General features: G+C 41.0%; 3 protein-coding genes across 4 annotated transcripts; 2 read left to right on the top strand and 1 right to left on the bottom strand.

Annotated features, from left to right (window-relative positions):
- Window positions 1-33,376: 33,376 nt before the first annotated feature.
- On the top strand, window positions 33,377-79,154 carry nkain4 (sodium/potassium transporting ATPase interacting 4). 2 transcript variants are annotated; one of them, XM_054609779.1, is made up of 7 exons: window positions 33,377-33,581; window positions 50,607-50,744; window positions 51,772-51,852; window positions 58,571-58,771; window positions 69,532-69,592; window positions 77,458-77,542; window positions 78,968-79,154. In XM_054609779.1, exons 1-7 carry the CDS (start codon window positions 33,528-33,530, stop codon window positions 78,975-78,977), a joined length of 630 nt encoding a protein of 209 aa, XP_054465754.1. In that variant the 5' UTR covers window positions 33,377-33,527; the 3' UTR covers window positions 78,978-79,154. The 2 variants fall into 2 exon arrangements, with proteins under 2 accessions (XP_054465754.1, XP_054465755.1); XM_054609780.1 differs by lacking the exon at window positions 78,968-79,154 and having other exon boundaries at window positions 77,458-77,546.
- A 3,484-nt stretch (window positions 79,155-82,638) lies between these two features.
- birc7 (baculoviral IAP repeat containing 7) lies at window positions 82,639-86,891 on the bottom strand. Its single transcript, XM_054608777.1, has 7 exons — window positions 86,411-86,891; window positions 85,465-85,564; window positions 85,291-85,372; window positions 85,124-85,157; window positions 84,288-84,503; window positions 82,975-83,040; window positions 82,639-82,885 (listed from the first exon to the last, which is right to left on the bottom strand). Exons 1-7 carry the CDS (start codon window positions 86,889-86,891, stop codon window positions 82,686-82,688), a joined length of 1,179 nt encoding a protein of 392 aa, XP_054464752.1. The 3' UTR covers window positions 82,639-82,685.
- Window positions 86,892-93,093: 6,202 nt separating this feature from the next.
- On the top strand, window positions 93,094-102,088 carry LOC129100189 (YTH domain-containing family protein 1-like). The gene is given in 7 exon segments (XM_054609757.1): window positions 93,094-93,388; window positions 93,819-93,843; window positions 97,047-97,126; window positions 97,805-98,446; window positions 98,449-99,486; window positions 99,687-99,731; window positions 100,722-102,088. Coding segments are annotated over 7 exon segments (1,884 nt in total). The 5' UTR covers window positions 93,094-93,361; the 3' UTR covers window positions 100,749-102,088.
- The last annotated feature ends 10,412 nt before the right edge of the window (window positions 102,089-112,500 follow it).

The raw sequence follows: 112,500 nt of genomic DNA, 5'->3' as shown, positions 1-112,500 counted from the left end.
TGATTGGTATGAAAACTAATTAGGCTGAAAATTAGGCAAACTGCTGTCATTCAAATCAAATAATGTACAACACTAGTATAATTCACAATGACATAGTTTGCTTTAAAAGTGGAAAGGCTAACATCCACACAAATGCAAAAGCAAATATAATGAGCATACTGAGCCAATTTTCATACGGTTAAATCAATTAAAATTAGATGATATCTACATAATACAGTGCCTGAAATTCTACCACAAGTTCTTAAACAAAAACCTCCCTGCTTATTTCCTGAACATGTTCACTCAAAATGCATCCCGTCATGACTATAACACAAGGCACCATCTTAGACTTAACACCCCTACTTACAGGACTGCTGCCTACAAACATTGTATTAGACATCATATTCCTTATTTACTGACACACTTAGACACATGCATGACAGACAAACTCACTCCACATAGCCTGGAAGGATTAACCCGGTATAAAAAAAAAAAAATGCTAACGCGGTTTGGACCACGTCTGTTTCGTGTGCGCGGTCTTGCTAGCTCGCTGTAGATTCCGGTAGAGCAAAGTATTTAGGTGCTTCTGTCTTTCTAACAAGTCCTGCAATATTAGGTCAGGCAAATACAAGACTTTGGGTAGCATATCTCTCATGTATTCAAACACTTTTGTAATCCTGTCTAGGGCAGCTGAACTGCTACTTTTTAAAAAGCCAAATAGCCCCTTAGACTAAACTGTAGGGCTAATAGTTATTCACTCCGGTGAAACAAGAGCGCTGAAATGCCCTGCTTGCAACTAGCATAGTCTACAACTGAACTAATTCGGCTTTTACTTTTGTATGGTAAAAAAAACGTATCATACTCGATCTTAGACTAGAAAAGATACACTGTATGTTCTTTCTATTTGTCAGGGGCATGTCAAAACATAAAGCTGAAAGGACTTCAGTTGATTATCTGTGTTACACGAGCTTGCCTCGGCTTGTGCTAAATATTGTCAGGCTAAAGTTAGCTATCTGAATGGCTAGCTACAGGTAGCAAATTGGCGGGTGCATGTGGCTTCGACTACTCAAACGTAACCGAGAATGTAAAAAGCTGCATTATCGCATCTAGCCAATCATTTAGAGCACTTTCCTGGAGCTAGAATCTAGCTTAGAAATGTAAGGAAGTTGAATGTACGTACCTTGACATGCTTCCGCAAATGTGGAATTTTTGTAGGCAGTGATGAAATTCTGCTTCGGTAAACATAGCAAACACTTAAAACGAAAACTATCACCGACTTGTTCGGAAAATGTGAATAGGCTGGCGATGGGGCCACGGGTTTACAAATTCCTGGGACGGACCTGCTCCGGCTTCTTCCATTGTTTCGTCCATGGTTATAACGTCTCTCATCTAATCTGACAGTTGACTTTGGCAGAAAACTGAAGGTGATTGCTGATTGGCTGTCCCAATCAGTGGTGCCTGCACAATCCAATCACGTTTGAGAGGGAAACGACAAATTGAGGATTTAAATTTTTATTTTTTTATTTGAAGTAACGGCTACTCACGGTTATGGATAGAAATGTAGCGGAGTAAAGAGTACAATATTTGCAAATGTACTTGAGTAAAGTCAAGTACTCCCCAAGAATGATACTCGAGTAAAGTACAGATCCCTCAAAATTGTACTTAAGTACTGTACTCAAGTAAATGTACTCCGTTACTGTCCGGCTATGGTATTGATCGATGCCCTCGTCTTTATTGACTGAAAGAGGGAAACATTTTAATAAGCTGAAACTCTCCAGTGTAAAGGTGAGTGCTTACACGGCGTTATGAGATTCCCTTAAAATGAGATGTAACGGCGGAGTTGTTTGAGCCGACCATAGACTGTCTCTAAGAAGTGGACGTAGTCATCGTGACATCACCCATTGGTTTGTGGACTGATGTTATGAAGCTTCGAGGTTTTTTTGCAGCAAATGTACGGAAGTGACCATATTTGGTCTGCAAAGGAGTGACATAGAGACTCCTATATGGCTTCGGTAGCGACCTGTCAATCACAGTAGCCCCGCCCTAAAGCATACCCTGCTTTATGGTCTGTTTGACTCTAAATGGAGCATCATTTACTAAATGAACATCATGCTGTATTGAAGAAGACTTGAAACTAGAGATTGAGACCATAAACTCATGTTTACAGTGTTTACTGAGGGAATAAATCAAGAGAGAAGTAGAGTCATTTTCTCATAGACTTCTATACAACCAGAGGAGTCGCCCCCTGATGGACAGTAGAGAGAATGCAGCTTTAAAGCTCTTCAGCATTATCAGAACCAAAAGGTTGCTGCTTGGTTGAATGCAGGTAAATAATCTGTGTGGAGAGCAAAAGAGGTGGAACGCATTGGCCAAAAAAAAACCCAGTCGTACACATAGACTCTAATATCCAACCAAAGTATTGCATCTGAAGTTGCTAGATAAGATAAGATAAAATAAGATAATCCTTTATTAGTCCCGCAGCGGGGAAATTTGCAATCAATCTAATCGAACTGTAAACAACAAGCAGTGCACAAAAAAGATTGAATTTTGCATACACATACTTAGACATTTTACCTAGAACATATGCATGATACAAAACCAGTTATATGACCCTGATGACTTTGTGCTTATGGAACCTGTGCTCATCACCTGAAGACAGCAAACTTTCCAGTTCAGCTTTCACACTCAGCTGGTCACTCTCGCTTGTATCTCTCCCCAACCAAACTTGCCTGCACTTACAACATAAACACTCCCCAAAAGAAAGTCACTTTCTCCTCTCCACACTGGATTAACAAATCCAACGTTCATGCAATTTTCCTAATTGTAGCTGGAGATTCACAAGGCCGATATGTTCCCGTCATCTTCCGGAGCGCAGCTTTCAGTCTCTGTCATCACATTAGGACAAATCCAACTAAGTGATTATTATCAAGGGCAACAATGGAGTAAAACCCCCTCGAGATATGAAGATCTGTGTGTGTGTGTGTGTGTGTGTGTGTGTGTGTGTGTGTGTGTGTGTGTGTGTGTGTGTGTGTGTGTGAGAGTGGAAGGGGAAAGCACTACTCAATAAAATAATTCAATTAAATAAGCACATGCCACTTTGTTGGCTTGAAAAAAGACATTTTTAAATGTCACTTCTTCAGCACCAACTTGCAGCTGGACATAAACCCCAAATCAATCTGTCCCATATCTGAAGATCAGGTGTACATGCCACAAATAATCAGTGATGGATAGAAATAAATGGCGACGACAGAAAGAAATAAGGGGGAGTGTAGAGGACGGCGTGTCTTCTGAACATTGTCGGGAGGCAAGTTCATCAGAGGCCCGGACTACGACAGAACATTACATCTGAGAGGGGAGGAGGAATCACATCATGTCTAAGGCAATCTGCAGCCCCGCGGGACACCACTGCAGCGTGCATAACAACATGGAGTGATGGGGAGACATAGAGAGAAAGAGACAGAGAGAGAGAGAGAGAGAGAGAAAGAAGGGAGGGGGAGAGAGAGAGAGACAGAGACAGAGAGAGAGAGAGAGAGAGGGGAGGGGGGGTTACAGCTTAAACCTCTGACATTTTTGCCATCAGCTGCAATGCCTATCTCTAAGCCTCACACACACACACACACACACACACACACACACACACACACACACACACACACACACACACACACACACACACACACACACACACACACACACGCTGAGGACTTAGACCTTGTACCGACACTTGGAAATTCAGTTTGCAGTTTTTTATCCCAAAGTGACCTGTTACAAAGCGGACACATAACAGATCCAGTCAACGTAACCTGCTGAGCCATTCGTCCCGGACCAACGTTATAATCTCACAAGCAAGAAAAAAATATATTTTTGAGTCGAGTATTAAGTGACAAGTGTAGGGTAATCTCTTATTAAACAAGTACATTAGCTAAGTTACATAACAGGGTGTCTCTAGTTGTGGAATAAGGGCGTTGCAAAGCCAAATGCAGCACTCGTCCATTTATGCAACACAAGAAAAACATGATTTTAAATTTAAAATTTGCATCAGGATGAATGCAAACAGCAGCAATATAAACACTGATGGATAACATGGCCTGACATTAAAATAAAAAATTTGATATCAGAGAAAAATTGTCCATCAACTTTGACTATGTTTAAGCACCAAACATCCCTGATGTAAACAGAGTCCGCCACCTCTTGTTCAACCAGAGTCCTGCAGCTTGCTCCTGGACGCCATGATGGAGCCAGTTGTCTGTAACAATGTGTGCATAACAGTCAGTAACCTCTCGTTTAAAGGTTAGCCTGAATCTTTCCATCACCAGCACGTTAGCCGGGATCAAACTGGGTATTGGAGTGTGTATAAGATGTCGCGGGCAGTGATCGTCTCAAGGTTTGCTCCCTATTTGAAGCATATCTATTGCCTCTCAACGGCTCTAACCATAGCGATGGCGGCTCGCAGCTAACAGTGCTAACAGCGCTAACAACAGCAGAAGTACTGCAAGAGCTAACAGTGTTTTTCAAGGATAAGGTTGGTGATATCAATCCCATCAAAAGACCAAAGTCTGATGTAGCATGTTCCTTTTTGCCATAGACCTCTATTGCCTCTATAAATTGACCTCACGGTTGCCCTGGGTGACGAGTTTCTTCATCACCATGAGGGATGACTGGGGTTTATTTTGAGTCCACCTCTCACTCACAGTCCTGCTGCTGTAAATACTCACTAGAGCATCAAATGTGTATTAATCCTCAGTTGGAAATAGTCCACAACAAATGTGCTATTTACTCCGTTTGAGTAACATTTGCTCAAAACTGCAGCGCCCATCTGTTTAAGGAAATAACTTCAAAAGCTTTAAAAAAAGAAACTATATATTTCTGACCCTTCTTTTTAAAAAAGTACAACCATATGTTCTTATCAAAACGTATAACAGAAGCAAATTTCAAGCATCATACTGTTTTGTTTTTTTACAGTAACATTTGGTCAACTTTCATCCGCTCTACATCCTGAAAACCTATTATGTAATTTGTACATGAATAAATTATAGCCTGTATATTATATATGACTGCACTTGGACCTGCTACGTGATTGTGATGCTATTTTCTGCTCATGCAAAGACTCCCGTCCGTCTGCCACATTTATCTATTTCATGACGATGCGGAGAGGACGGGGGAAAAAAATAAAAAACATATTCATAATCTTAAAATGTTAAACACACAAACATTTGTAAAAACCCACTGCCTTCTATTCTCAACAGAGGACAGTTGGCAGCTCCGCTCCGGTTGCTGTTGGGTATGAAGAAGTGTTTGTTTTTATCCGTTCCACACCCGATCCATTGCGTTGTTATATTTTTAGACTTACACAAGGATTTTGACATTTCACTGGTTTGCCTCATCCTGTGTCACAACGGCGAAATCTTTCCGCCATAAGACAACAAAGAAAAATCCCAAAGGTTGCTCGACGGATTTCTTTTGTTTCGGGGTCGGATCTGTGTGTGTGTGTGTGTGTGTGTGTGTGTGTGTGTGTGTGTGTGTGTGCGTGTGTGTTTTAACTGCTGAGTGCAGGATGTGCAAAGCAAATAACATCTACCATAAACGGGGCGCTAAATGATAAAGTGAAACTAAAAACTCTGTTAGCACACATGCCCTGAAACCCAACGCTGAATGGGAGCATTTACTCTTTAGTGTGTATGTAAATTTTAAAACCTAAGGGAAGTGTGTGTGTGTGTGTGTGGTTTGTGTGTGTATGTGTGGGAGTTTCCACGTGTAAAGAGGATGAGCAGGTCAAGCTAATAAAAAAAAAACATAGGAGGAAAAGACCGGGTACAGTTTGTTCTATCTGAGCGCTCTGAGTGCTCAGAGGACAGTTCCAGTGAGAGACTCCATAAGCCGCAAAGACAGTAGAGTGCTGATCCAACAGACTCCAGCAAGGCCAGACCCCATTTTCCTCTCACTTGACTCGACTTAATTAACCAGAATGAGTCAGAAGCAACGTTCAGGATTTAAGATTTATCCTTATGGGATTGGGGATCTCTCTCTCTCTCTCTCTCTCTCTCTCTCTGTTTATAGTTGACTTCAGTGCTAACTTCCTGCTCATTACTTTAATGATGGTGCTACTGTGAGCTCAAAGCTCGCGAGTGCAGTTTGCTTCTTCTTTTCTTTTTTTTATCACACTGCAGTCTGGGAATAGCGAGAAACACACACACACACAAACACACACACACACACACAACACAACACGAACTCAGCAACAGAATCAAATCACATCAAAATCCTACACATGCATAATGTATGTGTGTCGTAGCAAGAAAAAAACAAAACAGCTAGCAGCTTGTCAAAAAAAACTTTTCACAGCATGCATCTGTGTGCAAGTTGCATGATGTGCACGGTGCTCCGTGGGCCATGCACATCACACATTTACAATAGAAGAGTTAATGACAGGAGGAAAAAGTAAATGGGAAGCTGGGTAAAGAGCGGCGAACATTTTTTTTTGTCTCCTCTGAAGAATCAGCCTAACTCCCTACATAACTGTAATACAGAGAAAGAGTCTGACAGACAGACACATCCAACCCCAGCTCTCTGCGTCTTCTGTTTTTTTTTTGCTTTAGATGCATTATTCATCTGTGTGCCAATTTGGAGGAACCCTCCCAAATCCCCCAGCTAGCACCAAAAAGGGGAGAAGCAACGAAAGTGAGAGAAAGAAGTCACAGCGAGAATGTCAGAAAAAAAGGAGAGAGGAGAGGAAAACACCAGAACAAAAGAAAGAGTGAGACAGACGCAGAGAAAGCTGGAGCAGGGACGGCTCAATCTCTTACAGCTGCAATGTAGTGAAACATCCAAACAGGATTCTTCAAGTGATCCTCGGAGACCCCCCCCTATATGTTTTTGATATTCTCGGCTCTTGCCCGACTCGTCTGCACAGAGCAGATTAATGATTTCGTCGCAAAAGACTCTTAACCCCTGCAGTAAAACTGTAAACATAAATAATAAATAGAATAAAATATAAATACAAAATAAAAAAAGAATATAGTTAAATTATTTTATTATTATTATATTTATATATATATATTATACATGAAAATAATAATAAGAAAAATAATACAAATCATTTATATATATATATATATATATAAAAATATTTGTATTATATGTATATATATATATATATATATATATATTTTGTATATATAGCACCAATAACCAACAATAAAATAAGAAATAAAAAGTCTACATACAACTGAGAAATGCAAAAGAAATAAATGTGAATGGTATACAAGGACTGGATGATTATGTTTACATGTGAACAGGAATTACATTGACAGTGACAGATTATATTAAAAAAACGAATTGTTTATTAGAAAAAACTGTAAAAATCTAATCTATACCAACAGTAGTTTTGGTGTTGAAGTGTTATAGTCACACATTGCAATGCCGTTCGGGAACTTCCACTTTTAGTGTGAAGTTCCACTTTTAGTGTGAAGTTCCCCTCTGACATCATCGTTTTACGACCTCATCGTGTCCTGATAAGGTCAAGGATCAAACCAGCAGCCCACCCAGTGAACCACAGCCCCGCTGACAGATGTTGTAGCCGTCCAGCTCCGCATTTATCCCCACCCATCCAGCCTCCGTCTCATCCTCACCCTCGCTCCAGGTTTTGTTACCTGTCATGGCAGCCGGCTGTCACACCTACAGAGCACATCTCTCTCACATCGCTGCCTCGCTGAGGATAATGCGGTCACAGCGCCTCGTCACCGTGATGGATGTGTGTGTGTGTGTAAGTGTGTGTGTAAGTGTGTGGGCTGGATCAGTAGGATTGATGTTTAATCTGCCGCCGTCTCCCCATGTGGAGCTCTGAGCTTTTAGACCTAACAGCTGGTTGTGTCTCCCCCCCTCAAAGCCCACGTTACTACACCACATGGAGAACTAACCATAGACATTAAAGTTACTCCTCATTTGTTGTGCATTTTACTATTTTACTACAAAAGTCCAGCAACACGTGTCGATTTCTGTTTCTTACATGCATAACGTCTTTTCAAAATGAACTGTATGCAACTTAGTTAGGTCTCTGCAACAAAACTACTAAGTGAGATTTAGAAAAAGATCGTTGTTTGGGTTACAAAACCACGGAAGTGACGTGACAAATAAATCAACATTGACTTCTTGTTTCACACGGGGGATTGAACAGCGGCCTCTTAGCTGACGGATCGGAGTTTGTTGGACCTGCCTGCCATGTGTGGCCTTTTACTGTCTTTATACTTCCTCATTCAGGATGACGTGGATAATTTGACGTGATTTTCCTACAAATTACGGCGCATCATTTTCATAGGTATAGCTACAAAAGCTGGATGAGAGCAGCCTGATGTTCTGTTTTTTGTTTGTAGTCCTAATAGTATCGACCAATCAACGTTGGAGCAGGCTTCGGTTGAATGCATAGGCTGTATATAAGTAGTGGACATAGTCACCAATTGGTTTGTGGACTGCTTGTTTTGAAGTCTTGATTTTGGTCGTCGCCATCTTGGTTCTTGCAACCAGTAGTGACGCAAGAGGGCGGAGCTAAGTACAACTGAACGCTGAATAGGACATTTTTTAGGCAACCCAAAAAAAATGTTACAATTAACTGTCATGAAGTGAAAAAACACTGTGAAAGAGTTAAAGTTGTAAAACAAAGACTGGACAACGCCGTGGTAACGACCTGTCAATCACTGTGTAGCCCCGCCCTAAAGCATACCCTGCTTTATGGTCTGTTTGACTCTAAATGGAGCATCATTTACTAAATGAACATCATGCTGTATTGAAGAAGACTTGAAACTAGAGATTGAGACCATAAACTCATGTTTACAATGTTTACTGAGGGAATAAATCAAGAGAGAAGTAGAGTCATTTTCTCATAGACTTCTATACAACCAGAGGAGTCGCCCCCTGATGGACAGTAGAGAGAATGCAGGTTTAAGACACTTCAGCATTGGCTTCACTTTTCACAGTCTCCCTTTGACCTGACTATATAACCTTTAGACTAATACTGTTCAATAATATATATCTGTGTCATATCCGACATGAGGCCTCTATAAATGAACGCATCCTTTGCCACTGTGTGATCATCTCTACTGTAGTGTTATGAAATAGCACCAGTGCTGCTGTGAAGGGCGTTGGCTCCTCCGCTGAAGGATCTGTCAACCCGCGGAGCCGCTCTGAGGATTCTCCTGTCAGACTTGGCCTTATTTGTCAGTTCGCTGTGATTCTGCTCCCTCAGCTTTGTCGTGCCACCGTACGGGATTGGGCTCCAGAGGACTCCTGGGAGTCGCTCACATGGAGAGCGAGCACCAGGACCTCGTTGCTGATTTACATCGGGTCGGTCTTTTTACCGAGACAGAACAGAACGCTAAAGCTCCACCAATAACGCCAGTTATGAGGATATTAAGCGGCTTTGATAATCTCCAGAGGTGCCGTCATCGCAAATCAAATGAGGCTGTAAAAATAGGTCTCACAACTCATATGGTGTCGACAATCTACCTCAAACTATGTAATATGGAGGATGAGCTTCATATCTGCAGAAAAATAAAGAACTATACTTACTATGGCCAGAAAATGATTAGTGCATCGTCAAAACACTGTCAGAAAGTACATAATAAGCTCCACAAAGGTAGGACTATTTTGTTTAATTGCATGAGATCGTACAGCTGTACCTCATAAACTAACTCAATAGATATAACATTTCATCTGCAGTTTTTTTTGTGATCAAAAAACCATAAATTTCTCTCGCTTCGAGATGGACTCAATCCCAGAGTCACATGCTCCAACAAATCATTTATGTCAGCTCACAGAGATCACAATCACAACTCGACTCAATAAAAAAAAGGTGTGTGTGTGTGGGGGGGGGGGGGATTCAGCGTTTTAATGCACAAATATTTAGGATCTTTAAGTTTCCCAGGGATGTTTTTTGCATCTTGTCTTTGTTAAGTTTTCTGTTTTGTCATCTGATAATTACAGAATTACACCCTCAAAAACAGACAAGAGTCAGACAAGCATGAGTGCAAACAGAAACACACGCACACACACATGCACACGCACACATGTGCACGTGGAGACCCACATGGCAGCGCCAGTTCCCAGGTCTCCGGTGGCAAGTGATGTTTTCACACTTGTGTGGAGGAGATTGCTATTTCTGCGCGGAGCCAGATAACTCAATTATTCATCGCGGATGCTGGTGCACTCACTTTACCTCCATAAGGAAGGGAGGCGGGTGTGCCTGTCTGTGTGTGTTTGTGTGTGTGTGTGTGTGTGTGTGTGTGTGTGTGTGTGTGTGTGTGTGTGTGTGTGTGTGTGTGTGTGTGTGGGTGTGTGTGAGAGAGGACCTCCAACAGAAGATGAACTGCTGACACGTCACACCACACAGTTAGAGAGAAGAGAGGAGAAAAGGAGCCGTCATAAACATGGCAATCAAAGCGATATGAAGCGGGAGGTGAGGATCAAAGAGCAGAAGGAGACGAAGGAAGGAATTAGTTCCCTTATCTTCTCCCTAAGCCAACTGTGCAATCCTCTCGAGCTCAATAAACGGTCACAAAGAAAGGAAGACTTTTTGAATTACCAGCAAAACTGAAACTCAGCCACCCTTCTGCACTGGTGGAGGTTTTTAAGAAGCACCTTGTGTGGTCTGAAGCTAAAACGAAATACTTTGAGGCTGTTGTTGATGTTCTCACACATTTGAACAATAAGTACAGAAAGACTGCAGAGAAAAAGGGCGTGACGTGTGAACGAGGTGGCGACCTGGGTGGATTCATACCCACGAGTCAATGGGTGCATTGAACGGTACATGTTGGGTTTGTGGTAAAGCCACAGACCTACACACAGTGGAGTGTAAAGGCTGCCGCTCACTGGTCGTGTTCCTGTTCAATAATCAAGACAATTTTAGGCAACTTTTTTTTTTAAATATCCTAAAAGAAGAAATACAAATTAGTTGTGTTTCCATCAACTGCTTTGATGCGAATGAACTGGGCTAAGCTACGCAAGGCCATAATCTGCCAATAAAAACAGTAGAAGAAGAAGTCAGGCTGTTCTCATACAGCATTGGTAGCTATATACCTACAATAATAAATGTGCTGTAATTGGAAGATATATTCCACAATCATGCAAATGTAATCCACGTTATCATGAACCAGGAAGTTTAACAACCTCAACTTTTAAGCAACCTCAGATTCTGCCGAGTGAAACCGATGTTCAAGTGTCTTAAAGCTGCATTCTCTCTACTGTCCATCAGGGGGCGACTCCTCTGGTTGTATAGAAGTCTATGAGAAAATGACTCTACTTCTCTCTTGATTTATTCCCTCAGTAAACATTGTAAACATGAGTTTATGGTCTCAATCTCTAGTTTCAAGTCTTCTTCAATACAGCATGATGTTCATTTAGTAAATGATGCTCCATTTAGAGTCAAACAGACCATAAAGCAGGGTATGCTTTAGGGCGGGGCTACACAGTGACTGACAGGTCTCTGCTACTACCAGAGCCATATACTGCATCTCTACATCACTCCTCCGCATTCCAAATATGATAACCTCTGTTCATTGGTTGCAAAGAAAACATGGCGACCGCCGTATTCCAAGATGGCGACGGCGAAATCTCTAAACACAAGGCTTTAAAACGGCAGTACACAAACCAATGGGTTTATATTTGCATATAAACATGTGAATGGAAACAGTGTGTGTGCTGACCCTGGAGCACATGTATCACCCCTGACACCATATGGATTCCTGAACCAACACACGACTCACACACGTGTACACGCCTATAGACATGTCCACATATGTGCACACTCTGCATGTAAACACAAATAATTACACACACGCAAACACAAATCCTCACGAAGAAAAAATTAGCCAGGAGAAATGTAATCCTCGTTGCAGACACATGCACACAAACCCAAAAAATCTATATGAATACATTTTTGCACGTGTTGCATCAATCACCGACTCTGAACAAGTGAAAAAGGTGCACATGTAGGGCAGACTCATAACTCTCTGCCTGTGCCGCTGCCCTTATTTCCCCCGAGGACGACTCCGGAGAGCCAATTGGAGCAGTTACACATGTCGACACTTTCATGCAACCATTTACCACAGCGCGCCCGCCCAGTGGCTCTTTCCATCAGCTTTACGGTCCGTAACGCTCACACGTAGGCACACACTGGGGCTGGGCTGTATGTGCATGCTGTATATTCACCGTCAAACTGTGTTCTCGTTTTGACAGATCACTCACACACACATGCATTCACACGCACTTTAATCTTTAGGGTAGGCAGAATCTATGAGGGATTTATTTTAAATCCATTCCCCAGAGGGGGGTTGGTTTTTATGGGGACCGAGCCAGTCCTCAATCTGATCACAGCGCTCGCTTTCTATGTCAGCAATTCATGAATCCTCCACCCCTTCAGCCGGAGTTTGTCTGGTGTGTGCATGTTTGTGTTTGCAAGCAAGCTAATGAGGGAGGAAGGGAGGGAGGTGGGAAGAGGAGATGTGGAGGAGACACAGGAAGAACGAGCTGCCACTGTGATGAGTGCATACTGTAAGTTAGCATACTGTCAGTAGCAGACGCCCCCGTGGTTTTCGGGTGAGTCATTCTCTGCACTTGCAAGCTTGCATCCAATCTTACATGCCTCGCTGTGCGGCGGGGTTCCTGTTCGTTTTGGGTGTGTGTTAAAATTCGAGGGGCAAAAAAACCAGCACAACATAAACTCTGGGTTTGCTCTGTATAAAAAAAAAAGCTTTAGCTTTTGTGCAACAAAAGGCCAAATCGCGGCACACGCCCCTAAAGCGTCACGCTGCCGGTCTCCCCATTCACCGCCCCGGTGCTAAGTACCAATCCGGACGACTGTGTCCAATCTTTCTCTGGATATTCCATTTCCATTTGAAAGGTGGTTAGCGCCCATTGAGCAGCGTTATCGTGGCCGTGCAGACAGAGAGAAGCCGACCCGCGCCTCCCAACCCCGCGGACGGAGAAGCCATCGATTTGATTCAGTCTTAAAAGCTGGCTCGGGCTCGACAATGGCGGCTTATGGAAAAACCATTAACCCAGGTGTGTTTGCTGAAACGTTAACCCACATGCATGTTTGCCATCGCCTCTCCCCTCCCTCCCTCTCCCAGTATCCGATGCAGCACCACAGATGGAGAGGAGAGAGAGGGAGAGAGAGCTCTGTGGGTTTGCTTCTCAATGGAGAATGGAGGATCCTCTCTGAGTGACTCATGCTGCCTTTTCTTTACACTTCTTGCACAAGGCCACCTACCTTACACCTCCACTCTAGCACAGATACTGCCGAGTAGCTACGCCTGCTCATCTATTACACTTCTCACAGCCTCTGACACCGTTAGAAATGTCACAGATGACTCATGTGGCTGAAAGTCCGGAACCCAAAGACATTCTGTTAATTATCGTGTATAAAGTAAGTCCTCACATTTGAGGAGCTTGAACCTTGAAAAATTACCAAAAAATATTATTTGGTTGGCTAAATAGTTGCTGATTAATTTCAAGTTGATTGGCTAAAAGTTACAGCTCTACTTTATATGTATTGCTATTAGCTAATAGGCCTTATCACCAGGCGGCAACCTGCTGTTCTGAAAAGATAAACCAATGCTGAAGTGTCTTAAAGCTGCATTCTCTCTACTGTCCATCAGGGGGCGACTCCTCTGGTTGTATAGAAGTCTATGAGAAAATGACTCTACTTCTCTCTTGATTTATTCCCTCAGTAAACATTGTAAACATGAGTTTATGGTCTCAATCTCTAGTTTCAAGTCTTCTTCAATACAGCATGATGTTCATTTAGTAAATGATGCTCCATTTAGAGTCAAACAGACCATAAAGCAAAAATAAAAAACAAGATGGCAATGGCGAAAAAAAGGCCAAACTCAAGGCTTACAAAACAGAGGTCCACAAACCAATGGGTGAAGTCACATTGATTACGACCACTTCTTATATACAGTTAATGGTTAGCTTGCTATGTAGTGCAATAACGTGGGCTTGGGGGTAGACACAACCAGCTGCTGGACTAAAAGCTCAGAGCTCCATCATGGGTCTGTCGGTTGCAAAAAAAACAAGATGGCGACGGCCAAAATGCCGAACTCAAAGCTTCAGAACTGTAGTCAACAAACCAATGGGTGACGTCACGGTGACTAAATCCTCTTCTGATATACAGTTTATGATTATGAAACATAAAGTTGCATGAGATCACTTAATAGAGTCCGCCAAAGTCAAAGCCATAATCATCATGTATTGCTTGTGTAAAGTAAGTTGTGTTCACTAAATGGTAATATTATTAACGTGAGTTTTCTCAACAGTGTTTTCATTTCAATGAAGGAAAAAACGTAAAAGCCACACAAATCACATTACATTAATATTTCACAGGCGTTGCTGTTCAGTATGGGAGAAGAAAATCACATCAGTCGTGATTCCACTCTGCGTCTGACCTGCTGGCCTTGCATGTTTGATGCCAGTTGGATGTGTGTGTGTGTGGCAGTGTGAACGGGGTTAATATAGTGCAGAGCTCCAGCTAATTGGGTTAGTGCACAGTTTGGTTAATTGGGTTAGCAGAGATTCCATGACAGCATCCACGCTGACAGACCCAGCTTGCTATCGATCCGATGGGTGAATGAAGGGGACAAACACAGCAGGTGCTTTCATTAAACAAGCGTGAGCACATGCAAACACGATGAGCTGCACACACACACACACACACACACACACACACACACACACACACACACACACACACACACACACACACACACACACAGAAACATGTCAGATTACATTGTGTAAAACACCAAAAAGTGCTGAGAACGATGACTATATTTACAAAGATTGGTAACAAATGGCTAAATAAATATGGATTTGTGTGTGTTTGCATGAAAGAGAAGGGAAGTGTGTGTGAGAGAGAAAAAGAAAGAGACCACTTGGGACCTCAGCTCTCTTTCATGTGGAGGTGAATACATAAATAATAAAATTAAATCATCAAAAAACAGCCCAAAAATAGTCCCAGCTCTTCTCACACAGAGTATCACACGTCCCACATTCTTCAAAGGTATTTTAGTTGGTAACACTCTTCAAATTTAATAATCTATGTTTGTCAAAATGGTGATAAAAATATATATTTTGGTGCCACTTACACAAGAAGTAAAAATGACCTACGTGTAGAGAAAGCAGTCCTCCTGAATTAAAAAGTCATTTTGCAATAATGCGGTTTTGTATCTTGAGGCTTTGATGTGCCGCTTGTTTCCGTAGCGACCCGTTATCTGATGGTACCTAGGTGCAATGTGCAAAAAGGCGTCAGGGGAGCGGAGGACTAAATAAAGATATTTTCAAGGTTTTCAGGCTCCGAGAAATCTCAACCCCAGTTGTGTCACTTCACTTCCTTCGCTTAACACAAACGGCTGCCTCCTAAAATAGCTCAGTGTTCCTCTGAAGCCAGACTCTTGACTTTACACCGAGATAGACAGATAGGAGTACGTTGCTGCATGAAAAAAAAAAAGTCAATGCAAAAAAAAAAGCCACAACATCCACGCTGCGACAAGAACACACACAAAAAAACAACAACTGCAAGATCTGGATGGTGTGATCCCGCTGTGTGATACGTGAATGCAGAGTTTTGGCTGCAGAACAACTTTTGGGCCCTGCGACAAAAGTTCACGACCTTTATGGCGCTTACGAAGACCTGAACGGTTTAACAGACCTGACGGAGGAAATGTCAAGCCAACGAGTCCTCGTGTAAAGAGATGTTTCCTAATCTTGAAACGAGCCAAAGATCACAATCTAAACCTACTAGCCACCTCCTGTTTATGTCTTTATTTTTAATGTGAACTACTTCTTAAAGCTTGTCAAATACGCTCCAAACTATGACACTCTTCGTACCCCCATAGCATCAGTTTGGGACGTGGCAGTTTCCACTTGTTACACACATCATTTCTTTCACAGGAAGTTCAAGTTAAGGCAACAAAGCAACTCGGCTGACATCACCATGACTAATCATGACTGATCAAATGCCCTGTAAAAAAAATCTGTGTACAAACCCGTCAAATCAATTTATTCAGCAGGAATGTAGTGATTGGACGATCTACCTGCTTGCCTGCACATATTCTTCCCATTCAGTCTTCCACAAGCTGCTAACTTAACAGCTATGATTTCTAACAATAGCTATGTTTGTTGTTTATGTTCATAATGCTAACTTTGGCTGATTGGCTTGAATGGACTGGCTGTCAGTGTTGAGACTTGGAGACTCTCTCGCTAGATTAAGCCACTTTTGGAGCTGGTGGCTATTTCCATTGGAGAAAAGTTGGCAACACTGGGCTGGGTTTTTTCATTTGAATATTTTATTTAATTATTCAAAAGCGAGTTTTTCATGATTAACAACCCTGTCTTTTTACAACAAATGTGCCAAAATGTCGGGGCTGTCCTAGACCAAAGACAGTCTTAGTCGTCTAACACTCATTGGATCACAGACAGATCTGTAAAACTGAGTGTCCACACAAAGAATAACACAAAAAACACCACTTTAAATTTGTTTATCAGCAATGTGCTCATAAGTTTCTTGGAGATAAGCATGAAAAAACACTAATCAATGAAAGAAATCTAAGACGACTGAGACCAAAAAGACCTATTAGTCAACTAAAAAGGACTACGGGTCTGTTTATACTACGTCAGTTATTCTGAGCGTCTAATAGTGACACACACGAGGGTTTAGATTGGTGTTAGTTGAAAGCACGGTGTTTCCGTATCAGACGCCGAGCGGCACTGACCAAGCGTCGGTGTTTGTGGAGTTGTGAACAGGACCGGGTTTCGGAGGCAGCCTCTGGAGTGGAGTTCAGCTTGACGTGATCTCTCTTTCCACAAGCCACTCTTATTAAGCAGCAGCACTAAAAGCCCGAGGATTCTCTTACTAAACCAATCAATAGAGGATCTGCCTCGCCACAGTCCCCGGGGCCCTGGGCTCCACCCTTCCTCCAGCTTCTCTCTGTCCCTACAGTCTCACTCGTTCAACAGTCGGCATGGCGGGTCTGCAGGTGGATGCTGCTGTGTGTGATTTATGTGATCCTGCACAGCCGAGACAGATCTGACACCAAACGTTGTTGCTATATCTCAAACCCTGGAGGAGGAGAAACAGGTGAAAACGGTCCTCCGAGGTCGAGCTAGGGAGCACGCCGCCTGTTAATGAATAAATAACCAGTCAGCATCGAACGCCCCGCTGTCCTCGCGCTCTCTGAGTGCAGAGGCTGATCGTCCGTCGCTAACACCTGTGCGACTGTCAGAGGAATCAATAAACAGCCACTTTTGCAAAAGTGAACTCGCCCACCAGCGAGTCTCAAACAGGGAGAGACGTCCATGGCAGAGTGTCACACCTCATTATCATGTTCACAATGTATATGTGTCGCCAATTACAGCAAGAACGTACAAATATATGCATACTGTAACATGCAAATTCAGACAGATGGATTAGGAAGGTGAAACACACACATTCACAAACATTTACTAGAGAATAAATTAGTTTATGGTCTCAATCTCTAGTTTCAAGTCTTCTTCAATACAGCATGATGTTCATTTAGTAAATGATGCTCCATTTAGAGTCAAATAGACCATAAAGCAGGGTATGCTTTAGGGCGGGACTACTGTGATTGACAGCGTCTCTACATCACTCCTCCTCAGTCCTCAATATGGTAACTTCCATTCATCGGTTGCAAAAAAGCCAAGATGGCGATGGCAAAATTGTTGAACTCGAAGCTTTAAAACGTCAATCCACTAACCAATGGGTGACGTCCCAATTACTACGTCCACTACTTAAATACAGTCTTTGCTTGCAAAGTATCCTCATACAACAGTTCGTATTATATCTTACGGAACGTTACTCCTAAGTTACTTTAAGTTAAGTTTAGGCAACAAATCGACTTATTTAGGTTTGGGAAAAGACCGTGGTTTGGGTTAAAATAGCTCATTATTTGCTGTTACTAAAGTACGCAAGTTATGTGATGAATTAATCAACGTTGACTTCTCGTTTCACATGGGAAACAAGCAGTGGTCTCATGCTTGAAAGAATCCTTGTTTGTTGGACCCATCCACCTCCACCTGCCCTGTTGTGTCTTAATCCTTCCTCCTTCATGATTCCGTGGATAACATACAAATTTATTTTGTGGGATGAATACGAGTCACGGCCTATTATTCTTCGCAGGTACAGCTTAGAATGCTGGAGGAGAACAGCTTATCACAGTTATGTGTCTGTGAGTAGAAAGTTACTGTTTGTATTATTTCCTTGCAGAGAGATTCACCCACAAGAGGGGTTTTTCATTCTGCAATCTAGCTGCTGCACATGATGGCATCATTCAATTATCTCCATGTGCTGATGCAACGGGCCCATTACTAACTGCAGTAGTGTTTGCTAGTTGATGACTGGAGTTTTAGTTGCATTATGAGCACCACAGACTGACACTCCTGAGTGTTTGAGACAGAATCGGATATTTAAATTAGCTCGGTAGACGTGTGAAGAGAAGTCTGATGAAACACACCTGCAGCCAGCAGAGTCTGTGGCTTTGACACCCAAAATCACAGCATGAGAAACGGTTATGTAACGTTCTCCTCTTCCTTAGAGCAGGAACTATTTTCATTATAAAGTGTGCCGATGTAACGGCTTAAAACACAAAGCAGAAGAGCATCCCGTCCCCGCTAATGAGACCCAGATGATTCGCTGTGTTTGTGCAGATTAAAGTGGTGTGAACACTTCTCCACCCACAAAATGACAAACTTAAAGAATGAAAAACAAAACAATCTCCTGTTTCTTCTTTTTTTTTTAAAGCAGAGACACAGAGCGCCCTGCTGTACTGTGAGGCTTCTTTCACCGAGGCTCTGAGTGGAAGAGTCCAACCGCATGAAAACTGAGGTCATACTGTTGTGTATTCTCAGGATTAGAAAAGGTCAATAAAAATATTGATTTGACATTATTTTAAAATTGTGTGTGGCAGAGTTTTGCCGGTCATGTTTTAAAAAACGTGATAAGGTACCCTCGAGGGTGCCGATCCACTGGAGACAGATAAAGTGTCATTGTTTTATCTGTTGTCCCCATTGACTCTCTGAGTTTTTGGCAAATGGATAATATAATAATTACAGTCAGGCACCTGCAGGCTGAATCATAGCTTTCAATGCACTTTTTTCTGTCAGAGTAGTGGGAAGAAAACATCCAAAATACACATTCAGTTGTTTATTTTACTATTTTGTCTGTTTGTGTCTGTGGATTTCTCTTAAATTCACAGAAATGTACCATTAGATAATGCCTCATTTGTATATTTGAACATAACAACTTGGCTTTATCCAATGTTTAAAACTTTTAACAAAGAAAATAGTAGTCTTAATGTAAGTTATCAACTGAGGAAGTTTCATGTTGATATCTAGCATTTAGAAATTGTAATGTTACTACATTAGAGGCACAAACTGGGGCTAAGGTGGCTCATACACCGGCTTGGAAGTCCAAAGAGAAGAGCAAAGGTGACCATGATGAATGAAAAGCCTCAAATACATAATCATATATTCAGGAGTATTTTATAAACCTTCAGCAGAAGGTTAATAAATCAAAGAGGACTGGTGAGACTGAACATGAGTGGCAGGTTGAGGGAACATTTCCTCAATGGAGACTTTAATTTGAAGCTCAGAAACGCACCTGATGCTGAAACCTTGAAAAGGTTTTTCTAAACTTTCATAAACCAGGTGACAGGAAGTTAACAGTGACTGCTAAGAAGAATGGTTTTAAGTGTTAAAACAAGCAAATACAAACTGTAGCCATGACTACGTTTACATGCACAATCGTATTCCACTATTATGCCGAATATGACAATATTCTGACTTTATTATAGTTCATGTAAACATCATATTCTGTTTGGATATTCTGAATTAGGACTGACAGAATCAGGGGGGTTTTGACTGCACTTTGCGACACACAACCTCTTTCCTGTTCATGACCAGCTCTGTGCGTTGAACGCGAACCAACTAGCCAATAAATTGCAAAGCTGAAAAAGAGATGCATGCACAAAAGAAAAGCCCATATTTCTTGTCGGAAAGAGAAACACAAGTCTTGAATATCAACAGTTTATCATAATATGTGCAAATATTGCAATATGTGAAATCTTTGCAAAAAGGCACAATCACATCCTGCTTTTCCACTTTCTCCATATTTTGACATGATAAACGACATGCTAGGGCATCGACCCGTAAAAAACAGCCGACGTGGGATTCACAGGCCACCGCTGACGAGGATGAAGCATGAGGTCAATTTACTTTAATTGGAATATGCACGGCTGCATTTAAATGGGAATATAATTGTAATATTAATTTTCATTAGCCATGTAAACAGCTTATTAGGAATCATTTTTCTTTGTATTAAGGGCCAAAAGCTGAATATTTTGTGCATGTAGTCATTGTTACAAATTCGAAGTTTATGAAGCACCCAAAGCCGACACAACATCGTCAGCACAGGAGCATGTCGGCTGCTAAACAGGAAACAATCAATATCTACATGCAATAATGGAGCTGCAATGTTCAAAACAAGAATATTACGTCTTGAATTATGATTGTATCGCATCTGACATAATGGGGGAGTTAACTGAATATCTATGTAAAACACAGCTTTTCCTCTGCTGCCTTTGTTTATCGTGTTGTACATAGTCATGTTCAGGGACATTATGGCCGTAATGCTGCTGAGGCGTGAATCAATACTTATGAATTACAGAGCTCCTTCTCTAATGGCAAAGCTGCTGTAATGCCCGACCCAGCCTGAAATGTTCTTTAGTGCACGCTGAGATGACGGATACTAAATGCATTCATTAAAAAAAAATCATGTGACACCATAACTTGTGTGAAAAGTTGAGATACAATGTGTTCAAGTCTATAACTGGTCAATGTATTTTTCTTTCTCTTCATGTCTCTAAGAGGAGATAAATTGAGAGTATCAATAATGCACCGTGCTGTCACTTTTGATCTCTTGTTGCTATGGTGATCTAATTTTTTGTTTAAATGGACCGCGTGTGCTAGATGTCAATATTGAGTTCATCGTGGGACGAGGACGTGAAAAAATAAAACTATTCAAAAACAATCATTTTTCCGTTCATTCATTCCACTTTTTTTTCCTGCTTGTCATCCCTCTTGGTTCCTCCCCTTCACCGCTTTGTTTCCTTGTTTCCTCCCTTTGCCTCTTATTGCCCTGTGAGCAGCATTAATAATGGAGGGCGTGTGATGCAGACAGTGGGTTCTGGTGCCCTGAGCCCTTTGGTCACGGATCCGTGGCACTAATGCTGGGTGGCAGGCCGGTTCCAGGGCCTGAGCAGCTCAGAGACCAGGCCATAGGGCACATCTGTGTGGCTGACTGGCCAATCTACGGCCCCCCCGATCCCTCAGCTATTATGCACACAGCTGACATGCACACACACACACACATACACACACATGTGAGCGTACACACTTGGAGGATTCACGCACCATTTACTTGGTGATCTGTGGAGCTCACATCACACTTTTGCACCTTTCATAAACAACCGAAGGCCTCGGACGATGACGGAAAACCCTGAGTAACTGCTCGGTCACTGTTCTCTCGGTTCTCTCTTATTAACACTGATGTTCTCACTAACAGGCACGCTGTCATACACTCTAGTGTCTATATCATGTGTGTATACTGTGTGTGTATGTGTGTGCGATACCCTAATATATCAGAAAGAGGAAATTACTGTGTATGTGGTGGGAAATGTTGGTGTTTTTCTGAAAAGGAAGGCAATTTAAAACTCGGTTTCTGATTGGCTTACAGCCTTCTTGAAAAAGCCTGTACTTACACCCTTACAAATCAAGTTGCTAAGTAGAACCTTTTCTAAAGAAACCCTTTCGGGGGGTTCTACCTAAAGCCCAACATAAAGGGTTACACATAGTTACATCTGTGAAAGGTTCCACCCAGAAGCCTCTCTGGAGAATCTATCAGGAAACGTTCTATCTTCTAAAGGTGTTAATCAGGACCCACCATTTTATTTTTGAAAGGTTTTGTGTTCTAACGAGCACTTATTTATATTTCAGGGGTTTTGTCTAGAACCCACTCGGGAGGTTCTACCGAGAACTCTTTTATAGTTTTAGGGTTTTATCTAAAACCTACGCAGAGTTTTACCAAGAATTCTTTCATATTCCTTTTATATCCTTCATCATTTTCTCCAATCTAACCATATTTTAGTTAAACAGCCAGGACCAGGGGGAACCAGGTCCAGCATCATTCGGCCTCATGAGGTTCCTAAAGGGTCGGGGGGGGAGGATCTTTCATCATCCATGCTTTAAACAATCCATAAAAAACTATTTCTTCTTAAATGTGTCTATGGATGAAAAGGGTTCTTAATGGAACCTTTAGTCTCACAAGGAACCATTGAAATACCCTTTCTATAAAAAAGGGTTCCTTGGATGCAAATGGTTCAGATAGAACCTTTTTGTAAAACTTGTTTTTCAAACTATTGTACAAACTGGCATTTCTGACTCTGTTCGGGCTTCAAGGAGAATTTAAATCAAGCCACAGAGCATTTAAGGACAACTTTAAATTCACAAAGTTCTGCTTCAACAATAGGAAGGTCATCTGCTCCGTGATTTGTCTGTTTGTTTGCTTTCTGCACTTCATGGTCTTAAGAGCTGCAAGGTCAAAGGCAGCTGGAGGTGGTTCCCTCGACACCAGGGCTAGACTGTGAAACTAAAGCCATGGTTAGAGCGGAGAGAGGTCCACAGGATATAAAAGGGATTATTGAAGGGGTTCTCGGAAAAACCCACTGATTGGGTTCTGGTTAGCACCTTTAGAAGGTGTAAAGGTTTCAGTTCTAAAGATGGACCCAAATGCAAGACACCAGGCCAGCAGGTAAAATGGACAAGTGATGAGCTTTAATCCTGTCAGTTGAAAAATCAACTGACAGGAAACAAACCCTGACTGCGGTAAAGTACAAAGACACCGACTAAATACACAACAAGACCAGACACAAGAGGAGAGGACTTTCAAACTAAAAAAAAATAAGACCATGACAAAGGCCTCTGGATAGAACCTCCAATGAGGGTTCTCGGTGGAACCATAACACCATCAAAAATGATGTTTATAGAACCTCTCTTTGGGGTTCTGGGTAGAATCTTTACACCATCAGAATTTGGTCTGTAGAATCTCTCATTAAGAGTAGAACCTTTCACAGATTGTTCTAGGTATAACTCTTTATGTTGTATTCTAGGTGGAACCCTCTGACAGGGTTCCAGATAAAACCTTTATAAAGTGTTCTAATATGGGGATAAGCTGAAGAACCCTATATGGTTCTAGTTAGCACCTCTACTTCTAAGAGTGTACAGCAGCTCTGCAATAAATTCTACCTTTCCAAATGTTCAGTTTTGGTTGACATTTTTGGAAATGATTGAATTAAATAATATCTTTATTACTGAGGTCATCGGTATTTAGTAAAAATATGCAATCTCAATAGTAAAACATATATTTAATCAACACCTCTCTGACACTTTAAAAAAACATAATAGGTATCATAAAAGTAGACAGGTGCCTTAAAGGTGTAGCTTATAAAGTGACCAGAGTGTTTGCATGATTGTGGATGTAAGATCGTACGCTATGTTTGATAGAAAGTGTGTGAGAGCAGGATGATTAATGACCAAAACATAAAATATGCAAGCGTGTTTAAAGAAGAGACTTGTTTCATGTGTGTATGCATGTAGGAGTAGAGGAGGGTAGACGGAGCACAGCAGCATAGACGGTGTATAAGAAGTGGACGTAGTCATCGTGACGTCACCCATTAGCTTGTGGACGGATGTTTTGAAGCCTCGAGTTTGGCGATGAATAACCGCCATCGCCATGTTGTTCTTTTTGCAAAAATGAACTGAGGTAACCATATTTGGAATGAGGAGGAGTGACGTAGAGATGCTGTATACGGCTCTGGTAGCCACCTGTCAATCACAAGGTAGCCCCGCCCTAAAGCATACCCTGCTTTATGGTCTGTTTGACTCTAAATGGAGCATCATTTACTAAATGAACATCATGCTGTATTGAAGAAGACTTGAAACTAGAGATTGAGACCATAAACTCATGTTTACAATGTTTACTGAGGGAATAAATCAAGAGAGAAGTAGAGTCATTTTCTCATAGACTTCTATACAACCAGAGGAGTCGCCCCCTGATGGACAGGAGAGAGAATGCAGGTTTCAGACACTTCTGAATTAGCTTCATGTTGCCGCCTGCACAGAAGCTCCGGTGCAGAACCCAAGAGAGAAAGAGTGTGTTTATTTCTACGTCATGAAGGTGGGAAGCGATGACGGGATGGAAGGTGGATGACGGGCGGATGGAGGAGCGGGGGGTGATTAGGAGGAAGTAGCGCTCCGGTCCTGTCGCCTTGGGTGCATCAGCAGCAGGAATTGTTCTGTGCCCTGTGGGGGCCGTCTGACTGTTCTGTCACCCTCAACAGAAGGCTGACTCTGCCTTAAAGTGCTCGGCCCTGCCGTTCCACACGCTTGATGTTTAATACATACTCGGGGAGAATATTGAGAACGCATCGGGGGGGGGGGGGATGCAGCACACAGGCCCTAAGTAGGGGAGTTTCTTTGTCAGCTTGTAGAACAACCAAGAATAGAGGAGCACCCTACACACAGAGTGTGTGCGTGGGCAGGCTGCGAAACACAATTTTTTTCGAACCAAAGCTGGAGCTCAAATCGCAAAATTTGAAAACACACGAGATCCAAAGAGTTGAGCACCTCTCTGCAAAAAAAACGGCAGCTTTCACGTTGTGCTTATTGTGTAACGCACCGACTTAAATGTGTGCCAGGAAACAGAACTGCACGTCACATTCATGCGTGATGTTTCTCAGTCGTAAATAGGAGCTTCTCTCCCAGCATGCTCATGGGGTTCTTCTGCAGTCGGACGCGAAGGAGGTGTAAATTCAGGGCATCACTCCTCAATACGGGAGGAGAACGGGGCCTCAGGGGTGACCCTCCTGCTTAAGTCAACACAATGAGTGCAATGAGGTGAAATACACACACACACACACACACACACACACACACACACACACACACACACACACACACACACACAGGATATGGGAAGCCTTGCTGCATAGTAAGTGGATTTCATTCATCTACATGCACTGAGAAGTTCTACTCACACCCACACACTCCACAGCCAGAGAAGCTTATTACAGGTGAGAAAAATCACGGCAGACTGATACAGATGTATAGTCGAGGCAATTTAAAGCAATTATTTCAAGCAAGACATCCTTAATTCAAAACTTGTGCATGCAGACAAAAACTACTTGAATTTTGCTTCAAAAATACACATTTTACTGATAAAAATGAGACATTAAATTGATATAAAAAGCCTTTCTGTTTGACATGTCTCCTCTTGTGCACCTCGCAGTCTCTGAGTTCATCAGCTCTGAGTCCATAATTAACCAGCCCTGCTGTGTAAGTAGGACTGGTGGCCCTTTTTTCTCCTCTCTTATCATCACATAGAGAAAACCCACGCCCTCCAGGCCATCAGCGGATTAATGATGAGCGCCTGTGATAGGAGAGCCCCCTCACAAAAGGCTTTTTTAATTATTATTATTATTATTATTATTAATTAAAGCTCTGTGCAACACATGTTCACTCTAATCACAACTTTAAAAAAAAAAAAAGAGAGAGAACATGATGGACCTCCCATAAGATCCCCTACTGTACTGCACTGCATGATGTTACACCTGTACTGCCTGCATGCATTAAGTTATTATGAAATAATAATGAAATAATAAAGTGCATCATTTGTCTAATTACCTTTCCAACTTTCGATATGAATGATTGATCAGACAGGTGGGAGACATGCAGAGGAGATGAATAAAAGAGAAACAGGTTGGGGGTTTTTTTGGTTTCTTTAAACTGCCCAGATGTTTCCAAAAAAAGTGTCACCGAGATGAGAGAGGTGGAGGTCGGACTGTGTGGTACTCACTCGACCCCCCCACCCTCCAGCTCCCCGGGTGGTGTTAGAGGAGCATCCCGGTCTCCAGATGACTTCTCCCGGGACAGCACGCCTTGATCCTCGCTTTCATTCTTTGCAAAGCTCCACACACAGCATCCTCCAGCTACTCTTCTTCTTTGGCATCACATGCATGTAAAAACATCTGCATTTAGGGTGTTTGTTTCGGGGTTGGGGTCGTCCGTCTCTCGGTATGTGGAGCTCAAGTGACAGCAGTGGATGCCTGTTTGAGAGGATGCTGCCTTCCTCATCTGTGGCTCCATCAGCTCTCGGTGAGGCGGCACCATGTGACTGATACATGCAGACACGGTTGTTTCCTGCAAAAGCTTTCAAAATAACACATGCATCAGAGGAAGAAATGAAAGACAAGGTGATTCATGTTTGGTAAGGAACAGTTGTTGCCAAACATGAGTTTAACTACAAAATTAGGAAGTTAAAATGTATATTTTTATGTTTATTATATACATGAGTTTAACCATAAAAATAGGAAGCTAAAATGTATATGTATATTATATACAGGAGTTTAACCATAAAAATAGGAAGCTAAAATTTTTATGGTTAAACTCATGTATATAATAAACATAAAAATATAATTTTAGCTTCCTATTTTTATAAACTCCTGTATATAATATATATATTATATACAGGAGTTTATCTACAAAAATAGGAAGTTAATAGGAAGTTAAAATTAAAAAAAATAATAATATTTTTATGTATATTATATACATGAGTTTAACCATAAAAATAGGAAGCTAAAATGTATATGTATATTATATAATAGGAATAGGAAGTTACAATTTATATTTTTTATGAATATTATATACAGGAGTTTAACTACAAAAATAGGAAGTTAAAATTTATATTTTTATGTATATTATATACAGGAGTTTAACTACAAAAATAGGAAGTTAAAATTTATATTTTTATGTTTATTATATACATGAGTTTAACTAAAAATAGGAAGTTAAAATTATATTTTTATGTATATTATATACAGGAGTTTAACTATAAAAATAGGAAGTTAAAATGTATATTTTTATGTATATTATATACAGGAGTTTAACTACAAAATAGGAAGTTAAAATTTATATTTTTATGTATATTATATACAGGAGTTTAACTATAAAAATAGGAAGAAAATGTTAAATGTTTATTTATATTTTTATGTATATTATATACAGGAGTTTAACTACAAAAATAGGAAGTTAAAATTTATATTTTTATGTATATTATATACAGGAGTTTATCTACAAATATAGGAAGTTAAAATTTATATTTTTATGTATATTATATACAGGAGTTTAACTACAAAAATAGGAAGTTAAAATTAATATTTTTATGTATATTATATACAGGAGTTTAACGACAAAAAATATAGGAAGTTAAAATTTATATTTTTATGTATATTATATACAGGAGTTTAACTACAAAAATAGGAAGTTAAAATACAAACTCGCAAATAGCAAATGAGGAAATACAGTAAAATAAACAACACATTGCTGTTCTTTGGAAACATAATGACCGAAAGCAATTAAAAACATGTGCAACTGAAAAAAACAAAATTTAACTTAAATAATATTTTAAATACAGTATTGTTCATTGATTTAAGGTTTCCTACTGTAACCCAATGACATTGAACACCTCTTTTTCAGCTTCAAGTCATTTTGAGTGATATACATAGTATTAAATACTTTAAGGGAATATATACAATATACAATACCAAACAAGCATGACTATATCTTGTCAAATGATTTATTTTATTTTATGTAATTATTCCAGCTATAAAATGCAGCTTTTGTTAATATTATTTTGCAAATTAAGACGACTTTCTCCGGTGTGAGGGAGCTACTTAACATCTGGTTGTAAATTCTGGCAAAAAAAAAGTTAAAATATTTTAGACGACATTAACGTCAAAAGTTAAAATATTTTAGACGAACGTCAAAAGTTAAAATATTTTAGACGACATTAACGTCAAAAGTTAAAATATTTTAACTTCTGTCCACAAACAAGACTTCCAGTATGACATCTATCATTTTCCTGACTACATACTGATATTGATAAAATCAATATTACAAAATGAATACCCACTTATGTTAAGCGGGTTCAAGTTAGCGTTAGCAAATGTTAGTTGTTTTAGCCGGTTTGCCCTCCACTTTGAACAATTGTTCAAAGTTTTTTTGCCCCATTTTTTTAACAATCTATCTCACATATTGTGCTAAAGAGATGTGCTAATATATTTTATATTTTATGGCTCATTTTAAATAGCACACAACAGAGCAGTGCAGCCATGCTAAAACTGAGAAATAGCATTAATATACAGGTACAATGTCATAAAAAGAACCAGTATTAATTAACACATTGTTCGGAGAAATCTTTTTTACATAGTTTAGATGAGGTCTGTGAGAGCTATTTAACTATTAACTAAATTAGCTACATATATTTGGTAAAATGTTGTCTTGTCATCGTAACATATTATCTTCTCTGGTTCAGGAAATGTATGGCTCTAAACTCACTATAACTTACATTATTAATACACTACTATATACTATACATAATTTGGATAATATCTACAGTATCGCTAGTAGATAGTGTTTAGGTAAATATGTTGTACGATTATTCTTTTTTATTATACAAAACATAATCTAGAAGAAACCGTAAAACTAAACTAAACTATTCTATACAATTAAAACAGAAGAAGAAATGCATTTTTTTACATTAGTAAAACAGGCTATACTTATTGTAAAGAAGCTTCAAATTTATGGCGTGCTTTTATTTTGAAGGAACCCCACCTAATATCCTGTAATTTCCCAGCTTGTGTCTGGCTTGACGCACCTGTGAAGGCACCCATTCACTTTAAGCCGACCTCACAGGCCAGCGCCCCCAAGCGGCCATCTGCTAGAATAGCACCAGCTGTTCAAAAGGGATTCTGGGGGACCAAATTTTCTTCACCAAAGCATAATCCCATTATGAATTATTGACATGCTCCTCATAATAGCCTCTGTATTTGTTCTTCATCGAGTCTGGAGCTCCCTTTATGGCAAAATAGTGAAGAAAAAAAATCAGAGGAGACTTTGCCTCCAAGGGCACATGCATAATGTTAAACTTTTATGAGCACGGGCCTAAATAAAGAAAGCATTCGTATGCTGGTGGGACAGCAAGAGGTGGCTGTCATTTGCAGCTGTGCAGGGTGGTTGGAGTTGATGAATGTCCCGTAGAGCTGAAGGGGGCGGCTCATTTGGCTGATTTAAGGTGAGGTGATGATGGATTGTTGGCCACAGTAGGTGTTAGGTGCACCAATGCAAAAATATGGCGCTTAGTCTCCGTTGCACAGCAGCTCCTGCAGGTGACATACAGTATTTCAGCCTGAATAATGGCATCTTTTTTTGCAAGCCTGTGGTGAAAGCAAACGACTGTTTTACCACAATTATTTTGGGGGTCAGGGGGGGGGGGGGAGCCATTCAATCTGCTGTGAGCGAAGAAAGGTTATACGCTGTTTTGCTCTCAAATGAGGGATTGTTAGATAACAGTGAAAACACATCTTCACCGGGGTTGTTTGAGCGCCAAAATGTGTGGAAGGAGAGAGAAAGAGTGGGAACTAGAAGCGACAGCCTTTCAAAGAGAGAGAGAGAGAGAGAGAGAGAGAGAGAGAGAAGCCTTGTCCTTTAGAGGTCTTTTCTCTATTGTTGTCCGCCCACTAGCCAGACTCCTGGGTCTCCTCCACAATGCAGGTCCCCTCAGAGTAGCTCACCACTGGCTGCCATGTCACTTCACATTAGTGTCTTTGAGGGGAACAGCAGCCCCCGAGGGCCTGGACACTCTGTCATGAAAGAAGTGCTCTGGACACACACACACAAAGAAGTGCACACACACACACACACACACACACACACACACACACACACACACACACACACACACACACACGCAGAGTGAGTCGATAAGGAGGTGTTGGGCAAAATGGGAACACAAGGAGAACTTCCATCAAGGCCTCTAATAGAACTATAACAGTGACCTTATTCCAGCCTCACTCTCTCTCTCTCTCGCTCACCCACTCACCAGCCCCACATACACAGACTTTTTTTTTTTGACACACATTCAGAAAACATGTGCTCATAAGAAATGCAGTTGTGAATGAGTCGAGCTTCATGCGTGCAAGACGTGCAGGACGGTCACTAATGTATTCCTCTAGCAGCTCTTGCACTTTACTGGAAACATGACAGCCGCTTTGAAACAGAAATGGTTAATGCCACGGACTACACACAAAAAAAAATTGCCCCGACATTTAATAACATCTGTGCAAACTTGTGTTATTCGACCGAGCTTTGTTTAAACCCACGGCAGTTGTAGCTATTCTAACGTTTCCAAAGATAGCAACGTTTGTCATAGACAGTCAAGATGTTTGACAGAAAGATAGACTGGATTTGAATATTTCACACATTATTGTTGGAAAAAGCCAGAATGAAAGGCAAAGCAAATGTTTTTTTCTTGACCTTGTATAGCACAATGATGAAATAACACCAACTGAAGGTCCACGGGACATTCTTTCCAAATCTTTATAACTGTGTGTCTGTATTGAATTCTCTCTGTTTGTACAGGTAGCAGGTTGACCTTGAGCACACACCTGCTACTGAATAAAGTACAGTTATAAAAGCTCCAGGAAAAAGCAAGTAAGTGGACACAGAGTAGTGATTTTTTTGGTCAAGAAGAAGTCAACCAATAGAATACATGATGTCAGATACTGCTCAAATAGCTAGATTGGGTATATGTGACAATAGGCTCATCTTGTATCGGGTATCATTATATTAATAAATAAAAATCAGTACATTTATATATTTATGCATTTGTAACATTTTGTCTTACAAAGTTAAGAAAACATTGTTAAAGTCAGGCTGGTCTCATCCAGCATTTGTAACTATATTTACGAAGAAATAATGCTAATTTCTCTTTTTCAATTTCAGCATTCATTTAAGCATTTATTTATTCTCTATTTATTTCAGCATTTAATTATATATATTCTTTTATTTATTTATTTCTGAATCAAAACATTCACTTTCGCATTTATTTATTCCTGTATTTATTACGTTATTAACATTAAATGTTTTGCGGGCAGCCTGTTTCTATCACGGCCTAAGGAATTTGGAAAGTATGTCTGAGGCTTTACACCTAAACTAATGATCCCAGTTAGTCCTGCACAGTGAGGCCAACTGCCTATTACTGAAACACTGGTATCCAATCAGTACTTAGTATCAGGCGACACCAAAAGCCCAGGTATCGCTATCGGTAGAGGGACTGAAAAAGTCAGCTAGATGCATCCTTAATAAGAATTGCCTACATTTTCCCATGAGCAAAACACACCTGTCTCCTCAAGGTGTAAGTTAAAGTCCTGCACAGCCAGAGACAAACCATGAAACCCTGGTTAGATACTTTGTCGGCTGCTTCACTTGATTGTGCTCCGATTACATAAAACAATAACGTGCCTAAGAATGCATGTCTGAGACAAGAAAATATGACTAGAATATAAAAGCAGGCCCACTGCAGCACAGACACGTCAGCCATCAGAGGACGCAGATGCAGGTGTGTGTGTGTGTGTGTGTTGGGGGGGCTGCTTCAAATTGATCACGATGCTTTCTCAGGTTGTTCGCTCTCACGATGAAAGAAGTGTGTTTTTGTTTTTTCTAAAATGGTCCAATTCGTGCTTTCTCGCCCAGCTTCCATAAATACCCTGAGGTTATTTTTGGCGATGAAAGGGGGGGAGGGAGGAGCTCCTTCTGGGCCTCGGCTGGACGCAGGTGGGCAGGGCGGCGTAGGAGAGGAGAGGATAGGAGGAGAGGAGGAGAGGAGGAGAGGAGGAGAGGAGTGAATGTGTGATGAAATGAGATGTGAAGTGTTCCCTCACTCAGCCCGCAGACCCGTAAAAGATTTATCAAGCTGGTGGTGGGAGAGAGAAAGAAAAAGAGAGAGAGAGAGAGAGAGGTTGGACTTGCCTTTATACACTAAGAGAGAGGAGGAAGAGGAGGAAGAGGAGGACTGAGAGAGTTGCTTTTAACATCTTTGACTCTTTTCTTTTATAAGACGTCACACTGAGCAGTGGCTTCACAGGAGGTCAAACAAAAGATGATTATAGAAAGTTTTATGTGAAAAAACTATAATAAAATTGATAATTTAACAAGTAAATTGAGAGTAAAAGTGTCTTTTACAGGAGTTCACAAGATAATGGGAGAATATTTGATGATAGGCTCTGTAAAAGCCCTCAAATTGAGTCTAAATAAAGATATGTTTGTTATAAAACAATCACATAACTGAGCAAAATGTCTTCCATTTTGAATAATGATGCTGTGGCCTACTGTGCTCTGCAGTGGTTTATTATTTATTTTTGTTGTCCCTCTAAGGACTGCGTCTCATCATTTAGCCACAAGATGGCGCCTGTCCTCCACCAGCAGCAGCAGTTGCGCCTCCTTTAACCCCCCATGTGCCTCACACACACACACACACACACACACACACACACACACACACACACACACACACACACACACACACACACACACACACACACACACTCCAAAGTCATTACATCTTAAAAATGAGACTCTAACATTATCTTTAACATCTTCTTCCCCTCCTCTAATAAATGCCTTAAACCAGCATCGCCTTGTTTTGTGACTCTAATTGCTGTTAAATTGGCTTTAATAGAAATGTATTCGGTCACCATGACAACTAATTGATCTCCTCTATTAAAACATTTTTTTTTTTCAATTAACACAGGCGCTCTTTCTCTCTCTCCTCTCTCTCTCTCTGCACAGACAGCCTCAAGAGTTGACGCCCTCAATCCCAACACCTCCTCCTCCTCCTCCTCCTCCTTCCTCCTCCTCCTCCTCCTCCCTCCTCCTCCTCCTCTTCCATCCCCTCCTCTTCCATCTTCCTCCTCCTCCTCCATCATCCTCCTCCTCCTCCTCCCTCCTCCTCCATCATCCTCCTCCTCCTCCCTCCTCCCTCCCTCTCCTCCCTCCTCCTCCTCCTCTTCCATCCTCCTCTTCCATCTTCCTCCTCCTCCTCCATCATCCTCCTCCTCCTCCTCCTCCCTCCTCCTCCATCATCCTCCTCCTCCTCCCTCCTCCTCCTCCTCCTCCTCCCTCCTCCTCCTCCTCTTCCATCCTCCTCCTCCATCCCTCCTCCTCCTCCTCCATCCTCCTCCCTCCTCCTCCTCCTCCTCCTCCTCCTCCATCCTCCTCCTCCTCGCAGCCACCCACCCAGCACAGTCACCTCAAGTGCGACCGGCCGAAAGAGGCAAACAAGCAGATCCCGGAGCAGTGGAGTGTGTGTGTGTGTGTGTGTGTTTGTATATGTGTGTGTGTGTGTTTCATTTCTACATTGTGTTGGGTGGAGGGGGGGATCAGAGAGACGCCGGAGCAGAAGAGGGAGGATGGGACCCCGGTGCTCGTATCAGGACTGATTCTGGTCCGTGTGGCACGTTGAGAGCTCCTTTTCGACCCGTTTTCCAAGTCCTTTCTCCCGGATCAGAGTCACGTTGTTCCTCCGTGGAAACACAATGGGCTGCTGCAGCGGACGATGCACTCTCATCTTTATCTGCACTTTACAGCTGGTGAGTTGACCCATCATTCTCTGATTGTCCTTTCACAAGTTTCTCATTAAGTGTTTCCTTAATATTTGTTTAATTATCTATGAAATCCATCTCTTTAAACCGATAAGGAACCCCATGTTCTAGTTATAAAGCTGAGAATCACATGTTGAAAACTGACATTACATTACTTTACATTTACATTACAGTCATTTAGCAGAAGCTTTTATCCAAAGTGACTTACAATAAGTGTATTCAACATTCAAGAGAACTACTAGTCACCAGAAGTCATAAGTGCATCTCCTTTCTTAAACAAGCATCTAAAACCAGAGCAAAAGTACAGAAACAAACTAATATGAATACAATAAGTGCAACAAACTAATACGAATACAATAAGTGCAACAAACTAATACGAATACAATAAGTGCAACAAACTAATATGAATACAATAAGTGCAACAAACTAATATGAATACAATAAGTGCTAAGTGGAAGGCTCAGGGACAACAAGACATGTTTAAGATATATATATATATCATCTTTAAAAAGTTCTGTAACTCACTTTGAGTGTCCACTTTTCATATTTTTTTGCTGAAATCACGTTTGAATAGAAATCACGACCCCTGATGGATATGGTGTTGTGTGCTCGGTTTAAGTCAGTAGCATTGTTGTTTATTTATTTTTGTTGATCCGTGAGAATATTCATAGTTATGACAGAAAACATGTGGTGCTGTTGGGTGTTATGGAGCTCCTCTGACAGCCTCAAGTGGTGGCAGAGTGATGCTCGCTTGAAAGTGCATCAATAAATGTATGGATTAGCTGTAACAGTGATCTAATATATACTGTATTATCATTTAGTTCTTATTTGATGTCCAGAGCTGCTTCCGTTTTGAGATGTGAAACATTTAAGTCGTCTGCTTCTACATAAGTCTCTGCTCTGATCAGAGGAGTTTGTTCATCTACAACTCAAACCAGCTGTATTTTTTGGGTGAATATTGATCCATAATGCATTTCACTTTCTGATCAGTGAAGTAGCGTGGGGCTGTGTCATTTTACTGACTGTAGTCTCTGGGACGACACAGGCCCAGCTTGCCTTTTTGCCACCTTTCCCTGAGTGGAGTTTACTTGACAGGGTGTGACAATGTTATTTATGGCGCTATTAAAAAACGGAGCTCACTCACACCATATGCCCCCCCCCCTAGAGTAAATGTCGCTTTTAACAGCTAAGGGAGCAATAAAATCCTCTCCAGAAAAAAAAAGGAGTCAGATGGGGAAAGTCCTGATATATTGTGTCTTGCATGATTGAATCTGAAAATAAAGAAAAACAGGACAGCATTTAAAGGGAAGTGACAGTTGATATCAGTCATAACTGTGTTAAACAGACCCTCCCATTTAATAATGTTTTATTTCCCATAAGATAACATCTCCAGACCCCCTCAGAGTTCTCCTCTGAGAGTTACAGGTTTCTGGCGACACATTGAGGCTGTTCTTTCAAAATAAAGCTCTGCCTTTATTTTAAATGCTTTTTAAGAGGGAAAAAGATTATGTCACGTGTTTATTTTGCAGTTCTGTTTTCCTGCCATTGGAATTACTTCCTGTCCTAACGCATTCGGCCCTAGCATCCTACTGCACGTTACCTATTTAATGTTTAAAATCGATAAGGTGCTGGTTTGCATTTGTCAGATTTCACTAAATAGTGAGGTAAACAACTTGGACCCTTGTAACTTGTGTCTATAGGTCTTTAATTCCTAATGGCCTCAGTGCTGCTCCCTCTCTGATGACACACACACACAAACACAGGGGGCCATGAACCCACCTTGAGGGACACACCTGTTTTCCCTTCCCAGACTTTCAGACCTCTTGGCCTCATTAGAGAGAAGGAGGGTCGCCCATTCGTTAAGAGGTTTATTAAGCTGTCAGCGGGCTGCCTAAAAAGTCCCCGAAGACTCCTGGTAACAGCCTTTTTATTTTCCCCTGGCACTGTTCTCTGGATGACCTGACACTTCCTGTCTGCAGAAACACACACACATTTACACACACCTGCACACTTCTGACAAGTTTAACCCCGCAAAGAGGGGTTATGTTAAACCCTGTGTGACCTTTTGGAAAAGGTGCATGCACATACATGTGTGTGTGTGTGTGTGTGTGTGTGTGAGCAGCACAAGCCCCTCGCCTCCCCCTCCTCCCTCCCTCCTCCCTCCTCCACTCTCCCCTGGCTGAAACCTATGCATTGGAAATGAGCCAGGTTATTCCCAGTCCATTACAGGGTAAAAACTACCATTAACACAACAACATACTCTGCTCCTGAGATGTAAAAATAGCCCCTGTGAACCGCCGTGTGCGCTAATTAGCCGGGCAGAGTGCTTTGATCAAAACCTCTCTTGGCATCTCGGCCCCCCCTTAATTGAATTATGGTGCGCTCTCCTCATCAGCGGGGCCGGGGCGGTGGGACTCGTCTCTCCGGGACAGAAGGCAACTGATAATGAGCCTGTATTGATCGAAACGCCTCAATTCCCCTCTCCCCCTTCTGCAGCCTAACTGGTCCAGACAGTGCAGGCTGGGTTGTTGGCCCCAGAGAACGGCGAGCGTTGGCAGGAAGCCCTGTCTGTCTAATGATTTGTTTGTACACCGAGACACAAGCAAGCTCGTTTTTTGGGGGTTTTTTTGGCCTCAACGGGTCGCTTGTTTTGAAGCGCTGACCTAAAGCTGAACCTGCCGTGGTCAGAGTTTCGATTGGTCAGATACCGGGATGCGGTCCAGACTTATTGTTGAGCGTCAGTGAACCGGCCCACAGGAGTGGAACGCTGCTCGCTCTGAGCTGATGGTTAATGCGGGACACCGTGGCGAGGGAAGCGGGTGATTGATGATGAAGAGGGCCTCTCCGTTGGTCATGGTGGGTTGTTGTTTTGGTTTTTTTTTGCAGGGAAAGGGCAGGCGGGGACACATAATCACACTGGACGACGGTGATGAGCAAAGAACTGAACGTTGACCCTGAAAAAGCGCCATCGGCATCGACAGAGACACTATTTCACGCACACGCCTCCTCGCACGCCACACACAGCTGCACATTGTGACCTGTGAGCTGGAGGTGAGCAGGTCCAGTGTTGGGTAACGGTTTGAGGCCTTTGCGTGAGGGGAGGAATCGCAGCTGAATCATCTTTGTCCAGAGGAGAGAAATGAATGTAGAAAGAGTCTGGAAGGGTTTTTATTTAGTCATAAGCATCGAGAAAAGAAATGGCGTCCGCGTTGTCCTGGTGATTGTCTTCGTTTGTGCTTTCAGTGAAGCGATCCAAAGCTCAGAAGCAGCAGCATGTTTTATCATCATCCTCACCCCTTAAAAAACTAACAGCCAGACTACCCACAAGCTCTCTGCGATGTGTGTGTGCTCGTATGTGTGTAAGGTCTTGCATCACGCTGCACACTTTTTCTCCCTCCACCCTTTTGATGACATAGCTAGAGAATATACAATCTTTGTAGCGAAGGATTCAGAGGAGGAGACCGAGTTCAACCAAAGTACTTCCAAGAAAAGTTTTTCTAGCGGATAAGAAGAGCGCCTCCTCCTGAAGAGGACCGTCTCTAAAAGGCGGGACATCATCCCTTGGCAGGCGTCACGTCATCTCCCACACATTACAAAGAATTTAGACTATTTATTTTCACCGCTAACTCATTTTGCTTTATGGAAGCACTAAAATTCAAATTTCCTGTTGAATATTCATGAGCTTAGAGAGGCTGGATGTCTATCTAACTGCTTGTGTGTGTGTGTGCAGACACACATGCAGAGGGTCTCAACCCCATAGCTTTGGTATCAACGCATCACACAGCTGTAATTAAGAATAATTACAGCAGCTGGGGCAAATTGCACAGCAATAAAACATTGTATTCTATCAGGCCAGCAGCAGACTGGGAGTTGCTGCTACTGGGTGTAATCCAGTTCTGTCTTGCCAGTTCCCAGGAGAGGTGACGCATCAAAACCTGGTTACATGTGAAATATGGAAGCTGTTCTTGGCAAGAGCGAGAAGATTTCAATTGTATATCCGCAGTGTGTTTTTTGTCTCAGCGGCTTGCAGTGTAACTTCTTTAGCGCGTCCGTGTGAGCGCGGCGTCCGGTGTGATCAATGATAATGAACTGTATTTCCGTGGCGATGCCAGGTTGATGGAGGAGATAGGCCAGCGGGAACAGAGTGGACGGTCACAGCTCTTTTATCTCTCCGTTTCTCTAACCCTCGCCTTCGCCTCTCTGGGCCTGTAGCTTCTCATTCAACCGCTCTACACCGGGATTCACAGCATTGTGAGCAGAAAATATATATTTTTCTTTTAGCTTTTTCTTTGGCTTGAACAGATGGTGGCAGAATAAGAGAGCATCCTTGTATAAATTATCCATGCAGATACAGAATGTGGTGTGTGTGTAAACGAAGGTGTATTCACAGATGCCAGCCGCAATTTATTTGTTGGCTTCTTAGTTCATTTCTTATTTTTGGACAGTATATTTTAATGGAGCAGTAGCGGGTTGTGTTTAGTGTTTTAAAGACAACATATGGGTTATATTTACATACACAGTGAGGTCTGTGTTCATCAGATGTAGACTGGGGTTGGGGTTTGTAATCCACACCGTGAAGCCTGAGGCGATGCATAGTCTATTATCTGGAACCCAGAGAGCACTGATCACTATGAAGCAAAGTTTTAGCCGTAGACTGTATATGAGAAGTGGACTTCCATTATTGTTTTGAAGATTTGAATTTGGCATTTTTGGCCGACGGCATCTTGACAATTTGAAAGACAATTTTGCACGTCAAAAAAATCCCAGTTGGCCATAGATTTGTCGTATCAATTTTTTTATTTTTTGTGGAACCGTTCAGAACAACTTCGATCCTCTCGCACAATGCACGTCACTGACACCAACATGGCCGTTAGCTTGGCTTACTAGCTAGCGAGCTAACTAAGCTATGTTCCACGCAAAAGTGTGGAACATAGCTAAAAGTGTAATCTTACCCGATGTGTTTTTATCCAGCGAACCGTGCAATTTCAGTGGGCTCAAATTTATTATTTGTCTCTCGTCATATTATTTTCTTAAAAATTGTCATATGGTGGTCAACCGGAAGGGGCGGGGCTTCGCCTCTCTATTAGGACCTACTTAGATTAATTAATTATAAGTTACTGTTCACACCATTAAAAAAACATGACCATTGATTCAAAGCTCCTGCTCAGACGATGGAGAAATCCAGCCTCACATTGTGAAAAAGGACTCTGCTTTGTAAGACTCAGAGCTGTAGGTCAATGAACAACATCCACTAATCTTAAAAAGACAGTGCATGATCGTTGTTTGTTTTCTTTCCAGCGTGAGAGATGGAGGTCACAGTATATGACCGCGGGCCTCAGGAGCTCCAGCAGTTTGTGTGATTTCATAAATGAAGGTCTTAACCCCGTCTCCCATTGTCTCTGGGCTCTTATTCTTTTCTTTTTGAAGGTCACGCAGGTCGACATAATTAAGTACAGTATGTGTGTGTGTGTGTGTGTGTGTGTGTTAGTGGTGTGCTGTCAGTTGAACCCCTGGTGTTTCAGCGCTGATTGTGGTCTTGACCTGAACTGTGTTGATTGCAGAGCAGAGCCGATCCCGTCTGAGCCACAAGTAGCAGCCCCATCAAAGTTGATTTAACAAGAGAGTGTGTACCGGAGGTCAGGAAGGCAAGGTGACTGAGTAATAAATGCAAACGCACAGACTGCTGGAGCTCCCTCCAGTGTGCCGTCTCCTCACCTGAGAGGCCCTAATGCATCCTGGGTACTCGGGGATTTGAGGCACCGCTTGAATGTGTGATGACTGTTCATGCTCCGCCCCCCCTTAACGCGTAGCCTTTGTTAAAACACAACAAGGCTTTGTTTTATCTCCCTTTCTCTTTCTCTTTTACTCCCGCCCATCCTCCCCCCATTTTCTCCCCCTACTGGGAGTATGTTTGAATTATTGATCACCAGCTGATTTATCATCTGGGCCAGAGCCACTGGAGATTTAGGGGGAAATGCAGATCGAAAGGTGGAGGGAAATAAAGAGAGAGTAAATGCTGGGGGTGTGTGGGGGGTGTTGGAGGGGGATGGGTGGTGGCTCGACCTCTCACTCTTGGCCAATTATGAGCGTGACCCAAGAGACCCCCGAGATCTCCATGTTTAGCTTCTCTTTCATTTTCTTTCCGTCACCCCCTCCCTTCCTCTTATGTGCCCTGTTACCACGGAGACCTTTATAAGATGCTGAAGAGCCGGCAGGAGATTAAAAAAACAACAACCTGTCAAACGGAGACATGGGAGTGTATGATGCAAATCTCAGATAGCGTGGAGGACCTGGTGGTGGAGGAGGGAGTCGGGTACACATCATACCATAAAGATAGATCCACTTACACACATAGCCTTTAACCTCACCACAAGAAAAAAACACCCAAAATGCAACATAGCAACCCGTGGGATACAAATGAGTGGTTTACTGGTGACTAACTTTATATGAAATGTGCCTACTTTATACTTTTTGCATGACTTTGCTTGTTCAACACAGATTAAAGCAGCCAGATTTTATGCTAATTGAGAAGAAGTGACGACTCTCTCATGTTGGGTTTTTTTCCAACCTTCCCCGGAGTCGGGAGTCACTGCCCTTGCTGCTGGTTTATAATAATATGTGTGTTCTTGGAAAACCCATCTCCTCTTTGTCCCTGGTGGCCCTTTTCTTTTTTTTTTTTTTTATTCTTTTTTTTTTTTTACTACTGCTGGCCATTTTTAATGTCTTCAATTTAACAGACCATTAATTATGTGGTTATAGTGAAAACCTTGGGCTGGCAAACCCGTGTGTGTGTGTGTTTGTGTGTGTGTGTGTGTGTAGACGTCTGTGTGTGTTCCACATCAGTGACACTGCAATATTAAGCTATAATGGAGATAAAACTAGAACTATTTGCAAGCCCATTTCTCTCTTTCCATTCCAGTGGTTCCAGAGGCGTCATTTGTTATAGCGCGGCATCGAAATAAATTGCTTTGGGAGCGCCACAGCTGGGACGACTATCTTGACAGATTCGAACGGCTGCAAAGCGTATTCATCTCACTGAAAATCCCTCCACTGTTTTTCTATTTTTTCTCGGTTTTGGCATTCAGGCCTTGTTTTACAAGCGGCTGATGACTTCACGGATGTTTTTGCTCTAATTGTGCTTGTGTGATCAGACGGTTGGACAGCAGGGGATGCACGCCGCGTTACTTCCTCTGTGATAGATTAGGAGTGATGGTATTATGATGAAAAGAGCAACATTACTGACTCAATTATGGAAAAGCAGAGCCGGAGGGTGCAGACTGCTGACAGCTGTTTGCCGTTCTTCACTGCGTATTTCGTGATGAGAATTTTTTCTTTTCTGTCGCGGTTAAATTCCCCACTTGTTAATTGGGGAGAAACATGAACAGTTTTTGTTAGATCTGGGACATGGGGGGGGGAGGCAGACGGGAGGCAGACGGGATTGGCTCGTTTAAGCTGCTCTGGTTTTTCGTCACTTTTCCCTCGACCTTATCAATTGTTAGCGTGTTTGGGTTTTATCCATGGTGGTATTCTTGTCTAGTTTCTTTTTTTTCCCCGTCATCCCCTCCGAGAAATCAAAGTATCTGTTTGTGTGTGTCAGTGTGTGTGTGTGTGTGTGTGTGTGTGTGTGTGTGTGTGTGTGTGTGTGTGTGGCGGTCTGCTGTCTCATCCCTCATTTTCCAAATGACGCCCACACAACAAAAAAGGAAATTTTGGAGCCACAAGAAAAGAAACCTTCACAAGTGACATTAATCCCTTGGGAGCGCTGCCGCATTCTTCCTCCGAGTTGATGCGGCAAAATCTAAATTAGCCTTCCGATAATCCCAACATTGCCACCACCTTTTCAGATAAACTTAAAAGTGATGCTTGCTGGCGGCAGGGTGGAGAGTGAGCGAGATGATAAGCGTTTTTACAAGAGATACCAGCCACGTGAGGAAAGGGATGTTTGCTGTCACTGGGTGTGAATTTGGGTCATATCTCGGTGAACTCTGCTTCATCATCGAGTCAAAATGACATCTCGTCGGTTCTTGTTCGGGCTGAGAAACTGGGCGTGAAAGCAGTTTAGACTCAAGGATTAACTGTTAAGAACGGTTTGTTTCTTCTAACAAAAGATTAGATATGAACAACATGACGAGACAACAAGACTTTAACGTTCCCGTAACGTTGGAATTCATTGAATGCCCTTTTACACATGCGGTCATTATCCTCTCTGATCTGTTAATAAGCAGTGGCCACATTTACATCATATACTGACACATGTAAATACAGAATAATATCAAGGGAATTATTTAAATTCATGAAAATATGGTGTGCGATTAGATGCCTTAAAGTACTGACTAAAAATATAAAGCTGCTTTCTGCGCAGCTGTCTCGATCCCTTATACTGTTTTTTTTTTTTATTTGCCTCTCATCAAGTATTTTGAGTCTTTTTCACATCATGATATTTTGGACTGTCGCAGTAGAAAAACCACAGGTGTAACTAAGGACATTAACGATGGCTCAGCTCTATAACTGTCCTGTAAGCTGTGACAGTGAACCCACATGCACCTTCACAAGGACCCTGAAACCGAAGCAGCTGAACAGAAATCAACCGGCGTTAATGTTATTATTTACATCTGTGACTTTATATCGGTGTCATGTCAAAATGTCAACTTTGAAAAAGGCCCATGGCTTTATTTTAGCAATATGATTAAAGTTAAATCTTTTCGCAGATTATAAATATGTCACCTTTACACGTCTCAGTATAGAACTGTAATGCAGAAAGACGCATGTGCATCATCATAACTTAAAAACTGATTTGTATTGTAGCAAGTGTGTGAAATACCCGGTGGCAATCTGGCAGGCTGTGACATTATGAATCGTCTCTCGCATTCAATATTCATATTTGTGAATACATTTGATGCAGTTTGAATCATTTTAAAAGACATTTTAGCTGCATTTGCAAGTGACAAATAAATGAAACCCCCTGGAAATGTCAGTCACGGGGTCTCGGATCACCCGAGTCACCGCGTATTTTGCACACTGGTTGTAGATTTACTCTTATCTGTCATCATGTAATGCACCGCCTGAAAGGCTAAGGTTAACCACTAAAAGGCAAAGTTCAGGGCTGACCAGACAGGGAAACGACTCTCAATCGGTCTGATCATGGACTTCATCAGCTTCACTCAGCTGAACTTGCAAACTCAAATGAACTACTGTATTGAATTGAACAGAAAACGATTGTACACTCCACAGTCCAGTCCATTAGACGCTTATAGCTCTTATGATCTTAAAGAGAACAACACTAACGGACAGAACACTACAACACCAAACAAAACCGAGAACTTTTAAAGTAGTTCTCCAGAGTCCAGAGGGAGTCTCAGTTCAAAGCAGCGGCTTTCATCGGGTTTCTTTCAGTGGCGAAGGATTTGTGCGTCGTGTGTTCCCAATGGCACTGAGAGATTAGCGTGTTATTAGCACTAAGAGCTCCAGAAGTTTAACATATCTCGTGTTAAATAAAGAGCCCTTTTGATTCACTGGCTCTCAATAGCCACTTTGGAAGAAAACACTTTGGTTGCAATGAGCGCTTCACTCAGTGTCTGTTTAGCAGCACTACCTAAAACAAGCGGTACTTAGTGAAGTACAAAGGGGACGAGCTAGCTGCGTGTTTCTCTGCGTGTTTCTCTGCGTGTTTCTCTGCGTGTTTCTCTGTGCAGACCATATTTCAAACAGTGAAGAGGAAAGTGGCTTATGAAGGCACCCTGCCTCTTAATCCCTGTCTCAGCTCTGCTCGACCAGGCACCACCAAGGGCTATCTATCTATCCAAACCGCCACGTACTCCAATGAAAGCCACACACACACACACACACACACACACACACACACACACACACACACACACACACACACACACACAAACACATGCTGAGATGGGCACCATTAGTTACACAAGGACCAGGCAGGCACTAGCGCATAATGACTTTACCCAAGCGAGAGGTGAAAAATTGGATTGGGGAAAGTTTTTGAGAAGTACTTTACTGCCTGCTGGGAGTCACAGAGTAAAGACAAGTCAGGGCAGAGCATGGCATATATATATATATATATATATATATATATATATATAAAACCTGCCAGCCTTTGATTCATGGTGTATCTGTGACTGTCTTTCTCCTAATTTAGATTTAGAACAGTTGTTTTTATGTCTAAGTCTAATCCAAAAGCAAAATGCACTCCCTACTCGTAGTGGTGGTAGCATGCTGTGTTGATTGGGCCAGCTGGGTACCATAGTGAAAAAGATGGTTCAGTCTTTCTGGTCTTGTGGCCCCTGGTAATGAAGTCATATGTACTTGCAACTCCTCAAAGTATTCTCTTATATTGGTTCGTATTATATCCTACGAAAAGTTAGTTATTTTTTGTGTGTTTTCCTACGAAGGCCTGTCAATTTCTGCTCGTTTCATGCAGATAAACTTCCATCTTCACAGGAAACATCTCAAGATTAGGTTTTTAGGGCAACAAAACTACTACTAGCTTTCCACCTCCCCTCTGTCTTCATGGCCAAAGTGTCGCCAAACCATCAGACACCACACCTTGTCGAGGGTTTCTGCCTCTCCGTGTACATCTGCCATTTTCTAACTACGTGGACTGGCGTAAACCTTACTGAAACCATGCTACGGACGAGAGTTTCTGATACACTGCCCCCTGCCGTTCGGGAGAATATCGGTTTTGCTTAGCGGAGAAACCTGTATGGAGTTCTTCATCACGATTTGATTTTAGCTCATGTCCGTGACTGGGGATTTAAAGTTCTTCACAGGTTCAAACAGTTGGACCCAATATGAAAATAATTACTTTAGATTCTTCATAGACTAAGTTCTAAAAATATTGGAAAGTGTTTTTACCTCCTTTACAAAAATATAATGTTCTGTAGCCAGCTAGTAGATGGATATTTTGATAATAACTGTCTTACCACTTTAATATCAAATAAAAAATATAATTGTCATTTAAAGCTTGAGTAGGCTAGACTAAAAAAACAAACTCTTTCACAATGAAAGTAGTTAGCAGCGCTTGCTCGTGACGTGTGATCAGACCTGATACTGACTACGCTCTGACTCATTCAGGTCCACTTGCGTATAAGACCCGAGATACAGGGCAGTAAAACGAGACCTTATGTGACCTGTTTAGAGTATAATTGAGTTATAAAAGTAGATCCTCCTCTCTTTACCGAGGACCTTTTTTTTTAGAACCATGGAAATGTATATTCATCAAGAAAAATGCAAAGAAGAAAATCTGAAAAATGAACCAGGTTTTGTGCTACAAAGATATTCTTTTCTGATTTTCTATCTTGTTAACCATCTGCCAACTCCGTCAGACTTGTTCTGCGGTTCCCCGTGGGGATCTCAGAAGCCAAATTTGGAACTGCTGATTTTGAGGGCTACACAAGAAGTGGAGTCACTGCTTAGTAATTTCCATATCCTTGAGGGAACTCAAAGCAACAGCTCTATGTGAAAACTATGTGAAGAGAAAGACAGTAAAATGGCTGGCTGGCTTTTTATAACGTGCCATGTTTTGCCCTTGGCCTCATTGGTTAATGCGTACTTGCATTTCTTAGAAAAAATTACACATTAATGAGTCTATAAAGATAAAAAACGGGAGATAATCTGGTATTTCTCTGTTATTCACCCCTCACATATTCTCCTCAATGTCGTTCTTCTGTCTGACGATGTGAGTCACAGTTATATGTTTGAACATAGAGGAGGCTGAATCATGCAGCCTAAAGTCATACCGACACACACACACACACACACACACACACACACACACACACACACACACACACACACACACACACACACACACACACACACACACAGACCTCCTTCAAAGCCACAGATCCTGATGACATATTGAGCAACATGTTATCAGAGGACATTTCACTCAGAAAATACTGATGTGATTTAAGGTATCTGGAGGCTACGGTGGAGAGCTGTGAACATGAGAGGGTCACCAGTCACCTCCATCTTCTTGCTCTGGGCGGGGTGGAGGTGTTGTCATCAGCACCTTAAGGCTGGATTTACAACAAGTCCTCCCATTCAGTTCAATGTGGAGTTGTGTGTTTCGGCTGCAGCAGTGGGGACCAAAGGGGAATACGAAAACGCAGCTACTCTGCAGCGAAAAAGCTGAGACAGAATAAACCAGACCTCAGTGCCACGGAGCAGACCAGACGACGCCTACGGGAAGAAAGTAGAGCCATGTAGCGTCGTTGAATAGGTGGGGTGGGAAAGATCGCAATATGACGTCACACAAATTGGGCAATTTAAGTGACACTCCCACACGCCGCTCCACCCTGATGCCAGATTTGGTGTGGTTTCATCAATTGTCATACAGAGCAAGAATGTTATGCAGCTAAAAAGAGACGGGGGCATTTTTAGGGGCATGAACGACATTTCTGAGTTTTTCTGGGTTATCTATCAATGACATTTGAGCGGAACGTAAATATTCAAAACCAGCACTATAGACTCACAACAACACAGAGACTCTGTAGTCCGAACCAAGACAGCAAACTTTATTACTCCTTTCAACCTTGACAAAGGAAGCCCAGAGCAGATCCACTCCTTCTGCTCTTACCTTTCACAATAAAAGACCTGGACATATACAATGCAGAACTATTCTCGAAAGGAAAATTCACTCGGAGCATTTCGCTAAAAGAAAACTCCATAAAATATCTTACAGTTGTTTAGTCTATACAACAGTTTACCTCAGACAGACTTCCAGACTCTGCTCTGGGTCAACAAGATCCTGGTAGTTGGTTTTCTATCTGTGTGAATCTATTAAAATTGTTTAGTAAAAAAGTGTGGCATCTGTCACAAATTTGTATGAATAGTTTTGAAATATTCGCATGCAAGTATTTTACATTTAAGCGTTGTTTATTTGTCACGCCTCCAATGTGTAACACCTCATCAGAAGTGTGTCTAACTACTGCACATCACTAACCTGTGACAACACAGTTTAGTTATTAATCATAAACAACTGTCAAACCCACATGTTTTCGCTCTCTGGTTGAAATCCCAGTTGGATGCTTCGGCAAAGCAAAACAGTTTTTTCATCCACTTATCTTGAGCGCACATGCACATCGTAATTAGCCACAATATAATGAGGATCAAATGTGTTTTTCCCTCTCAGACATGTTCACTCTGATCCTCTTATCACTCCTCTATGTGTGGCTCACTTCCCTCTCCTTCTCCTTCTCTGTCTCCTTCACGGCATGTTAAAGAAGGTGGCGATGATTGAAATGTTTTTGGGCACTTTGATGTTCTCAGTTTTGGGCGTTTTAGGAAAAGGAGGGATTAGAGTGTAAAGCTGTGTCCACTAGAAAACTGAGAGGATGTACGCAAGCTGACATGGTGTAACAGAAGCAGCGTGATTGATGTCTATGAACGTTGTTGGTAATCTGGTGTCACGTGGCCGAAAGTGGGAATAATTTATGGTTTTTCAGGAGCTAGAAACGGAGAGATAAATGGTGAAAAGAGAGGGGGAAGAGGATGGAGCTAACAAAGGAGGGGCAGTAGCGGAGGTGAAAGAGGTGCTTGTTGCATCCTGCTGTCGTATCTACTCCCTTAATTGCTCAGTATTTATGGCGGGAGGAGTGGTATGTGTGGGCAACACGCTTCTCCACATGAACACACCCGAAACCGAAATACACACTAAGAGATTCGCTCGCCCTGGAGGGAGTCATTTGCGATCGCGAGAGGCTTTTACGGGCCGGCTCTCTATTCCTGGAAGAGCGTCGCTATCTGTTGATCAAATTGGACCCCCACTCTCCAGTAACCGGCTTCCTATGAATTGTGGGCTAATTGTGCCGTATGGGTTTTATGTGATTGTGTGTGTGTGTGTGTGTGTGTGTGTGTGTGTGTGTGTGTGTGTGTGTGTGTGTATATCTGGGTAGGCAGAGGCCTTTCTATTCCTGATTGATTGTTGTCATCTGTCATTATTGAGTTAGCAGTGAACGTGATAGGCTTACTACAGCACGTCAGAAGAGCAGGCACACACACACACACACACACACACACACACACACACACACACTAGGCCCTCATGCCTGTACACTTTGTTAATTCAATGACTGGTGGAAATATTTCAGGGGAAGGATCTGTGTGTTACGCTCATTAGAACGACTGTTGCCTTGCTCAGGGGCAGCAGGCCGAGTAGGAACATGTGTGTTCAGAGGGCAAAATGTGTGTGTGTGTGTTTGAATAGGGAGTGTAAGACAAAAAGAGGGAAGGAGACAGATATTTTACTTCAAATGTACTTTTTCTGATCAGGTGAAGAAAAGGGTCTCCTGTTGTCACTGACATCCTGAAGTTGTTGAATTGGAAATGGAATATTGTCTGAAAACTGTCTGTGGTCAGTACGTCATATTTGTACAGAAACCACACAAAACCTTGGTGTATAAATGTAGGTGTATAAACCATAGATTGTCTATAGTAGAAATAGTCATTTTGCTGCCATATTTATGCATGCATTACGTCATTTTGAGTGTTGATGGAGCAGCTTAAATGTTAGCATAGCCTAGCACCGACTGATCCAAACTCCATTGAGAAAACAAGGATTTTAAAAGTAGTTTGCTTGTTGTCTTGTGGACAGACCTGACAAAGCATGAATTCAGACTTTTTACAAATCAGCATCATCATGTAGTTATTTCGGCATCTTTTTTCAGCAGTTTTTCGCAAAATAAATCACAGCAAAATCTGATTATTTGTGGTTTTCACCGCTGGACTGCAGCGAACACAGCGCGATTTTCCAACTTATCTGTGACTTCCACAACCCGTGCAAAGCAGCGCATTAGAGCTTTCATTATTACAATGAAAAAAAAAAGAGAATGATAACCAATTACGACCTAAAGGCTTATTGCATTCATCCGGCCAAATAGAATAAAAGTTGTTTAACAGATTTTTCAGAGCCTTTGGACATCTCCTTTCCCCCCCCACCAGGATTACCAGAGGACATCCTGAGAGCTCAAGATGAGAAGATAAACTACACACTATCTTATTTCTGATTTCCTGTGCTGGGAGGCACAATTTAGAAAAACTTGACTTGACAAATAGGAGGCTATCAGCTTCGTGCTCATCTTTTTCTTTGCTCGGATGAACATGAATAAAAAATAATGTATTGAACTGTTGCAGCTATAAGTCTTTATGTGGTCTATGTCCACCTCTAAGCAGCTGAAGATTTACTCATTAATATATTTGATCAAGTGTAAAATTATCTCACACTGCTTCTTTTTTGGATCAAGACACGTGATTCTTGGAAACATTACGCCTTATGTTCTCCATAAAATGCTGTTGAATTATCTCTGATGTTTAAAAAACCAAGCTGATTAATAACTGCAGGATTGTCGTCAATTAAAAAAGGGGTCAGTCCTGTAAACTCCCCAACCATTCTATCTGCACCTCATCGTCACTGATGTCCTCCACCTCCTCCTCCTGCACGGGTTTGATTGAGCTCTCCATTTCTGACCATGACCCAGAGCTGACCAGAAGACATACGACTCTTTTGACTTCTATTCATTCATCCAGGGGATAGACGGAGGTTATTAAGATGGAGGGAGCTCAGTCGTGCTACGTTAGCATGTCAGTTCCTCTGCATTTTCTCTCATCTCGCCCATTTATCTGTTTTTTCCGTGCCATTTTTTCTTTCTCAGAATATTCTCCTCATCCATCTCAATTTTTCATCTCCTTTTTTCCTCCCCTCCTCCTTCTATTATATAGAAGGCTTTATCCCCCCCCCCCCCCCCCCCCCCGTCTGCGGCGTTATTGCCCTCGCCCTCTGTGCGAAGGAGTGTTCATTTTTAATTATCACTCAGCATTTGATCATCTCTCCCCCCTCCCTCCCCTCCCCTGCCTGTCACAATGTCTCATCGGGTTGCTGGTAACATTTCCATTACATTAGGAAGACCAGCCACTGTGTGTGTGTGTGTGTGTGTGTGTGTGTGTGTGTGTGTGTGTGTGTGTGGTGTGTGTGTTTGCGTGAATGTGCTCGATGGTGCGTTCTTATCACTGCTGCAGAGACGAGATCCCTCCCTCATCCATCTTCAAGCGCTTGGCTGGAAATGACATGTCGACACACCACGAAACACAACGTCGCTTGAGACACACAAACACACACACACACACACACACACACACACACACACACACACACTAGGAATGGAATGGAATTGGATCGGCGATGGAATTCAAATTAAATGGTGCCCCCCTGTACTTTCCCCCCCAAAAATGGCATGCTAATTGAGTTGATGCAAATTGGGACTCACAGTCTTAAAGCTTCTAAATTCTTTGTTGTTGCTCAGAATGTTGCACACAAAGAGCTCAGGTAGAGGAGAGGGATCAGGGATGAATCCGTGTCAAAAGAAATGGAAACCGCAGTAAGGTGAAGCCTGTATATGGAAAACTGTGGACTTTGTGTTTTTTTTTCATTGTAGGGGGCTTAACTCTGCCTTTGCATGTACACACGTTGTTTACCGGCCACATATTTCAATAAGCACCTAAGCTCGCTGCAGTGGTCTTATTAAGCCTCCCATAAAGTTCCTCGTTCCTGGAGGCCGTTTTGGCAGGAAGGTCGGAAATAGTGAGCGCCCTCTTTAGCTCAGCAGGGGTTGAATCGATAAATCTGTCACTGTGTGAATTTTCTTTTTTTTTTTTTTTTTTTTTTTTACAAAAACTTCACCTCTGGCGCTCTCACAGTCGGAGGCCGAAACACTCAAGCTGTTCTCGCTCAATACAGGATTGTTGTTAAATTGCCGTGAGGTAAATAGTTTATTGTCCAATAAACTTTGAGCGGTACATGAACAATTTGCCCCTGTGTGTGTGTGTGTGTGTGTGTGTGTGTGTGTGTGTGTGTGTGTGTGTGTGTGTGTGTATGTAGGCTGCCATTTTTTATTTCTAGGGCTGTACTGTGTAGCTTTGACAACCCCAGGCTACCTTCGACGCTGTTTTCTCAGCCCTGTAACGTTTGTCTTGTTCTGTTTTCTCTCTCCCTTCTAGGTGTTGGCTTTAGAGAGACAGGTCTTTGACTTCCTGGGTTACCAATGGGCCCCGATCCTCGCCAACTTCTTCCACATCATCATGGTCATCCTCGGCCTCTTTGGCACCATCCAGTACCGGCCGCGCTACATCGTGGCGGTGAGTTCAGGCGTAGCTCCCACGCATTCTGTCACATAATCCTTCTTCTTAAAGTTTTTCTTGAGCAGTGTCACTTCTCTTTGCATCACTTTTAATTTGATTGGACGACTCGCCTTTCCTCTTTAATTGCTAAAGTGTGCTGCGCTCTCTTGTGCATTTTGCGACACCCTTAAATCACTCTAATCCTGTGGTAATTAGGGCTAATTAAAGGGGGTGGGTCTGTTGGTGGGGGTGGGGGTGGGGGGGTGCTAAGAAGCTCACCAGATTTATACTCCGCGTCTAGTTTCCGGACAGAGAAGGTCATTCTTTGAAACACGGTGCAAAACATGTGCTTGCCTGTTGTTTCACCCGTTTTGTTAGAGCCGCTATGAAGCTTCGTAGATTTGCTTTGGTGTTTATTTTTAAACCATCATTTTCAGCATTAAAAGCCTATTTTCAGCAGCGTTAGTTGAAGCACAGATGGTGATGTTTATGACAGAAAAAAGAGAGCAGAGAAAGAGATACCGGGGAAAAGAGGGTGAATAAAGAGACAGAGGGGAGATGTAGAAGAACAAAAGAGGTAGAGATGACTAAATCTAGCGAGCTAAGGGGTTTCATGATCCAACATGTATGTTTTTTACGAAGGCGCTCCGCTCCCTCTTGACGCCCCTGACGGTTTAAATACACTATTCATCTTGAGTCAGAGGATTTCACAACCTTTAACAATGATGTGTCTCGCTGTGTCTGTCAACAGGCGGCTGTCTGACTGCAATTTTATAAAAAAGTTGCGAACTCCATTTAGCTGGAGCAGTTAAAAGATTTGATGCTCCCTCGGGGCTCAAATAAACCTGATGAACTTACTGGCACCTTTTAAAAAAACAAATGCATGTCTGTGTGGGTGTGTAGTAAAGCATGTGTATGTGGGAATATATATGTGTGAGAGGTCACTTTGTCTAGGAGGTCATTCATTCATCCTGCTGTAGCTTCCTGTTCTGGTCAGTTCATCTTGTTTCCATGGAGCTCACCTGCCTTTGTCTTTGTCCTCCAGTATACAGTATGGGCCGCTCTGTGGGTGGCCTGGAACGTCTTCATCATCTGCTTCTACCTGGACGTAGGAGGACTGTCCAAGGTGAGAATTTCTGGATTTCAGCCTGCTGTCGTCAGCGCAAGGGGGTGGCTTCACTGTGATGAATGTTCTTTTCTTTCTGAGATCACGGTTGCAGGCTGGTGGTGGGGCGGTTGATTCATATCCCATGTGTTCAAGAATTGGGCCACCGACACCGCGAGTGTCCTTTTTAGAAATGTCGAGGACTTCGACGTAGCTGACGCACATGTTGACTGATCTTGATGAATCAGAAGTGAAGGAAAAAATGAATGTATCTATAAATGAATGTATATAAACTATAGACTGTCTGTCGTATGAACAGTAACATCGCTGCCATATTTATGCCTGGTTAATGTTATTTTAATGTTATTTTGAGTGTTGATGGAGCAGCTACGATGTTAACATAGCTTAGCACCGATCGATCCAAACTCCATTGGAAAAAACAAGTATTTTAAAACTTGTTTGCTTGTCGTTTCGCCGACAGACCTGAAAAAGCATGAATTCAGACTTTTTACAAATCGGCATCATAAAAATGTTATTTCGTCATCCTTTCTTTTTGTTTATCTTAATTAAATCACAACAAAATTGGTTTATTTTGGCTTTAACGTAAAAAAATTGCTTTGTGTTTGGTGGCTAAAATGGCAATAGGTGGGTTAAACTGACGAGAAGTAAAGGAGCAGTGACGGTTCTGTTGGAAACAAAAACACTCTTCATCGTCAAGTTTGAGTTTTTTCCCTAAAATTATTCTGTTTGAATTCTGACCTTGTGCCAATTATTTATTTTTTATTACACAAGGCATAACTGCTCCAATAAGCTTTCATACATGCTTTAGCTTTAACTGTACTTACTATATCTAAATATATGCATATTTGAGCTATAATTAGATGTGATGCAGTGCCACCAGGTGCTTTCTGTCAAGCCTGAACGCCTCGGTGTGAAAAAACAAATGCAGCCCAAATACACACGATTACTATGTAATGAATGCATGACACGGCCATCTAGAATGAATCCAACACCAAACTATAAATCACGCCCTAACCTTTTAGGAATCTGCCACACACACACACACACACACACACACACACACACACACACACACACACACACACACACACACACACACACACACACACACACACACACACACACACACACACAGCTGCTCAACAGAGATGTATAATTTGGTCTTTTTTAAAATAGTTTTTCGTGGTTCCTCTCTGCTGACGGTCGCCTCCCCGTTGAGTTTCAAGTGGAAGCTCACGGCTTAATAGGTAAATAATGTGAAGAAAAAAAATCCTCCCTCCCAGGCCACACACACACACACACACACACACACACACACACACACACACACACACACACACACACACAAACACACACACACACGCACACACACACACTCTTAAACCTTTGTGGGCTCCCCGTGGTTCCTGAGTTCAGCTCAGATGTGTATTTATCCAGACAAAGAGAAGTGTTTGGGTGGTCACCTCTCAACCTGTGAACGTTTCAGCCCTCCCTCTTCCTGACATCTTGTCTTGTTTTTCCCCACGCTGCTCCTTTTTCCTTTGATCTTTTAATTTTTTTTATTTATTCTGCATATTTTGCAAGTTTCATATCCTGTCTTTTTCATTTCAGTGTACTCCTCTCTCTCTCTCTCCTCCTCTCCTCCTCCCCTCCTCTATCGATGGGTATCTTGCCAAATAGCCCAGCTGACCATTGAGAATAATGAATTAATGTAGCCAACGCTCATCTCACACCAGTTCACACAGCCAAAATGAATTTCAGAAACACCTTCCCCTGAGCTCCGGAGACTCTGTCATTGTGTGACAGACCATGTCTCGGTCAAGTGTGTCCGTCTCTCACTGCGTATGTCCGTGTGTGTGTGTGTGTGTGTGTGTTGTTGCGTGTTGAATAATGAGGCTTGTAGGGGCCAGCTGCTTGGGGCCGAGGCTGGGCATTAACCCGACAGATGGAGCCAGCCTGGGCTCCCAGCTCTGCATATGGTGGCCAGGAGGAGAGCCGGGCTAATGGAGCGCACGCACACACCCACCCACACCGACACACCCACACACACCCCATTCACGCATGCACGACCGAACTTGGCACGCAGCTTCCTGAGAGGTCCCCCACATATTTTATCATAAAGGCGAGTCAGCTAATTCTGTTCGGCAAGCCTTGACCGATGTTGACGGGGCTGTTCTGGAGGGTGTGCTTGTATATGTGTGTGTGTGTGTGTGTGTGTGTGTGTGTGTGTGTGTGTGTGTGTGTGTGTGTGTGTGTGTGTGTGTGTGTGTGTGTGTGTGACCATGCCGAAATGAGGGGGGGCAGGTTGTCAGACTCGTATGCCACATGCTCTGTCACCTCCTATTGATCCCTTATCCCCTCCCCCACGGTGCACCACAGACTGACAGACAGACCTTCTGCTGCTCTACACGCACCTCTGATTTAAAGACGCTACAGGTGAATAGAGTAAAAAAATTAAACTAATTCATGTCACCATGAAACTTCCCCAGTTGATTACATACAGTAGGACAATAATATTTTGTATTACAAGTTTTCTGAAATTGTATGTTTAGATATGCAAATGAGGTATTATGTTATCAAAAAAATGTGCTGATTTGCATACGTGTCCAAAACAGATATGTGAAACACTGGATAAATGGGAATTTGTATATCTCTTTTTAACACTCCAGAAATCAGAAAATACTGTCAACTGCCATAAATGAATGATATCTGCCAGGTTCAAAATTCTTGTTTTATTTCGTCGACATATTAGAGTCAAAAGTTTTATTTGCATGGGAATTTGTATATCTCTTTTTAACACTCCAGAAATCAGAAAATACTGTCAACTGCCATAAATGAATGATATCTGAACAAACCCCTCTGTAGAAACCTTCAGAATATAGAGAGGAATGAAGCTGTAAAGTTTGGTGTATGTAAGAGCTACTGAAGTGGAGATTTCTGGATCAGAGTCTGAGAAAAAACTCATTTAGAGAAAACGGCCTTTAAAGATATGTTTTGTTAAATGACATACATGTTGAAGACACTACAGGTGAATAGGGTAAACAATTCAAATATTAAATATTACCATGAAACTTCCCCAGTTGGTTTCTGACATGGTGGTGATTTTGCATGATTCTCTGTGGTGAAATTCCGTTTTACAGATCTGTCGATTAAATCAACTAATCAATTAGTCGACTAAGGATTTTTTTAGCGGAGGACAGAAAAAACATACAAATGGTGATAAGACAAATGTTATTTTCACATATAAATTACGTTTTTGGATTCATCTGCCTACAAGTGTTGATTCAGTCGTGTTTCCTGTCTCCCTTTCACCAGCCACACACAGTGACTGCAGACTTTATTTTAGATATGCAGACCACCGTCATCACAGACTCCACTGTGCAAGCAAACATTTATGAAATCTAAGTCAATATGATATTCTTATCCGAGCCAGAAGAGTCTACAACACCCAGTCAGCCACTCAGGTTTGGTCACACAAACATAAAGTCCCTCCTATGTATTTCAGAAATAATGAATCAGGAGAAATAAGATTCTTATCCTTTGATGTTGAGCTTTATAGAAAGCCCCATGTCTTTTTAGTGATTCCAGTAATAACATTGACTTTTGTTAAAGAAAATACTTTGAGCAGTATCAGTGGACTAACCTTGAATCTATGATATGGAGGGATTGATTTGTGCTTTTGGGTACGAGGGAGCATAACAATAACACTCTAGACAATAAGTTGCCAAAAGCCTCAATATCGACTCCTGACGTACTGCAGCCCGTGAGAGCGGAACCAGCTTGGATAGAGATGGTTTCCCTAGCTCGCAGGCTCAATCAATGGCACATGTCAAGTCATTAGTCTTCACAATCCTACCTATTGACCTTCAGCCGCCCTTGTTTTTGTGGCTGTGTGAGAGAAACGGTCCGAATGACGGAGGAGGAAAAATAGAGACGGAGGGGGCGATGATGAGTAATCAACATGAAGCAAAGACGGGGATGATTTACCTCTTGTTGCAGTTGTTTCCACTGACTGCACGGATCAGTCGTTGATGGCAGCGATACGAATGTGTTGTCGATTGTGTTCACGTAAGTGTGAGTGGGGGGCTGATAGGAATCAGAGATGTTTCCTGACAGCGCTCGGCCCTGTTAATAATGCATGTCTTGTCGCCGAGGGGCAGATGCGGGGTTAGATTGCTGTATTGGGGTATTGATTGGTGCGAGCGTCTGCATGCGTGGGCTCATGTGGCTGTGGGCAAATTGAACATCGGCATGGTGCACAAGAGCTTACATGTATTAAAATAGTTTTCATATCTGATAGTTGTGGCGCTGATGTGGTGGAGCTAAAGAAGCTAACTTTATCCTGAAAAGTCTGTTGTAGATCGGGTTCACATACTCCTAAAATGTCTAATGGGCTTTAGGCATGTCATGTTTTGTCAATCTTCAGGTAAAACCAGGCGGCAACCTACAGGTCTGAAAAGTGAAGCCAATGCGGAAGTGTCTTAAACCTGCATTCTCTCTAATGTCCATCAGGGGGCGACTCCTCTGGTTGTATAGAAGTCTATGAGAAAATGACTCTACTTCTCTCTTGATTTATTCCCTCAGTAAACATTGTAAACATGAGTTTATGGTCTCAATCTCTAGTTTCAAGTCTTCTTCAATACAGCATGATGTTCATTTAGTAAATGATGCTCCATTTAGAGTCAAACAGACCATAAAGTAGGATATGCTTTAGGGCAGAGCCGTCTCTATATCACTTCTCTGCGATCTAATCCAAATATTGTCACTCCCATTGCCAAACTCCAGGCTCTTATGTACAGACTATGGGTAGAACTATTAAAATGTTGGTTTACCCCAATTATGAAAATTAAAATCTATTATATACCTCTACTGGTGTCTCGCCATGCAGATATTTTTAGTTTTATTTGCCCTGGTTCACAGTCTCTGAGGGTTCTGCCTCCACCACAATACAGTGAGGGGGATAGGCAACTCTGGATGAACCACAAAACACACTGTCAACAGTTTTCACAGGGCTTATTTATTCACTAGGAAAACTGTTGACTGTGACGTCTGGGGATTATCCCGATGAACTGACACATTGTCTCTGGAAAGAAATGTGATGTGAAAAATGTAATTTATCAAAGCTTTAAGCACAACCAATGCAGTTCCTTTCAGCTCAATTGTATGGGGCGACCACAGGAATCTTAAAGAGACTGGGCAAATAAAACCGAGACTATCTACATGTCTAGACACAACTCAGGGTAAGTAAGAGAAGTTTTTAGTCAGGCAAGCAATAACGTCATCTAGGGATGGTCCATCACTTTTATCCAGACTGAAAATATCTCTACAGCTGTTGGATGGATTGCCATGCAATTGTATACAGTCATGGCCCCAAAAGGATGAATCCTAATGACTTGGTTCTCCTGACTTTTACCTCTGGTTTGTCGTTTATTGGTTGGATTTTGAGCATGTTAGCATGCTGACATTAGCATTTAGCTCAAAACACTGCTGTTCCTATGAGTGCAGTCTTGTGGAGCTGCTAGCGTTGCTGTAGACTCTTAGTCTTGTTTTATGATGGGATGAACCAACCCTTTGAGCAAAAGAGAAGAGCCATAAAAACATCATCCACCTACAGCAAGTTGGAGATGAACTGATCCGACTTTTTCAGTCCCGGTACCGATATGGGTTTTGGGTATTTGCCAATACAGAGTACAACCCATATTAGTGTTTAGTTAAAAGGTGGATGCATCACTGTGTGGAAGACTGGGATCTCTCTTTTGTGTGAAAGACAACATCAGGCATGACTTAAACATTACTTTTCTAACTATGTAAAACAAAATAAAACAAATAAAAACATAAATATACATTTACCGAATTGTTAGTTATAAAAATAATGGTATCTGATACCATATACGACTATTTGAGTTGGAATCGAACCAATCTTTGAACCCATCATCTATCAAGCCGACGGCGGATAAGCCTCGAGAAGCGAGGGTCTATATTTCTGTGGTTCTGGTGTAGCCAGCGGATATCAGGGCCAAGACTTCTTTTTCCATGCGCTGCTCGTTGTTTGAAGTCCAACTAGCAAATTCAGATGCAAGACTGGAGTTGGAGTCAAGAGACAACTTGTACGACTTGATTGTTTCAAAAGTAGCCAATTATAAACCGATGAAAAGCTACACCACCTTCAGACGATAGCCAATGGGTTCCCAGATTACTTCTCAGCCAATGCGTTTCTCCTTATTTGACTGTTTACCTGCATTCAACCAAAGCCTGCTCCAACGTGATTGGTCAATTCTACTCGGACTATAGACAGAAACCAGAACGCCTCCAATATCTAAATCTTGTCTTTTTGCCGAAAAATACTGCAGAATCTAAATGCAGAATGTGTTTGTAGAATATCTTATTTAAGGACAGGGACAGCGCACATGAATAAATATTTCTGTAAATGTGCCACTTGAGCCATTTTGTTTTTTAACTGTAGTCCCCGTGCAGCTCCAGAAGACACACGAATTGCATTAAAACAGCAATACCGACACAAAAACACATTTCACAAAAACAACAATACGTGTTTAAAAACACATTGTTTTTATATATAGTGTTGTTTATCGGAGCGATCCCTAATTGTATCCAAAGATAAGCCCTCTGCCTCTTCTACAACATCTTTTTCTCATAAAGAATACATGGATGTACATCATAAGTAAGTAAAGCATTTTTTTGTTTGTTGTTCTCCTTTCAGGACAGTGACCTGCTGACGTTCAACATCTCCGCCCATCACTCCTGGTGGAGCGAGCACGGGCCGGGCTGCGTGAGGAGAGAGATGCCCGAGGCCCCGGGGGTCCGCCCCACGGAGAGCCACTCCTACATCACGGTGATGGGCTGCCTCATGGACTACCAGTACATCGAGGTCGTGCACAGCGGCACGCAGATCCTCGTCGCTGTGAGTACAAGCTTCTTACTGACACTGTTCACATGCAGGAGCTCATCATGTCACACACTTCAGATACGACCGTGGGATTCAGGGTGATGGAAAGGAAGGCGATGTTTTTTGTTTTCCCTTTTCAAGCCCTTTTTCCTCAATAAACTTCCACGGCTGCCTGTTATTTTGTCCGTCAGCAGCCTCCCCTTCCTCTGCTCCGGTCACTAAATGAAACATTGATCTGTTGTTTTGTCTGGCTGAGGCTCAGACCTGCCAGCTGCTAGCAGGTTACTCAAACACTGGAAGGACTGTTATTGTCCTCTTTACACAGCGCTGTGTTCGCACATCCTGCCAGCGTGCACATTTGCACACACACCCATGTTTGACGGACTAAAACCTCGTATTGGACGGAGGCCAGGGCGTTTTTTTGTTGCCAGCACAGCAGGTACTTGGGTTCAATAGGCACATTACACACATTTACTCACATTCACTCACGTAGCATTGACTTAAACGCACTTTGACTCCATTGCAATGAACATAAACACCTCCACAGCTGTTTTTCTCATTTTCGCTTTAATACATGGGGAGGCCGACAGAAATAGAGATTCTAATACACAGCAGCTTCACTATCCTTCAGTGGGTTTCAGGCTACATCCACTCTGCTACGTTTTTCTGTCTTAAAGCAGCACTTTTAAATAAAAAACGATCCCCGTAAATGCAACCACCCCGAAAATGTATATGACATGACCGTTCATGCTCACTGGGCATGCACGTACCGGTCTCAAAGCACTCAAATAATAGCTCGTCTCATGCGCATGTTGGCGTAATAAAATGCAGAAATGAACCGCACAACAGCTGGTAGCATAGACGACAAGGTCAGCAACACTTTAACAGCTGGTAGTCGAGGCTGATGTCATTGCTTTTCTCCTGGAAAATGATCAGGTGTGAAGGTATCAGGGAAGGACACGTCACGACTGATGAAGCGTAGTTTAGCTGGCCCGAGGTGAGCGTTAAGGGAAGAGCCTTTTTTTTTAGCCTGATATCGCCAGAATTTTGGGAACTTTTCGAGCTTTTCAGACTGTCCCAAATAGTTCACTGTTAAAAGCACTATTTGGATGGCTGAGGATTTCACAAAAAAGCCAATCCTTTTTAAAAGGCTTTATAAACATCTGCATTTGAGTAAATATTTTGCAGCCAAATCAAATTAACAGGATTTTCAACCTTTTGTTTCTTTATAATGCATTAAATACTTGTTTAAAGGGGATTTAGTAGTCCATGCATATGAGATATGAGTTGACAGTGGATTACAATCCCTTCTCGGCATGATGGAGTTTGTTTATGAAGTTGTGTCGTTGTTTCCCTGCTACTTCACGGTACATTTTTGTTTGTACCCCCTCTGGTATTTCAAAGAATAATGCAACACACAGCAGGTTAAGCATTAACGCCTCAGATTAGCACCCGTGCCATCTGCGCAGGCTCGAGCTACGGTGCCACGTGGGAGAATAAACTAAGGTACAGACAATCAAGAGGCGAACATGGCAGTCTGTGTCATCGTTCACAAAGGCCGGTTTCTGCCTGTTTTCAAACTCAACAACCTCATCAGCTGTTTCAAACGTCTCTTTCAAACGGGAGGTTCAGAGTCCTGTTGGTTTTCATGCTTACCGTCTAATAAATAAAGAATTTTAAATCACACCTTGGAGAGCAAAGTGAATGCAGTTAACGACATGGTACATTAGGAAACCATCAGAGGGACCCAGTGTTGCGAAGCACTGGATTGTACCACTCATCCCATCACCCCCGTGGAGAAAAGATAATAAAACGTCTGACCTCACATTACAGCCCTCAGCTCTCTCTCTCTCTCTGAACCTCATTAGCCCCCCCGCCCGACAGCCAGTGAATTACTTTATTCCTCGCCTCAGATGGACTTTTAACTCCTCCACAGGAGATTTGCAACACGTTTTTTTTTTTTTTTTTTTTTTTGCCTGCATTTTCACATGGTATTGTCCAACCAAGCGTGCGACAGCCTCTCCGAGGGAACGGCTCCCGAGAGGAGAGAGGGGAAATTGGTGCTGAAATCCCAGTGTCACAAATGGCATCATTTTCCCTTGCACCTTCACTTCCTCTCAGGCTAAAAGCGGCACGCTGCTTAGGAAAATAAAGTCCTTTGAGATGTCCACTCCTGTTTCCGTTTGTCCTTTCTCCTTCTCTGGCGAGGGATAGACACAAAGACAAAGTTGAAGGAATGAAAGAAGAGAATAGAGAGAAAGCGAGGTGTTCCTTTGTCTTTGTTCGAGTGGTTTTTCAAGGTCGCGACGAGAGGCCATTAAATATTTAGTTTGGACTCCAGAGAGCGTGTTTCATTAGGGTGAAAAATGTGGATCCATTGGCCAGTAATGGAGGCGTCACTATCCGTCATCCATCTGCCCAGATTCATCACGAGCCAGAAGGAAGATGTTCAAAAAGGGAAGTCGGCCGTGTGTTGTTGGCTTTCCACCGCTACATGCTGCATCCAGTCAGAGAGTAACTTAGAGGTTTAAAGGATGAGCTTGAAGTGGCGACAACCTCTTCAAGCTGGGACGATGTATTATTCATTGAATCAGGAACATTTTGCTTTGTCTATGCCTTTTTAGATTATTTTTGTTGCCTTCAACTCATCCATCCATCCTACAGCACATATTGTTATTCAATGGCTTCTTTTTTTTTTTTTTTTACGGCTTCTGGCAACAGACGTTTCTAAAGGCATTATGTTTTTCAGGTCGTCCGTCCGTCTATTCGTTCGTTCATCCGGACCATTTCTTGTGAGCGCGATTTCTAAAGGAACGCCTGTAGGGAATTTCTTTAAATGTGGCACAAACCTCCTCTTGGACTTGCATTTGAACTGAGAATTTAATTGTCAAAAGGTCACTTTGTCTTCACAACAAAACATTTCGGCCATAACTCAAGAGATCATATGCTAATTATTACAATTTCACATAATCGTCTAATAGAATAAAGGGATGAAGTGGTGACATTTTGGACAGATATGGATGTAAACTGTAACTTGACTGGTTGACAGAGCCATAAAACCGCAAAGTGATAATTCTATATATTAATATTCATAATAATTAATTATTTCCCTTTCAGTGTAGTCAGCAGATAATCCACACACACACACACACACACACACACACACACAGACCTCTCTTTGTCCTCCCATGATCCTCTCTTCTTTCTGCTCCTTTGTGACGCCTTCACTGTTAAATAAAACAGTGGAATGAGAGGAAACTTCTCCGGTGAGACGGAAAGGAGGTAGGGAAGAAATGTATGAGAGAGGAAGAAGATTCAGTTTACATCTGTGTCGACATAACTCTCACACACTAAAGGGAGCAGTGAGAGATGTCGAGAGGTTGTCAGAGTTGCTGAGCTTCTCATAAAATGCACACACACACACACACACACACACACACACACACATAGATATCATATCATTTAGCGTAGGTTATTGCTGCCACAGGCAATGCTTTCTACCGTTGCCTCTCTACTCCCTGGGAACCAGCATTGGGAGGATGGTGAGGTAGCTGATAATAGGAGGAACGGCAGCCTGCGTCATTCTCTCGCTCCAGTACTCGTTTCCTTTTCATCCATTTCCTCTTCTCGTCTCCTTTTCCTGCTCAGATCTCACACCGTTTGACCTTCATGTCAATCAAACTCCCAACAACTCTTTTCCTACATTTCTCTCTCGATGTCACTTTTTTCCTCTGGAGCTTAGACGTCTCTCTCATGTCGATCTACCGTCTGTGTTGAAGTGCAGCTTGTTTAACACCAGGGGAGAGTTGGGGGGGGGATGAATATCGGGCGGGGGGGGGGTCCATTCAGCACTTCTCACTTGCGGCTCGGCTTCCTTTAGGTGTTGGTGTTTGTTCTGTCTTCGTTCAGGTTCACTCAGTTCAGCGGGATGAAAAACAGCATGGCCTCCTCCTCACTCATCCTAAAGGTCAGGGTGCTCGCTTTGATAAGTCCATTAGTCCAACTCTCAAGCTGAACAACCATCAACACTGTTTCTTTGTGTGTGCTGCATGGGGATCTTTGAAGTGATTCCTATTTGAAGTGCAGTCATATGTCCGGTATCAGTTTTTTTTAAAATGGCTGCTCATTTTCTAGTGTAATAATAGCATTAAGCACCTCTCCAATATGTCAGCGCTGACTTTGCATTGTGACTGCTCCCTGAGTTTCACAGCATCTGCTTCAAAAGGATTATAAAGAGCCCAGGATTAAAAAGACTTGATGATGCAGTAGTCAGCGGTTATTACGGCTGTTGGCTGCTGCCTAAAACAAAAACAGGGAGGAGAAGAGACACACACCCAAAGACCAGAGGAGAGGATCGGACTCCAGCGGGCAACTGAATATATATATATATCAGGCTACTCGTTGTTCATCAAAACCTGTGTGCACACCATTGTACTTCAGAAAGGCCGTCTCCACCAAGAGCTTTAGTTGTTAATGTGTTTTTCTCGGATTCATTTTACTCTAATATTTGTTCTTTTTAAACTTCTAAAAGTACGCAAGAAGGAAGAAATAGGAACATAAGAGATCTTAAAAGTGAAAAACAAGCAACATTAAAGCACTTAAACTTCCTTTTTGCTTTTTTGATCCTTTAACTCCTGTCCAATTTCCAATGCCGCATTTCCAAAGCATTGTACATTACGGCTCTACTCAACTCAACTCACTCTCCTTTTGGTTTTCAATAAGCAAAAGTTGTCCCGTGTCCCATTTTTTGGTACCACCTGGGGAGTTAAAACACCTCAGACAACTGATTGGTCAGTGAGAATCATTACTAGCGCGACACCAGACATCCTGCACCAATCCACCATTTAGTCAAGCTATTTACCGTTCGTTATTTGTTTGTTCACTCGACCCAGATTTTTAAAAACATCAATCTGCAAAACTACATCATACAATTGACGAAATCCAGACGTTCCTCTGTTTGGTTGGAGATGAAAGAATCCAGCGAGTGTCTCTACGGCGATCATCTGATAATCCTGCCTACACTGAGTTGGTATTATCTTCTATCTGGGGGAAAAAGAAATAGAGAAAATGGCCGAAAGTGAGACGAGTCGAGCCGAAACCGTGCGGAGGAAGTCAGACCTCCCTCGTCTGAAATCCTCTGTATGGGGCTACACGTGATGAACAAGCTGTGTTTTCTTTCTCTGCATGTGAAGCCTCTTGCGTCTTGTTTTTTTTCCTACATCAGCATGCTGTTATTTGATGTGGAAGATGCAAATCAGCACCACAGAGACGCTGATCAGCCCCATGTGGCCCTGTAAGCTGTATAGATCTGTGTGTGTTTGTTGGAGGGGGGCTGGTGGAGGAGAACAGGTGGATGTGGTCCCGGCAGTCCCTATCTCATCATGTTTTGTGTCATTAAACATGCAGCTGCTCACACACACAAACACACACAAACACACACACACACACGTCTAATTTTCTGCCGAGAAGCCTGCGAACAGAAAGTCCTGTGTAATTAACCCACCAGACATCTGCACCAGCCCTCTCCTCACCTTCCTCTCTCTGGTCCTGCTCCTCCTCCTCCTCTCCAGTGTGAAATATTTTTCCTACAAATTCCTTTCATCATGGTGAACCCGGTGAATTCTCTCCTGACGTTGAGCCACAATCAATAGTCTGTTAATTAGCTTGTAGATCGACTCCGATATCCGTCGCTGCACACACACGTGCACACACATGTGCACAGGCCTGTCGGCTGTTGAGAGGAGGCGTCTCCAAATTCATATGGACAGACAGATATAGTGCTGCAACCAACAATTATCATTATTGATTCATCTTGATTATTTTTTCAACTCGTAGATTAGTAGCCTTGAAACATTCTGATTTAGAATATTTATTGACTACCCTATTGTTCTTAAAATAGACAGACAATAGAAACACAATTATTTTGTGTGGAATTCTTTACGTAAATATTTTAGAATGCATCTAGCTATAAAATGCAGCTTTCGTTTCATATTCTAATGCAAATTTAAACAACTTTCTCCGGAGTGAGGGAGCTACGTAACATCCGGTTAGAGATTCCGTCAAGTACTTTTAATGGAAATGCCGTTAACGTTTTTATTGCAGGTACTTTAACATTTTCTGCCCTTCTTGCATCCACTTACATAATATCCAGTTTGCCATTTCCTGTCCTGCCTGATTTCATGTGAAGGCAGCATGAGTCTTGTTGCTCAATAAATGACTCAGACAATCAATCCATGATCAAAGTTGTTGATTTTCTGACAATTAACTAATCAATTATTTGACTTATTGTTCAGGACTACACGCTTACAAATTAGAGTGCAGAGACTGAAAAGGATGTCGTTGTTTAGACCTGTGCAGTGAACAAGACTCACTCAGAAATGGCTCGACAGACCAATCCTTTATCCAAACTGAAAACCTGATTTTAAACTAGTTGAAACAGAGAATAGTTCAACAGATTCACGTCTAGCAGATTGATGTTTATGAATGTGCATTGATGAAGGTAATCACGTGTCTTTCTGGGCCCGCACATTCAGTATACACCTGACCTTCATTAGCCTATGCAAATACAAATAACCTTCCTTTTTAGCTCGGCAGCTGGCATTCTTCTCACGCACACACACACAAATGTTTGGGCCTTGAACTTCTCTTGGCCCTCATTACTGGAGAAAAGAAACAAAGATAGTGCTGAACTATCACAAATACCTCCTTTATCCTCCCCTGCCACTTCGTAAATATTAAATGAAGGCCCAGTGGAGGACGACTTTGCTTTTGATGTTTTCTCAGATCTAGCGCTGAACTTTTCGTGCTCCTTTTTTTCGCCACCTCGCTTCCTCCCTCGGATGCAGCTTACTGTTAGACCAAACAAACAGAAATGTCAAACAGATAAAGAGGTAGAGATTGTGGAGTGACAGTGATGTGGAGACCTGTGTTTTAAAGAGTGACTTATTTAAAGGAAAAAGTGCAGATTGCAAGGGGATAAAAGAAAAACCCAAATGATTGGCAGCTAAATGAGTTGGCTTTAGTTCGGCACGTCCTCACAGGCAGACTGACATCAGGCCTCGGAGGACGTGCGGGGGCTTTATGAGCTTAATTAATATGACATCAATCTCTGAAATGATCCCTGAACTCCAGAAGTGACAGTGGGAAGTCAAAGGACTGTGTGTGTGAGAGGATTTATGAGCGTGATTATTTAATATGCAGGGATATTTAAGTGGAATTGTCACTTGTTATTGAGGACACTGACCTATATTGGCTGAGGACAGCAGCGCCTCCAGCAAAAAAGGGCCACCAAGTGTTCACTTCTGATCTTATTAGCTTCCTGTACATCACACTAAATGTACCGTAGCCATAGGAAAGAGAGCCAGAAGACGCGGACATGGGTAGATATATTAAAGTCCATCTCCATGCAGCGTCCAGACTCTCTTGCTGTCAGCGGTTATCAGTCGAGGCGTGAGAAATGAGTGGTGAATTCTCATTACTAGCACCCAGGGTTTGGCATTTACTGATTAAAGGTATGAAATTTCTGGTCACAACTGCTGTTTATGAGTTTGCAGTGAGGCTAAAAGTAACTGCAGTATGTCCATCGTATTATGTGTGTTTCTATCCTCAGGGCATTAGCTTGTCTTTAGATAGAAAATTGCCTTTATGTTGTTTCTTTCATCCTCGCCTCAACATTTTTGTGGTTTCCCCGAATACATTTCTTGGATAAAAACATTGGTAGGAAGTGAGAGCTTAGTTCTTTCTTCCCCTCCTTTTTCCTCTTTCATTCATAGATACAGACAGCTTACAAATTCACTGAATGGTTTGATGAATAGGGGAATTATATGAGTCATATTCTGTCACTTTTAGGAGATTTTGAACTTTTTTTGAACTTTTACTGGGTGTTTAGACCATAAACAGCACCAACTAGAAATGTGCAGATCACCGCATGCTATAGTGTGATTTAATAAATACAACGCCCCGTCTAGACACTAATGGGCTGTAAGGCGTCGTAAAAACACCATTCAAACTCAAAAACAAGCAGCGATGTATGCAGGCAATCTGCTCAAAGTCATCGTGTAAGACAACAATCTTGCCAAAAACAAAACAAGCAGCAGCTAAATTGCGGCGACGTACTCAGCAGTGTATGTGCTGGTAGTTCGGTTAGCTGTTAGCAGTTAGCCTAGTTAGCCAAACACATTGTCCATTCCGTTAGCTGTAAGTCAAACACAATGCTAACTGTTAGCCCCCCCGACCTGTTTTGCAAAATTTGTAATTTGCAAGCTGGGAATTTTGCAACATTGGACAAATCCAATGCAATTCCCTTCAAAATAAATAATTAGCATGCAACTCATACACATAGTGTGTTGCCATATGATAGCATATTTGTGTCGCTGCAAAAGTTTAGATAGGTTCATCTTTTTTTGGGCACAAAAAGGGTTAATTGCATGGAGAAGTTTTAATAATACTTGGTACTGGGTTATTTCGGGTCGATATCCTAAAGGTATCATGTACTGATAGCCGGCACTAATTATATTGAAGCTGTTCTGGCAGCTTGTGGAGGCCAAACACCTTATTAATACGCTTAATGTTGTGCTTTCCCTTAATCTGTCACCCATCTGTATGTTTGCTACACAAACACTCTGCACAGCCTCCTCTGCTGTGACAGATCGGCTTTACTATGTTTGACTCCATCCCCGTCGACAACAGTGATCACAGCCCCTTATGAAAATTAAACAAACGCTCACTCATGCATTGATATTAACTCATACGAGCACACGGTTGCCGCACACAATGTGGTTGAAAACAGGGTGTGCCCCCCCTGCTGTTAACACCATCTTGTGTTTGACACTGCCTTTATACATATGCTAATTCACCTCCATTTCCCTGCCACGTTAATGGACGGGGTGAGACCAGCAATTAGATACAAGAGAGAGGAAACGGAGCGAGAGGGAAGAGTTATGTGTGTTTTATCAAACCAACACAGACAGAACCCATTCCCATCTCCTCTAGACAACCACACCTGCGTTTCATTCATAAATAAAACATTTAATCTACATCTGGATGAACTTCAATAATGGTTGAATATCTTATTTGCATGAAAAAACGGGAATGAAGCCCTATTGGTGGAGATGAAAGACCCGCAGGCTGCACGCCATCTTTGTTCCTCTTCTAATTACACGGGCCAAGTTAAGTTATAGGTTGAATGAATGTTATATAAATAACCGCCGTCGCAGACAGTCAGTCCGTCCCCTTTGGGTTTTGTGTTTGTGTACCCAGTGCGCGAGGTGGGCAGCGTGCCCGTCTCTGTTTTAATTGGCATGGCAGAGTGCCAAATGATGGCTGGCTGGCTGGGTGGCTGGGTGGGTGGAGAGAGACGGTCTCTCACGGTGTCTGTCTCTCACGGTGTCTGTCTCTCGCGGTGTCTGTCTCTCACGGTGTCTGTCTCTCACTGTGTCTGTTTCCGAGTCGCTGACAGCCATCTGCCAGTCCCACAGGCTATTCCCAGCGCTGTTTGCCAGCACGTGTGTCAGCGTACAGTGACTCTGAGCTCTTGTTCTGTTGCTTTTGTGGTGTGTTTGTGCACTGAATGTACTCTCTAAGAGCCAACTGTTTGAACTTTTTGGAAAATAGTCCTTTGTTCCTGGACATCTGAGGTGTGCAAATTCAATACTCGCTCTCCGTTCACCTCTGTCTGTACATGGCTCTTTAGCAGCTAGATGCTCCACTTTGTTCACCACCTAGTCTCCAACTTGTGCAGGTAGCATAGAGCAGGTTTTCAAAGTTTTGTTTTTTATGCTCAAAACTGGTGCTTGCTTTTGAAGAAAATAGGCTGAAGTGAGACAATAAATTTGCAGATGGTACGCTAGATTTAAAAATAAAAAGCTAAAAGTTGCCAACTCCTTTCCAATAAAAGTAGCTAGCAGCACAAGCTCCAAAAGGGGCTAAATTTAGCGAGGGAGTCGCCAAGTCAGCATCACTGACAAGCCCGTCCCTTTACGCCTCTATCTAAAAACACTAAAAACCTCAACAACAAACATGGCTGTTGTTTGTACTCAAAGCTGTTAAGATAGAAGCTTGTGGAAGACTTTGGTGAAGAGCAGTGATTGAGCAGGCGGGCAGGCAGCTCTTCCAATCCTTTAATTCATGCGGAATTAAATGATTTGACAGGCTTATTTTAAAAAATATCACAAAAAATGTTTTTGAGGAAGATTACCAACCTGACCTTTTAACAGTTAATTCAGTTCTCTGTGGTTTTGTCACTTTAACCATAGTTATTTGATCCATTGTAGTTATAAAAAATATAGATTAAGGCTGCAACTAATAATTATTTTAATTTTAATTAATCCGTTGGTTATTTATCTTATAATTTAAATAAGTCTTCATCTTGCCTGCTTAGTAAAACGTAATAATATTCACTTCATGTTGTTATATAACAGAAAAAGCTGTACATTTCAGAAGCTCGAACCTGTTAAGTGCTTAACAGGTTCGAGTTACCCTCGATAAACAGCTGGAACAATTACTTGATCATTAAAAAGAATCTCAGTGAAATTTCTGTCAAGTAATCATGGATTCGTTTCAGCTCAGGTGTTGCACAGCGTTGCATCACCTGCCCCTAGAACACACCGCCACCTCCTTCTCTCTAAATCGAGGCTACATCCCTACAAAACTCCCTCCTTTTCCAGATGTTCTGTGTAATCTTCCTTTTTTTTTTTTGGCCCCCTCAAAGCAGCTGTTTATCAGCTTCCGGGCTCGGTGAAGTCTAACCTCTCTCCTGTTTGCTTTTGTGTTCACAGCTCCTGGGCTTCGTGTACGCCTGTTATGTCGTCAGCGCCATCACGGAGGAGGAGGACAGCTGTGAGTCGCTTAACCTCACCCTTTCTCACCCTCTCACACACACACACATGCACACAAATCACTGCAACAAGATGTGATGGAAAACTCCGGCATTGAGGAGAACAGGGCTACATCTTTCTATTCTTTTTCTATCCCACCTCTCACTATCACCTCTAAAGCTCTCCCTTGTCTCTCTCCTCCCCCACACCAGCTGGGCCCTCTCTCCCTCCAGAACCAAAGGAACCATGTGTTCCCTCTCCACACCTCCTTCAGCCCATTCTCTCCCCTCTCTCTTCCACGTATCGTCTCTCCTCCTCGTCGGTCTGTGTGGTCCTCCGCCATTGTCTCATGCCTCCGTTAATGTACTCGAGGCTTTCACTTATCTCACTTTCTTCTCTCCACGTGCCTCCTTGTTCGTTGCTCCAGCTGTCTGTTGCCTCGCTCGGGCGGGTGTTTTTTTTTTACACCGCAGGAGTGCACCTCCCCCACTCCACACACACCTTCCCTCCTCATGTTCTTGCAGCTTGTCAAACATGCACATGCTTCCTTTTGAAGTGGCTCAGTATATCTCAGTTATGTCTGTGCAGTTGAGTCATTCATTTCCTGTCCTGCATAAAGCATGCAGAGAGTGAGAGGACACGAGTCATAAGAGAAGAAGGAGAAACCAGAGATGGACACTTGTGATAAATGACCCAGCTGCTGTGACCTCATAGGATGCAAGGTCAGGGGTTCTCGCCGGAGGTCGGCCAATCAGAGGGCAGGAAACATTTGATCTGAGGGTTAGTGGCGGTCGTAAATATCTGATTAGCACCGCAGTAACTCTCCGGGTCGCATAGCGATGTCCACATGCATTGGAATCTGTCTTTATGTATTTTCACTTCTAAATATTAGCCCTGAATGCATAAAGCTCTCTGTGAGGATTAGCTGGGATTAAATTGGGTTTCTCAGGGACACATTCATACAGACTTGGGGCCCTGTGAAATCCGTTTTATTTTGTTCCAGACTCAGTTTAACTTTTTCCTATTTTCCATCTTTTCCAATTACATTTTTCTGAATTCTGTGTTTTTTCAATTGAGGCACATTTCATCATCAGAAAAAAACATGTCAAATCTTGGGGTAGATGAATAAAATCTCAACATCTATTAAGAAAAATAATCATTATTCAATGAATACACACATTTTTTATCATAGAAAGTTATGCATTACTGCTATAAAACTAAGCGTTCCTTCCTTTTGTAAAATAAACTCCTGTAAATGAGCCGTAATTGTCGAATGACATCGTTTTATTTGACCCCTAAACAGCAGCTCCACTTCATGTCACATATTTAGCCTGCTAGCTGACACATCGGCTAGTTTCTCAGCTCACGTCTTTCAACTGCAAGCTCGGAGCCAACGGCAAATTTGCCTTTTGATGGGAAGCTTCCAAACCTATCGCCTAGTGAAAAATCAGGGCTAAAGATGAGTTGTTTGAAAGACGCTAGCCGTCTCAGAGGTCCTCTTTAACGTTACTGTGTTTGTGTCTGGAGGAGCTGAGGCTCGCCATAATTGAAACACTGACGCAGAAGAGAGGAGGAGTGTGCTCGTAAATACAACCAACATAGTGGCATAATCTTTTTACTGTTCTTAGATGCCAGGAGAAAACTCTTATGATAGCAGGGAAATCCCTGATTTTCATAAATTGCTCATTGTTTTACCGCTGATTCCATTTTCATCATCAAATACCGTGAAGCTCTCCGTGTAATTCCACATCGGGGAAATCACAGGCCCCTACATACTGTAAACGCTTGTCAGAGTACTAATTCTGAAATATCTGGAGCCTGGCTGTAATCACGTCGATCCGAGACACTCAAACTCTCATTCTGATTTGAACACGGCGCAACGCACAAAACCCTACATGCACTCATTTCATCTTAAACCTGCAGACTCTTTTAATTTGGGTGAAACTTGTGATGTGGCGTCCGTTTGTAGACGAGCGGTGCAGAAGTCCAGGCAGTGCTTGGTGGTCACATACCAGAGATTCACTGGCTGTGAGCGGTTAGCATCACCAACCCCCCCGGCTCTGGGCAGTACCACTAAATCACCAGTCGGGCCTGTGTAATCCCTGGAGGGCAATACCACCTCAGCACGAGTCGAGTCAACAAAACTATAAAAAAAAGACTTTTCCTTTTCTTCCTTTGTGACATTTGAGCTTTGTTTATTCCCCCGTGTCTTTGTTAAAATAGCAGATAGTCATTCACACACAAAAACAGAGGTAAAAATATCAAAAAAAGCAATAAGGAAAAGGTTGGTTCACAAAAAAGGGTGAGGGTGAAAACAAAACATGGTGGTTCTTTTTATTGGTTTTAATTATCTGGCGGTTCTTCTCTGATCCAGGAGTGAAACGCTGCTACAAAAGCTCCCAACAGCTCGTTCTTTGTTATTGTAATCAGCCCTTTTGCCTGCACACACACACACACACACACACACACACACACACACACACACACACACACACATACAAACTTGTTCATGCAGACACAGGTGCGCACACACAGAAACCAGCTCTCATTTGATGTGCAGATTAAAGCTTGTTTCTGCTCCTCAGAACTTTCTCCTCTCTGTACTCTCTTTATTCCCGTTCCTCTCTTTCTCCTCAGTAAGATGGAATAATCACGTACGAGAGTCCAATTGTTTAAAAAATCTCCGCTCCTCTCCGTCTCGTTTCCCCGTCTCTGTCTTCTCGAAGCTTTAATGAGGTGTGCTTGTAAAAAAAAAAAAAAAAAGTTAGAGGTCCCTGGTCCCTCGTTTTATCGGCCTCATTAAGCGCCTCGCCGGTCAATAACTTCCACAGTTGATTGCGCCTCGGCAAGAGAAGAAAGGTAGGGAGGAATCCTCAGGAGGGACAGAAAGAGAGAGGGGTGAGACAGGAAGAGGAGTATGGAAGGGAGGGAGAAAGGGGAGGTGATCGTCAGGAGAGAGGTTTGGAGAAGGAGACGAGGCATTATGCAGAAACAAACAGCACCAGACACAAGATGAGCTTCTCGCGAATGAGGAGATAAGACAGGAATTCCTCTCACGCCGAGCACTCTCTCACTCTCGGGGGAGACGGGTGAGTTACAGCCGAGTGCTCAGGCTTGCGTAAAGAATAGACGGGGTGAAACACACACCCGTGCACGCACACAAACACACACACACTCTCCCAAGAATACACAATGGGCAGAATAGCAAGCATCATATACCATCAGCTCCAGGTTTGACATGGCTTTCAGGCTTTATTACTCATAATGTGTGTGTAAGTGTGTGTGTGTGTGTGTGTGTGTGTGTGTGTGTGTGTGTGTGTGTGTGTGTGTGTGTGTGTGTGTGTGTAAGTGTGTTTGTGTGTAAGTGTGTTTGTGTGTGATCTCCCATTTGATGTGACTCCCTCTCACTTTAAAAAGAGCAAATGTATATTCACACTCATGCATACCTTTATACTTTGTGTATTTGTGTGTTCAGCTGATTGTGCGTGACTGACTGAATGAGTGTAGATATTTGTGTGTGTGTGTGCGTTTGTGTGGATTTGTTCCACAGAGTTATCGGTATTGAGCAGGCACACCGAGCGAGCGAGCGAGCGGTGGGGAAAATCCTCTTTGTAAAGTAGGTCATGGAGTTAGAAGCCCAGCGCCGGGATAAGCTCGCTTTAGCATGTCTGCTAATTATGCTGCCGCCCTCTGTGCTGAGTCACATCCCCAGAAAATCCTCCACAGCAGACGGAGACGGCGGAGGGATGAGAGGGTGTGTAGGTGGCAGCGAATCCTCTGGTTGTAAGAAGGTGAAAAGGTCAAAGCATTAACAAAAAGGACGTTTAAATGTTATCACCCCAAAATTGTATTTTTAAGTAGAACATTCAGAGATTGTGAAATCCATTTTGACACAGTCACAGTCATTTTTTAGAGTCCTAGTCAGGCAGCAACCTCCGGGTCTGAAAAGTGAAGCCAATGCTTCATGTCTCTACTGTCCATCAGGGGGCGACTCCTCTGGTTGTATAGAAGTCTATGAGAAAATGACTCTACTTCTCTCTTGATTTATTCCCTCAGTAAACATTGTGAACATGAGTTTATGGTCTCAATCTCTAGTTTCAAGTCTTCTTCAATACAGCATGATGTTCATTTAGTAAATTATGGTCCATAATTGAAAAATGTCAATAAGTGTTTGCCAAAGCCCACGATGACGTCGCCTAAAGTCTTGTTTTGTCCACATCTAAAAAGATATTCCGTTCAACGTCTCAGGAGTAAAGAAACCAGAAAATACTCACTGCTGGAATCAGAGAATTTTCTTAAAAAATGACTCAAACCAAATAATCGATCATCAAATATTTGCAGATGAATTTAATAGTTGACTATGACTGGATTAATTGTTTCAGCTTTCATGAAAAAAAAGTTTTTTGACTACCAATAATAAGTGAAGTGGCAGATGTTTCTGTGTTTGTCACATTGGATTTAATCCAGAGGTTCTACTGGTCCATGTTTTCATGGAGCCTTTCTCCTCTTTGCATGGATGATTAACTTTAAATACACTCTCAGTCAGACATACCTGAAGTTTTCATATGCAGAATAACAAAGCGTAAAACGGTCTTTAAAGTAAATGAGTACTTTGGATAGCAGAGATGGCTGTGTAATGATGTGTGAGGACAGAGACGTAGTGCTGCAGAGTGAAATATAGTGTGTGTGTGTGTGTGGGGGGGGGGGGGGTGAGAGAGAGACCAACCACAACTGTTTCTGTTCTTGGCCTTTGTCTTTGTCTTTGGCCCCTTCAAGCACTGTAACCCTGAGTTTATAAGAGGTGGACGTAGTCACCATGACGACAACCATTGGTTTGTAGACAACAGTTTTGAAGCTTCAAGTTCGTAGTTTTGGCCGTCGCCATTTTGTTTTTATGCTAAAAACCCTGCGTAAAGGATAGGATTGTGTTAGCCTTCATCCCTACCTGTCTGTTAAACAGGTCAGATAGCAGACTGAGATCTTGCTTCTAACTTTCACTATCCTGGATGGTTAGTTAGACACCATTTTTGGACCTTGATGCTGCGGTTCTAGAAAACCAAAAGATTTGTAAAATTCTTATTATTATCATTATTATATATTCTATTGAAATATTGCAATAATATCATTATCATGAAATCTTTAGGCCATGACAATCTGCAGGTCATTGTCCGGAGAATTCCCAGCTAGATAGTGGGCGCGTTGATGACGTTTCTATCATGATACGAGTCCCAAAACAGGAACAAAAAAAACATCTGAGACTGAAGAAGACGGGACATTTGCACGAAGATCCAAACAAAAATGTCTAACGTTAGAGAACGACGAGATTTGTTAACTTCTGTCGTTAACAGCCGACGCCAAAATGTCAGACAAATTCAAGTCAAGGCTGTTTTCTTAAGAACAAATTACGAAGCGGCTACTTGCTCACGCTGTCATCAGCATCATATTCTGCCTCCTGCATGCTCTACTCAGACTCAGACCCTCATCTAAACCAAACAAAAAGTATTTTTCCAGTAGGAGAAATCATTGTCCAGGGTTCATGTGAGAAAAACAGCCTTTGTCTCTCCTTGATCTTTCACACACTCTGCTCTTTTATTCTCACAAAAACCCTGTTTTTCCTCTTCTGGTCTTTTTACCCTTTATCTCTGTGCCTGTGCTTCATTTCACTGTCAGCTCGCCAGCCCTTCACACACACACACACACACACACACACACACACACACACACACACACACACACACACACACACACACACACACAGATGCAGTTGACTGTGAATTGATTGGCAGCTTCTCTCCTGGTTGGGCTCCGTTCCTCTCTGATTTCAAACCACTTGAATTTAAGCGTCTTACATTTCTTCCTGCTTGTTTAAGGGGCTCCACATAGAGGCCTTCACCGTTGACCTACATACCATTCATTTCTCCAGTTCGTCTACACATGTGAGAATCAGCTCGCTCTCCATTCTGCTTTGAAGAAAACGAGCTCAGTATAACAGGATCACATGCTGCGATCAGGTGCCAATACTTGTTTCCAAGGCCTCTATCTCCACTACAGAGGACACATTTCATACACCGCTTCATGTTGAATGGTTTCCAGCTCCACTGGTGTTTTCTGATCAGTTTTTCTTTTTTAAAGCGTGCCATCCACATAGAAATGCCAAAACATTAGAAAAGGGCTTGAATCACCTGTTGAGAATGAAGAGCCTGTTTGAGCTTTCAGCGTTCCAAAAATTCATCAAAGCAGGTTTTTACATTTATTTTTAAAGTGTTATTTGCTGTTTACTATGAGGGCGTATTAGGGCCATTGTAGGTTTAAAAGAAAAAAAATATGGAGCGAGGGAGGGTAATGTTGTGAGAAAAAACGTTGATATTCTCTGAAGAAAAAAATCAAATTTGCGAGATCAAAAAATCATAAATTTAAGGGAAAAAAAACCTATGAATAATAGTGATGTGCAATAATAGATTTTAAAGGTCAAAGGTCACAGTGACCTCCCAAAACACGAATTTTTGCCATAACTCAAGATTTCAAATGCTAATTATGACAATTTCACACAAATCCCCAATAGGATTAAATGAAGAAGTGATGACATTTTGTTCAGACATCAATGCAACTTTATTGGTTGTCAAAGGGTCACAACCAGGAGGCGGTAATTCTATTTTTTAAGTCTGTTACCTGTGTTTTTATGGACGCTGACATCTTGACCAAAACTCCCTAAAGTATGTATTCAAATCTTTTGGATAGGAAAATGTTAAATAAATACATTAAATAAAGACCATTAAAACCAGAGTGTTGCACCGGCGTCCCCTTGAGCTGCCATTGTGTCTAAAAATAGCACCCGTCATTATCGTCCAACCGTGTTCCTCAGCACAGTTTGTTGTGGCAGAGAGTCCCTGGTGGACGAATGAAACGGACACTCCCATGAAACCAGGGCAGGGTCACAGGAAAGGGACATCCCCTAACCACCACCACTAACACCACCACCACCACTACCACCACCACCCCTAACCCTCTACACTTATCCTACATATCAGCATCCAGCAGACCACCTCTGCCTCCTCTTATCAGGAGGCAGCTGATTCTGGCCTTGCAGTGGTTTCCATGCCGCTCCCATGATTGTAGTAACAGATCTGCCCAGTTTTTTGTTTTTTTTCTCTTGAACTAGCATCCGCTGTTTGTTTGGTGACTTTTTTTTTTTCCACTGAGTCAGGTCCTACTTTCTCCTTTTCCTCCCCGTCACGATGTTCCCAGCTCCTGGACATGTTGGCCTCCTTCTCTAATCTCTTTGGCCCTCTGTCCGTCAGACCCAGAAGCATGACGCACCCCCTCTCTCTCCCTCTCTCTCCCCCCCTCTCTCTCAGCCTTTGTGTCCCCTCTCTACAGCCGCAAGCCTTTTCCCTTCATCTCACAAATATCTCTCTCTTTGCATCCGCACAAAAAAACACAGCAGCACTCTTTTCCAGCGTGTCCTTCTGGACATAACGCTGGTTTGCTCATCTGCACAACCGTCTGCATCTCTTAGGTGATTGAATAAACAGAGAGGGTCGAGCATCTGAAGGTCACCTCTGTTTCCGAGCGATAAAAAAATAAATAAAATAAAAAGGCTTTGGCTATTTTGACAGGTGGCCGGCTTCCACCTGTTCCCGAGCTTTGCCTTTAGCCTCAGGCAGACACACAGATTTAAAAGAAAGTTGTTTTTTGTGGACTTTTATTCGTTGAAAGTTAAAAATAAACTTTTCAACATCCCTGTCACATCTGTTCCTACTGTGTCTTTAGTTTCCATTTTGTTCCTCATTATCATGCATGTGTTTTTATTTAAGCATCTTGTTCTGTTATTGTCCGTCTTTTTGATTTTCTCCATAATTTATGTGTTTGACCCTTTTTTGTTTTCAGTTGATTTTATTGGTGGATTTGACCCATTCCCTCTCTACCATGTCAATGAGAAACCATCTCATCTCCTCTTAAAGCCCATGTACCTGTAAGTATGTGTGTGTCACGCCAACATTACGTCTTCATGTTCGTTATGACTGTAAGAGCATCTGCACGTGACTGTTCACATTATCCATTTGTGGTCATGAACAATCTGGGTCGTACCTATTTGTTGCCTACATGTAATTCGGGCTGGGTGATAATTCAATATGACAATTTATTCATGGCATCATATCATGATGAAAACATATATTGAGATATCGTGAGACAGAATTATGCTTATTTGATAATAACAAGCACAAAATATTTCAGATTTTTTCAGAAAATCTGTTCATTTTGCACTAAAGTTACTATTTAATATATAATTAATATTATTAGTCACATTTCTATTACTATTACTGCTACTTTTACTGCTTTTGTTATCAAAATTATTTTATTATTTCTACTGCTGCTGTTATATTAGTAGTCATCATTTTTCCAATACTGCAATTATCACTCTGATACGTATTATTTATTGATTCCTTTGTCATTTTTTGTTCATTCTGTAAACATTTATTGCACGATCGGTCCATCCTGGGAGAGGAATCATTGTTTTGTTGTTTTTCGGGAGTTTTCACTTTTCTGATTAGAGAGAGTCCAAGGACAGAAGAGGTGGCATCTTGTACAGAATGTAAAGCCTTTCTGAGGCAAATTTGATATGAATTATATATGGGAAATTTAATTAAATTTAATTAAATGTGTTAATATTTTTAATTTGTCCAGTATTTCATTCACACAGAGGTTAACTAACATAGGCTTTATTAAATAAAGATTATTTATTTATTGAATTCAACAGAAATCTTGCTATATCATGATATATATAGCGTTATATCGATATGAAATTACCTTTGATGGAATATGAGATTTTGGCCATATCACCCAGCTTTAACATGTGATTGTTTCAATGGTCCATTAACTCGCTTCTTTTAGTATTTGATCAGGATGCAGGTGATTACAAAAGAAACACTGACCAGCAGCAAGACCTTTTCTAGCTCAGTATCTGGAGCCAGGAGTCACGTCTGGGGAGGGAACGTCTTTATGGAACATGCTCCATCCTGTCGGAGGGCTGTAGGGAATATGGAGGCCTCTCATGACACAGTTGTGTGTGTGTGTGTTTGTACATGTGTGTGTCCCTCGCCGCAGGCAGTAACTGATAGAAGCACATGGTGCAAAACACACAGAAAAACGTTCTAAAATTGGATGAATCAATTAAGTTGTGCAGAGAAGTTAATAACAATAAGTCTGGGAAGTCGTGTCGTAATTCTCTGCCAACGAGAGATGAATATTTTATCAGCTCCTTGACAGTTTAATCAGCTCCGTCTCTAATGGGAGGGAGGACGTTTCTGTCTGGACCCCCCTGAACCTACAGGGAGAAATTCATCCAGAGCGAGTTGCCCAACAACCTCTTGACTCTCTTCTCCTTGTTTCTCTGCAGGTCTCCGTAAATGAGAGAGAGGGCGTCCGGCAGCGAGGTGACACGGCAAAATTTCCCACGGAGAAAATAAAAAAATGGCTGTTTTGACACAAACATCCACCCTCTGTTCACTGGGGTGGTGGGGTGGGGGGGGGACGGCAGACATTCCTCCCCTTCTTGATTTCAGAACACCGTTTACTGGTGTGCTGCCCAGAAAAAAAAAAAGCCAACACTTCTCAGTGTAGGGTCCATTGTTTTCCAGGGAGTGATGACGGGGTTCCTGGAAAAAGGGGGTGGGGGGTGGGGAGGGGGATTACAGTGCAACAAAGCCTCATATTGTGTCTTTTTCTTTGAGTCCCACTGCTGTGACCTGCCCATAACAGTCTCATACTCCCCAGGACTGTACAGAACATGTGCAGCGTTTATAAAACATGTGTGTGTGTGTGTGTGTGTGTGTGTGTGTGTGTGTGTGTGTGTGTGTGTGTGTGTGTGTGTGTGTGTGTGTGTGTGTGTAACCAGGGACTGCCCCAGCATTCCCACTCTTGTGGTGCCGATGTCTTAGAGGGACTCGGTGATTTAGCGTGTTATTGCTGGTTTTGGCTCAGATCTGGGCCGGAGGGCTGAATTACAGCGGAGCCTGTGGAATGAGCTATTGTGCACCGCCTGTTTACTTTAGGACCAGGATCCATGTGTGCATAAATACAGGAGCGAAGCAGGAAGAGGGGAGTGGGGGGGGACAAAAAGCACCAAACCTACAGGGGCAACCGTCAAGAATAGAACATGTAAATAATGAAACAGGAGGAGGATTTGGGGGATTTAGAGAGTGAAATGTTGGCGAGTAAGAGGTGTTAAAATGGCATGAGTCTTAGTTTTTTTTTTTTTTTTTGGAGTCTTATTGTTGTGAATTTGTTCACCAAGTTCTGAAGTGTCAGGTGTTTTATTTTTCACCTCTCCTCCTCTAACTCCTCACACATCGGGCTGCAGACGAGACGGATCATTACACGCTAGAGCAAAGGTTACGCAGCGTATTTTTAACTCCAAGTAAAAGAACAATAGCGATTGTTTTCCCGTTGGAGTTGCATAACAAAGACGTTGAGCTGAGTCTCCTGTCAGTTCAGCAGTGGTGATGGTCTCGGTTGTGATTGTTTTATAGCATGTTCTTTTTTCTTTTTTTTTTACAGGGTTTGTATTGTAACTGTATGTATAACATGTTAAGGAAAGAAAAAACTTCCAACTGGCTGGTTGAACAGTAACTGAAAAGCTTCTACTGTGTAGTTTCTTACTCATAATTATTGTATTCTGACACATTCTTTATTTAGGTAAGCACACGTGGGTCATATCTCCTTTATATATGATGAGTAGCACTTTTTAAAAAATCTTTTGTTGATGTCGGATCTCTCAGAGCTGAAGTCGGATCGTCGTGTGAACCACTACTGCTCTCTGCTGTTCAAAGTGTTCATGTGCTAGATGCAGGGCTACTGAGTTTCTGCTTCAGGGTCCAAGAAAAAATCCACAATTTGTCTTAAAACTACATTTTTGTCTGCTATGTATGTTTGTTATAACACTTCTTCTGTTGGAGATGTCTATAATACATTATAAACATACTTATAATGCGTTATAATCTGGTTATAAGCACTCATAATATTCATAATGCTTTAGTTAATAAGTATAACACATTTTAAAGCATTTATAATTACTCCTAATGTCAAATATCATAATACTTCATAATTACCAGTCACTTACTGACATTTTCTTTATAATTTCTTATAATTCCCATATTTGTAATGCATTATAATTGTTTTAAATACATTATAATCACTGTTAAAATGCATTATAATGTGTTTATAATAACTTTGCTGTAAGTGGTCATTGTTTGCTTTAAGTAATCTGAAAAGATATTATTAAATTTGCAATAAAATGTATTTCCCTTTACTTAAAGCAAACAATGACCTCTTAGAGTAACTTATTCCAATCGCATTTTAATGCATTATGAAAGTATTTATAATGCATTTTTAAAAGAATATAATAAATTACAATTATTGGATTTAAAATACACTATGATCTTTAAAAAAAGTGAGTTATGTGCAATTATGAAGTATTATGACACATGACATCAAAAGTCATAAAATGGTTTAAAATGTGTTATTTTATTTTGATTATTGTTATAAAGCATGATGAATATTTGTTATGAGTGTTTATAGCTATAAATATACAGTGTGATAAGTTCATTATAATGCATTTATAAGTATGTTTATAATTCATCATAGACATGAGCTTCACAGAAGGATGAATCTGTGCTTTGCTGTTATTGTTTCAGTTCTTTTCTATATTATTTAGGTCAACTTCATTTTTAGCCCTTTAACATTTAAATCTAAAATATATTCAGTATTATATTTGTCTGATTACAAGCTGAGTTTGAAACTGTCTGCCGAGCTATATTTTTTGGAATCAAAAGAGTTGTGAACAAAGAAGTTATTTCTGTTCTCAGTCCTCTTTATTGTCACAAGCTAAAAATATCCTGCTGTGTGTCAGTTTCCTCTGTGATATCAGATGTTCTTCACTGCCAGATAGAACCTCAAAGAACCGTTATGATTCTAAAGAACATCAGACTATTTCTGTTGGCTGATTTTAGAACGATGATAAAGAGCCGTTTTATTTGATTGGTCACCTCTCTGTTGGCAAGATGCAATAATTTAATGTCTTATATATGTTTTATGATTTAAAGTTTACACACACCCCTGGTACACTCTTAGAAATAAATTAGTTCTTCTTAATGGGCTGAGGTTCTACCCAGAACCATTTGCTTTAAAAGAACGGATTTGTCAAGGCCTATTTTTTAGACTAAGGGTTCTCATTAGAACCCTTTATGGGAGGAAGAGTTCTTCAAGGATTGTTGAAAGCATGGCTGTTAAAAGAGAATGCCCACAATCAGGAACCCCGACCCTTCAGGGTTCTAGAAGAAACCCTTGGAAAAGAATAGGGTTCTTGGTAGAACCCACTGGTTGGATTTTGATGAAAGCCTTGAAATATTAAAAGAAACCGGTTGGGTTCTAGATGAAACCCTTGGAATAGAAAAGGATTCTTGGAAGAACCCCTAGGTGGGTTCTAGATAAAGCCCTTTAAATAAAAAACGGTTCTTGGTAGAACCCCCTTTTTTATTTCTAAGAGTGCAGGCCGACAGGTGTTTGTGTTCGTAGACACACAGAGCACCTCACACTGTAACATAATCAGTATTAGTAGTAAACTCTACTATGTAAAACTAAGTCTTCCTCTCAGTGCAATACAGCCTCTTCCTCAACCCACCGGTGACTGGAGCTACTGTGTGCATGTGCTGGTCTCTTCCACCTGTTTGTAGATAATTCTTTGTCTTTGTATAGAAAGTGGAAAAGGTCGTTTTTTTTTGTACCTCTCTCTTCTATTTCGTGTTCCTGTGTTGCCTCGACCCCATTGTGACCCGATTGTGTGTAATCCTATTTATCCAGAACTGTGCTTTGTGTTCATGTAAATAGGTGTTTGTTAATAAAAGAATGTGCTCTTTTAATGATGTTGTGTGGAGTTCAGTCGACGTATAATAAAACATAATAATGATCATGCACATATCCAAATGTTTGCTATGGAAAAATGATCTGAAACAAGCAGCAATTACTCTTTTATTTTCATCAGTACAAGGTTAAAATGAGAACAGAGGGAAAACTCATTCTATTCAACACCTGTACAACGGTGGATTCTGACTGCAGCCTCAGGACATGAAGGCTCGGACGCTGCCTCTGATGACGGCCCTGCAGATGGGGCAGTGACGCAGGCTGGCTGCGCAGTCGCCACACACCACCAGATGACCGCAGGGGATGAAGACGATGGACACCAGTTTGTCCATGCACACCTTACAGGTCCTCTCCTCCTGCAGCTGACGGAGCAGCTCCTCTGGGCCCGGGTCCTTGACTGTCGGAGGAAAGAAAAAAATCATTTAAAGTTTAGGTGTTGAGTCTGCAGATTTTTCCTGCAAATCATTGTAGGTGTTGACCTCTGACCTTTCTCTCTGATGGGTGTTTGTGTCCTCACGGTCGCAGTGCTGGAGCTCTGCCTCGTCTCCGGCTCTGTTGGACACAAAAGAAAGTCAAACATAATAAAAACTGAGACATCCTTGTTCTGTTTTTTACCAATTAAGCTCATATTACTTTCTCATGTCAAATAGTCAACAAAAATTTAAATGGGAGATTATTTTTTGAAGAGGTTAGCGTTGAAAATGACAGTGGTTAATACATCTTGTTGGCTGTTACCAGTGGAGGAAGTAAAAAGATCCTTTACAACACTGTGAAAATACTCTTATTACAAGCTGGAGAACTGTATTTAAAACAGTAAAGTAAAAGTACAAATATATCCAAAGCAAAATGTACTTATAGGTGCATTGTGTAGAAGGTGGCGCCATCTAGTGGTGAGGTTGCAGATTGCAAACAACTGAAACTTCTTTTGTTGCTAAGCTTGTAAGAGAACTACGATGGCCGACGCAAAAAAAAGGTACGTGAATGCTCCTATCTAGAGACAATGTTTTGGTTTGTCCATTCTGTAGAAACAAAATGACATTCCATTTCTACTAATAGATCCCCCTTCATTTTGCACACTGTTCCTTTAAAGTATCAAAAGTAAAAGTACTTTGAACTGCTATCAACTCGTAGACATGTGAAACATAAGAGATCATGAGCAACTAACCCTTTATACTACATAACGGTCTGTATATCTCACAAAAAAAAGTTACTCCTCAATTTTTGTGCGTTTTCCAGCACTAGTGTGAATTTCCACTTCTTACATGCATCCAGTCTTTTCAAAATAAACTTCCATCTCGACAGAAAATAACTTAGTAAGGTTTACGCAACAAAATAACTTAGTTAAGTTTGGCAAAAGATCGTGGTTTGGTTTAAAATAACTACAGAAAGTGGTGTTGATTAAGTACGGCAGTTATGTAAATAAATCAACGCTGACTTCTCAAACAGCTGGTCACACTTCCTTGTTCATGATTACCTGGATTACATACAAACTGATTTTGTGGGATAAATCTATAGAAATTATAGCCCATTTGTAGGTATAGCTATGGATGCTGTATGAGAACAGCCTGTAGCTAAAAAAGGTGGAAAGTACTGGTTTTATCTTTAATCATGTAATAATGTATTTAATATTATTATCGTGTTTGTTTGAAAAGCAACCATAGCTGATAAATGTAATAAAAAAATGTGAAAAAAACACATTATTTTCGTCTGAGCTGTAGAGGAGTAGAAGTATAGCAATAAATGCAAAATACTGAAGTACAAGTACTACAGACAGTACTGGAGTACTTGCTGGCCTTTACCTCCGCTCTGTGACCCCCTCTGTCTCTCCTCCTGCTCCGCCTGCAGCACGTCGGTGACCAGGTCGGACACGGAGGTGTAGTGCTGACCCGTCAGAAGGTACTTGGTCTGGACCAGACTCTCCACCATGCCGGCCTCAAAGCCCATCTGCAGCACCGTCTGCACCACCGGGGAGAGCATGGCGGAGGAGGCTGCCAGACCGCCGACCACATCTGGAAGAGGAAGAGGAAGAGGGGAGGAAGAGGAGACCAGTGACCATCTACATGTACACAAGATGTTACATTAACTATGTGGAAAATGTGCAGCTTTCTTTGTCAGTATATTCTGCTAAAATGGATCATAATTGTAATCACTTTATTGTATGCAACCGAGGGCAACAAATGGTTTCCATAGAGCTCCATAATTACTGCAAACATTAGCTCAGGTAATTGAACAAGCTGTTATTTCATATTCTGAAGCCTCCAAAAGGAAAAGTAATGGACCTGCTTTCTTCCAAAGAGTCTAATTTGAGATTTTAAGTATTCCAGTTCACACCAGGTTGAGCTGAGAATAATCTAAATAAACTGGTTGCAGCTTTTCATTCCTCAATTTGCACAAACTTCAATGCAACTCACAATGATTCCTCCACCTTTCTCTCTTTTTTTGTGGGAACAAACTAGAGAGGTTTTTGACACTTCTGATTCTTTGCTCTGCAGGATGCACAAAGATCATTTCTGGCTTTAAAGGAAGCTGCGTTCTTGTCATGCAGGTCTTCTTGTTAGGAATAAAGCTTTATTTCTAGGTTTCATCATTCCCTGCCTTGTTTTCTATATTTAATATGACTCACCATTTCTGGATCCGATGTCTCTGCCTGTGGAGGTCTGTGATCCTCCCTACAAAAACAATCATATTTTTTGAATTTCACAATGACAGTCGTGGCTGGTTTTAAATCACGCAGGAATCACAAACTGTCATTTATCAATAAGTGATGATAATGTCTGCTGTGAGAGGGGTCAAAGGTCTCACCACCGTGTCCCCCAGATGGAAATGAGAATCCTGTATGTTGCTGATGTAATCCTGCCCTCTCTCCTGGATCAAAAATGAACATCTGAGAAACAGAAAGACGCTGTTATACTATCATTTAAAGCATCAATGCAAAAAAAAGTTTGTGCAAAATCAATTGACAAGTCCTGCTGTTACCGTGGAAACCACTTGGCGTGCTCCTGCCAGGGGTCGTCTCCCAGCTCCCAGTTCCTCAGCCCTCCATCGCAGTAGAAGCATTTGACGTTGTCGCCGTGACCTGACAGGATGAACCGGAGTATTGTTATGATTACATCATTTATTTTTTATTATTTCTGCTATTATTGCTGCTACTAAAGCTTTTACTACTCTCATATATATCATTTCTGTCATATAGATTGACTTTGTTATAATTCTATTCTGTTTTTCATTCTGTAAACATGACATTTATTGTACTTCTGTTCCTCCCGGGAGAGGAATCCTATACTTTCGTTGGTTTTCATGAGGTTTCTTCCTGGATGAGAGTTTTTTTTTTCCTTTTCTGATGCGATGTCATAAATTGTACAGATTGTAAAAGCCCTCTGAGGCAAATTTTATGATTTGTCGTAATATTGAGCCATGCAAATAAATTGAATTAAAATGAAAGTGCGAGACAAATCTTTTGACAGAAATTCTCTTTTGTTGTAACATCTCATCACTCTCCCTGTGTCATTACTGGGGGGAAAAAGAAATAACTTTATAGGTCATTTACAAAAGGAATCAATATCAATCACAAACTAAAAACCTGTAAAAATGACACTAAAAGGTCACACAGCATCTATAAAACTTTATTTAAATGTTGTATTATGTGCATTATATTGTTGTGTTTTTACTCTGTGTACTGCCTGAAGCTGTTGAACTGAACTTCTCTAGCAGCCCCAGTGTTGTCCAGGATGTTCTGCCCACAAACACATGACTCAGCAGGACAATTGTACCATGAACTCTCTCACAAAGGGAGGTCACCTCCAGCAGGGACTGGGGTGAGTGGCTGAACACCTGACAGAAATGTACTAATGGACACTCAAATGTTGCTATATGAAGACATTAAAGTAGAAGGATGGGACTTTTGAAATGAGACAATGAGCACCTGTGTAGAAGAATCCAGCTGGTGCGAGAACATCTGGCTGGACCGAAGCCTCCGTGGGCCAGTTGTGGAAAGTGGTGAGCCGGGTATCCTCCGCCTCCATCTCCGGGTAGACCGCCTGCCCTGCGGTCCCCTGGTCATCCATGGTCATCCTCTGGAGCTGGCTCAACAGCTGGCCGTCCACAGAGTCTGAGGACCCGGCTAGGAGTGGCACATTCCCCACAGGTCGACCCAGGGAGAACGCACAGGTTTGGAAATGCCTCTGGTGCTCCGCGGCCGGGCTGTCTCCTTGCGCCCAGCATCTCAAGATGCCCCCGCAGCAGAAACACTGGACCTTATCTCCAGGGCCCAGGAAGAAGAACCCAGCCTTGGCCAGGGCTCCAGAGGTGACAGGTGCATCCACCGGCCAGCTCTCAAAAGTTCGGAGTCTGTCCCCCTCTCCTCTCATCCTTGGCACCTCCAGGGTTCCCCTGTCATGCGTCATTCTGTGGCGCTCTGCTTCTCCTCGTCCTGTGCCGGTCGGCCCTTTTGCGGTTCATAGTGGAGCGCACACTGAAGGTGAGTGCAGCACACCAGCTGGAATAATATGATGAGCTGCGGGGGGCCTGCGCCGTGGCCTGCGGGAGAGACGGCCTTCCAGAAAGGCCACCGAATGCCAGAACGTGTGAGTGCTCATTGATCCTTGAATGGATGAAAAGCCTGAACGTCGCTCCGCCTCTTAGGACAAAACATGTGAGGGCATTTCTGAAGAACACTATGGGCCCTAACAACAAATGGGATATTCATTTATCCCATTTGACGACCACATCTGGATGAGGAAGAGGAGACCAGTGACCATCTACATATACACGAGATGTTACATTAACTATGTGGAAAATGTGCAGCTTTCTTTGTCAGTATATTCTGCTAAAATGGATCATAATTGTAATCACTTTATTGTATGCAAATGGTTTCCATAGAGCTCCATAATTACTGCAAACATTAGCTCAGGTAATTGAACAAGCTGTTATTTCATATTCTGAAGCCTCCAAAAGGAAAAGTAATGGACCTGCTTTCTTCCAAAGAGTCTAATTTGAGATTTTAAGTATTCCAGTTCACACCAGGTTGAGCTGAGAATAATCTAAATAAACTGGTTGCAGCTTTTCATTCCTCAATTTGCACAAACTTCAATGCAACTCACAATGATTCCTCCACCTTTCTCTCTTTTTTTGTGGGAACAAACTAGAGAGGTTTTTGACACTTCTGATTCTTTGCTCTGCAGGATGCACAAAGATCATTTCTGGCTTTAAAGGAAGCTGCGTTCTTGTCATGCAGGTCTTCTTGTTAGGAATAAAGCTTTATTTCTAGGTTTCATCATTCCCTGCCTTGTTTTCTATATTTAATATGACTCACCATTTCTGGATCCGATGTCTCTGCCTGTGGAGGTCTGTGATCCTCCCTACAAAAACAATCATATTTTTTGAATTTCACAATGACAGTCGTGGCTGGTTTTAAATCACGCAGGAATCACAAACTGTCATTTATCAATAAGTGATAATAATGTCTGCTGTGAGAGGGGTTATATAAAGATATAATGGGAGTTTGGGTCCTAAAGGGCCTGTAGGAAGCCCCCCCTCCCACCTCCCCCCTTTGCTCTTGAGTTTGTTAGATAAATAATAAGAATGAAAGTGAATTAGTTTGTAAACACAATGGGTGCATTGTGCACTCTTTTATTCTTGTTTGGGGGGATTTATTGTGGTGTCAAAAGCTTTTTGAAAACTTTAATCATGTAATGTTATGTGTCTATTGATTATAATACTCAAAAGTTGAATTAATGGTCAAATGTTTACACAGTTTATCTAAATGGAAGGGTGGTTTGACCTTTGACAGATTTTAGTGGGTTGTGGACGCATCATTGCTGCCTCCTGGTGGTGAAAGGGAGTAATAACTCCGGTAAAGGCCAGAACATTAACAGTTCTAGTCATGCTGATATTGCCATGACACCAGAGATATCCTGCAGCTATAACACATCAGATGTCCAATACAAATCCTATAGCTGGTGTAAAATGAATGCATGTAAGGAATGTGTATCTCAGTGGGCTCACCTGCTGAAAAGGAGTTGCATGATTGTAACTTCTAACTCAGCAGTGCTTGTTTGTGAGGCCTTTTTCTACCTCACATGAGCACTTGCACTGAGATAAACTCTATTACATCTAAAGGGGGCCTTGCAGAAAACCACACACACACACACACACACACACACAGTCTGCTGATCGCCCCGCTGGCGCCGTTTACAGCCGCAGATTGAAGAAAAAACAGCACAACTTTCAGCAGAAGTGAAGACTAAACTGGAGTTTATGCATGCAATGTAATGTTTTAAGAAACTACAGTTATAAGCAATACCAAATCAAAAACAAACATAAAACAAAGGGCCACTGATGCACCGTGGTTTTGTGGTTTACGCAGGAAAAAGAGTGCATTTTCCATTCAGGATTCTGTGTTTCTGATGATTTATTTAAAAAACTAAACAATCAATCAAATGAATGAACAAAGAAAATAATTCCGCTGCCTCTCCTGCTCTTGTAAAAAAAATAATCCATAGGCCCACCACAGTGCATGCTGGTCCTGCACCTGCCTACTTAAGTTTTAAATCACTTTTTTAAAAACCCATTTTTACACACTGACTTTTATGTGATGTCGTCGCTTTAATGCTTTATCATTTTTACTAAATTATTTTACTATATTATCTTATTTTTATTTATTATATTTCTTGGGTTATTTTCTGTCGTATTGATTGTTTTTACCGTGTTAAAATATTGTACTATTTTATCAGGGTTTAACTCTTACCTCAGTTTGTCTTGCTTTGCTGAGCCTCAATGTTGCTTTTTCTGCTTTGTCTGTCAAAGCACTTTGTAAACTCTGTTTTTAAATGTGCTATAATAAATAAAGTTATTGTTATATTATTATTATTATTATGTCTCCTATACATAACCGCAGGCACCCACAGTGATACCCAATTTATAAACAAACAAACCAAAAACTAAGTATACTAAATAACAACAAAAAAATAATTAAATAAAACCAATGACTATCAAAGAAACAGCTATGTAAATATATATAAAAATATATATAAGTAAGCGGGTTAATCGAGAATAATTAAAAAAATAATACTTGTGAATAAAATAACTAAATACTCATGAATAAAAAAATAACAAATCTAGAATATTTTAAAAATAGTATATGAATAAAATAACTAAATACTCATGAATAAAATAAATAACTAATCTAGAATATTTAAAAAATAGTATATGAATTAAATAACTAAATACCCTTGAATAAAAAATAACAATTCTAGAATATTTTAAAAATAGTGCTTATGAAGTACTATTCATAAGTATTTAGTTATATTATACATATATGTATAAAATAACTTAATATTCTTGAATAACAAAATCAAATCTAGAATATTTAAAAAAACAAATCTAGAATATTTTAAAAATAGTATTTATGAATAAAATAACTAAATACTTATGAATAAAAAATAGTATTTATGAATAAAATATATGAATGAAAAAAGAACAAATCTAGAATATTAACAAAAAGAATACTTATGAATAAAATAACTAAATACTCATAAATGAAAAATAGTATTTATGAATAAATATCTAAATACTTATGAATAAAAAAGAAATCTAGAATATTTTAAAAAAACAAATCTAGAATATTTTAAAAGTAGCATTTATGAATAAAATAACTAATCCAGAATATTTAAAAATACAAATCTAGAATATTTTAAAAATAGTATTTATGAATAAAATAACAAATCTAGAATATTTTAAAAATACAAATCTAGAATATTTTAAAAATAGCATTCATGATTAAAATAACTAATCTAGAATATTTTAAAAATAGTATTTATGAATAAAATAACTAATCTAGAATATTTTAAAAATAGTATTTATCAATAAATAACTAATCTAGAATATTTTAAAAAATAGTATTTATGAATAAAATAACTAATCTAGAATATTTTAGAAATAGTACTTATGAATAAATATCTAAATACTCATGAATAAAAAAAAATATATATGGAATATTTAAAAAAAAAACAAATCTAGAATATTTTAAAAATACAAATCTAGAATAGTTTAAAAATAGTATTTATGAATAAAATAACTAATCTAGAATATTTTAAAAATAGTATTTATGAATAAAATAACTAATCTAGAATATTTTAAAAATAGAATTTATGAATAAAATAACTAATCTAGAATATTTTAAAAATAGTATTTATGAATAAAATAACTAATCTAGAATATTTAAAAAAATAGTATTTATGAATAAAATAACTAATAAAACCCATCTCTTTAAAAGAATTTAGCTAAACTAGTATTCCCCTTTTTAATAATTTTTTTTCTCTGTAACTAATCTAGAATATTTTAAAAAAAATAGTATTTTATTAATAAAATAACTAATCTAGAATATTTTAAAAATAGTATTTATGAATAAAAAACAAATCTAGAATATTTCAAAAATAGTACTTATGAATAAAATACCTAAATACTCATGAATAAAAAAAAAAATCGAGAATATTTTAAAAATAGTACTTATGAATAAAATAACTAATCTAGAATATTATAAAAATAGCATTTATGAATAAATATCTAAATACTCATGAATAAAAAAATCTAGAATGTTTCAAAAATAGTATTTATGAATAAAATAACTAAATACTCATGAATAAAAAACAAATCTAGAATATTTTAAAAAATAGTACTTATAAATAAAAACAATGAAATCAAACAGAAAAACAATTAAATGAAACGCGTTTCCTTTGCCGCCCCTAGCGGTGGACGAGCTGAAGTGCAGCGGCTCAGAGCCCGGATGAGAGCGGCCATTGGGGAAGTGTACCGGGCTTTAACACAACTGAGCAGGGCTCCCTCTCTCTCTCTCTCTCTATCCCTCCCTCTCTCTCTCTCCCTCTCTCTCTCTCTCTCTCTCTCTCTCTCTCTCTCTCTCTCTCTCTCTCTCCTCTCTCTCTCTCTCTCTCTCTCTCTCTCTCTCTCTCTCTCTCTCTCTCTCTCTCCCTCCCTCTCTCTCTCTCTCTCTCTCTCCTCTCTCTCCCTCCCTCTCTCTCTCTCCCTCTCTCTCTCTCTCCTCTCCTCTCTCTCTCTCTCTCCCTCCCTCTCTCTCTCTCTGGAATAACAAACACAAAGTAAACTTCAACACTCGGGATTATATATATTTACATTAAAAATACAAATCTAGAATATTTTAAAAATAGTATTTATGAATAAAATATCTAAATACTCATGAATAAATAAAAAAAAATCTAGAATATTTTAAAAATAGTACTTATGAATAAAATATCTAAATACTCATGAATAAAAAATAAAAAATCTAGAATATTTAAAAAAACAGATCTAGAATATTTTAAAAATAGTATTTATGAATAAAAATACAAATCTAGAATATTTGAAACATAGTACTTATGAATAAAATATCTAAATACTTATGAATGAAAAAAAAAAAATCTAGAATATTTAAAAAATAGTACTTATGAATAAAATAACTAAATACTCATGAAAAAAAAAAAAATCTAGAATATTTTAAAAATAGTATTTATGAATAAATAACTAATCTAGAATATTTTAAAAATAGCATTTATGAATAAAATAACTAATCTAGAATATTTTAAAAATAGTATTTATGAATAAAATATCTAAATACTCATGAATAAAAACAAATCTAGAATCTGAATAACAAACACAAAGTAAACTTCAACACTCGGGATTATAGATATTTTTCTTATGAATAAAATAACAGATCTAGAATATTTTAAAAAATAGTATTTATGAATAAAAAACCAAATCTAGAATATTTTAAAAATAGTATTTATGAATAAAAGAACTAATCTAGAATATTTTAAAAAATAGTATTTATGAATAAAATATCTAAATACTCATGAATAAAAAAAAAATCTAGAATATTTAAAAAAGAAAATCTAGAATATTTCAAAAATAGTACTTATGAATAAAATATCTAAATACTCATGAATAATAAAAAAACAAATCTAGAATATTTCAAAAAAACAAAACAAATCTAGAATATTTTAAAAATAGTATATGAATAAAATATCTAAATACTCATGTATAAAATAAATCTAGAATATTTCAAAAATAGTACTTATGAATAAAAAAACTAAATACTCATGAATAAAAAAAATCTAGAATATTTCAAAAATAGTACTTATGAATAAAATAACAAAATACTCATGAATAAAAATAACAAATCTAGAATATTTTAAAAATAGCATTCATGATTAAAATAACTAATCTAGAATATTTTAAAAATAGTATTTATGAATAAAATAACTAATCTAGAATATTTTAAAAAAACAAATCTAGAATATTTTAAAAAAACAAATCTAGAATATTTAAAAAAACAAACAAATCTAGAATATTTTAAAAATAGTATTTATGAATAAAAAAACAAATCTAGAATATTTTAAACATAGCATTTATGAATAAAATAACTAAATACTCATGAATAAAAACATTTAAATGAAACGCGTTTCCTTTACCGCCCCTAGCGGTGGACGAGCTGAAGTGCAGCGGCTCAGAGCCCGGATGAGAGCGGCCATTGGGGAAGTGTACCGGGCTTTAACACAACTGAGCAGGGCTCCCTCTCTCTCTCTCTCTCCCTCTCTCCCTCCCTCCCTCTCTCTCTCTCTCTCTCTGGAATAACAAACACAAAGTAAACTTCAACACTCGGGATTATAGATTATAGATATTTACATATCTTCTGTTTCCAGACAGACTTGTGTGGAAGTTTGTGTGAAAGAAAAACAAACACACACACACGCAGCTAGCTAGCGTGCTAGCTAGCACAAGCTAACGGTAGCTAACTGTGTGCAGCTCCTCCACACCACGGGGCCTCGGAGGACAGAAGGAGGGAGGACGAGCTTCATGAGTTATGTCTGCCACAAGCATCGACCCTCAGGTAGGAGCTAGCTCAAAGCATGCTAACACTTAGCGCTGTTTTAACGGGGAATGCTAGTTAGCTTAGCTTAGCCTAGCCGGTGCATGCATGCTAGCTAGCTAGCTGGCAAAAAGCTAAACCAACCGAGTTTTTTTTCATTTCCATTTAAATGTGGTGTTAACAAGTTCGTTTCCATGGTGACTGTGTTTATTATGGGCTTTGTTTTTGGTGTTTTTATGAGGTTTTTTAGCAGAGCTTAGCCACGTTAGCTAGCGTGCGTTAGCCACCAGATACATGAGTTTTTTTTAAACACACTGAAGCTAACTGTGTGTCCTCGTCCTGTCACTGTGGAGACAGCTGAGTCCACTGTGTTTTTGTGACAATAAGAGGCTGAAATCTTCTTTTAAATAACCTTTAAATTCTCTGTTTTTTTTGTTTCCTTTTCATGCAGAGATCAAAGGGACAAGCATCTAAAGGTGAGGTGTGACTGGATGTGTTGCACACCTGAGTAAACCAGCACAGACACTGACTTTGATGTATATATTGATGCACAATGTTCTAGGATTCACATCAAGGATCATTTACAGTCATTGTGCAAAGAAACTCAGCTGTAGACAAACAAAACATTACACATGAGGACATTCATGTAGTGCATTTTTCATATATATATATATGTGTATATATATATATATATATATATATATATGTATATATATATATATATATATATATATATATAGTACCAGTGAAAAGTTTGGACACCTTCTCATTCAACTACTTTGAAGAATGTAAAATATAAAACATATTCTGTCTTCAATATTTATTTATTTTTAGCGTTTTATTATTATATTTGATTATTGTGATTGCTTTTACCCTGTACATATATAAAACATATATAAAACATATACAAACAATATTCTAGGATTCACATCAAGGATCATTTACAGTCATTGTGCAAAGAAACTCAGCTGTAGACAAACAAAACATTACACATGAGGACATTCATGTTGTGCATTTTTCATATATATATATATATATATATATATATATATATATATATATATATATATATATAGTACCAGTGAAAAGTTTGGACACCTTCTCATTCAACTACTTTGAAGAATGTAAAATATAAAACATATTCTGTCTTCAATATTTATTTATTTTTAGCGTTTTATTATTATATTTGATTATTGTGATTGCTTTTACCCTGTACATATATAAAACATATACAAACAATATTCTAGGATTCACATCAAGGATCATTTACAGTCATTGTGCAAAGCAGGGAAGCAATGAAACTCAGCTGTAGACAAACAAAACACAGCATTACACATTCATGTAGTGCATTTTTCATATATATATGTATATATATTTACAGTTCCAGTCAAAAGTTTGGACACCTTCTCATTCAACTACTTTGAAGAATCTAAAATATAAAACATATTCTGGTTTGTTGAGCATTTGTTTGTTTACCACATAATTCCATATGTGTTCCTTCATAGTTTGGATGTCTTCAATATTTATTTATTATTAGTGTTTTATTATTATATTTGATTATTGTGATTGTTTTTACCCTGTACATATATAAAACATATATAAAACATATACAAACATGTTTTATATATATATATATATAAAACATATATAAAACATGTTTATATATGTATATATATATATTATATATATATAGTACCAGTCAACTACTTTGAAGAATCTAAAATATAAAACATATTCTGGTTTGTTGAGCATTTGTTTGTTTACCACATAATTCCATATGTGTTCCTTCATAGTTTGGATGTCTTCAATATTAATGTAGAAAAAAATAAAAAAAAAATAAAGGAAAAACATTGAATGAGAAGGTGTGTCCAAACTTTTGACTGGTACTGTATAATTAAATAAAAATTTCCAAAAATGTGTATGCAATTCCCTTATTATGTGACTGAAACTTTTTTTATTTTAAATATACAAATATATATACAGTACCAGTCAAAAGTTTGGACACACCTTCTCATTCAATGGTTTTTCTTTATTTTTTATTTTTTTCTACATTGTAGATTAATATTGAAGACATCCAAACTATGAAGGAACACATATGGAATTATGTGGTAAACAAACAAATGCTCAACAAACCAGAATATGTTTTATATTTTAGATTCTTCAAAGTAGTTGAATGAGAAGGTGTGTCCAGACTTTTGACTGGTACTGTATTTATGCACACATATGCAGTAAGATGCTTTGAAGAATCTAAAATATAAAACATATTCTGGTTTGGAAAATTTGTTTGTTTACAAATTCAATCAGGTGATAAGTTAATCTGACAATGTATAAAATGGAAAAACCATTGAATGAAAGTTTGTCCACACTTTTGACTGGTACTGTATTTATGAAGCAGTAAGATGCTGGGTCTTGCCACATGTGGAAAAGTCCAAATTCAATCAGGTGATAAGTTACTCTGACTGTATTTGATATAAGTTTCATAAGGTAGTATGACATAACCAATATATATATATATATATATATATATAATAAACCTGCACAATGTTTTTGCAATTTCTAATGTTATTGACAGTTACTTGTTTGGATTCCTTAGATTATGGCCCAGCCAAAGCTTTCTTTTTGCAAGTCAGTTGTGAGTAAAAGTTTCACAAAAAAGTATGAGAGATTGTAGTCAGCTTGGGATCTGGGAGATATAACATTCCAGGCATTATCCACCTTGTCACTGTCCCGTCCTTAATCTGAGTATATTCCAATGATGTTCCTAAAATACACTGTTTCTGTTTCGATCCCTGTTCAATGTTGTTTATGCACATTTAGATAGTCATTCTCCTCATGCTCCTACATTAGTCAAAGTGGTCAATCAACCAGGAAAGCAGAGTTCTCTTTGCAGAGTCGGTAGTCATATTTTGCTAAAGAAATATGTCAGATTCAAACATGCATAGCAGACAGTTTTGGGTGGTTTGAGAAGCTTCCAAGGTGGTTTTTCTTTTATGCTTTCGTCCCTTAAATCTGAGGACAGAATTCTTTGTGAGGGGGCAAACTGCAAAGTTTTATAGCCACCTTTAATCCCTGGAGATATTGTACAAGAAAATGTGAACATAAATCAGCACTAAAGAATGTTTTCTGCAGTCTCACCCTTACCTCAATGCCACCACGTATCCCAGCTGTACATAATGATTTACCGGTAATTCATTGTTGTCAGTTGCTCCCTAACGTTAGCGGTGGTGACGGCGTTTTTATGGCCTTGTAATTGTGTTTTTTATGACGTTCTAGTCAGCTTTGATTTACTGCAGCTGGTGAAGGAGGTGGAGTGACAGGCAGGTCTTGACTCACGCTTCACCTGCAGGCCTCGCTGGCAGCAGGCCACGGGCTGATTCACCTCCAGGATAGGCTCGGCCTGACACGGCTCAGTGATGTTTAACTTTTTTCTGGAAGAACACATGCACATCCAAGGTTGAAGGACAGATTAGAATTCTATATTCTTGAATGGATAATAATATCATTTGATTGATGGAAATCATTAAATCTATTTGTGTGCTGTGATGGAGCTAAGCAAATATGCATTTTTTTGTTTTACAACATAACCATTTAAACTCATCTTTATATCTAAAACAGCTATTGCTATCTTTGTCTATGTGTATTTAAATGTACATTAATGTAACTTTGTTTTCTGTTGCAGTGCAAAATGGTTCGCTGCATCAGAAGGAGACTCACCATGACAATGACTTTGAGCCATACCTCACTAGTCAATCAACTCAGGTAAAGATCAATGGGCCTCATTCACAAACAGTGCACACGCAACAAATCTGTGTTTAAACCGTGCTTAAACTTTTTACACAAAAAGGGAAATTATCAATATTATCTTACCTGAATGTTCTCACTTTCACCCTCATTTATTGGACATGTTATTAATGTTTGAGTCTCTCATCTTGGTTTGACATATCATGTGGTTCTTTTTATCTTCTGTTCTTCGGTCTTTTTTTTTGAAAACTTTTATATCAAACTGTTGAATCTGTAGCTGAGCCACAATCTGTATCTAAGGGACACGACATTCACCACCAGCCTTAGACCCTTTTATTTATATATTTTATTTGTGTGCATGTGTCATGCCCACAATGGTAATTGTAATGTTTTTAAAATGAAGAAAATGAACACTTCTACGCACATCTTGGTAAACAAAGCCCAATATCTCATCATAAGACAATTTTATTTTTGAAAAATAGTTCTTTTAAAATAATCAAACTGATGATCTGTCAAGGATTACAACATTTCAGCAGAATTGTATGATGGCATTTAGTAAGTCACTCATGTTAAGCAAAATTGAAAAAACATATTTTATATAAAATAGGAGAGTTTTAATTTAAATTATAAATCTGATTCAAACAAACTGTAAGTCTCTTTCTAATGTTGTGGCTCTGCTGACCTTCATTCTTCCAGAACAACAGCTACCAGTCCATCACCGACCCCTACCTGTCCAGCTACTACGCCCCCTCCATTGGATTTCCGTATCCCCTCAGCGAGGCTCCATGGTCTACAGGCGGGGACCCCCCTATTCCATACCTCACCCCCTATGGAGCCTTGAGCAACGGAGACCATCACTTCATGCCGGACACGGTGTTCGGGCAGCCGGGGGGCCTGGGGAGCAACATCTACCCCCACCGGTTTAACTTTTTCCCCGAAAACCCTGCCTTCTCTGCTTGGGGCACGAGTGGCTCCCAGGCCCAGCAGACTCAAAGTTCAGCCTACGGCGGCAGCTACAGCTACCCCCCCAGCTCTCTGGGGGGCACCCTGGTGCCTGATGGTCAGACGGGCTTTCACAGCGACACCCTCAACAAGGCCCCCGGCATGAACAGCCTGGAGCAGGGCATGGTGGGCTTGAAGATCGGCGGGGACGTCACCGGTCAGGGCTCGGGGGTCAAGGCCGTGGGATCCGTGATCGGTGGACCGGTGGTGGCGGCGACAGGGAACGGAGCCACGCCTATTGGGATGCCGCCGCCCAAACCCACCTCCTGGGCGGCCATCGCCAGCAAGCCCGCCAAGCCGCAGCAGCTGAAGACTAAGGTGAAGCCGGGGATGACCACCCTGGGGGAGCTCTACCCCCGCCTCCGATCAAACACAACATGAACATCGGGACCTGGGAGAAGGGCCCCGTGACTAAAGTAGCCACCGCTCCACTGCAGCAGCAGCAGCAGCCCCTCGGCCTGCCCCACCACGCCATGCCACCTCAAGGCCACATGCAGCAAGGACCCATGCACCCCCCGCCCCCCCAGTCTATGGTGCAGCCCCAGATGCAGCCTATGACCTTACAGACCCACCATCACCAACACCAGCATCAGCACCAGCAGCACCAGCAGCACCAGCACCAGCACCACCAGCCGCCGCCTCAGCCCTACCAAAACCACAACCAGCCCCCTCAACCCCAGACCCGTTGGGTTGCCCCCCGCAACCGCAACCAAGGCTACGGGCAGGGCGGCCCCGGCCATGACGGTAGCGGTATGATGGGCATGGTTGGTAGCGGGAACTGCGGGCCTCAAACGTGTGCCAGCCAGGGACCCGGTGCAGAGTCCCACCCGGTGCTGGATAAGCTGCGTGCCTCCCATAGCTACAACCCCAAGGACTTTGAATGGAACCTGAAGAACGGACGCGTTTTCATCATTAAGAGCTACTCCGAGGACGATATCCACCGCTCCATCAAGTACTCCATCTGGTGCAGCACGGAGCACGGCAACAAGCGGCTGGACTCAGCCTTCCGGGCCATGAACGCCAAAGGCCCCGTGTACCTTCTGTTCAGCGTCAACGGCAGCGGGCACTTCTGCGGCGTGGCGGAGATGCGCTCCCCGGTGGACTACGGCACCAGTGCCGGCGTTTGGGCTCAGGACAAGTGGAAGGGCAAGTTCGACGTGGACTGGTTGTTCGTGAAGGACGTGCCCAACAGCCAGCTGCGCCACATCCGCCTGGAGAACAACGACAACAAGCCGGTGACCAACTCCCGCGACACCCAGGAGGTTCCTCTGGAGAAAGCCAAGCAGGTGCTGAAGATCATCGCCTCCTACAAACACACCACCTCCATCTTTGATGACTTCTCCCACTACGAGAAGAGGCAGGAGGAGGAGGAGGAGGTATGCAAGGTGGGCACAGTACTTTTACTGTGTTGCCTTTTTAAATATACCAAAAATATATATACGCCATACACCATTACAACAGTTAACTTCATCTTATTTTATTTTTTTGATGCTACTATCGTTTTCCTGTTTATTTGTGTCTGAGGGACTAATTGTTGTTTTTCTCTCTGTTTGCTCTTATTTGCTCCTTTCAACAGACTTTTGAACCTTCTCCGATACCGAACCGCTCTCGGTTGGATCAGGTAAAGAATCATTTTATAATAATAATAATAAGTATTTTCTTGTTAGTGTCATTGACTATCCCACAATTAATAAATAGGGCTAGGTGATGAGGCTTATAAATAATATCTTTACATTTTCACAAATTCTCTAAAACTATTATTTTTTTTATTTAACCCTTTGAGTTTGACTCATTATTTAAGTAAATTTAATTCTAATTATCTCTGAAATACAATTTGCAGGCGGTAGTATTTCAAATGAGCATTCATATTTATTATTTTATATTTATGAATGTTCTCATACATTTTTTTCTACTAGAAACTGACTAAATTTGGATTTCACATTATTAGGAAGATCACTTTTTTATTTTGAAGTCAGTTATGGGTCGCTTTTATTTTGAAGTCACTTCTTACGCGCTCTTACTTTGTACATACACACACATTAAACTTCTTGGGGTCTAGTTTGAGCTTTCAAGGTGGAAGCCGGCATCTTCCATCACCGTTTCCACATCAACACGTATAAACTCGCTTTGGCTCTTCACTTCCTCCTCTCAGGCTCTCTTCCTGCTTCCCTCCAGATACAAAAACAAAAACATATCCATGCTAATACGCCACACACACACACACACACACACACACACACACACACACACACACACACACACACACACACACGCCCACAGGAGAGTGTGTGTGTGTGTGTGGGAGAAGCTAAATACCAAAGCGAGTTTCATGCCTGCAGCTTAAAAATAATGACGTGATGTTTAATGTTTGTACTCGATGTTCGCTGCAAAGTCATTTACTAAATCTCATGTAGAACAATACATCAAGTTTGTATGATATATCGCCCACCCGGAGTTTAAGGAGCTTTTTCTTATGATTGATGATTGTTCTTGATTGCCTTTTCCATCCAGTGAAGAATACATTTTATGTAAACCTCGTTAAAATGTGCTGTAATGTAATATTTAAATGTCTAATGTCATTTTCTTTCTCTTCTGTTCTTTTTCCAAACAGGAGCGCCAAAACAGGAATAAACAATAGAAGACATTTATCCTTGGCTTGATCAACAGTTACAGACTAGGACTTTTGATTTAAGAGACAGAAGAATAAGAAAATACAAAGTCCTTCATTTTTTTCTTCTTCTTATTTAATCCTGGTGAATCTCTGCCATTGTCGAGACTTGTGCTTATTTTTTTATCATTTTTTTTTGCCCCATGTACCACCCACTTCTTGTGCAGGGATAACAAGCTGATTAATGTATCACCCAGCCACCACCACACCCTTTAGTTTTTGTTTTTTTTAAAGAATATTTTTCTTCCCGTTCCATCTCGTACTCTTCTCTCACCAGACTGGTTTCTCTCTCTCCTGCCCCACACCCCCCACCTCTTTCCAATTGAATCAGGGTTTGACTGCACCACGGAGGAAAAAAAAACAAATATCTGCCACTTTATATTTCAGTACAATCAGGAACGGACGTGTCCTGCCCCTGTTTGTCCATTTGGGGGCAACGTTGCCATGCTTCAGAGGTTTAACTGTGCCAACAGGGTTGACGGATCCCAAAGGCAACGTTCGGACTTGGAGCCTACGCGATTAATAAAACTTCAATGTTTTATCTATTTTTCATTCAAATCGACAAAATCTCTATTTTTTGGCTTACTACTGACAATTTTCATTTTCAGAAAAACCTGTTTTTTCTGGAGCCTTAATGTTTTTTTTTGGTTTTTGTTTTTTTCTAATTATTGGTGACTTTTCAAAAAGAACTGCTCAAACAGTGACACTGCTGGAGAAATCAGGGATAGTGTGAAGTCACACGGGACTCGAGACATTTTTCCGAGGAGGAGTTGCAAAGGCCTCTGGGAAAAAAAGAAATAATGGATGTGTCCTCCACAACCAGAACTCTCACCATTTTAAGTCAAAAATTGTACTATTGACTTCCCTCACGCCCTTCTGCTTGCTTTCTTTTTCGATGTTTTGTCTTCAAAGGGTCTTTTGTATGTTTCATGGGGAGATTCTGCTTCGTGTACGCAACCCAGTCTGAGAGAATTGTTGCATCCACCATTTTAAGTTGTTTTATAATCAGAATCATGTAACGATGTAACTGCTACATTGAATTAATTGTTGCTTTTTTTTTGTTCCACAAAATAGGGAGGGGAGGGGGGTTCTCATATTTTTGTCCATTCACCATCATTCTGTCTTAATCCTCTGTTTTGTTTTAGTTTTTTTTCCTCAAATTTGTTTTTGCTAAGTCTATCATGTTGGTCGTAATGCTAAGCTTTAACGTAGGAGCCTATATATTCATGGAGAAAGCCTAAAAAAATGTATAACCTAAAAATTAATGTAACTGATTTACTATCGAGTAAGAAAAAAAGATAAGAATGAAATGTGGTTTCTGTGTGTTTTTTGGTTGTTGTTGCAAAAAAAAAATAATACTTTCTACTAGACTGAAACCATTAATACAGTAAAGTACTTTCAGGTATGTCAACGGGAAACCAAAAAGATTGGATATTTAAAAAAAAAAAAAAGTAGATGTGTGTGCCCATGAATGGAAAGCTGCAATGTAGGAAGTGATCTGGAAACCAGCAGCTTGTCTGTGAGGTGAGAGTGGAGATGTTGAGGTAACGGTCCTCCGTCGCTCTCCTGTTCGTCTCAGAGCGTTCAAAACCAGACTGCAGTTTATTTGTCAGCGAGCGTTCAAGACCAGCAGGTTCTCTCCTCCTTGATTTATTTTGAAACTGTCCTGCTCAGTATCTTGTGGGTTGTGAGGTGACTGTGGTGCAGAGAGGAGCAGCTTTCTCTGTAATGTTGAGGGATCCTTTTCCTAGTTTTGGTGTGCGAGATGAAGATGATGTGGGGAGCAATTCAGATCCACGATTCACAATTTTCAGTTTGAAATATTTGACCCCGATGACACCGACCGCTGTGGCCTGAAGTAATTCACGTGGAGTTATTTTTATATAATGTCAGACGGTGTGTGTGTGTGTGTGTGTGTGTGTGTGTGTGTGTGTGTGTGTGTGTGTGTGTGTGTGTGTGTGTGTGTGTGTGTGTGTGTGTGTGTGTGTGTGTGTGTGTGTGTGTGTGTGTGTGTGTGTGTGTGTGTGTGAGTGAGTGAGTGAGTGTGAGTGTTGTTTTGATTCTGTCAGAACTAAACCCCGTTATTGTGTTGAGACGTCAGAAGTTCTGCGTTCGTGCCGATGTCACTCCAGTGTGAACCATACTGATTCCAGATGTGTGAAGCTGCATTATGTTTTTTCACCCGGCCAGTGTAACCTAGAGAACTGACCTCTAACGGGATCCTCTCGTCTCCCCTCTCCCTTTTTCTTTTTCTTACCTGCACCAATTGATATCTAGGTTTGATCCAAGCAATACCGTGAACACCTCTTATGTGTTTTCTCCTCACCGTCGCCTCTCTCGGAGTCGGCGTGCAGAGTCGGTGTCGGGTGAGAAACCGAAAGGATTCCACCGTAGATTTGAGCCGCAGCCGCCCTTTTGCCTCAGGAAGAATGAACTGGTTTGTGATCATAGTTACGGGGCTAAACGTGCACGTTACGGATGTTTTGTTGCAATAGAGGGGAAGTCAGGTTAGCCGCGAAATAAATATGTATCAACACTACAAAAAAAGGATTAATGACAATGCAATATTAAATAACCATTGATTAATCTCATAGGCCACAGATGTAGTGGGCGTAACTTGTTCAAATGGTTTTTGTTTTTTTTCTTCGTAGGAGAAATCAAGCCTTAATAAAACTGTCCATTCAGAAACGACTGTTGTCTTGATGTCATGACTTCTCCGTTGGCGTGGAAACGGTCACCTGTAGTGACCTCGGACAAAGACAGGAAGCTGTGCAGGGCAGCCCCGGTGCGCTTAAATGTCACCGAAAGGTTTTTCTCTCCGCTGGATTTGTTTCTTTATGGTGTCTTTTTTTTTTCTTGTATTTATTTTAGTTCCTCGTGTTGCTACAGTTGACTTTACTGTATCTGTAAATACTGTTCCACAGGTCTTATTGGTCCACAACAGAATATGTGATGGAGCTGTCTGGGGTGAAAGTTTACGGTATTTAAAATGTATTTAACAGAGAGAAAAATGGCTTTTCCCTCATATAAATTCACAGTATTTGACATTTTAGTGGCTAATTAAAATTTTTAAGATAAAGGCTTTAGGTTTAAATCCATCTGCATATTTCCCAAAATATGTTTCTTGATTATCCAGATGTTGAGCCTTAGATGTCCTGTACACATTCACAGAAAATGTGACAATTTTGGTATTCACGTTTACACAATAATTCATTTCTTCCACTTGTCAAAAGGTTTTCTTTCCTTTCCCTTCACAGGTGCTCTCCGTGGTGCTGATTCTCCTGATTTGGGGGAACTGCTGTTCTGATGTTCCAATCACATAAAGAAGTAAAGAACTCTCTGGAGTAAAACCACTGTAAGTGATCTTATATGAAATGATGATGGAGATATGTGTGACTATAAAATATAATAGCATGTTAAGCCACACAACGATTTATACGCCTCCAGAAGAGTTTGTCCTCTTCGCTAGAGGTCACCAGGGCCGTTTGTCAAATCAGGCACAAATCTTCCTCTCAATTTTCCCTTTTCTAAAATAAGTCACATCGTCTGTAAAATACCGTATACATGTTAGAAACGTTGGCGTGTAGAATTCCACATATAAATAATCACAAGAGAATAAGAAGCAGAAAAACTGTGCAGCTCAGGCTTTATTTGTTGTCAGCATTACAAAACATGCATTTGGAAAAATATGCAAACAAAATCACATTCAGGCTCTCTGCTATAGCAAACAGTGAAAAGAGTAAAAATAGAACTAGTAAAGACTATTATGATGTTTGGATTTGCCCTTATGACATGAGACGTACTATATTTAGGTTATTTATATTATTAGTATTAAATCATTTTTATATCAGGGACCATGAACAAAAAACATCTAAAAAAAGATGCTTTGCACCAGATTTAGGGACTATTTAATATAATGGTTGTTTTGCATTTTAAGTATGTGAACGCATGAAAAAGTTACATGAAAGTCAGAAATATTGACTCTATAATTTATAATATACAGCTTTTGCCAAATTCTCCTATTTGTGGTTAATTTGATCCGGTTTGGTTCATTAATTAGTTCATTTTAAATGTCATTTATCTTCAAAAACATTGGGTTTTGTCACTAAAAACGAAATCCTTATGAGTTGAATTTTAAATATCTTCCGTTCAGGATTAAAGGGGTAAAACCTGATGAATTATTCTGCTTCAGTAAAGCCTGTCAAAGTAGCTTATTAACTTTTCTTTATTTTATTTCATTATAGTGGTGAGTCTCGCGGCCTTCACCGGGCTACAGCTCCAAACGTGCGTTGGCACAGGGACGCCTGTAGGTGGCGCCAAATCACTTAACGCGTTGACTCCATCCGACTTAAAAACGCTGCAGCCGTGGTCAGTGTGTAGGCCTGAGCTTTGAGCTGGCCTACTTTTGTTTATGAGATAATTTATTACAGCTGAGCCTTCAGCACGCGAGCCTCTGTTACATTTAGTGGAATATTTAAAACCTTCACATTTAGACTGTTGGAGAGAAACATGGCACCTTTAAGTGAGGAAGAAGGAGGCGGATGTTTCCATCATTAGATTAGGATTAGGTTTAGGCTTTGAATTATAAATATAGATTATTTTTTTTACATTTTCTATAAAGGTCAACCCGCTTATTTGTAATGAAATGACCTAATGCCTCACAATAAACTAGATTTTGGCTCCGAAGAGATGAAAACTGCGTACTTACAAATAAAATGAAGCCTTTCAGACAGATCCTACATTTACAAAATGAATAAATGAACAAAATGAAGTAAAGAACACCATAAAATGCAAATGACTCCCAGAAGATGTTTCAGTTAAATCCAGAGGGTTTAGGCCGGTGACCCCACTTGGGCCAAAGTCCAATTCTCTGCCTAAAACCTGCTTCATATTCTGCACGAGGAGTTTTAAATTATATTTATTGATTTAAAAAAAACAAACACAAACAAACAACAATCATTTCCGTCGTTGTGATGTGAAAGTTTACCCGGCGGCCACCTCGTTTCATGCTGGAGCAGCCTCTCCAAACTATACGCATTGCGCCCACCCAGTCAAAGACACACACACACACACACACACACACACATATAGGCAGGCTGATACATGCACACACACACACACACACACACACACACACACACACACACACACACACACACACACACACACACACATAGGCAGGCTGATACATGCACACACACAGGCACATACACACACACACACACACACACACACACACACACACATATATATATAGGCAGGCTGATACATGCACACACACACACACACACACACATATAGGCAGGCTGATACATGCACACACACACACACACACACACACACACACACACACACACACACACACACACACACACACACACACACAGTTGAGTGACAGGACAGCAGGTCAGCCTAACCCTGCTGCTGGAGCCGGGGCCTGGTTTGGCACCGTTCAGGGTCAAAGCGCGTAAAAGCAAAGGCCCGACGGAGAGGAGGAGGAGGAGGAGGAGGAGGAGGAGATGAAGATGAAGATGAAGATGCCGTGCGTAGATTCCCCTCTTGGCATTCACCGCGTGCCTTAATTGTATGGACATTAAATCAAGGTCCGCTGTGAACACGCAGAGTGACAACCCTTCAGTCAGAGGACGCAGAACCCTGCAGAACCCTGCAGAACCCGAGGAGGACGAGAGACCGCATGACTCCGGTTTAAGTACATCATCTCACTCACTCACACACACACACACATGCACACAAATCTAAAAAGCCGATTTGGCAACACAATCACACACACACACACATAGGACACTCACATCTAAAGCCGATTTAAAGCTCACACCAGCAATTACGCACGAATGTCCTGCGCCTTTTTCCCTTTTTTTTTTTTTTTTTTTTGGATTCCATGCAAAGAAATATTGATATCACTGCGACACAGCTCCACCACCACCACCACCACCACCCCCATCAGCACACACGGCCCCATACAAAGGATGAGGAGCAGGGAAAACCTGGGAATAAACCCTCCTCCTCCTCCTCCTCCTCCTCCTCCTCCTCCTCTGCGCGTCTTTTTACGCAGCGTCCTGGCACAGAATGACAGCTGAAGACACACAAGTGATCTCGCTTTTGTCGATTTTACAACATCACCCCTACCCCCCATCCCCATCACACAATAAAAACCACTCACACACTCACACATATAACAGCAGAAACAGAAGAAAAAGCAACGCTGGCAGCACCTCATGAGGCTATCTCTCTCTGGAGTCATACATCCCACTGTGAAGACTGTATTTTCCATTTAACTTGAATGCAGTTCCCCGACTTGTCCACGATCAACGCCCTCGGACCAAAGGAAAAAACGCGCGGTGCCTCCTCTCTCTGACACACTACCACTTCTTTCTTTCTTTCTTTTTTAAAACATGAGGCTCCCTGTATATCAGGAGGAACAGGAGGATGACTCTCCCTCTAAAGCTGCTTTAGTCTGGAGGCTGATTGAGGTTTGGAGGCTGGAGGAGGAAGAGGAGGAGGAGGAGAGGAAAAAATGGCTTCTCCGTCTTCAGAAAGGTCCCCATCTCCAGCAAGAGTCAGCCGGTTCGTGTCTTTTTAATCTGACCCATTTCAGGCACAATCCAGCCCTGGATGCATACCCTCCCTCCCTCCCTCTCTCTCCCTCCCTCCCTCTCTCTCTCTCTCTCTCCCGGGCTGTGTGATCCACTGCCTCCCGGATTAGAGCTCCCCTCTCTTCCCATCCTAGACAATTGCGAGTCTCTGCTGATTGGGCTTCAGCGCAAGAGGATTACATGGGCGCACGGTGACGTCATGCCCCCCCCTCCCTCCTCCTCCCCTCCTCCTCCTCCCCCACACACACACATTAAAACCAAATCCTCATCAGCCCCAAATGTCCTTGAAACCACCGGGCCTGACTTTCTGCAGCGCGTCACGCATGCATGCACCGGGGCAGACACACATGCATTGGATGCCAAGTCCCACCTGCATGCCAACACCTTGAAGGGTTGTTGTTTTTAAAACATAAAGGCAGGTGCAGGTGCATGACCAGTGGCTGAATGCTGCAATACTAATGTTGCAGGCTGGTAAAGATAAATGAAAAAACCTGCGCACATCCTCCTTTTGGCCTCCACCTTTACATCACCTGCCAAGATGTAATGGATGGATCCTACTTTGCAAATGAAACATTTTATTCTGATTAGTTGGTAGTAAACCTATTAACCCTTACACTAGATGCTATTCTGTCCCCTTCTAGGATGCAGCGTTTTCTACAACTGTATCCAGATCTGTACAAATATGAACCATGATGCGTTCAAGGTTCTTCTGTGGCCTGTGATCCAACATGCTCCTGTGATACCACATGCTGCATCATTGCATATTTTGAGGAAGATAGAAAACCATTATTTAGGTTGTGCATTGCTTTTGTTAAGGTCACACAGTATGATGCAGTATGTGATATATAGCATGCACATCTATGTTATAGGAAAGACCCTGCAGTCTAATGGATTATGTGATTAGTTATTATAAATATAGCAGCTCAGTGTAGATTTGGATTTGTTGCTATATGACGTATATCAGGCCTTTGTGATATTCATTCGGATATTCTTGTTGCTTCCATGTCAAGGTTCAAATGTCCAATTTTCGATTTGGAGCATAATTTAATTAAATATACTCAGTTGTCAAAGCCTCAGTTAACAGAGCCAGCCTCTTTATTTTAATAGTTTTAAAGACGTGTATGCAGGTTGACCCAGATGTGGGCCTGCAGCCCTGTCCAGCTCATATTTAATGCTTTCTAATGACACATAAACACCATTATGTATTTTTAACGCTATGCACAATTACAAATAATCCTGCAGGAATATATCGATTTCTGTCCTGGAAGAAAAATGGTTTTCTTTGCTGTTTTTTCTCCCAATGTTTCTCCCTCCTCCCGTATAGCATGCGTCCACCTCCCACTGCTGTGTGAACAAAGAGATGGAGATGAGGAGATGAGGAAACCGCCTATAGAATCGCAAATGCTCTCGTTTTCTCTCTCTCTCCAAACAAACGCAATAATTAACTACGTCCATTGTCTCTACGTGAACCTCCGCCGCAATCTACATCTCAAAAAAACCAGCTTCCCTGCATTTACATGAGTGCAAGTCAATTTGACTAATGCAGGTCATTTGTGAGGCCTTCTATAGGGTCTATTAGTTCGCCTTTGCAACCCAGAAAAAAGAGTAAAAAAAGTAGAAACCCAGCGTGCAGAGCAGACAGCCTCCTCTGGTACATCCACCCGGCTCGGACTCCTTTGTTGTGTCTTACTCTGGTTCTGGTTTGCAGGGTTTCCTCTCCATCCTGCACCGCTCTGTGGCTCCATCATCTTCTCTCTCTCTCCTCATTTTTTTTTTTGTTTGTGCATCCAGCAGGCCTTCATCTGTGCAGGGAATGAAAAAGAAAAACGCAGCAGCATATAGCTCCTATAACTTCTAGAGAGGACAGCCTCCCTGTGCATGCTGCAGCACAGAGAGAGGTTTCTTTTTTCCCTCCTCTTCCTCCTCTTCCTCCCCTGGTCTCTCCCTCGGCCTCCACGTCTCCAGCTGAATGGAGGGGGAGTTGTCCCTGTGCATTACAATGACATTCAGGCCCCCATTCATTCAGCCACTGTCTAACGGTCTTTGGACAGCAAATGCACCCCCATCGGGGGGTCGCAGCCCCCTCATTACTGCCCCTCTCCCCCAACGCAGCCCGCCACAATGCCCCCAACAAAAGAGAGAGGAGAGTCGGCCCCTGGACTTTTAGAGGTACAAAAAAAAAGAAAATATTCCTGTGCATTTTGAGCTTTAGAGCGTTTTTTGTAATAAGCAAAAAGCATTTTTAATAAAGAAATATTTGTGTTTAGGATTTCTCCCCATCTGTGTCTGCAAGGCTCGAGTCCCCTCTCTGCAGCAGGTTGACTGTTTGAGGTTCAAATGAGGAGGAAAAACAAACAAACTACTGATTCGTTTCATTGTGGTTCCAAAAAACACAAAACCAAAAAGAAAAACGCGCAGTGAATGTTGGAGTTGGCGCATCGACAGCTGAGCAGACTCCAGAGGAAGCTGAGTTTATTATATCTGAGCAACATCACACATAAATGTAAAGTATCATTCAATGTAAAGCAGTATTTAAAAAAAAAAAGAACATTGCGGAATATTATAGTGAGAGTGCACATAATGTCGGAAAAAAATGATCACAGCTTAATTAAAACAGAAAGAATAATTCAGATATTTGTGCTAGAAAAATGTAAAAAAAAACAAACAAAACGCAAATTCACCTTTTTTAAGTTATTAAAATAATTGATCACATTGGAACACAGCCTACATATACTACTACACATATAATAATAATAATAATAATGATAATAATAATGATGATAATTAATACAAATAATTATTATAATTAGAAAAAAAAAATAGTGGACATTGTTGGAGGAACTGTCCCGGTGTGGAGAGCCAACTTTCCCAGGGAAATCATACCGATTTCCGAAATGCTGTTGAAGGCCCGAATAGGCACAGCTGGGCTTCTGCTTATGGGCCCATTCATCTGGAGGAGGGAGGTCAGCTATAAGCTCGTTACCAGACACACAGCTTAGTTTAGAACTGGACTCTCTGGGTCCAAACCCATCACCTCCATCACGTGATCAGAACCCCTTTTTCTGGGATTGATTTCACATTTGTTTTTCTGTCATTGTGACATATATTAATGCTCATACAAGTGAGTTGTGTTATTATAAGATTTTCTTTTTCTGAATTTTTTATTTGTTTATTGCTAGAATATTTCTGTAATTTGTGCTTTTTTTATTTATTTTTTTATTCAGCAATACTTCCAGCTGGCTCAAGATATTCCAAATGAGCGATGAGCTCCAGGAAAACAGACAAACAAAGGTGTTGGTAAGATATTCTTCAATGCAGGAACTTTCCTTTAAAAACAATGACTTGAAAGTTTATCGAAGAGGAAATAAAACAAATCTCCGGTGCATTTTTTCCCTTCTTCTTCTTCCTAAACCTCCCACACTTTTATACTGGCACTGCTACTTGTTTTGAGAGGCATATAAAGAGGTGTAATTTTGCAAACATTTCTTAAGTGCAGAGAGCCAGAAGGACCCTCCAGTATTGTCCCGGGAGAGAAAGAGAAACACGTTGACAAAGGAATCCATTGTTCCTGGCGAACAATTCAAGGGGCCTAGTAAGCTGTCCTCTGCGATCAGGCAGCCGGCCGCTGATTTCAATGCAAGAGGGGCCCGTCCAAGGAGAAATGGTAATATATGGCAAGATATAACAAACACCAGCCTATATTAAACCGTGCAGGTCTCCTGTACACACACATCTGCACTGACACACACACACACACACACACACAGAATACACACACAGAATTGGAAGCTGGAAGTTTGAGGTAAACTTTACTGTACACCTGCTCTCAGGATTAATCACACTTTATTCTCAGTGAAGCTAATGTGCTCCAAATATTTACCGGCAACTTTGTATCGATGCAGAAATACAACCTAAACATTTTTATTTCTAATTTCCACCATGCATCGTATTTGTTCTCCTATAAATTGAAAATTATCTAAATTAATATATATTATATTATTCTCCCATTACTAAAATTGTTTCTGGGTTCCCAAGGTAACGTACACTTGGTATGAATTATGATGATAGCTAATAAAATCAAGGCTTGGCTTACACTTCAAGGTCACTGTTATGACAGGCTTTTTTTTATTTTATATTCAATTTTATTAATTAGTTTTAACCTGCTAACATTTTTATTTGTGCACAAAACTCAAGTGTTCCAGTGAAATTTAATTTAATTTGTACTTCCTGCAACATGCTACACCCAAGCAATAAAACATCAGTTATTTTATACACACACACACATACCTGCACAAAATGAGATAAAATGCAAAAAAAAAGCAAAGAATTGTTGGATCAAAGTTGTACAGAAAGTCATTTTTGTGCATCGAGGAAGATTCTGTTTGTTGAATTTGGGCCGAGCGAAGCAGAAAGACCCCGAAATCCAAAATGTCACTGTTCATCACTTCACAATGAGAAAAAACTGCACTGCACGTTTGTTTGCTGAGAGATGACCTGTCACTGGTGTGTCTCTACAATCATGACTCATCCACACACACACACACACACACACACACACACACACACACACACACACACACACACACACACACACACACACACACACACACACACACACACACACACTCAGAGGTCGATCGTAAACACAAAAGCACAATTACTCAAATTCCTATTTTATAAACACCGACTCAACTCCTCATTTGGATGTTTTTTTTAAATTTTTATTACACAGACGAAAGACTTCTGCCCTTTGCTTTGTGGACTCCTATCAATAATGTTGAGCCACTTGACCAGCGAGGTGAGCATCAACACTAATGCGACGGTCCTTGACTCACTCTGATAAATGTCATGAGCTGTTTGCATTGATCTGTTTGTGGCACAGAAGAGAGGGAACATTATCCCGTCTGTTTTTCTGTGTGTTTACTGTGCGCGTTGCCTCTCAGATCTCTCTCGAACTCTGTGAGTGTGTGTGTGTGTGTGTGTGTGTGTGTACACACATTTAATCTGAATATGCGTGTGTGTGTGTGTGCCTTCGCTGACGACAGAGTGAAGCCTCGAATCGATATCTCCTAGAATTAATGGTTGTATAAAGGTTTTTAGATCGGAGC

The sequence above is a fragment of the Anoplopoma fimbria genome, chromosome 12 (genome assembly GCF_027596085.1).
Source record: "Anoplopoma fimbria isolate UVic2021 breed Golden Eagle Sablefish chromosome 12, Afim_UVic_2022, whole genome shotgun sequence".
NCBI classification, from domain to species: Eukaryota; Metazoa; Chordata; class Actinopteri; order Perciformes; family Anoplopomatidae; genus Anoplopoma; species Anoplopoma fimbria.
The sequence above is the reverse complement of the archived record's forward strand: the minus strand, read 5'-3'. Positions and strand labels throughout refer to the sequence as shown.

Bases quoted from the DNA above. Each gene is read 5' to 3' on its own strand.
- birc7 (XM_054608777.1), bottom strand. From the start codon at position 86,891: ATGACGCATGACAGGGGAACCCTGGAGGTGCCAAGGATGAGAGGAGAG. The intron at 85,565-86,410 runs GTGCTCATTGTC...TCATCCTGTCAG, and splicing joins AGCTGGATTCTTCTACACAG to GTCACGGCGACAACGTCAAA. The intron at 82,886-82,974 runs GTCAGAGGTCAA...TTCCTCCGACAG, and splicing joins AACACCCATCAGAGAGAAAG to TCAAGGACCCGGGCCCAGAG.
- nkain4 (XM_054609779.1), top strand. From the start codon at position 33,528: ATGGGCTGCTGCAGCGGACGATGCACTCTCATCTTTATCTGCACTTTA. The intron at 50,745-51,771 runs GTGAGTTCAGGC...TTTGTCCTCCAG, and splicing joins GGCCGCGCTACATCGTGGCG to TATACAGTATGGGCCGCTCT. The intron at 69,593-77,457 runs GTGAGTCGCTTA...TTTTGTTTTCAG, and splicing joins CACGGAGGAGGAGGACAGCT to TTGATTTTATTGGTGGATTT.